General features: G+C 42.0%; 2 protein-coding genes across 5 annotated transcripts; both read right to left on the minus strand.

Annotated features, from left to right (window-relative positions):
• Positions 1–21,474: 21,474 nt before the first annotated feature.
• TBKBP1 (TBK1 binding protein 1) lies at positions 21,475–49,166 on the minus strand. Of its 4 annotated transcripts, none has more exons than XM_072646210.1 (10): positions 49,096–49,166; positions 45,560–45,822; positions 44,857–44,979; positions 44,193–44,297; positions 43,621–43,795; positions 42,906–43,093; positions 42,241–42,302; positions 26,443–26,576; positions 25,486–26,213; positions 21,475–23,561 (listed from the first exon to the last, which is right to left on the minus strand). In XM_072646210.1, exons 2-10 carry the CDS (start codon positions 45,782–45,784, stop codon positions 23,433–23,435), a joined length of 1,869 nt encoding a protein of 622 aa, XP_072502311.1. In that variant the 5' UTR covers positions 45,785–45,822; positions 49,096–49,166; the 3' UTR covers positions 21,475–23,432. The 4 variants fall into 4 exon arrangements, with proteins under 4 accessions (XP_072502311.1, XP_072502313.1, XP_072502310.1 ...); XM_072646212.1 differs by lacking the exon at positions 49,096–49,166 and adding an exon at positions 46,455–46,619 and having other exon boundaries at positions 25,482–26,213; XM_072646209.1 differs by lacking the exon at positions 49,096–49,166 and adding an exon at positions 46,455–46,616.
• Positions 49,167–58,682: 9,516 nt separating this feature from the next.
• KPNB1 (karyopherin subunit beta 1) lies at positions 58,683–85,665 on the minus strand. Its single transcript, XM_072646213.1, has 22 exons — positions 85,484–85,665; positions 85,257–85,315; positions 82,556–82,738; positions 79,067–79,267; positions 77,139–77,291; positions 76,073–76,132; positions 75,348–75,437; positions 74,034–74,144; positions 72,506–72,607; positions 70,754–70,978; positions 69,281–69,472; positions 68,396–68,526; positions 67,235–67,382; positions 66,911–66,982; positions 65,671–65,815; positions 64,319–64,401; positions 63,715–63,822; positions 62,494–62,637; positions 62,278–62,383; positions 61,391–61,505; positions 60,853–61,014; positions 58,683–59,880 (listed from the first exon to the last, which is right to left on the minus strand). Coding segments are annotated over exons 1-22 (2,631 nt in total). The 5' UTR covers positions 85,524–85,665; the 3' UTR covers positions 58,683–59,879.
• Positions 85,666–144,179: the final 58,514 nt, after the last annotated feature.

The following is a 144,179-nucleotide window of genomic DNA, read 5'->3' on the forward strand; positions in this document are numbered from 1 at the left end:
TCAAGCATGTGCCTAGATGGGCATTCCCCTGTTCCCCCCTCACTTCCAAGAACCCCAGGGGCCCTGCAGCAGAGGAGGAGGCCTCATCTTTGCTTGCAGCACAAAGGCTCTGAGCTATCTCCTTCACACCATCTGCCCGCTCCTTCCCCTGCCCCCCACCCTCATTCACACAACTTGCTCTTGCAACTTAAGGTGGGGGGGGAAGGTCAGCTTCATTAGCACCCACACAGATCGGGGGCCTCAGGAAGAGGAAGAGCAGTGCTCATGCAATCATATCCCAGGAAAAAAGTCTTCTCATCCATCCCTCTGCCTCCGAGAAGGAAGTTTCAACTCTACCAAGCTCACAAGGATAGATAGGCTTCAGTTTGTCAGTTCCCTGAGTTTCTCCAATAACTCATCAGTCTCTGGCAATATTTGACCCTCCCCACTGGGGAGTGCCCCCTTAGTCAAGATGGGCATTGTAAGGTAAGAACTGGACCAGAAGTCAGGAGACTTAGTTTCTAGTCTCAGCTCTGACACTGACTCTCTGTCTGATCTCGGGCAACTAACTTGGGGATGAAGGGAATGAGGAGGGTCTTGGATTAGACTAGGGCTTCTTCACCTTTTTAGTATCACAGACTCCTCTGGTAGTCTGGTGGAGCCTTGGGACCCCTTCTCAGGAGAATGTTTTTAAATAGTCAAAGGAAATACTGCATTTCAGCTAGATGTTAGTCAACATGAAGATGTCATTTTTTTCCCCATTCAAGTTTATGGACTCCAGGTTAACCCCTGGACCAGATGGTCTCTCAAGCCTCTTCCACTTCTGACATTCAATAATTTTATAATTTTTGTAGATCTAATGTCAATTGCTTATACTCCAATTTGGAACCAAAGACCTCTGAGTCTTTGCAATGCACCATGTACACAGGGTGGGGAGCAGGACGGGAGGGGTGGGCTGTCAGGTCTTCCTTCTTAGATTTCTTCTTCCTTTTCATCCCCCTCTATGTCCTTTCCCCCCTTACCCCTCAAGCTCTTTACTACACTGAAAGAAATTGAGGTAAGACTTCAGAAACCCAATGGGGTGTATTTGTTAAATTGGAAATTCAGTATGAGAGGAATGAGTCTTTAAAAGACAATGAAGTATTTAAATTTTTTTCTTGATTTCTTTTTTGTCTGTTTTCTTTTGCAACATGGCTAATATGGAAATATGTTTGCATGACTTCACATGTATAATCAATGTCAAATTACTAGCTTTCTCAAGTGTGGGGAGACATGAAGGAGAGAGAAACAGAGAGACAGAGAGGCAGAGAGACAAAGAGAGTGAAAGTGAGACTGAGAGAGAGAGAGAGAGAGAGAGAATTTATAACTCAGTTTTTAAAAATGATTGCTAAAACTTTTTACATATAATTGGAAAATAAATAATAATATAAACATATTAAATAAAGGGGATACATAGATAAATAAAAATATATTTTAAAAAATAAAGACAACAAGGACCCAGAAAACCAGGTCTCTCTCCTTCTCCCACCTAACAGAAGCCTCTGCTCCCAGGCAGAGCTTGGGTTTTGCTAGTCTTGCCTGAAAAAAAAGATAAAATAAAACAGCCTTATAGCACCCAGAATCCATGAGTTATGAAGCAAGGAAATTTCCTCTCAAGATGCCACTAATTCAGACTTTTTGTCATTCAGCTATTTTCAGTCTTGTCCAACTCTTCATGACCCCATTTGGGGTTTCCTTGGCAAAGATATTGGAGTAGTTTACCATTTCCTTCTCTAGCTCATTTTACAGATGAGGAAATTGAGGCCAACAGGGTTTTAAGAGACTTGTCCAGGGTCACACAGCTAGTAAACAGTCGTACACTCAGAAAGATGAGCCTTTCTGACTCAAAACCTGGCACTTTATCCATTGTGCCAATTGAATCCCATAAGGCTTCCTAGACTCTCTTTCAGTATGACTTTGATGTAAGGGTAGGGTTGATAGCACCACCCTATTTGGCTCCAGGTACCTTGGCTAAGTGAGGACCCTGATTTCATTGGCTAGCTATGTTCTCTACTAGTCAAAGGTATGACCCAAAGGAGATGTGGTTTTCAACTCTAATCTTACATTGGGCAAGTATCTTAACCTCTTTGGGCCTCAGTTTCCTCATTTGTAAGATGAGAGAGGACCTCTGAGGCTCTGTATCTATGAACTATTCTTTGCATCTGGACCATGCTAAGCTGCCATGCTTGCCACCCCAAGAGAACACAGCAGCCAACCTCTCTTCTTCAGGCAGAACCATCAAACCAGTTCCTCTTCCTTTGCCCTTTCCTTTGCCCATTAGAGTGTAAGTTCCTTTGTATTCCCACACTTAATACGGTGCCCAGAACATAATAGGCACTTAATAAAGGTTTTTTGATTGATTGATTGATTGAAAGTTGACCTCCCTTTTGGTCTATTTCAAGGGTCTGTGTTCTCAGGACACAAGCAGTCTAGAGCATCAGCAAGACTTTTGCCTACCCAATGGTGATTGAAGGATCATTTCTTCCTATGGGTGCTGAGTGTCACCTCCTAGAGTCTTCCTGTCAGAAGGACGATCATGGATCACTGTGCCCACTCCCCTGTCTCTATAACTGCCTGTTCCAGGCCAGGAAGTCCAGCTTGAGGGTAAAGAATTCACTTAGAAAACCCTCCAAAGGACCAAGTGATCTGCTTCCCTTCTGGAAAGTTGTTCCAGTGTCAGGAAGTTCTTCCTAGAATCTACCTTAAATCCCTCCCATGGTGGCCAGGCCACAGTAATCTTGTCTTATTCACCTACATGAGAAGACAGAGCCTTCCTTTTTCCCCACCACTCTCAACCTCTCCTTTCCAGGTGACAGCTACTCTCTCAGTGAGAGGACAAACATTCATGAGAATGAAAGTAAAACACTCCTCTAAACATTCTTCTCCCCTCCCCAGAGACCTACAAGCCACTGGAGCCTTCATCCCAAGATGAGTCAAGACTAATCAAAGAGGTTGTTCTGGGGGCACAGGAATTTCCCCTTAATGCCAAAGGTAGAGGAGTGGGGGCAGTACTTAGTGAACCAACCCTCAATCCACACCCCACCAACACCACCACCACCATTAGGCTTAGGAGGGGGCCATCTGTTTGCCCTTTTTTTGGTGGGAGAGAAAAAAAAGGAAGTAACAGTAGACCTGAGCTCCTGGACATCCTGTACAATGATCCAGCATGCAGGGGGTGGGGCCAGATGGTACCAAAAAGGATGTACCACCCTAGCCCCCTTCTTAGTACCCTCTCCTATCCTAAGAATGATTGTAGAGGGAGAAAGAAAGAATATTCAGTGGTGGTGACCCATAAGAGAGACAGGACACAGAAACTGCCCTAGAGCAAGGCAGCTTATTCAGCTATATCTTGGGATAATAGGACCACTGGCTTTAAAGCAGGAAGGAGTTTCAAAGACCATATGGTCCAGCCTCTTCATTTACAGATGAAGAAATCATAAGGATTCTTAGAATCCTGTCCTCATCCTCTCTCCCTGAACCCTTCCCATCCCACGCTGTATGCTAAGGCTAACCCATTCTAAGACCATGTGTTTGGGTTCATCCATCCTAAGGCAATGTGCTAAAGCTAACCCATTCTAAGAATGTGTTGCAGTGGAAAGAATGAAAGAGTGGAGCAAGAGTAAGGAGAATACCTGCCTCAGTGCTGTTGGAAGGATGATAGGGGTTTCACTCTGGAAGAGAGGGACCTGGAAAATAGCCAGTCCATGGAGGTTCAGAATAAGACATAACGTTTTCAGAAATGGCCATGGTGTGTGTTTGTTTTGTAATACTGCTTTGTTTACAAGGGAGTTTTGGTTTGGATTTGGGTTTTTTTTTAACCGGAGAGGTTTTGAGGAGGAAGGGTTTAATATCAAGATATCGCAGGAAAAAGAAAAGAAAGAAAAGAGGGCCATCAAAACTTTTTTATGTATTTAAGAGAAGGGCATTCAGAGGGAGTTAGACAAGTAGGACAACTTTGCATTAAATGTGTTGAATTTATGAAGTAGGTAAAAAATTCAAAGTTTCATACATACATATTCTTTTATGTTCTTTATATGAATGTTCACATGTGTTGGGGTTTGTCAAATCTAAAACACTGAAAGTTATTTTTAATTTAAAAATTAATTTTAAATTATTTTAAAAATAAATGGTAAAATATTTTAGTTTTTATAAATTTGGGTTTAAAAAGAGATTCAGAAATCCACTTCATCCTTCATTTTATAGATGAAGACACTGATACTTGGAGGGGGAAATGATTTACCAGGGTCCTGCAGGTGGCACTTGTAGAGACAATTCAAATCCAGGTCTTCTCATTCCCTTTCAGAGCTCTTCCCACTCTATCTACAAGATAATAGATGTAGAATGCTTTGAAAACTCTGTTATACTGTCGGTACAAATACAAGGGATCATTATTATCCCAGGTCTGGAACACCAGGGGATGGCCAATCAGGTAGAGAGAGGCTGAATGCAGGTTGCTGGGCCTGTTCCTGCCTCTCACACACAAATGCAGGCGGTAAGAAGAGCTTCTAACCTTGTTGGGGTGTTGGGGGGTGGCTGTGGGACAGGGGAACAAGTGGGGGAGGAGTGGCAGTAGAAAGGTCCTAGAATAAGCTGACTCAAATAGAAATTTGGAGATCATTAGGGGGAGTGACTTTGATCTAGAAACCCAGTGGGATAGCAATGCTACAGTGATGCAAGAGAATGGACAGGTTGGCATCTCAGAAAGCTAACATCTTCACCCATCCTGCCCCATCACTGCATATATTCACTCCCCCTGAAATAGCATCTGGGTGGGGGGATGAGGGTGGGGGGGAGTTCTCAGTTCATAACTCATTCCTTCCCACTGTGTGTTCACGGTTCTTTTTATGTTCTCTCCCTCTCCCTCTCCCTCTCCCTCTCCCTCTCCCTCTCCCTCTCCCTCTCCCTTTCCCTCTCTCTCTCTCTACCTGTTTTCCCTATCCACCTCCTCAGGTCTGTTCTCCCCCCTCTACCCAATCACCAAGACCTCAGCTAGTGCTGAAACTCTATTTGTTCTCTTTTCTGTCTGGGGATGAAGACAGGAGCCTGTCCTTAGGGCTTTTCAGTCTTGCCTCCTGAAAAAATAGGTACAATCCCTCTTTTCTCTGAACCTTCTCTGGAGCAGAAATTATTACAGCCTCTCCACCTTCTGGGCTTCTACACTCTCTCTGGTCCCAGGGCCCTACCCATCGATCTAATTGAAATGCTGTCATGTTAGAATTTGGATCTGGCAAGTCACAGAGTCAGCTGTGGGACGTTCCATTATAATGGGGGACATAGAGAGATTCTAGTCTGATGAGAGAGACAACACAGTTATCCAGAATGCAAAGGCATAGCTATGGCCTTTCTCTCTGGAGACAGAGGGACAAGAGCAGATTTTAATGCTGGGTAGAACTACAGACATCACTGTTAGGAGAATAGATCCAGGTCAAGGAGTAATAAAAAGCTTCCTGGAGGAAGGGAGCATGCTAGAAACAGAGTAAGTCAGAGGTTATTCTTGGCTAAGGAAATGGCCTATGGGAAGGAGTAGGTATGGGCAGAGGATGAAGGCAGATTGGCCCAACTTGAAGGAGAACCCTAGATGGAAGAGAGAGAAAGAGAACGACAAAGTTTTATTAAGCACAGGTAATTGGTTTTGTTTGTTTGTTTGTTGTGGGGGTAGAGTAAGAGAGATCCACTGAGAAGTCTAATGCAATATCACAGTAAATGCATCTAAGTGCATGTCTGCCAAGGTCTGGCCTCCTATCTCCAGCAAGCTGAGGGTTTGATGCTAGGGTAGAACCATCCCACCACCCCCTGAACTCTTGCCTCTGTTATTTCTGGTTCTCAGCCCATGGGTGTCTCAGAAATGCAAATAAAGAAGTGGTAGAGGTGATGGGCTACACCCATCCTGTACCCCCTCCCTATAGATGCGCATGCTTCAGCTGTTCCAAGAGGGTGGTGTGGTCATCGTGCCAGAGGGATTGGTTTAAAGTTGGAGGCCTGAATTGGAGTTAGAAGGCCTCTCCCCTCTACCACAAACTGTAAAATGAGCACAGAGGAGGGTATCCAGGCTAGGGCCATAACACCCTTCGTTACAAATCTACTCCCGTTAGCCCCATTAGACCAACCAAGGCACTAGCACATATGTGGCGTAGTAGAAAGAGTGTTGAACCTGGGGTTGGAAAAACTCTTCTTCCTGAGTTCACATCTGACTTCAAACACTAGCTGTGTGACGCTGGACAGGTCATTTAACCATTTGCCTCAGTTTTTTCATCTGTAAAATGAGCTGGAGAAAGAAATGGCAAACCCACTTATTGCCCCAAAAAAACCCTCAAATGGGTCACAAAGAGCAGGGCATGACCAAAATGACTGAACAACCACCACACCAAGCTATCGCTCTCAAACTGGCGATTCCTTCCCAGGGTAAAAATTAGATAAAGCCTTTCTTGAGTGTTTTCTATGTGCCAGACACTGTGCCAAGCTCTGTAAACACAAATACTAGCAAAAAGGAAGACAGTTCCTACCCTCAAAATGTTTGACTTCTAATACAGGAGGATAATACGTAAAACACAGATGGAGGGGTTGGTTCCCCACTCTCCCCCCGCCCTGGGTCAAGGTTCACAGGTTGTTTGTCCTTCATTCTCAAAGAGGACCATGACATCAGGAAGGTGATCCGTAATTTGGATTTAAGTGAGGGAGAGCTGTGCAAGGTCACCAGTCTCACTTTCTCTTCTGGAGCCATCCGGGTTCATTGGTAAGATATAGCTCAGGAGAGCTGGAAATGGTCCGTGGGGCAGGGTGAAGAAGTATTCTGGAGAGGTTGGAGCTAAGACAGTTAGAAATGAGTGTGGCTGTCCTAAGTACTTCTTCAAATGGAAGTTCAAGATTTCACCAATCAGAGCAGAAGACCTATGGAGTCAGAAGTGACCCCATTGTGAGAGGGCTGTAGGGACAGAGGTGGAAAAATGATTGGGAAGTCCACCTCCCTTAAGGCTATTAAGAAGGGAGAAGAAAAGAGGAGAATGGAGAGAACAAAGGAGGGAAGAAAGCTTGGTTGAGTAGGGGATGTGATAGCCATTTTCAAATATTTTCGGGTCTATAAAGTGGAAGAAGGACTAGATTGGTTCTGATAGGCCCCCAACTGATTAATTAATCAATTCATTAAATACCTATTAGGTGCCAGGCAGAAAGGCAGAACCAGGATTAATTAGTGAAAGTCATTACAGCCATCCCCAAGTGGAAGGTGGTGAATTCCCTCACTGGAGATTTTCATCCAGAAAAGTAAAGGAAATTGTGCAAGTTCACACAGCTAGTGTATAGCAGAATCAGAATTCAGACTCCAAATTTAACAATCTATTCACTAGACCTCTCTCCCTACCTCTTTTAATTGTTTATAGTACTTTTTATTCCCCCTCCAATTACATGTTAAAACAATTTTTAAACTTTACTTAAAGTTCTGGGTTCTAAATTCTATCTTTCCCTCCCCCTTCCCTGAGACAGTAAGTGATCAGATATAGGTTTATATATATATGTGCAATCATGTAAAATATTTCCATATTACTCATTTTGTACAAGAAGACTCGAATGAAAGAAAAAATGAAAGTAAAAAATAGCATGCTTCAGTCTATATTCAGTCAATGTCAATCCTTAATGTGGAGGCAGAGAGTATGCTCCATCATTAGTCCTTTGGGATTGTCTTGGATCATTGTATCACTGAGAATAGCTAAGTCATTACAGTTCTTCATTATATCTTGTTGCTGTTACAACAGTGTACAATATTCTCCCGGTTCTGTTCACTTCACTTTGCATCAATTCATGTAAGTCTTTCTAGGTTTTTCTGAAATCATCCTGCTTGCCATTTCTTGTAGCAGAGCAATATTCCATCACATAGCTTGTTCAGCCAGTCCCCAACTGATGGGCATCCTTTCGATTTTCAGTTCTTAACCACCACGGAAAGAACTGCTACAAATATTTCATACAAATAGATCCTTTCCCCTTTTTTGATGTCTTTAAGATACAGACATAGCAGTAGTACTGCTGGATCAAAAGGTATGCACAGTTTTATAGCCCTTTTGCACCCCCCTTTTTAAAAGATGATCAAACTGAGTCCCTGTAGGCATAAGGGACTTGCTCAATTGCATAGACAGTATGGAATAGAGCTGAGATTTTAACCCAAGTGTTTTCCACTGCTAAAATTCTGTGACCATATTCTTGGTATACCCTTTATTTTTAAGTAAAATTTTATTTTTTTAAATTAGGAAGAATTTATTTTGCTCTCCCTCCAACCCAGGAAAAAAAAAACTCGCAATAAATATGAACAGTGAAGAAAAGCAAATTCTCCCAAATTGGTCAGATCCAAAATCACATGTCTCATTCTGCATCTTCTGCAGGGGGTATTTTCCCATCTATACTTCCTGCACTGTTCTCTACCATTGCTAGTGCCTTTCCTCAGAAATTATCATCCATCTCCTCTGTTGTGGGCATAGTTATTTGTGTATTATCTCTTCATTAGATTATGAACTCCATTAGGGTAAGAACCATGATTTACGCCATTCATTGTATCTCCAATGGTTAGCACAGCACCTGACATATATAGTAACCACTTCATAAACACTAGTTGTTTGACATAACTTTCTGCTTCTAGAACAGTCCCAGACTAAGCAGGTATGTGGTTAATCCAGGGGCAGCTTGGATGCACCTGTTATGGGCACCACTTGGATGTAGCTTCAGGAAGTGAGTGACATCAGATAGATGCCAGTGAAGATGATATGAATGGAACTGAGTACTCAGAAAACATGCCTACAATTTGCTGGTCCCTGCTCACCGCTGGTGGGCAAATCATTTAACCTCTCTGTGGTTTTACAAACTCAGTTTTGTCAAAATGAGAGGGGTTGAACTCAATGGGCTCCAAGGGCCCTACCAGCTCAAAATCTATAAGCCTATGATCTCTATGGGTCTCAGTTTCCTTCTCTGTAAAAATGGGTATAATAACAGCACCTCCCTCACAAGGCTGTTGTGAGGACAATGTGAACTATTATGGTTCCAGAACTTTTCAACAACTGAAGAACTTTATGAATAATTGTAAGGCCAGACTATAAGCAGCTGCTGCTGCCCCCTGGACTTCCTAGTCCCTGTTACAGTGAGCCCCACGCCCCCTTTATCTCTTTTTCAGAAAATTCACCTTTGTGTGTCCCCTAGATGCCTACCTCTTTTTCTTCCAGGTCAGGATGGGAATGGGAAGCTGTAACCCTTCCCTACCTCCCCATACCCTTACTCTACACAACCATTGCTCCTTCAGCTTCTCTTCATTAGTTCTAATGAGCTGAATGAAATGCTTCTCATTAGCACAGCTGACTCACTTAGTGACACCTTCCCTTCGTTAGCAACCTTCACCTTGCCCCCCCTCTTTCAACTTCTAAAAGGAGGAGTTGCCCCCTCTCAGCTGATCTTCTCTCCCTCTCTTTGAGGGATCCATGAGTGAGGCAGGGATTCCCATAATTAGGGAGTTTAGGCTGGGGGAATGCTGGGGGAGAGGACTTGGATTGGAGGGAGGACAAGGGGGAAGAGGAGAGAACTAGGAGCTTTGAAAGAGAGGGGTGGGAGAAGGGTGTTTGCTTTTTTTATTCTAATTAGTTATATGCTGATAAGTTATAATCAGCCTTGCCTGTTTGGGAGCCTGCTGTGATTGGGAAAGAGTGGGGCACAAGGGAGTATGTGCACCCAAATTGTTCTTGGCCATCACACCCACCTTCTGCCTCCACTCAACCCAGCACTCCCTGAAAACTACCTTCTTCCCTCCTGCAGCCCTTTGAGGAAATGCCTTTCTTTGTGTCTTGAGTGACCTATTTCCTGAGCTTATCAGTTCTCTATTAGAAAATGCTTTTAGAAATATCTTTAATATGATTGTACATGTATAGCTTATATCAGACTGAATGCTGTCATGGGGAGGGGGCAGGGAAGGGAAGGAGGAAAATTTAGAACTCAAAATCTTATAAAAGTGAATGATGAAAACTAAAAATAAATCAATAAAATTTAATAATAATAATAAAAGAAAATGCTTCTCCATCCTAATCCTGAACTGGAATGACTTCTTTGGTGTCGGGTCAAAGTTCAGAGGGAGAAGGAGGGAAGGATTGAGTCTTTCTCTTCTTTCTTCCCAAGGTGTCCTGAAGGGGTATCTCAGAGGGAATTGGGCAATGGAGGTCTTGCTCAGGGATGAACTTCCAAGTGGCAAGAAGTTACAGTGAAGAAGCAGAAAGAGGGGCAACGGGTGGAGCTTTCAAAGAGGCAGCTAGAGTTTGACATAAGAGACAATTTAGAGCTCTCTCACACTTAGGGCTCTCTAAGAGTGTAATGGGCTGCCTGGGAGTTAAGTGAGTCCATTGGACATTGTCAAGGAAAGGGTATAGGGTCATTTGTTGGGCATATTGTAGAGGGGGGTATTTTTCAGATATGAATTGGACTTGATGGTTGCTGAGGTCCCTCCCTTTCAAATCTGAAATTCTGAGAAACTAGAAAATATCGTGAGGAAATATGACTTGGCAGAAATTAAATTTCAGTTGAATTCTTTCACCACATTTCCTAATAATCTCAAAATGGATATGCAATCTGAATGTTAAAGGTCATATCATATTTAAAAAAACCAATGCAATGACTGGAGGAGACTTTTCAATGACTTCATTAGATTGTAAACTCCTTGCCTCTCTTTGTATCCCCACTGCTTAGCACAGTGGCTGGCACATAGTCGATGCTTTATAAATGTTTGTTGACTGACTGATCAAAGGATAGAAACAATCACATTATAATAGCAATCAGTAGCATTCTATACTGCTTTTAAGTTTGCAACATGCTTTACAAATATCTCATCTTATCCTCACAGCAACCCTGGAAGCTAGGTGGTATTGTTATCTTTGTTTTTTTACAGAGAAAGAAACTGAGGCAATCAGAGGTGAAGTGACTTGCCCAAGATCACTCAGCTAGTAAATGGATGAGGCTGGGTTTGAACTCAGGACTTCCAGAGTCTAGGACCAGGACTCTCTACCCGCTTCATCACCTAGCTGCCTCTATAAAAGACATGATTTCAATTGTTTGTTGTTGTTCAATGACATCAGGACGGTGATGTCTTGACTTCCAAGTGAGTTGGATTTCCGTGAGGCAGGGCTGTGCAAAGTCATCAGTCTCACTCTCTCTTCCAGGGACATCTGAGTCTAGTGGCAAGACATAGATCAGGATGACTGGAGATGACCCCTCATTTCAAACACATGAGATGGAAATGTTTTTGCATAAGCAAAATCAGTGCAACATAGATAAAAAGGAAAGCTGTCAATTGGGGAAATATTTTTATATCAAATGTCACTGATAAGGGTTTAATACACAAAGTTTATAGGAAACTAATACAATTATACAAGATTCAGAGTCATTTCCTAAGGAATAAATGGTCAAAGGATATAAACAGTTGTCAAATAAGAAATGTAAATTTTTAACAACACATGAAAGATTGTCTCAAAGTTAATAAATAGGAGGTGTGTGTAAAAACAAAACAAAACACTCTGAGGTTTCATCTCATACCCAGAAAATTGGCCAAGATGATAAAAGGCAAAAGAAAAACAAAAACCAAAAAAAACCAAAAAGCAAAGAAACATGTTAGTGGCATTATAGAAAGACAGGCACACTAATGGAGGAGGCGAGAAGAAGGGAATAAGTATTTATTGAATGCCTGAAGTGTGCCAAAGACTGTGCTAAGAGCTTTACAAATGTTATCTCATTTGATTGGGATAATATACTATGGGATGGAGCTATAAATTGCTTAATCATAATGGAGAATAATTTTAAATGATTTCCTGAATATTAGAGGTCACACCGGTTTTCAAAATTCCAGTTAGGTACTTGTGACAGTAGAAAGTTCTCAATCAACCTGTTAGATTGTGAGCTCTTCAAATTCAGACAGTCTTTTGTGTGAGGCTGAGTCTTTGACTCAGAAATTCCACTACTGGGTATATACCCCCTAGAGATCAAAGATAAAAGAAAATACCCAAATATACAAAAATATTCATAGAAACACTTTTTGTGGTAGTGAAAAACTAGAAATAAAGTGGATGTCCATTGGTATAGGAATGGCTAGACAAGTTGTATTACATAAATTTAATGGAATATTACTGTAACATAGAAAACAACATATGTGAAAAATTCAGAAAAGAATGAGAAGACTTATGTGAACAGATACAGTATAAAATAACTAGAACCATGAAAGATAAACACAGTGACTACAACAATGTAAATGGAGAGTTTAAAAATATAAAACTGAATGTTGTCATTATAATGTGGTCTCTTTAATGACAATCACCAAACTTGACACTGAGGAAGAGATGAGAAAATGTACCTCCCTCTCTTCTTTGCAGAAGTGGAATATAACATAGGATGACCTTGATTGATGTGTTGCTTAGCAACTTTTTCCTCTTAATCCAGTGCCTTCATTTGAAAGATAAAGAAATGGAGGCTAAAAGAATTATGCTTATTTTAGAGTATAGTCTCATGGACAATACTGAAATTTTTTTTTTGCTTGACTGTATATGTGCGTAAGAGAAGTTTTGTTTTCGCTTGCTTTACGTTTGCTAAACTAGTTCTCTCTTTCTTTTTTCATCCTTATGGCAACAAATAGCTTGCAGGGGTAATGAAGAGGATACATTGAGAAATTAAGGTAATGTAAAAAAATATATGAATAAAATCTTTAATTTTAAGGAAAAACTCCACAGGTTTTCCCAGATACTGGAAAGGTGGCGGCAGAATAGAGATAAAGCTTGACCTCAGCTTGGTCATCTTTTCAGCTAGAAAGATCATCACATATTTAGACCTGATTTCTCCTTAGAGTCATCTGGTCCGAACCCTAGATTTTACAGATGAGGAAAATGAAGCCCGAAAAATGACTTGTTCAATGTCATAGTCAATAAGTGGCAACAAATAAATAGAATCAGGAAGCGAACCTGGATCCTTTGACTCAGAATCTAGTAATCTTTTTTTTGCCTCATGGTGCTTCTCCATAATCCTCCAAACCCTGACCAAACATTGATCTAAGAGGAAAGTAGTTTTTTGAGAAGTGGTTGTCCCCATTTTCAGCTTTCAAAACTTTTTCAAAATGGTATAATAATAACTGGCATTTATAGAGTGCGTTGAACCTAATCACAGCCCTGTGAGCAATAATAATTGCTATTAGCATTCCTACTCTACAGATAAGGAAACAGGTTACATGGACAAGTGCCTTGCCCAAAGTAACAATCTCTCACAGCTTTTGTCATCTGTAAAGTAGAAATAAACATGGCCTATAGTAGCTATCTCAAAGGGTCACAGTGATCAATCAGTAAGTTAGATAAGTACACACATTAAGTCCCTACTAGGTGCCAGGCACTATACTAATCACTCAGGATATAAAGAAAGGTGATGGATGGTCTCCGCCCTCAAAGACCTCAAGATCTAATGGGAGAAGGCAAAACATAAAAAAGAGAAGCTGAAAGGGAAGAGGGAAGAAGGAGAAAGGGAAGGTACCTGGCTTGGGGGCATGATGAAATGTCTGCCCCGGGCCCCCTCCTTAAATAAAGAATCTGGGAGGGTCTACCTGATGTCCAACTTTCATCCACTCTAATAAGAAGACAGGAAGGGTCCTAGAGACAGGGACTACTGAGGAGGTATGGATTTCAGAACTGATGTCATCTTGCAAGATAAATTTCTGGAGAAACTCTGCTGGAGATTTCTGATGTAATCCAGGTGAACAGCCATCTGATGCGAAATTCTAAATCATGTCTTCCTGAATTCAAGTCTAGCAGGCAATCTACTGTGCCCCATGGTTTCTTAATTTCTTTTTCTGTAAATGGGCATAATGACATTGGCACAAGCACCTTCCTCACAGGGTTTTTGTGAGACTCCCCTGAGAGTATGAATGTAAAGGGTTTTGCAAACCTTAAAGTGCCACATAAATGTTAGCTCTATAAAACTGGACCGCAGTTGGAAAGTGTTGGTGTAATTTTAGGTGAGTGGATTTAGGTTCTAGTATTGACTTTGAAAAGACCTAGCTACAGAACACTGATAAGCATGCACATGCATGCATACATATGTGTGTATGTGTATACATACATATACATGTTAATAAATACACAAGTATGCATTGCACATACGTATTTTTGTTTGTTTTATTTTCACATATATCCACCTTTTCTTTTTCCCATCCTCTCCCTCTCCCCTCACCCCAAAAAAGCAAGGGAAAACAAAACTCTGGCTCCACACATAGATAGTCAAGCAAAATAAATTTCCATGTTGGCCATGAGACTACATTATAGAATAGGTACAACTCTGTTAACCTCTGTTTCCTCATCTTTCAAATGAAGGGACTGGACTAGTCAAGTACTCTTCACCTGCAGTTAATGAATTTATTTGTAAAGAAAAAAAAATTGGGAAGGGGGCAGCTAGGTAGTACAGTGGATAGAGCACTGGCCTTAGAGTCAGGAGGACCTGAGTTCAAATCTGGCCTAAGATATTTACTAACTGTGTGACCCTGGGCAAGTCACTTAACCCCAATTGCCTCCCCTGAAAAAACCCACTCTGGCAACTGTATTTCAATATATACTTGGTTTCTTTTGTAATCTTCTGTATTTTATGCCTTTAAAAACATGATTCCGAGGAGTTCCTAGACTTCCTCATCCTGCCTAAGGGTCCATGACACACATAAAAAAAGGCTAAGAAACTCTAGACTAGATCATCTTTAAAGGCCCTTCCAACTACTGGATTCTATAATGAGAGTTTACATTTCCACAGGGTTTTATTCACAGCTTACAAAGGGCTTTCCTCACAACCCCTCTATAAGGTAAATCCTGCAACCATCATCCCCATTTGATAGAAGAAACAGCTGAGGCTCTGATAAAGGAAAGTAATTTTTGCCCATCTTTACACAGCTAATAAATACCAGATCTGAGATCTGACCCCAAGCCATCCAGCATAACTGCCTCATTTTGTGACTCCGTAATCATCCTCAGGACAATTTCCATAGTTCATGTTGGAAGCAGCTTAATCTAAAGGTAGGAGAACTATGGACCAAGAGCCAGATTATCTAGATATAAATCCTGGCTCTGACACTAACTAGCTATGTGACCATAGCCAAGTCATTTTCCTTTCCTATGCCTCAGTTTCCCCACTTATAAAATGGGGATAATACGTAACCCCCTCCTAAGGCTGTTATGAGGAAGATGTGTTGTGGTTACAGTAACATGAGCTAGCCTTTAAAAGTAACAGCATCAGCTCAAGCATAATATGGAAATGAGCTCACCCAAAGGCCCCATAAAGTGAACAGTACAGAGACTTTTCATAATCAGTGATTAGTTGTTGGGGAGAACCCAGGGCTTGGAGCCAGAAGCCCAGTTTTCTAGTTCTGGTACAGCTGACATTATGCTAAAATAAGCATAGCTCACGTTTATATAGGGCTTCAAGGCCTACAAGGTACTTAACATGTACTATTTTATTTATCATTATCTGAGCCTTGGTTCAGCTCAAGCGCCAATTTCTACATGAGGCCTTTTCTGATTCCCCCAAATTGCTAGTGCCCTCCCCTCTTCCACCCCACCCGCCCTCACAAAAAGTTACATTGCATTTCTATTGTCTCTCCTATGGTAATTTATAATCTCTAAGAACATGAGCTAATTAATTTTTTTTGTATCTCCAGAACAATGCTCAACAGTTTAGTAAGCATTTAATTAACGTTTATTTAATTGGTTGATCTTCACAACAACCTTAGGAAGTAGGTGCCTATTATCCCCATTTTACACATGGAAAATCTTGGGCTGAAATAGATCAAAGTCACACAGCTAGTTAGTTTCTGAGGCTGGATTTGAAGTCCAGCCCTCCATCAGCCAATCAATAAGCTGCCCAAGCATTGTTGGGATATAAAAATAAAACGAAACACTCCCTGGCCTCCAGGAGTGCTATAGGGAGACAATATTTGTAAACAAAAAAAAAGACAAGGTAATGAAAAAGGAAAGAGTACTAGCAACTATGGGGAGACATCAAGAAAGGCATCATATTAGAAGGTTGGGCTGAGCGTTGAAGACTAGAGATGCTTAGGAGTCAGAGGTGAGAAGGTAGTAGTAACCAGTGCTAGGGAACAAAAAGGCCATACGGACTCAAGGTTTGCAAAGTGATTTTCATATGTCATCTTATTGGTTCCCCACAACAACCCTGTGCAGTGAGTATTACAGATGTAATCATGCCCATTTTACAGATGAGATGTTACCTTGAATCCTCTGCAGGTCTATCAGAAGTATTAATAATGTTTGTCCTTTGTTTTTGAAAAGGACCAAATAATATCACAGGGAGTGATGTCAACTCCTATGTGAATTGGATTTAAGTGAGACAGAGTTGCACAAGGTCATCAGCCTCACTCTGTCTTCCAGAGTCATCGAAGTCCAGTAGCAGGACAAGAGTCAGAACTCCTGGTGATGGCCTGGGATGTAGGGGATGACCTCGGCATCTTTGATGCCTGACCGACTTCCAAGCACTTCAACCTTCTTCATGGCCATTAAAACAAGTTGTTCTCCTCTGCCAATTCCATTGGGGGAAGTCTTCACATGCTTGGGGTAGACATTCCCCCAACCTACCGACAGCTCTGAGGCCCGTTAGTTACCCTCGACCTGGTTTAGCCCATATGTGGAGATGGTTTTACTGGGATAATAAAAACAACAATAATAATGGCATTAATAGAGTGTTTTAAGGTTTGCGAAGCACTTTACATGTGCTATTCCATTTGATCTCACCACAACCCTGGGAGGTAGGTGCCATCATTATCCCCATTTTCCAGTTGAAAAAACTGAGACTGAGAGAGATTAAGTGACTTGCCCAAGGTGATACACCTAGTTAGACTCTGAAGCTGGATCTTTCTGACTCCAGTTCTAGCGTTCTCTCTACTTCATTACCATATATAATGATAATATGATGCCTAAAGATTTGTAAAAACACTTTACATATGTGGAATTGGAGCCTTCATCATTCACCCCTGGCTGCTCAATCTGGATTTCATCACTGTCTCCAGAAACTTATTTTCTTGCAAGATGACATCAGCTCTGAAACCATACCTCCTCAGTAGCCCCTGTCTCTAGGACCCTTCTTATTGGTGAGGATAAAAAGGGGATGTCAGGGAGACCCACCCAGATTCTCCCAGATTTAAGGAGGTGGTCCAGGGCAGACATTTCATCATGCCCCAAGCCAGGTAGCTTCTCTTTCTCCTTCCTACCCCTCTCCTTTCAGTTTCTTTTTTTTGTTCTGTCTTCTCCCATTAGATCATGAGCTCTTTGAGGGCAGAGCCTATCTATTGCCTTCCTTTATTTCCTGAGCAATAGGTAGTGCAGTGGATAGAGCACCAGTGCAGGAGTCAGGAGGACCTGAGTTCAAATTTCACCTCAGACACTTGACACTCACTAGCTGTGTGACCTTGGGTAAATCATTTAACCCCAATTGCCTCATCCTGGGTCATCTCCAGTCATCCTGATGAATATCTGGTCACTGGATTCAGATGACTCTGGAGGAGGAGTGAGGCTGGTGACCTGCACAGCCCTCCCTCACTCAAAACAAAGTCAAGTGCAAGTCATGTCATCATTTTTCTGATGGCATGGTCTTCTTGGGCAACGAAGGATGAACACACATGTACCATCCTGAGCAATTAGCACAATGCCTTGCACATAGTAGACAGTTAACGTTTACTTGACTAACTTACTGACTGACCACTGTAACCCTTTGAGATAACTACTATACTATAGGCCATGTTTATTTCTACTTTATAGATAATCAAAGTCTCTTACAGTTTGTTACTTTGTTCGTGATCACTTAGAGAGTATCTGTGCTAGGATCTGAAGCTAGATATCCAGCATTCTCTCCAAGGTACCTCTTGATTTTGTGAGTTTGGATGAAGTCATTGAGTTCCTGGGCTCCCATCCTTGCCCTTCCCTCTTTTTCCCTCAGAGCAATAGGGAAAACATAGGACAGAAAAACTGGAGCATTGAGAAGCTGGAACTAGTCCAGAGAAGGGTCACCAAGATAGTGGGATGACTATGGATCATGCAATATGAGAACTGGTTTGAAAGAATGAGAGATGTTTAATGTGGAGAAAAGATATGACAACCATATTTTAAAAGAGTTCTTCAGATACTCATAACAATAATCTTATGGAACAGATATTCAAGAGGCAACTTGGCATGGAAGATAGAAAACTGAATTGGAAGTGAGGACACATATGTTGGAATTCTGTCTTAGACATTTTCTAGTTGTGTGATCATGGGTAAATCACTTCTGAGAGATTCAATTTCCTCATCTGTACAATGGGAGCAATAATCTTTGCCTTTGCCAGCCTCTCAGGGTTGTAGCTGGGAAGCATTTCACAGATTCTGTCATCCTTTCTTTGCATCCCTCACTATATCTAGATAGTGCCTTCTAATAAGAAATAGACACCTAATAAATTTTTGTTTTTGTGGATAATGAACGTCCTTCTTGGGTCTTCCCAACAGTCCTTGCAGCATGGAAGGAGAAAACAGTATCTCACCAAACCTGAGCTATAGAGATATTATAATGGGCTGCCTCCTCCAAGGAACCTCCCCTGATAGACTGTTTGTTAGATGAATTCAGAACTGGACCCAACTAATAGTTTACCTAGACAAGAGTTCTTAATTTTTTTATATCTTTTATATCAGCCATAAATTGGTTTTGAATTGAAGGCTTAGAGACCAATAGAATGAAGATCACTTATTCAATCAATAAACATCTATTCTTGGAATAAACACTTATTCAAGAATACCTCTTAAAAGAACTCAACTAGATACAATAAGTTTGTTGTTCACACCTATTATTATAAGTGGATTAATTTTCAGAGACTTCACATTTTTGCTGGTGAAAGTTAAGGGAAGAGAGATAATATGACTCAAGTGAATTGTGAGGAATAATGGTGGGCTCTCTATGCCTCAAGCTTGTCTTATTACAGTGTCCCAAGCATGTTGGTGTCAAATCTGGCTGCTGAGAAACTCCTAACAATATCATGGGCTCATAGCATTTAGCATTGGAGAAGATTTTAAAGCTAATCTAGGCCAACGCCCTCATTTTACAGGGAAATGAAGGCCCAAATAGGGGAACTGACTTACTCAAGGTCCCGTAGCTAGTAAGTGTCAGAGCTTGGATTTGAGCCCAGGCTTTCCACACCATATACATTCTGAATTTCATCCTTCCCTACACCCCACACTGAGGCCAAATAGCTTCACTTCTCCAACAGATGTCAAGCCCCAGCCTGAAAAAAGCTTCCGAGAGCTGTGCCCTTTCTCACTCAGATCCCTAACTGGTTCATGCCTTCTCAAAATAGGGAGACTGTGATTAAACATCAAATAGATGTTAACAAGATGGAAGAAAAAGACCCTATTGCAGGAGAGGCCCAAAGGAAAGAAAGGTCCCCTTGTTGACATCAGATATCAAGAAGGAGAAATTCAGAGGGAAAAGTTTTCCTGGGCTGGAATGGAAAACACCCAGGGCAGGTTTAAAGAGCAGTTAAGGATCAGGGCCCTGGGCAAGAACAACCCATGGGAAGGAACTCCAGGAGAACCTGAACTATGAGGAAGGTAAACCTTTAAATGAACTTCACCCTAGAGAGGTAGATTCACTGCTACCACCAGATCTGTAGCACTGAGCTTGTGACTCCCAGGAGGCACTTGTTTGAGGATCCTGTGGTCTTGGGGGTCACAGAAAGCCATTTGTGGGTTTTCTTTGTTCTCCTTTCTGGGTTGTTCGTATAAAAATAAAAGCTCCCTCCAATGTACCATTCATAGGTTCATATAACAAGAACTGGGAAGAAGGTTATAGGCCACCTAGTCTCAATAACTTCATTTTTCAAATGAGAAATAGGAGACTTACGGAGGATGTGACTTACTCAAGGGCACACAGTAAACCCAACTCCTCTGATTTTTTTTTTTTCAAGAATTGGAGGGGGTGAGGCATTCTTAGCCAAAAAAACAAAGAAAAATCCCCCAAGGGTGACTTGGACACTTCATTCCATAGGAAACCCAGTTGAAGAGCTACTTTCCATAGGTCCTTCACTCCAAGAGCTGTATCACATCTAAACTTGGTCTCTCTCCCAAGACACAGAAGTTTGGAAATCCATATGGGGGGCCTGCTCTAATTAGGGTTCTTTTCTGAAATGACTTTTTCTAGATGGTTGCTGAGGTCACTCCCTACTTTTAAAATTCTGTGTTTCTGTGACAGTAGATAATGCTCTCTGACTTGAATCTCTAATTATTTAAATAAACTCTGTCATCTGTATTGGGATGACATCTGGTAAGCCCCACTGCCCGCCATATTAGATCCTGGAGCATAACCAGGTGGCTAAGCCCAAAGGTGGTTGGAATGGGGGCCAAAGGAAGTTAAGTGTAGCCTAGTGCCTACTGAGGGTGTAGGTAGACAACAAAGTCAACTCTTCAGTCTGGACCAGTAGAGGTGTGTTCTCCCAGAGATAAGTCTAAAAGACAAAATGATCCCCCAAAAAATCAATTTTCTTTTTTTGTTCAACAGATGCATTGTGATGAATCCTGGGGATTCAGGACACTTTAGACCAAGGGTATGATGCATCCAATCCCAACCTGCAAAAGACAGTTAACATTTTCATTGAGCATTTATACCTTGGAAATTCTGAATGGCTACAAATCAGAGCTTGATTGATTGCTTTGTTAGCTGTCAAGAATTAAGAAAGTGTTCAAGTAAATTAAACTTGAAAGTATTTGTGCATGCAGTTTTTTCCCCTAGAGCCACACCCCTGGTTCAGACCAAAAAGAGTAGCTGCCTTGGGGAGAGCTGCTTCAAAGGATCATGTGGTCAAAGTCCTCTACCACTTCATGTTGACTATAAACAGTCTGACCTCTCAGATAGATGTAGAGCTCTATCCCCTGAGCAAAGCTGCCTGCCCTCTTTCTCTTAACTCACTATTAGGTTTACCCCTTCCTTGGCGGCAGATGAGGAGAAAGCAATTTGAATGTCATAGGTCCCCCTTTCAATTCTTGCTCACCCTTGATTAATAACTGAGGAAGAGTTACAGATAGTGGGCATAATGCCAACAAAGGACTTGAAACAACTGAGTAAATGACTATGCCAACAAGCTGTCAAAATTGAGATTCCAAACCAACATTTGGACAATCTGAGAATTGGAAGCATTAAGAATTTCTGGGATTCTTGGTATTTTTATTACTGTTTTAGAAAGCCCATGCCCCCTCTCTTTCATGTGCCCCATTTAAGGTCAATCAGATAATTTTTTGAAACCATAAAACTGGGGGATTATCTCATTGTTATGCAGGGCACTTTCTCCATCCACAAGAATAGTTTGCCTGTCTCTTTCAGGTGCTGCTTTAAGTTGTATTGGAGGGGAGGGGAAAGAAGAAAAGAGCAATATTTCTTCCAAAGGGGAAGGAGCAAGGGCATGCATGTGGGACAAGTAACTTTTATTTGGACTTTTATTTCGTTCACAGAGCACAAGGCCCCCCCTCCTTCTCTCCTTGGGCCTCTTCCCCTCCTCCAGGGGAACTTTCAAGTCTAGATGATTCAGCCAGGTCTGTGTGTCTCTGGAGTTCTTGCAGCCCACCTTCCTCCTGTATCCACACCCAACACCCCCAGGATAGAGGTGGAGGGTTAAGAAACCAGGCTTTGGGGAGAGCTGTGATGGTCAAAGGGGTTCTGGAAGAGTTGGATCAGAACTGTACATGCATTGAAAGCAGCATTCTTCCTCCCCTGACCACCAGATGGTGGTTGTGGGGGGAGAGGGGAAGTTGGTTTAATCATTGGGGGTCCGGGCTCTCACTGTAGGGAGTTCCCCTTCTTGGCCCTGGGAGGGGTCCTTCCCTTCCCCCCAGCCCATCCCCTCATACCCATCCTTCTGGGATTTATCGACTCTGAGGTAGATTTTACACAGGGAGTGTGGGTGGGAGGTGGGGAGGGGTAGCAGTAAAGGGAGTTAGCTCTTTTTGAAGCAGAGCTCTGTGGCCTGCCCTTGGCCAATTCTCAGGGTTGAGCTGGGTCCAGGTGCCCACTCTTGCCCACTCCTACCTGGGCACTGGGGAACAGTTTGGGCTGCCTACCAACCCACCCACTTTACAGGAATCCGGTCTGACACCCAGGAAGCAATGCCAATGCCCATGCCTGACCTGGCACCAGCCCTTTCTGGGTTCCCAGGGCACTTGTGGTAATGGGGTCTGAGCAACAGAAGAGGAAAATCTGCCCCACCATGTGAGGTGAAAAGTTTCAGAAACTCAATCAGGTAGACAGATGAGCCGCTGGAGCCAGCAAACTGACAAAGATGGTACCTGTTTGAGGGTGGAGGAACCTGCCAACTTAGGCTGGAGCATCCAGGGAATCTTCCTAATGCAACCCCATCTCTCTCTCTCTCACACACACACACACACACACACACACACACACACACACACACACTCACATGGAAATTTGTACTGAGACTTTGGTAGTGGGAGTTAGGGGTGGATACTTGATTTGGGAAGGGAGAAGAGGCCAGGAGGATAGGACAGATCCATATTCTGCTCAGATTCAGGAACGCAGGCAAGTGTGGCAGGAAGGGCAGAAAACCCTCACTCCAGTCTCTAAAGATAATTTTCCAGTCCCTGCTGGGTGCAGTTGGACGTGGGGGAGCTTTCTAGGAATGATGTAGGGAGAGGTAGCCCTGGGATGGATGGATGGATGGATGGATGGATGGATGGATGGATGGATGGATGGATGAACAAATGTGTGCGGAAAGAGGGGATGAGAGGGTGGCTGTATCTATTTTCTCCCCTGGGAACCCCACTCCAGGAGATTCAGTGCATAGGGAAGAGTTGGCATCTGGCATCAATGCCTGGGCAGGGCTGAGGACCTGGAATGGGAGGGAGGCATGGAGGACGAAGATGGGGTAGGGGGTGGCAGAGCTACGACACATCACAGACACATCTTTAGGGTGGAGTGGGACCTCCTGGAGTCCACAAATCCCCTTCCCTTCCCCTCCCCCCACTAGCCCAACAATACTGGAGACTCTACTGCCTCCAACACAATTTGAGAACAGGAAGGAGGACAAAGACTCCGAAGGGGATGGACAGCCCTGACCCATCCCACCCTAGTCCCCTGCTTCCCTGGGAAAGAGCCAGAGAGGAAGTGTACAGGGCAGGGAGTGGATCTTGCCTCCTCTTCCTGGGGTGAGCCAGAGCTAAATGGTGACTGGCAGTACAGTAGGGAGACAGCACACATGGTGAGACTCATGGCTAACTAGTGGAGGTATCTGGGAATAGCAGAAGTAAGGGAGGACGGACCCTGCGAAAATCATGCAGCATTCAGAGTAGGAGGAAATGATGGTCTGGAAAGGGAGGAGAGAGTGAACGGTCAAGGAGGGGAGGGGGGGAGCCCTATATCTTGCTGTTCTCCAGGTGTGAATCAATGTGTTTGATGAGTGCATCGTCTGGATACCCAACAGGAAATCCCAGCTGACAGAGAGGGCAACTTCGGATGTCTGAACCCACAGTCTCCATTAGCAACTGGAGGAAGAGGGAGAAAGAAGGGAGTCAGTCTTTCCTGAGGCCTTTTCTTGCACCACCCCCAACCATCATACTTTTTCCACTTTCTCCCTATTCCTTACTCCTAGGTCACAGCCCAGCCCTTAACTTATACATCCATATACTAAAGCATAAACTTCATGATATAGAACTATGTAAATATGTGTATGTAATATAATTTACATATATGTAAAATAATGTAATAAAAATATGTGGATATATAAAATATATAAATATAACAAATATATTTATCTAAATATACAACATATATATTTATAGAAATATATAACATATATTTCTATAAATAATAAATAGAAATTTAATGTTAATAAATATTAGATATTAACAAACAAAAATAAATTTATATAAAATATAAACTTTCCTTTTTTGTGGTTTTGTACCCCCAGAGACAGACACAGTTGGTACTTTAATAAATAACTTTTGATCGACTGGAGTCCCAAAGAACGTGAAGATCAGCCCTCTTTTCCTCCCCAACCTCCAGCCAACTCTCCAATGCCCTCCTCTTAGTCTTTATCCCTCTTGTTTTAGCTGCCATTCTCCTCACTGCTGACTCCTTCCTTCTGGCTACTCTCTCCTCCCTTGGCTTCAACAATGTTCCTCTCCACTAGTTCTCTTGACTAAGAGACCATACGCCTCCATGAGGGCAGGGAGGATTTGTTTTTGTCTTTTCCTTTCTAGTCTTTTACTCTCAGCCTCCTGACGTCCTCCTCAGTCTCTTTCCACCTTCTCCTACACCTGCCCCATAAGTAGGGTGTCTCTGACAACTCTGTCCTCAGCTTTCCCTTCTCCACGCTCTCCATGATTTTATTTTCTTCCATGGTTTCAATCATCTATATGCAGATGACACAAATCTATTAATCCTACCCCGATTTCTCTCCTGATATTGATTTTGAATGCCCCTGGCTGGACATCTCCACCAGGACATCCTGTAAGACATCGTAAATTAGCAAGTCCGAAACTGAACTTCAGGTCCCAGCTAAAATCCCACCTTCCACAGGAAGCCTTTCCTGATCCCTCACTGTTGAGTATTTTCAATTTATTACGTATTATATAATTACACATTATATCACGGCTTCTTTGTACATAATTGTTCGCGTATTGTCTCCTTCCATCAGATTGTCATCTCTTTTAGTGCAAGAATTTTCTTTTGCCTCTCTCTGTATCCTCAGTGATGACACACACTGGCATATGTTAGGTGCCTCACAAATGTTTATCTACTAACTCATTAATCTCTCTTCACCTCGCTACTCCCCCCAAAACTGCTCTTTGTCCTAGCTCCCCTAGTTCTACTGAAGGCATCATCCTGCTTCCGATGCTTCCTAGCTGTGTGACCCTGGGCAAGTCACTTAACCTCTGTTTGCTTTCATTTTCTCAACTGTAAAACGAACTTTGTTCAAGGTCCAACTCAGGCTCCCCCTTCTCATAAAGCCTGCCCTGCTTCCTCTTCAGCTGAAAATGATCGCTCCCTGGGTAAATTCTCCCTAGAGCGTTGTAGTATGGATTCTTCCTTTGCTGCCTTTACTTGGATTCTACTTAGGTATGAATGAGCTATATGTTCTTCTCCAGCCCTGGTACACTGTCAGGTCCTTGAAGGCAGAGGCTGTGGCATTTTGCATCTTTGTTCTTTAAAGTACCTAGCACAGTGCCTTGCACACAGCTGGCATTCAAATATTTGTTGTCAAAAATACCTTGAATTGGGCATGTAGATGGATTATGAGAAGTCTGAGCTCCCCAGAAAGGAGGGGGAATCTCAGGCCTTCTCTGTTGAAGTCTTGGGGACTTCTGGGCAGCAGGCCCTCTGCCACCCCCATTGCCTTGTGACGACTCTCTCCCCAGTCACCCACTCCTGAGTCCAGCTGGAGGCCCCAGCCCCTCACTCACTCACATTAATGGATGGCCAGGACTGGGCATGCTCCGCGGGAGTGTAGGCAGCGGTGGGAGTCTCAGGGATGGGGAAGCCGGCACAGAAAGAGGCACATCGGATGGTGCCTGACTCTGGGCTGGGAGGGCTGGATACAGCCCACTCTTCTTCTTCTGAAGACTGTTTCTCGAACCGAAGCCGGATGCCTTCAAAGGTGCTTCGGGGGCTGAGAGGCCGGCTGGGGCTGTAGAGCTCCCCACCATAGGGTCTGGGCTTGGGCAGCGTTGAGGCCTCAGCCTGAAGCCAAGGGACAGCTCCTGCGTAGCCCGCCCCATCGGCAATCTCTGAGTAACTCCGGCGCCCCTGGAAGCCAGCCTTCACATGGTGACTGGGAGGCTTGGCATAGGCCATCTCCACCAGAGTCCTCTCCCCTGGTGGGGGCCGAGGCTGGGGAGCTGGGCAGGGAGGGTGCACAGGAGAGCGGCGCTGTGGGGCAGGAGATTGGCATGGTGGTGGGGGCGGCAGGGGCACAGGGGAGCGGCGTTGATGGGCAGGAGATGGACAAGATGGTGAGGCAGGGGAGCGGCGCTGTTGGGGCGAATGGCAGGGTGGAACAGGGGGCACAGGGGAGCGGCGCTGGGGAACTGGCGACTGACACTGGGGTCCGGGCGGAGGAGCCCGGGCTGGTGGGGATGGTGAAGGGCACTGTGGAGATGGGGAGTGGCGCTGGGAAAGAGGGGAGTGTCTTTGGCCTGGAAGGGAAAACAGGATGGAATGGGAGCATAAGGAGAAAGTCAGACCTCAAGAAAGTTCCGTTTTTATAATGAGACAGCCTTCCCACCCTTGGGGAGTGGAAGGACCCCAGCATGCAAGGAAAGATGTTAAGGTAGGCAGATGGTTCAGGACAGTTTCCATAATCCCTCAGAACCTAGCACAGACTCTGGTCCTGTCCCTTTCTTCCCTCCTGCACCTCATCCTCACCCAGGCCTCGCTCACCACTCCTCTGGGCTTGTTCCTGCAGCAATGTCCTCAGAATCCTTCCTTGAAGGGAACTTAGCTCCCGGAGCCGGCCCAGTTCCTCTGTCAGTTCTGTGTAGGCCAGAGCCAAGTTAACCCTATGAAACGTGCAGAAATGAAGGATATAGCCCTGCCAAAGTCTTGTATATACACCCTATGACCATAGGATGATTAGGGTTTAGAGTTGGGGGTACAGCTGTAATTAGGAAAGGGCAGAAAAAGCTCTGAACCAGGGCTCAGCATCCTCCCCACAGTGATCTAGAAACCTCTTTTCTTATTACTCGGAATTTTTGGTTGGACACACACATACCCTGCAACCTTAATAGGACTATCCTCTGTACCCTGCTCATGATTCCCCGTCAGACTACCCACTTCCCCTAGGGTCCCCATACCTGCCCCAGTTGAAAAAATTCCCAATCACACCTTGGTTAGAAGGGATCATACATAAAAGACCAGGTATTCCTGCTCCCTCTTTTTAGCAATGAGAAAACTGAAGCTCAGAGAAGGGAAATGACATTTAATATACCATACTTAATCATAGGAGCCAGGATAGGAACTTGGAAAAAATGACGGAGATCCCTAATAGATAAATGGTCAAAGGACAGTTTTCAAAAGAATCAATTTAAGCTATCTGTAATCACATGAAAAAAAATGCTCTAAATCACAGAGAAATGCATATTTAAGCAAATTTGAGGTTCTACCTCATACCTATCGCAGTGGCAAGGTTGACAAAAGAGGAAACTTATAAATGCTAGAGAGGCTATAGAAAAACAGACACCCCAGTGCACTGTTGATAGACCTGTGAATTGCCTCTGCCATACTGCAAAGCAATTTGGAACTCTGCCCAGAACGTTACCAAACTGTGTATATACCCTTTGAACCAGCTATACCTGCATTTGTTCTATACCTCAAAGAAGTCATAGAAAGAGGAAATGTATCTATATGCACAAAAACATTTATAGCTGTTCTTTTCATAGCAGTCAAAAATTGGCAACTAAAGGCGTGTCCTCCTATTGAGAAAAGACTAAAACAAAATCAACCTGGCGTATGAATGAATGGAATGTTGTTACAACATAAGAAAGAATGAAATGAATCGCTTCAGAGGAAATTGGAAAGATCTCTGTGAACTGATAGAGAACAAAGTGCACAAAACGAGGAGAACAATTTTATACCATGACAATAATATTATAGAGAAAAGCACATTTGAAAGACTTTAGAACTCTGATCAATACAATGATCAACTATGAGTCCAAAGAAATGAAGATGAAACATGACACCCCTCCTCCCAGTGAGGTGATGAACTTACACTGCAGAGACACATTTTCCAAGATAGCTAATGTGGGAGGTTTGGGGGTTTTTTTCCCCCCAGACTATACAGCTATGTATTGAGGACTTTCTTTTTAAATCTAACTTGCTTAATTGAGGTGGAGGAACAGATAATTTTTTAAAATACTTAACTCAAAATAAACATAATAAACTAAAAATATTATGGGGAGAGAGGCCAGTTGAGGGAGATGAAATCTCTTTGGAACCTTAGGGATCTGAACTTTGTGACTCAGTATACAAAAACAGTTTAGCCCTTATGGGAAGACTGCGAAAGCAGGATGGGGGACTGCTGGGAGGGAGAATTAGGAGAAAGGGACTTGTGAGGCTTTATAATAAATCCTGGCATAGACCTGAGGCATTTTCAGATAGGGTCAAAGAAAATCACTTAACAAATAACATCTCCTATTCATATGGTTCTTCTCAAGGTTTACATATCATTTTCCTTATAAGCAATGTAAATATTCTTTCTTATCTCCATTTTACAGATGGAGAAACTGAGACTCAGAGAGATTAAAATGACTTACTTAGGATCACATCAATATATCTAGAATCCGTGACACCCTCCCATCCCCACCATAACAGCAGGTGTCATTGATTAAGTGACATTCCTGATCACACAGTTTGTACTATCTGAGACAGAATCTGAATCCAAGTCTTCCTGATTCTAAGGCCAGTCCTCTATCCACTGTACCATACTGTCTTTACACCGGAATCATACAGCCAATAAAAATATCTGAGCCAAGACCTGAATGTAAATTTTCGATGGGTAGGGCACACGACCTGGGATCAAATCCTGTCGCAAACACTTATTGCACTGGGTGACCTTATTCATGTCCCTTAAACTCTGTGTTTCAGTTTCAACTACAAAATGCAGGGGTGAGACCCAATGGCCCCTAAGATCCCTTCCATCTCTCAAGTCTACGATCCTATGACAAGTGTGATTTCCACTTAGAACATTGCCTCTGAATGACTATAAATTCAGCCATGGGAATTGTTGCTACATAAGAAAAAAGAGCTAGTCTTTGCTGGACTGAACCACTGGATATTCATTTCTAATACCCTCACCCTGGTGTATTTTTTGTGAATTTGGTTTGCTTTGTGAATAAGCTCTATGGGAGAAAACAAACCAAAGACAGTATCTCAAATGTGCAGGGATAAGAGGCACCATGCAGGGGAGGGGGAGGGGAAAGCCCATAGTGAGTAAACACACCACTAGACTTGAGTCAAGAAGACTCGGGTTGGCACTCGTTCACTGCATGATCCCGGGCTTCCCTGAGTCTCGGTTTCCTCGTCTATAAAATGGGTCTGATGATAACTATAACATTTGCCTCAGCAGGCTGTTGTGAGGATAAAATCAGATCATATATGTAAAGTGATTTATAAACTCAAAGATTAGAGCCCCCTGAACTATTTTCAATAAACAGTTGGGGGGTGCGGGGACAGTAGAGGGGAAGTGCATGAGGTTAGGGCTTCAGAGGGCAGGAAAAGCTGGGCTACCGGAGACAAAGAATGACTGAGCTGCTCACTTGTTTGAAAACCAGGCTGGGTTGGTGAAGGAGCCTGGGGGTGGTTAGGGACAACACCCCCTCATACAGCAGCATTATTTTTAACTCATTCAATTCATTTTCTTGCAGTCGAAGGGGAAATGAGGGCACTGGGTCCCGAGAAGAAACCAGCCCTGTCCCCAAGGAATTCTGTTCCCTGAAAGTGTCCACCCAAGTGTGTCCTGGTCCAAGGCAACATAGAGAGTATTGTTGTAAAGAAGACCAGGCTTTCCTTCAGAAGGCCCTGTTTCAATCTTGTCTCTGCTATTATTTCTGTGACCATAATCATTCAATTTCTTACTTCTGTGACACCAAATCATTCAATTTCTCCTTTTCCCATTAAAAAATGAAGGAGATGTATATTTTGCATGACTTCACATGTGTAATTTATATCCTATTGCTCACTTTTCTCAATAGGTGGGAGATGGGCAAAGGGAGGGAGAGAATTCGGAACTCAATTTTTAAAAAATGATTGTTAAAAATAAATAAAAATTAAAGGGGAAAAAATGAAGACAACCAATTAGATGAACTCAAAGAAGCTTTCCAACTTTCATCCCATGATCCCTCCAGGTGTAGAAGGTGAGAGGGGTGGTAGATAGGAGGGAGAGAGTACTCCCTCTTTGCCTCTGTACCCTCAGGGCCCACTTCCTCTCCTGAGTCCTCTTAGGACATGCTCTGGACTCTTCTTTCAACATCTGTCTGCTATCCTGAGTACCTGCCTTGTCTCCCAAGTCAGACTAGAACCTCCACGAGGTAGAGACTGTTACTCTTCCTGGCCCCATAGTTTGGCATAGCTCTGCCCACAGGGGACACTCTGTCCAAGGTGTTGATTGATTCATCCACCAGCCCTAAAGGGGTGGCTGAGGTATTGTAATAACAACAACAACAAAGTCCTGGACTCCTGGAAGTCAGGGCCCTTAGACTCAATTCTAACTCTTTTTGTAAACTCAGACAGGTCACTTCTCCTCTGTCATTTAGTAAATTGAAACATTTATTAAGTGCTTACTATGTGCCAGGCACTGTGCTAAGCTACACTGAGATAAAAAGAAAGGTAAAAGACAGTTCCTGCTCTCAAGGAGTTCACAGTGATCCTCAGTTTCCTCTTCTGCAAAATAAAGAGACTGAACTAAATTATCTCTTATGTCCCTTCTATAGCCTAAACACTCTCTGCTCCTCTCCACCTCTATCTTGCCTGCCTAGATTTCAGGTGACAGATACAGGTCGGTGCCTTCACACCCACTACCAACCCCGGGGTCTTGGCAATCTCCTAATGTACCTCTGTTTCTTCACCTGACAGTCTGGATTCCCATGTTCCTGTCACCTCTCCCTTCCTCTCCATTCCGTCCTAACACTGCTTCCACCATCATCACCCTAGCTTCTGCCAGTCACAACACAACCTGAGAGTGGGGCTGAGTGCTGTCACCCCTTCTGGGTCAGACAGGGTGGGGGAAGGGAGAAAGGAAAAGATGAGGCCAGAATTCCTGGCTGAGGTGAAACATGAAGTGGAAAAAGAATTGAAAGAGAGAAGTTTTAAGAGGGGGAAGGTAGAAAAGAAATAGCCCTCCTCTAGAGTCTGCCAGGTATTTCTGAGGATGCCAGGTCAGTGGGAGCTGACCTGAGACCAAGGTCACTGCTGTTCTCTGTCCACAGTGTTGGTTCCCATAGGCCTTCCTGAAATAGGTCCTGTTGCCCTCTAAGGAAGCCTCCCATGAAGATCCCTATTCCTCCAAATATATACCTTTTCCATGCTCAAGACTACCTCCCCAAAAGTAGAGGCTAGCTGAATGCAGTTTCTGTATCTTCTTCCCCCTGCCCCCCAGGTCTGGCCCCCAGATGTCCAACAAAGCCAAGTAGAGAGGCTAGGTCACATTGTACGCAACTGGAAGAAGCCCAGAAGCAATGACTCATGTTGGAAACACTGCAAATTCAGTGGAAAAAAAATAAAAAACAAAACTAAAACTCACAAACACACAGAAAGATGTACACAAACACACACCATTTCCTGAGGTTCTGGCCTACACTTAAATGGTGTTTTTCTTTCCCCCTCATCAAAGTTATCTATCTCCTTAAATTTCTTTCTATGCTCTGTTTACACTTTTATCACATTTTCTCCAGAACCATAGTTACATGTGGATACACATGACTTCTTCTGAAATACAAGCTCTCTAAGGGCAGGAGTGGCCATTTTTAATCTGTACATCCCCAGTACCTTGTACATAGTATGTATTTAATAAGTGTTTATCCAATTATATTGGGAAAGGAAAGAGCAGAAATGCAAGATTCTAGGATCATGGATCTAGAGCTGGGAAGGACCTTACAAGACATCTACTTCAGCCCCCGATTTTATAGGTAATGAAACTGATGATGGCAAAGTGAATTGCCCGAAGTCACACAGCTAATCAGTGACAGGGTCAGGTTTAAACTCAAGGACTTCTGACTCCAAATTCACACCACCTCCACTAGCTTTTGTGTGACTTAATAATGAAAATGATAATGATAAATAATAATTGTTATTCTTGAGTCATTTCAGTGTGTTCAACTCTTTGTGACCCCATTTGGGGTCTTCTTGGCAAAGACTCTGGAGTGGTTTGCTATCTCCTTCTCCAGCTCGTTTTACAGATGGGGAAACTGAGGCGAATAGGGTTAAGTGACTTGTCCAGGATCACACATCTAGTAAGTGTCTGAGGCTGCATTTGAATTCAGGTCTTTCTGACTTCAGAGTCAGCACTTTATCTACTTCACCATCTAACTGCTATTAGTAATAATAATCCTAATAACATATAAAGTATGTCAAGAATCACAAAGCACTTGATATAAGATGATAGACACAATTATCATTCCCATTTTCCAAGTGAAAAATTATATGCAAATAGCTGATAAATGTCAAAGATATCATTCAAATACAGGTTCTCCTCACTTTAAGGCCAGGGCTCTCCTAAGAATGGGTTACATCCACACTGCCCACATATTGCCCTTCTATATTCAGGAGGAACCCTGGAAGCAAAGAGTACTGGGCTGGTTCAGGGGAGAACAAGGGAATAAAGGAGAACAAGTAGAAGCTGGAGGAAGAGGAGGAGGAGCAGATGGATAGATGGATGGATGGGTGGATGGATGGGTGGATGGATGGATGGATAGATGGGTGGATGGATGGATGGATGGATAGATGGGTGGATGGATGGATAGGTGGATGGGTGGATGGGTGAATAGATGGGTAGATGGATGGGTAGGTGGATGGGTGGATGGATGGATGGATAGATGGGTGGATGGATGGATGGATCGATGGATAGATGGGTGGATGGATGGATAGGTGGATGGATGGATAGATGGGTGGATGGATGGATAGGTGGATGAGTGGATGGGTGAATAGATGGGTGGATGGATGGGTAGGTGGATGGGTGGATGGATGGATGGATAGATGGGTGGATGGATGGGTAGGTGGATGGGTGGATGGATAGATGGGTGGATGGATGGATGGATGGATGGATGGATAGATGGGTGGATGGATGGGTAGGTGGATGGGTGGATGGATGGATGGATGGATAGATGGGTGGATGGATGGATGGATGGATGGATAGATGGGTGGATGGATGGGTAGGTGGGTGGATGGGTGGATGGATGGATGGATGGATAGATGGGTGGATGGATGGATGGATGGATGGATAGATGGGTGGATGGATGGGTAGGTGGATGGGTGGATGGATAGATGGGTGGATGGATGGATGGATCGATGGATAGATGGGTGGATGGATGGATAGGTGGATGGGTGGATGGATGGATGGATGGATGGATGGATGGATAGATGGGTGGATGGATGGATAGGTGGATGGGTGGATGGATGGATGGATAGATGGGTGGATGGATGGATGGATGGATGGATAGATGGGTGGATGGATGGGTAGGTGGATGGGTGGATGGATAGATGGGTGGATGGATGGATGGATGGATGGATAGATGGGTGGATGGATGGGTAGGTGGATGGGTGGATGGATGGATGGGTGGATGGATAGATGGGTGGATGGATGGATGGGTGGATAGATGGGTGGGTGGATGGATGGGAAGAACCCCAAGGAGGACTTTGCATCCATGTTTGCATACATATGAGAGGGGAAAAAGAAGATATCAAATAGATGGGAATGTGGAGGCCCACAGAAGTGGTGACTTTCTCAAAGACCACTTCAGTTAGTTTTGGTAGAAAAAGTTTTTAAAACATATGACTCCTGCAGAGTCCATTTGTTAAGCCAACATTTCCAAAAGGTAGGACTGCTAAGGGGCTCCAAATGCAGGTATCTGAACCACTGAATGAATAAATGAATCATTCATTCATTCATTGGTTCAATCAACATTTTATTAAATCATGAAATTGTAGATCCTAGCAACAGACAGTTCATCAAGAGGTGATATGCTCCAGTTCCCTGTTGGGACATAGGCAAAGGAGAACACACTGAAATGGGAATCAAGAGATTCGGCCAGTTGGGGTCTCTGCCACTGATAGCTACGTGGCTTTGGATAAACTACTTCCAGAAGACTGTGGGCTTTAGAACTGGAAGAGACCCCAGAGACTCCTTTAATATGAAACACTCTGCATTATTATCCTCACTATACAGAGGAGGAAACTAAGGCTCAAGGAAGGGGACATGTCTTGGGTTCTAGTGCCCTTCTACTATACCAGGCTGTATCTTTGAGTACTTAGCATCTACACAGGAGTGTGTGCTAGGTCTTTTTGCTGTTATTAGAGTTATAATTAGGATTACAGTTGGGTCAAATCAAACTCAACATAAAGGTTAGAATGAGAACCAGGCTTAGGAGTAAGGATAAGGTCAGGAGGACTAGTGTAAGGAGAAGCATCAGGATCAGTAATTTGTAAAAGTAGAGGGAGCTAAATAGCAGTGTCCTGGTGTCAGGAGGACCTGAGTTCAACTCTATCCTCAGATACTTACTAGCTGTGTGACCTTGGGCAAGTCACCTAATTTCAATGACCAAGGTCAAAATTAGGGTTGAGGCCAAGAAAAGAGTCAGGTTCAGAATTAGGATCTTGGTCAGGTTCAAGAGTAAGGTAAGAGTCAAGTTCAAACTTAGAGTTGGGGTCAAATTCAAGAATTGGAGTGAGTGACTCAGTACCCATCTCTACAACCAGACCCTCACCACAGCTGCCCTTGGGTCACCCCCACCCTGGGTATAGAGGAGCAACAGACCAAACTTTCCACTGCTGATGCAGCCACACCCATTCTTGCCCTTCCCACCCCTAGCCCCAGGGGAGGCGGCTGGGCCACCCAGGCTGTGGAGCGGACTTTGAGGTTATAGGGCCAGGAGGAGGAGGAGGAGAGGAGGAAGTCGAAGCACAGCAACTAAATGATCTACCACTTCCTCCACCTCCCCCCTACGCCTTCTACCTCCCACGTCCTTCCCCCTCCAACTCCAGCAGGTGGTTCCCAGAGTCTCAGGCTAAGGAGCGGTCTCTCCCTTCCTTCTAGCAGAACACAACTGTCTCCCTGTCCCTGTCCTCCAGAAAATCTTATCAGACATAACCAAACTAGGAGAATTCATAGAGAACCCCTCAGGATCTGAGAGACCCCCCAAGGATGGGCCTGCCCACTTCTAAGAGCCCAGTTGTTCATTTTTCCAGCCTGGGCCTTGGATACTGGGCACCTGGGTTGAGGGAGGGAGAATCAGAAGGGTCCCTAAGGGAGAAGGGGTAGAGCCATATTTTGCCCATTAAATCGACACAAATCAACTACTATTAAAATAGCAATTGCTCGGTCACTTGTTGTCAAGCATGAAGGGATCCCTCAGGGAGTTTCCCATCTGGGGAGACAGCACTGTGTGACATCTTCCCCTTCATTTAGTAGGAGGGAAAGGGTTATAAGGGCTAAGGTTCTAAAAGTCCCCAATTCCCTGCAACTCTGCAATTCACTGCAACATAAGGTACCAACTAGAACACCCCAGTCTCCCTTAACCCCAATATGGTGAAGGCACTGGAAGGAGGAATGAAGGAGAAAGGACTTTGGAACCCAAACAGAAGTTGTTAGGGATAGAAGGTAGGAAGGAACAGGAATGAAAGGTGTCTGAGCTCAGTCCTGACCTGGCGCTACACTGTCCCTTGGCCACTCACTATCTGTGACAGAGTTTTCATCTTCTCTTTTGGACTTCACACTTCTCTGATAAACAACCACAGACCATGCAGAGTCTTGTGGGTAGAGAGGGAGGGGGTGAAGCCATAATACAAGGAGTGGGCAAAAAAAGAGGTGGGGGGGGGGCCAGAGCTCCGACTGCAAGGACAGGACAAAAGCAGTCACTTCACATCAGCCTCCATCCCTAACCTTAAGGGCCCCTCCCACCCCGTCCCTTGAGATGTCTAAATCTGTTCTTCAGGGAGCAAAGGAGACATTAGAAGAAATCTTCACTCCCATTTAGAAAGTTCCCTGCCCTTGGTCAACAACTCTGGACTCTGTTCTATGGTTCTGTCTCTTGAAGTATCCAGTTTGAAGAAATTTAGGGTTTCTAATCTCAGATGTGCTGAGTGATACTGAAAGGTCCACTCATCCTCTCAGGGACTTGCTCTCAAAGACTAATGGTTTTTAAACTTGGGGGCAAAATCACTTGGGAGATAATCTGTACCTTAAATAACCTACCACCTCTATACTCCTATACTTGATACTATACTTTTTTGCTACGCAAAAAAAGATGAATTCATTCTTAGGCTTCATTAATAGAAGCAGAAGGTCCCAAGAAAGGGACATAATCTTTCTATTGGCCACTAATCAGGTGAGAGAGGGAAGGGAAGGAAACAGGAATCAATGAATCCAGTACAGTGTGTACCAGACATTGTGCCAAATGCTTTACAGATATCATCTCATTTGATTAGCACCTATCTAGAGTGCTTTATTTGGTTCTGGGCCTCCCAACTTAGAAGGGATATTAACAACAGATAGAGCTGGCCAGAATGGGAGAGTGGAAACACACATTTATTAAACACCTACTGTGTGCCAGGCTACTGTGCTAAGCACTAAACAGATATTATCTCATTTTATTCTTATAACAACCATCAAAGGCAGGTGCTTTTATTATCTCCATTTTACAACTGAAGAAACTGAAGCAAACAGCGGTTAAATGGTCACACAGCTAGAAAGTATCTGAGATTGGATCTGAACTCAGGTCTTTCCAACTTTGGGTTCAACAGAACTTGTGATATTTAACTTGAAGGTGAGGGATTCACAATAGCCAATTTCCCATGTTTGAAAGGCTGTTATGTGAAATAAACTTTTTGTGGTAGCAAAGAACTGGAAATAAAGTAGGTGCCCATTCACCGGGGAAATGGCAGAAACAAGGAATATGAAGAATTTCAGAAAAGTACAGGACAATATAGAAGAGAATGTGGAGAAGCAAGTAGAACCAGTAAAATAATATACACAGTGATTACAACAACGTAATAATCCAAAGTGAATTCGGTATAATCCTAATGATCAAGCTTGTCACAGAAGAGTTGATAAAATGCACCCTTCTCCCCTTTTTGTAGAGGTGGGGGACCATGGGTATGAAACAGCTTCCCTAGATGACCTGCCTTTTTTTTTCCTCTGCTTTTTCATCTTTTTTCTATGGGAGGCCTCCTTGGGTAGGGGAGGTACTCATTTGAAAATGAAGATGGTTTAAGAACAAAAGATGTCAGTACAAATTCAATTAGGCCTACTTGGGCTCCACAAAGAGTAAGTGTTTCTCACAATCAGTGCCCTCCAACAACGGAACAGAGAGTGAGGCTGGCAGAGAACGTAGAGGGGACTCCTGCATGGACTGGCAGGCTGAATTTGATGACACGGAGGTACCTTCCACCTCTAAGGTTGTGTTCTAGACTGGCAGATTAAATGTGCTTGAAGAAGGGAGCTGGGAGGTAAAAAATGGGGAGGGAGAGAAAGGGCTCAGGGTCAGACCTGGGTCACAAGTCCTTTAGTGATGAGAAGGAGGTAAGATCGGTAAGGAAAGATGAAGACACAGGGAAGGGGCACATTACCAAAAGGAGCTGAGTTTATAAGAAAAGAAAACTACCTGGGAGAGTAAAGAGTAAACAAGACTTCCTCTCAGGGTTAATTAACTCTTGTCATCCTTGAGGCTGCCTACACCTTTCAGGGCCCAGAGAGCTGTTGGGGCAAATAGGGCAGGCTTTGGTAGGGTTAGCTGGAGCACAATGCTCTCTCCACTGCCCAAAAAGAAGAAACGGATGGGGCAGAGAAGTGGAAAGTGGAAAACTGTCTTGTGGGGGAAGAAGAGAGGCGGCTAGAACTGAGGAGGGCGAAATGGGCCTGAATAATGAGTGGTCTTCATGACTCAGGGATCTCTCTGTCCCCACCGAGTCCAGCAAAGCAGAAGAGCAGTTAGATATAAAGAAGTCAGTGATGATCGAAGGACACCAGGACAGGAGAGTAGATGGTTCCTGTGTGGGTGGGAAGGAAGCTAGGAGATGGGTGAAGGAGAGATCCCTTCCTCTATTGCAATTGCCCTCCTCTTACATATGAGGGAACTGAGGTCCAAAGAGGAAAATGATTTGCCCAACGTCCCACTGGAAGTTAATCATAAAGTCATTTTTTTTTGAAGCAATTAGGGTTAAGTAAATTGTCCAGGGTCACACATATAGTGTCTGAGGCAGGATTTGAACTCAGGTCCTTCTGATTCCAGGGTCAGTATTCTATCCACTGCACCACCTCACCATCCCCCACAAAGGCACTCAACTTCTAACCTTGTGGTTTTTCTTACACCATCACAGTGCACAACGCTTTTCCTAAGGACCTTCCAGTCCAGGAGTTGGCGACCAGAACCTCAAGCCATTAAATCTATATGCTGGGCTCTTTTAACTATAATAAGCCACTCTAATAGTCCCACCCGTGCACTTGGCTCATTAACATGCAAATGCTGACAACAGTGATTGAGGAATAAGGTTCAGACCTGAAGCTTAAGTGGCCCAGGGCCCAACTACAGTGCCAGAACTAGAGCCCTGCTTGGGGCCCTCTCTCCTTCCTTAGTCTTTGCTATAGTCGGCAAAATCATAAGGAAAAGGAAATGGGCATAAGTCTGTAAAGCATCCGAGAGACTGCCCCACCCCAACCCAACCAGGTACTTTGCTTAACTCATATCATAGGCTTTTGAGACGGAAGGAAATTTAGAGATGATCTTACCCAACTTCTAAGGCCCAAGAGAAGGAATGGCCGACCCAAGATCACATTGCTAGTAAGTAAGTGGAAGAGCAGAGATTCAAACTCAGGTTTTCTAACTATGAATGGGTGTTTTTCCCTCTTCACCCACACTCAGCCTCCCCACAAAAAATAATCTAATCATCAATTGTCCTTCCCAGAAACCAGCTTTGGCAATGAAAGAACAGCCAAGTTGGATGGCAACCCTAATCAGCAGCATCCCGCCACTGGCATAGACATTCCAATAACCATATTTCCCTCCTTCTCCTCCTCCTTTCTTCCCTCTATTCCTCTTTCCTCCGTTCCCTCAGTTCCCACACAACCCCAAGCTCCTCCTCTCTTTCTGGGGGTACAATTAGCTAATCAGATAAACTTCTTTTCTTTTCCTATTACAGAAAATGACTGGGTAGGAGCTGAGCTCCTCGGGGCCCTCACTCTAATTCCTAGACACACCACACACATGCATTCTAAGTGCTTTCTAGAAACAAAACATAATTATTACTTTGACTTCCTATCATATTGTATTAACCAAGAGGATTATAAGATATCAAAATCGGGAGGGAGTTGGGACGACATAATATCACAGTTAAAGGGACCTTAGAAAATAGACCATAGCATGACATAGCATGTTGGAGCTGAAAAAAACCTTTAAAAACAAAACATCAGGACTGTAAGGGACCATAGAATATAGAGTCCAGAATGCCAAAGCAGAAAAGGGCTTCACAGGTCATCTAGTCTAACCCCCACATTCTACAGCTGAGGAAACTGAGGCCCTAAACCAGATAATTGGCCCAAGGTCACATAATAAGTTAGTGTGCTTAGTTAATTAAATTAGCTAAGTTAGTTAGACCAGGAAATCAGGTCTTCTAATTCTCAGTACCTCCCCACATATACATCTATACACATACACATACACATATATAGAATGAGAGAGAAAGGTCACATTAATCTTGCTACATACACTTCTAGAATTAAAAGTATACACACATATCTATATATGTATGGATATATATAAAACATATATAACAGCTCTTTCAAAAGTTCTACTCTGGAATTATATTTCTAAAAAGCATTTCTTCTTTAAAAGGTTTCCCTGATTTGACCTCTGCCAATCCAATTAAAGGGTGAATTTTCTCTCTCTCAGACACATTCATACATGGACATTTGACAGCCTCCCATCTAGGTGGGTTACTGTGAGTGCTTAGATCTCTAAGCACTTATTGATCTCTGACCTCACTCCTCAAGGTGGGCTTGGAGAAGGTGAATAAATAGGCCAGCATTCAATCTCAGTGACAGAGCCAAGATAGGCTCCCCAAACCCTCAGAATCCCCACTGGATTCCAGCCCTCAGTACTCCTATGGAGAACTCCTATGGAGTAGAAGGATAGGGAAGATGGAGGGGGCTCTTCAGATAGAGCCCCACATGCACACTCTCTCTAGAACTATCTTTCCCCTTTATCCTCAAGGCAACTGCATAGACTCCGATGACAGAGAAGACAAGAGTTCTTAGAACAAAACATAAGAGCTGGAAAAGACTTTTAGAAGTCATCTAGTCTAACTCCTTCATTCTACAGCTAAGGAAACTGAGGTTGAGAGAAGGGAACAACTCTCCCAAGGTCACACAGTAAGTTGGTGGCAGGAACCCAGGTCTTAGGATTCCCATACTAGCAACCTTTCTGGGAAAAGGTCACATTGCTTGGATAGAAACTGGAAGAGACAGCGCAAGAGAGAGAGAGAGAGAGAGAGAGAGAGAGAGAGAGAGAGAGAGAGAGAGAGAGAGTGTACAGAAGAGGGATCTTTTAAAGCTGCTTCTGAGTATTGATCCCTTTACCCCAATCCCTGAGAAGGGTTTCCTATCCTGCCCAATATGTATGTGTGTATATGAAGAATCTCAGACTAGTCTAGAACATATCCTGTGTAGGGAAAGAGGCACCCCTGGGTGTCCAGGAGGGAGTCTGCTAATAGGCAAAATTCTGATGCCCAAAGCCTTGGCACACTGTGTGATGAGGGCCAAGTTCCTGATTCTCTCTGGGCTCTGATTCTCTTGGCCCAAAGAAGGAGGCTGTTGCCATCCACTTCATGTGAGGGTACAGGAGTTGGAGTGAGTTTGAATATGAATAGCTCTGAGCTTTTCAGAAGGCAAGAATGGAGATGGCTCAGGTCTGTTGTTCACAGCCACAGAAGAGCCAGTCCTTGTCCCATAAACACATGTCTCCCTCAAGGGGCCCTGATGTCACTACACATCAAACCCTTCCTGCTGCTATCTTAGCACTGGCCTTGGTTTGATTCTTAGCATGTACCTCATGGACTGGAATCTACCCCTACAATTGCTGTGTGACTCAAAGAGAGCTCCTGCCTTTTTCTGTGCCTCCCATTTTTACATAGCCATCCCCACCCCACTCCCATCCAGAAAGGAGATCCTTCAAAGAAGACAAAGGAGAACTCTAAGAGTGACCCCACCTGCCTGGCCCCTTCCCCTCTCTGCTTGCCGGGGAAGGAAGATGGGGTTGAGCTGACTCACCCTGTGTGTATGAGAAATGGAGGGCGGCACACAACTCAGCAGCAGCAGCAGCAGCAGCAAAGCGACTGAATCCCACCAAGGAAACATGGCCCAATCCCACCCCCAGAGGAGCAGCGGGTTGGGCATGAAAAGAGAATTAGGGGAACTTCCCCAACCCCGAACTCCACCCCCGCTCTCACCTCCTTCCCACCCCACCATTGAGAAACCACAGAGGGAGAAAGAGCCACCCCAGGAAACCCAAACAGCTCCCTGGCAACTGGGCACTGAGAAAAAAGTGGGAGAGAGTTTAACCCAGTGGGCATTGAAGAAACGCATGGAATTTAAAGACTCAGGAGAGACCTGGGTTTCAATCCCACTTCTGACTCAGTGCTACCTGTGTGACACTGGGCAAGTCATTTCATTTTTCAGGCCTCGGCTTCCTCAACTGTAAAATATAGATAATACTACCTTTGTTACTTACACCAAAACCTACTTGTTAGAATTAAATGGGACTACGTGAACTCGTTTGAATAGATTAAAATGCTATGTAGTTGATGGTGGGGCAGCTAGGTGGCGCCATGGTACACAGAGTGCCAGCCCTGAAGTCAGGACCTGAATTCAAAAGTGACCTCAGTCACTCACTAGCTATGTGACCCTGGGCAAGTCACTTAACCTCTGTCTGCCTCAGTTTCCTCATCTGTAAAATAAGCTGGAGAAGAAAATAGAAAACCACTCCAGTATCTTTGCCAAGAAAATCCAAATGGGGTGTAAAGAGTCTAACATGACTGAGCAGCAACAAAAAATAGTCAATGGAGATGATGATGATGGTGGTGATGATGATGATGATGATGAAGAAGAAGAAGTTGCATGGATATAGAGAGTTGGCTTCAGAGTCAGGATGACCTGCCCCGACACATACTAGCTGTGTGACCCTGGACAATTCACTTTATCCCTCAGTGCTCCCCACCGCCACCCCCAAGCAATTCTCTAAGACATTGCAGAGCAAGCTTTACTCCCTCTATTCGTACTCACTGGATTACCACCCTTGGTAATAGAGACTCCTCATGGGAACTCTCTGCACCCACAAAATCATAGGGCCAGTCCCTACCCTGTCCCCATCATCATTATTATTATGGAAACAAAGATGGGGGTTCTGGCAGGTGTTCTGACAGGGAGTAAAAGGAAAGATGGGTCAGTTAGGGAACCATGAGACTTACTGGTCATCTCCAACTCTCTTCACCCATGCCATATCTCGCTCCGACTGGTTGGAAGCCAAATCCTAAGAGAGAGAAGAGGTTGAAAAGTAAGAGGCCCTTAAGCAGGGTGGGAGCGCAATTTACACGAAATTCACCACACTGCAAAAGCAAACAACTTTGACCAAACACAATTCCAAAGGACTCACGGTGAAACATGCTGCCCCCCTCATGACAGAGAGGCGGGGGACTTGGGGTACATATTGAGACGTATTTGGGGGGGACATGGCCAATGTGGAAGTTTGCTTTGCTTGAATATGTATAATTATTATAAGGGTTTTGTTTTTCTTTTTCAAGAGAGGATGGGATGGGGGAGGGGAGGTGGGAGAAAGAGAAGATGAACTTTTCATTAATTGAAATATAAAGTAAATGAAAAGTAAATTTAAAAAAGTGAGACCTCAGGACAGAACTCCATGTCAGATCCCCACTCTGACACCCCCCAGCCCTCACCCCACTGCCTACCAAACTTCCTCTGGACGTGGGTGAGACTGATGGAGGTGATGCACAGCTCTCTCTGGCTGCTTCCAGGTGGTTTCCCCTCCCCCCCGCCCCCCAGGACCCTTGTAGCTTCATCTTGGACCCACCTCCCCCAGACCTGGATCCCAAGGAGCTGAACCGCAGGATCTGACCTGAGCCCTGCTCTCCTGTAGCTGCTTCAGCTCTCCCTGTAGCCGCTCACACTCAGCCTGGAGCTGCCCTTCCCGGAGCTGGGCCCCCCTCGCCTCCCCTCTGGCTGCTTCCAAAGCCTCTTCCAGCTGCCTCCTCTCCAGTTCCTCAACACTGGGTGGGCTAGGCCAGTCCAGGGAAGGCTCCAGCACTTCAGGGAGTATGAAAGATCAGAGAATGGAAGGGGGACAGCAGGTTCAGAGTCAGTGCTGGCAGAGCCCTAGGGCTGCTCACCCCTACCCCTCTTCCCCTTCGCCAGCCTCTGTGATCTGACAAAGGCCAATAGGAGAGATGTCCCCCTGGCTGGATATACCTACAGCCCAAGGTAGCCAGGTCACACCATGAGAAGGGCGGCTCAGGAGGCTGGGACAGGTTAGGCTGCCTGTTTCCATAGTTTGCTAAATGACCTGGTCAAGGTCCTCTATACCAGAGTGTCCTGACTCCTCACCTTCTGCTCCCCAACCAAAGGGCTGACGTTACTGAGTCTAGGTGGGCAGTGCCCTCTCCTGGTCATCTTAGAAATAACATGCTTGGGGCCCCTTAGTTTGGCAATGGAAAGAGCTAGAGAGAATTCCTGGTGGGCAGGAGTGCCTGTCTATGTGGTGAAGAAAGGGGGACGGTACCCATGGAATCAGGAAATAGGAAAACGATGAGGTCGAGCCCTCAGGGAGATCTCACCATGGCCGAGGCCAGGCCCTCCTCGTAGTGCCAGGTAGTGGAGGTCAAGGTCGGGGTCAGCGGGAGCTATGGGAGGGCTCAGGCTGGGGAAGGTGCCGTCCCCTCCTCCCTGCTGCTGGCGAAGCTGCTGCTGCAGCCCACAGATCTGCCTCAGGTGCGTCTCCACTAAAGCCCGCTGCAGGGGAGGCAGGATGGAGGGGAGTGGGGGGAGTTCAGTTCTGAACCAGAATCCCCTCATTTCCCCCCACCCCCAGGGCTTCACTGAGCCCATGTCCCTGGCAGGGATCCCGGGAACATGGGGGCCACTTGCTTCCCATCCTCCCAGTTCTGAACAAGCTCTCTGAGCAGCCAACCAGCCAGACTTCATAGCACGTTCTCTCCTTCCTCCCCTGCCTGAGGCATCGGCGATACTCCATCCCCATCCCCAGCACACACCGAGGCACAAACACTCACACGGAGATGCACAGGTACTAGCATCACAGTCATAGAAACACCCCCCCAGCCACCTGCCCTTACACACACGGTGATACACAGACCCAGGGTCACACACCCCAGCCCCACCCCCGCCTCACCATCTCCCCAAGCTCATTTTCCAGGTCACTTTTCTCTACACACAGCTTCTCATATGCTTGGATCATCTCTCCCAGTTGCTCTTCCTGCTCCTTACTCTTCTGGAGCTGATCCAGAACCGTGACAGAGAGGGAGGGGAACAAGGAACAGTAGGGTCAAAGGCAGAGAGAAACACCATTCACATTGTTTTAGCTTCTTAAGATTTACAACGTGATTTCCTCACTAGGAAATACAGAAAGTATAGGAAGTAGTGCAACTATTATCTCCATTTGTCCAGATAAGGAAATGGAGTCTCAGCGACTGCACTAGCTTCACACACCTAGTGATAGGATCATTCAGGGAATGCTATACCTAGGGATAACTTCATCTTCAGTAAAGAAATTGGAAAAAAAGAAATTGGGGGCATCCACAGGGTTTGGGATGGGGGAGGCCTGTTTGTTCAGCCCTAATTCCAAGGCCACAGCATTGGCTGATAGTTTCTCAGGGTCCTGCCCATCCTCCCCAGCTAGAAGCACCTTGCAAAGGGGTAGAGGCAAATGCCACTGACTGTAGGCACTGGGAGGGAGGGAGGATGATCACTTCTGATACCCACACAAGGACACAGCATAGAATGGGGGACTGAGCAAGAACCCCACAAACGGTGGTACCCTGGGCAGAAGGGCTCACCTCATGCTGGAACTGATTGAGTCGCTCCTGTAGACTGGACTTCTCCACCTCCAGCAGGGAGCCCTCCTTAATTTCATACAAGGAGAAGTTGTGTTCATCTCCAAAGTCACCAATCACTGGGTACTGCAGAAGGCAGAAGGGAGGGTTCTCAAAATAGATGTTTCCTCAGCACCCTACCCATGCCCTATACTGTCTTCCAGACCTTTGACCCATTGGTACCACCCCTGAGGGTCACCTCCTCCTCCTTCCGCCAGAATGCCACAGCAGATCCCTTCTCTAGATTCCTAACTAAGCTACTCCCAAATCCCTCTCCTGCCTCCAGCATGCACCCTTCACTGGACACCATTCTCAGATGTCTGTCAGATGGTCCTGGCTTGATCCTTCTACCAGATTTCCCACCTCCGTCACTATTAGAACCCACCAAGAGGTATTCCCAGTGAAGATCTATGAACCAGATCTTTGCCTAAACCTATCACTGGAGGTCCTAAGAGACAGATCATTCCTTAATAATAACCCTTCTAGAGGATCAGGTGATCTGCTGATCTCTCCACACACTATCCCATGAATAAAACACAATATTAGAGCCCTCCTGGGAGACCCCTGAAAACCAATGGGACTATTAATCTTATTCTTCCACCAGGGCCCTTAACAAGATCCCTCCCTGAGACAGTGGGGATGGAGGGAGGCCTCGATGGCCCCTGACCTTGATCTCATACACCTTGAGTCGGCGCCGTAGGGTGGCATTCTCCCGCTCCAGCCCCCCCAGCCGCTCCTTGATGTCCCCGTAGGCTGTGATGAGTGCGAAGTGGGAGGCAGAGCACATGTCACTGCCCAGCACAGGGCCCCCCGGCCCATCCAGCCACACCTCGCCGGACCCCAGCGCCTCTTGGGTCAAGATGCTGATGTCGTCCTCAAACATGGATTCCATGGCACTCAGGTGAGGGGCAGGGGCCCTGATGGAGCCACCTGGGGGGGTTGGGGGGAAGGGGGAGCCAAGGTCTGCCAAGGGCGCCCAATACCAAAACCTCCCCCCAGCCCAAGTGGGAATGTGGGTGGGTGTGTCTCTACCACATGGCTCATCCACATTCCTTGTGTCTCTGAGGTTTAAATCCTTTTGGGACATAAGGACAGGGGACTTCCCAGATTCACTATGAAGAAGAAGGACCTCAGGCCTGAGGGGGAGCAGTCTAGATAAGGTCCAGCTAGACTATGGGTGGTCTCAGATCTAAGACCTCCAATGCTAAAGACCACCTTCCTCCTTTTTTGGTAGCTCCTGGTGGGTTAGAGTGGGGGGGGGGTAGGGAATAATTCTGTCCAACCCCATAACTCCAGGGAAATTAAAGCCAAACCTACCCATTATGTACTCTACTCCCATCCCCACTCCCAGGGTTAGTAAAACCATCTCCCTTAAAGTCATCAGGGATCTCGGACTTGTCTCCCTTCCCAATGAGGGATAAGGAAATCGATGGCCAAAGCAGGAAGAGGTTCAGGAATCCCAGCCCTCAGATCCTACCAGTGATGCCAACACCCGGGGTCCTGGTGCCCCACCTCACCTGACCCAATTCCCTTCTCACAGTTCCCCAACAAGTCTCAAATACCTTGCAGTCATACTCCTGATCCCAAGTTCGTCCTGCCCCCAGGCCTCTTCCCCAAAGGATCAACAAGGACCTCCCAGAGTATCAGCTCTCCTAAACTCTCAGCATCATATCCTCTCCAGCCTTCCCTCCACCCTATTTCCTCCCAGAGGATTCCAGAGTTCAGGAAAAGGAAATGCCCTCCCTTCCCCACCCCCCCCACTCTCTCCAAGCCCTCAGTGGAAGCTTGGATGTAGTCATTATTCATGTTCTGCCTGTGTCGAGGACCCAGGGAGAGGACAGGCCCAAAGCTCCTGAGTCAGAGCTGAGGCTCAGAGATGGAGATTCATTGTGAGGGATGGTGAAGGCTCAGTGTCAGTGATGGAGGATTTGGTGGTGAGGATAGAGGGCTCAGTCTGGGATGGGAGACTGTGTTAATGATGAGGGGGTTCAGTATCAGGGACAAAGAAGGCTCACTTGTCAGGGACGAAGGGGCTCAGTTTCAGTGATGGGGATTCAGGGTTGGGTGTCAGGGATGAGAAGGCTAGATTTCAAGGATGAGGGATGGGGGAAGGGAGGAGTGTTTCGGTACTGGGTGAAGGAAATCCATTGTAAGGATCAGGAGCTGGGAGGGATTCACTGTCAGCAGGGATGGGAAAGTTCAGTGTCAAGGGTGTGGGCATACACCAGGGATGGAGGTTTCAGTGCTAGATATAGGAAGTCCAATGTCAGGAGCCGGGGGTGAGGGATTCAGTATCAGGCAGGGAAGGGGTTGGCACTCATTGTCAAGGATAGGAGATTCAGTGTTGGTGATTGTGACCCAGTGTCAGGAAGGGGATCATGTCAGAGATGAGGGCCTGAATGATAGGGACTGAAGACTTGTGTCAAGGAAAGACTGGGAGGTTTGGTCTCAGGGATAGAGAATCAGTGTTAGAAATAAGGGATTTCAGTGTCAGATACAGAAACTCAGCATTAGGGAGGGTAGTTCAGCATGAAGGGTAAGAGGCTGATTCTCAGGTTTTAGGGGAAGGTCTCAGGGCCAGAAATGGAGGCTAGTGTTAGTGATAAAGGCCTGGTTTGGATGTGATGGAGCTTGGTTGCTGACTACTTCTCCACAAGGAAAACATGGGACATGAAGAGTGGGTTGTGATTTAGGGTTTCTTAAAGGGGTGTGTGTGTGCGTGTGTGTGTGTGTGTGTGTGAGAGAGAGAGAAAGACAGAGAGACAGAGAGACAGAGACAGAGAGAGACAGAGAGAGAAAGAGACAGAGTGACAAGGAGAGAGAGACAGGAAGAGACAGAGAGAATTCTCTCAGGACCTGTTTATGAATGTGGGTATCTGTGTGTGATTTTGAGTGTGTGTAGGGGGGAAGTATTGTGTGTCTGAATGAATGTGGGTGTCACAGAGCTGGTACCTCAATGAGAGGGTTTGGCTTGGGTGCTGGTGGAAAGGGACTGAGATGAGAGTGGTTGAAGCTGTGTGAACGTTGTTCTGTGTTGTCAGTGTGGATGTGAGAGCTGGGTGGGTTTGTGGCACGTAAGGCACGTAAGGGAATGTCAGAGGTGTGTGTGTGTGTGGTGTGTATGTGTGTGTCCCTGAGCCAAAGCTCTCTGTGTGTTAGCGGAGTATGAGGATTGTGGGAGGGAAGGAAGGTAGGAAGGAAGGAAGGAAGGAAGGAAGGAAGGAAGGAAGGAAGGAAGGAAGGAAGGAAGGAAGGAAGGAAGGAAGGAAAGAAGGAAGGAAGAAGGAAGGAAGGAAGGAAGGAAGGTGGTGTTTGCTTCCATAACTAGGCAGCAGAGGTTAGGACCCAGGACCCCGAATCCCCACAAGCAGCCCTGGCTTAAGTGTCAGGGAAACGTGCGTGCCAGTTGTGTGTAGGGCTTAAGGGGTGGGTGTGTTTGTGTGTCTGGCCCCACCTTTAACCCTTTCCTCCCCCCAATTCTGCTCCTCACACTCCCGGCCCACCTCACGCCACCCTGGTCCCCCGGGGAGAGGACGAGGCCAAGGCCCCTGGGAGCAGCCCCAGCCCTTCTAAGCCGGCTCCCTCGGCCTGCCCCACGACGGGGGGTCCCGGCAGCCTGCCAGACCCGGAGGCCTAGCCGCCGGACGGCTGGCGGACCAAAGGTCCGCTGCCTCCGCATCCTTCCTTCGGGCCTAGCCGGAGGAGGGGCGGGGCGGGCTGAGAGAGGAGGGAGGAAGAGGTAGTGGGAGCAGGGCAAGGGGAAGGGGGCTGTTGCCCAGCTGGCCCGAGCCCCTCCCGCGGCCCCTTTAAGAGCCGCCCTTTAAACCCCTTTAGCTCGGCGGAAAGGAATTGTCGCCCCTCCCCTCTCGGGGGCTGAGACCACGCACCCCCTTTCCCCGCCTGGTCTATCCCCTGCCCCAACACCTTTCATGCCCCTGGAGCTCCTGGGCTTCGGGGAGGGGGCGCCGGAGGTTGCAGGGCCTGAGGAGCAGGGGGGATGGGAACAGAGGGCCGATGCAGCGGCCCGGGCACTGGGACCCTTCCCCTCCCGCCACCCCTAGTGAAGCGCAAGCCAACGGCCCCGGCCCATCCCCCACGACCCCCTGCCGGGGCTCCCAGCATAGGACCCCAGGCGTCGCTCCCATCAGCACCGCCCCCTTCCCCATCCCACCGCACCAACCCCGGCCCCAGCCTGGGACTCACATCAGCTGCCGGCTCCGGTTTGCATCGCAGCTCCCCCCTCCGCCAGCTCCCTCCCCAGACTGGCACCGTTGCCCCCACCCCCGGCACCGCGCTCCGCTCCTCGCCCTGTCGCTGCCGCCGGGTCTCTCCCCACCCCCCACCCCTCCCCCTGCCCCCTCCCTCCCTCTCGCCCCGCTCCTCCTCTTCCTCCTCCTCCACCATCACCACTACCACTACCACCACCACCGCCGCCGCCGCCGCCGCCGCCGCCGCCGCCGCCACCAGCTCGGATGCCGCCTCCTCCCCGGCTGCTCCCAGTTCTTTCAGCTGGAAAGACTCCCCGGACCCCGCCGCTGCCACCACGTGGCATGGGGCCGCCAGCCCCCGCAGTTGCCCAGACTTGGCACAGTGCCCTATGGTCACCCCTCTCCTCCTCCTCTACCAGTTACCTGGATCACACGCTTTGCTTCCCACCCAAGAGGGGGAAGTCAACCCAAGGATGCTTTTATACCCTCAATATGTTCCAGATGCAATTAAAGGCAAGAGGAGGTGAAGTGGGGTACAGGGGCTGGGAAGTCAGGAAACAAGTTTTAGGTGGGTTTTTTGGCTTGTGTTTGAGAAGAGAAGTAGGGTAGGACTAGGGAGATATAGGATCCAAATTTCATTGCTCCTGCAACAGGGGCCCCTTTTTGCTCATGCCCTGAACCGTAGACTGCAGTAGGAGGGGTCAGACACAGCTAGAACTTCCTTAAAAGTTAAGTAGTAGGAATGAAGGTCTCAGGAAGTTGAGTGTTTGTCCTTCGTTCTCGAAGACCACGACATCAAGATGATGACATGATTTGCACTTGACTTTGATGTGAGGGAGGGCTGTGCAAGGTCACCAACCTCACTTTCTTCTCCTGAGCCATCTGACCACATTCTCACTTTGAGTGAGATACATCCATTCAATGAATAGTTTTCTTTAAGTAGTTACTGAAGGTACGGCCCCTTTAATCCAAAAAAAAAAAAAATCAAACTGGGAGGGAAAGACCCTCAGGGTTCCTGGGTAAAGAGAAACAGTTACTATTTAGTAGATAGTCCTAACTGGAGGTAAAAGGAAGGACAGTTAAGCTCTAGTGTAGCTAGGAATCTATAAAGAAAGCACTTGAGGCATATGGAAAATACCAGAGAACAGAAGACACATAGATGTGGAATAGGAATGTGCTCTTGGCATTGGGGGTTGGGGGAGGGAATTAAGGAGAGCGAGAATAATTACTAATAGGTAGGTGGCAGGAACCCTACCTCTCAATTCAGGGCTCCCTCCTGAGAAGTGGGGATTGATTTTGAAGCTGACACGTACACACATAAGGTATGAGTACATACAGTTTCCTCCTCTAAAATAAGGAGATGAATTAGAGGACCTTCTGGCTCTGACATCCCATGATGCTGTGAACTGAGGCCCTGGAGAGGACTTCATTGGGAGGGGGGGTGAAAGAAGCTTCAGCTCTTATTCTTGGCTTTTACTGGGGATTCCTTCAACTTTTAGGAAGTAAAGCTGAGGGTCAGAAGAGCTACTGCCCTTAATTTGTCCTCTGAGAAAATAGGACCCAGGATTGAATTTCTTCTCTCAGGAAAACCAGCAGGTGGCTTCCACTGCCTGCTCCTTTCGGCTTCTCTTCCTAAAATGAAGGTGATCTCCATTCCAGTAGGTTGAGTCCATTCTTGCTGACAGGAGCAGCTCTTTCCTCCCCCACTATTATAGATACAAGAAAAAAAAAATGGAAGCCTTGGCACCAATGGCCTTGATCTCCCCTATATAAGCACACCTACTTATCCTTTGGAATCTTATTAGGGGGAAGAGGAAGAGTTCTCCCAACCTTTCATATTGTCAACACCTCAGTTTAGGTTGTGAATTGAGGATATTGCCACAAGTTGGAACAACTTCCACCAAGCCAGATGGGAAAGCCACCACACACTACTTACTGAACCTAGCCACACCACTCCAGGCCCCTCTCCTTCCGAATGTCAAAGTCATGGGTCACCTCCAGGGCACATGACAACCCTGTGGTCATCACTAGCACTTGTGCTCCTGAGGGTTCTCGTAGTGACTGGCCTAAGTAAAGCAGCCTTGCTCTGAGCAGCCTGCAAAGGAAGGGTTAGAGAGCAAGAGAATGAAAGTGATAGAGACCAAAAGAGACGAAAGGTGAGTATATGAGGGAGGGAAAAAAAAGAAAAATGACCAGCAAGAGATGGGAAAAGGAGGAAAAACTGAAGAAAAAGCAGACATCTGGGGAAGGAGAACAAACTGTAACGAAGAGAATCTAAACAGTTCGCAAAAGTTCCTTCCTCAAAAACTGTCCAGAATTTGGTTTTCTTGACTCTATATTCATTTCAAGGTTTTGTTTGGGGGATTTTGTTTGTTTAAAGGAGATAAAATAGATTTTCGTTAAGTGAGAAAAATCAAAATGAATTTTTCAAAAAGCTGTCCGGGGAGAGATTCTTCTCCTACTGACTCTTGCTCTGGAGACAGGCTTATCCTTTCCTGCCCTGCTCCTGCCTGAAAGCAGTAGGAGTAGGTGACATCAGCAGCTGGTAGAGAGATTGAATCAAAATAAAATCCAGATGACTTAAATAGAAACAGCCAAGCAGGAAAACTCATTAGATACATGTGGCAGTGTGGGGAGCAGGGTGCTACCTTAACACTGCCTTCTGAGACCTTGAAGAAGGAGGTTTTGCAGCTGAACCATTTTGAGAATCCATGTGGAGCTGCAGGTCAGCCTTCTGTGAAATCTAAGGCAGAAATGTTATGTTTCTTTCAACTAAATTCCTCAAGGAGCTAACTCTTTCTCCTAAGCAGGGCATTGTAGTTTCCAGGAGAGCTTTTGCTCTGGAGGTGATTTCTTCCACTATTAACTGGAAATCGATTGATGGAAAATTTGAAATCAACCAGTCTTGGGTCTCTCCTCCTGAACCCCTTTCTTTACAAAACCCTTCTGCAGCCCTGCTCTCTCTGCCCAGAAGGGTAGGTAGATGGATGATGAGAAAATGTCTGGGAGGACAGTGCTTAGCCAATAGCAAAAGCATTACTCATTGCTATGGAGAAGTTGGTCATGGAGACCTAATTCTCCTTCCCTTCCCCCTACACCATGGGACAATGAGGATCTAAGATCAAGAGGAAGGAACACAGGCCCTGAAGGCAGAATCTGACTGAACACACAGTTGGTAAGATAGAAACCAATTCAATTCAGGAAACATTTGTTACAATAAAATGAATTGAGGTCTACAATAACCTACATCTTGAAGTGAAGACAGAGCAACCTGGAACTCACAGCAAATGGAAACTTTGTTAACATAACAGGCTTCTGGGGCACTCAGCAAACGGCACTGCTGATGAAGGCACTCTGCGTAGGGGTTAATTTAGAAGTGATCACTGCAGCTCTGTTTTCTCTCGGGGTGTGAGCCACATGGTCCTAAGGCTCCAATTAGCTTGGAGTTTAGCAGGACTTCTGTGTCCCTGCCAGAAAGAAGAGGCTCAGAAAGGGTGTCCAAAATAAACATGTCCAAAAATGACAGTTATTGTCAAACATATCAGAAATTACATGCACTCTCTCCCTGGGTTTGGGGTGTTGGTTCCATGCATGGAAGACACATAACTTGGGGTACTTTCCAAATACAAATATTCACATGGCAGGAAGCAGATCCAATTCTACTATCAAACAGTCCAATCTCGGGCCCCTTCAGAGGTTATACTTTCTCCTTCAAATCTCTCTGTGTAGCAATGCAGTTAACTCTGGCCGCCCTTGCTGCTTCTGAAATGAGGGTTTCTGTTCTGTTTCTGGGCATCAACTGAAAGGAATAACACTAAATACTAAGTGGAATGAATGGTGGGTGGGGGTTGTCTGGTTTCCAAGAGGATTCGGAGCTGTTTTCATGGATTTTCATCGCTCTCCAACCTGCTAAGTTAATCTTGAAATCTAGATCTTGGATATAGCATCTTATAATAGCATTAAGGATGTGTGTGTGTGTGTGTGTGTGTGTGTGTGTGTGTGTGTGTGTGTGTAGTGAGGGAGCGTATGTGTGTGAAAAATTTCATCCAGCACACTCCCATGTATTAGATTCCAAGTCCCTTAAAGGCATTTTATCTTATAATAGCACTAGATGTGCGTGTGTGAAATATATTTCACCCAGCATGCTCCTATGTATTGGGCTATAAATTCCTTAAAGGTGAGAGCATACCTATTCTTCAACATTCTTACTGTTCTCCCTGCAGTTAGGCCTAACTGGCTGTAAACTCATTTTTCTGTTTTACAGATGTCATTTCTAAGGCACTGGGAGGTTATTTTAATAGACTAGTTCTTTCACTAGTCAGTAGTACAGACCACAGAGACAAGTCTTGGAATTTGTCTCCTAAATCCCAATTCCACAGTCTCTTTAACACTTTGCCATTTGTAAGCTGCTTAGTACTACAAGAGAAGCTTGAAGATGGACCTGGTCAAACCAAATCCTGGCCCACACAAATGGGGGATGACCCCTAGAGAAACAGCACAGACATCAGTTAGCTAAAGGATCAAGGATGAAATTTCAGAACGACCACCTACTACCTATGTGACCTTGTGAATCCGGGTATATCACATAACCCACCTGGATCACAGTGTCCTCAACTGTAAAATGAATGGACCTAGCAAGGTGACCCTTATGGTCCCTTCTAGAAAACTATGATCCAACAAAGCATCAAAGTGGTACATTTAGGAGAAATAAAAGGAAGTGCTACTTCTATATAGGGCAGCAAATTCATGCAATTTCTTACCACAAAAAGTAACATAGCCTGAGGATAGGAAAGGCTTCCAATGTTTCAAATAAATGTATGGATAATAAGAGGGTGTAAGGTAGCAAAGTAAGAGACTGAGAATCAGAAGCCCTGAGTCTAAGTTCAAGGTCTGCCATTGACTATGGAACTCTGGACAACTTATTTCCCATTCAAGTAGCTTCTATCAGTATGCTGAGGGGCAGCTAGGTGGCATAGTGGATAGAGCACCAGTGCAGGAGTCAGGAGGATCTAAGTTCAAATCTCACCTCAGACACTTGACACTCACTAGCTATGTGACCTTGGGCAAATCACTTAACCCCAACTGCCTCATCCTGGGTCATCTCCAGTCATCCTGATGAATATCTGGTCACTGGATTCAGAGGACTCTGGAGGAGGTGAGGCTGGTGACCTGCACAGCCCTCCCTCACCCAAAAAACAAAGTCAAGTGCAAGTCATGTCATCATTTCTCTGATGGCATGGTCTTCTTTGGCAATGAAGGAAGAACACATTAATTAATTAATCATTATGTTGTGACAATGAATATGGTAACTATGGAGAAACTTGGGAAGATACTTGGTGAAAAGTGAAGTAAAGCCAGGAAGGCATTAGACATGTTAGGTGCCAGAGATGAAAGGACAAAAAAACGCTCCAATCTAAGAGTTCCCAACAAATTGCATCTGAGATTATCTCCAATTTAACCTGCTTAGACATAGTAGTCTATTACCTCTGTCATTAAACAGAAAGGACTGGTTATTTTGTTTTTTTTTGGGGGGGGGTTGCCTTTTTTTTTTTTTTTTTGAATCTCAAGAACTCAACACAGTACCTGGCACGTAGTAGGTGGATAGGAAAATATTTATTGACCTGACAAGTAAATACAAAGTATACACAAAGTAGTTCCAAGAGGGAGAATGCTAAAACCCGGGGTGGGGAAATCAGTATAGTCAGTGATGTAAGAACAGTGCAGTAGCAAAGGCTGGAAGGTAATTCTACAAAGTTAGGTTGGAGTGCAATTCAAATACGAAGGATCATTTGTGCAAGAGACCATATGCTGAAGGTGAAACTGACAGTCCTTAGCTGGGCAGAGAATTCTTTAAAGGAAACAGGAATTAAGACTGGAGAGGTAGAAGGAAGCCAGGCTGTGTAAGGCTTTGAAGTGGCAAAGTTGAGTTAATGTATTTTAAACTAGAAGCAATAGAGAAGTACTGAGAGTTTTTGAGTAAGGGATTCCAAGATAACCAAATTGGCAGTTGTATTCTAATGGCATTAGGAAGGTCAGTCAGTGCCCATAAACAGAGCCAACTCTCTGGGCCCTGCCTGCCTCTGCCTTATCTGGGACTTGTCCTGTCAATGCTACCTTTACTGCCGCTCCTCTCAGCAGGGGGTCAGTTTTTGCAATGTGTAATTCCATCTGCATCTATTAACAGGAAAATTCTAAATGTTAGCAAACAGGGCGCAGTCTAAAATGAGAGTGGAGGAGGGTAGGAAGTCATCTGTGGCAGACATAAAGAACAGAAGCAAAAGCTGAGGGATTCTCATCTTTTCCCAACATAAGTTTCAAATTTGGTTTTAAAAGTCATCAGGATATAGGGCTAGATAGAGTATTTATAGCGTTTACTATGAACTAGACACCATGCTAAGCCCTTTACAATTGTCTCATTTGATTCTCACATCAATGAGGGAAGAAAGGTGCTATTATTACCACCATTTTACAGATAAGGAAACTGAGGCCAAGAGGATAAATGACTTGCCCAGAGTCACATAGCTAGGAATTGTCTAAGGCCAGGGAAAAAAACACCATCAGAAGAATAAAGCATCAGTCAGTCTGCTCTCTGTTCCTTATATAAGAACATTACAGAATTCAGGTCACCATTCTATCCCCCAAATAAGGAAAGGTAATGGCTTTATAGGAAGTCAGAACAGGAAGGAGAAACTAAAGCCCAGAGGGGACTTGCTCAAGATCCCAACAGGATCAGAGTTGGGATCGGAAACCAGGCCTCTAGAAACCCCGTCTAGGCCTCTCCATCACAGTAGACGGCTCACTAAACCTAAGTATTGTTGGAATAGACTGAGCTAGTCAAAAGCCACCAGCACTGACCACGTTACCTGTTGGCTTCTTCTGAAACAAAATCCTAGCATTGGGTAGAGAATCATTTCTGCATCCATGCAGTAAAGTATCAGCAACAACTCCCCAAAAATAGAATGGAGTCTTACTAAGGTCAGGAGGCAAGGAGAGGCTGGCTATTAGCATCTCCAGACTGGCTGCCAACATTACCAGTAAAAGGCATGGGTGGGGTCCCTGCCAGGGTTTGCTATAAAACGCAAAAGCCACATACTGCCCATTTTAATACCGGTAATAGGCAATCATCTCTGGCCAGTTAGTTTGATCATCAAGGCAAATCACTAGCTCATTCCTGCTTATATTATTCAGAATCTATTACTTAAAAGACACATAATTCCTACTTCTCAGACTTTTCAGCTTTTCCTTCTCAGACTTTCCCAGACTTTCGGGGATTTTAACCTTTTTTGTAATATAGACCTATTTGTATACCTGAGGCCTATGGACTTCTCCTCTGATTTTTAAATGCACAAAATATATTACAAAGAAAACCAATCACAACGAAAGTTTTTAAAATATTCAAGAACCAACCCCAAGGTGAAGCATGCCTTTCCTAGCCCATATCATCCCCAAGGAAACAATGCCAGTGTCTGGAATAACGAGACAAAAATGAAGCAGCAAAGTATTGAAAATAAAAATAAAGCGGACTTTATTTCGAAGATAATGATGGTACCAGTTTTGGTTAGTAAAGTAGGGCTCAATTATAACACGTCACTAATGCCATCACAGGGAATGGCACACCAGGGGGAGGCACCCCCAGTGAGATTACAGAAGCTGGATCCAAAGCCAAGATGCAATCGGAAGCTCAGAATGCCTGGGCTTTGGGTTCCTCTTTATGCTGGACTAACACTCATTTGACAGAGTGACAAAAGTTAAGACAGTTGCTTGGTTCAAAGTTAAAATGCTAAGAGCTGCATAAAATGGACACTTCCAAAGAGTACACTGACACAGGTCCCCTCCCCCCAACCCCCCTACCCCACACACACAAAAAAAATTTGGTTCCTAGGGCAACATGATTGCCTTAACAGCCATCACAATGGTCAATTACTTGGGATAATAGATGAAGAGCCAAGTGACAGAAATAACTGATACAGGGTATGATGCAGCTTGCCCCACATAGGTAACCAAAGACCAGTCCCATAACTGCTTTCTTAGGTCTTACGCAATACTGTCTTTCCAAATAGGCAGTAACTACACTCTCATGCCAAGATTTGGCCATGGGGAGGCCCAGGCAGCAAATGGACCGGATGCTCTGATAAAAATGTATTTTGCATCCCATTCCCAGATAGCATAATTAAAACGATTCCAAAGGGTAATGTGGAAAACTCACCAACCAAGAGTAGATAGCAGGATTCAATATATAAACCTATAGGAGCCAAGACTAAAACCAAAACCCAATGAATTTGTGATTTCCCAACCAAGACTCCCATCCACCCCTCCCTCTTCTCTCCATAACTGAATGAGTCTGGGAGAGCTCTAACAGCAGCTTTCAGAACTGCTTCCCTGGAACAAAACATGACAAACACACGGAAGGTTTTGTTTTCACTATGGTTCTCAGTGTACTTTATTCTCCTGCTGTCTACAGCTGAGCAGCCCACACAGGGGACAGAAATGGGTAGCACTGAGGAATGATCAGATTTCTCTTCCCATTCCCCCTGCTCCCCCACATCTTAAGACCTATATCCCACCCTCCCCTAATTTTCAGGAATGGTTTGTAAGTTAACATCACCCCCTCTAATTAAAGAAAAAAAAAGGCATTAAGAGCCAGGCCTCTTTCTAATCAGGGTTCAGGAGACTGTAAGCTCTTTTTACCTATGGAGCTTCTCTCCTACAAACACCTGGATTTGTTTTGTTTTGCACACTGGTTCATAGATCGGCACTTTTGACTCTGAACCTGGCACCAAAAAGGCACAATATCTGATACCCTGTACAAGAGCTATTAGAAATGCTGCAGTGCAGATGGGCAAAATTTAGCCAATCCCTCTCATGGATGAAAATAAATTAGGCTGGTGGAATAAGGGATGTTGAGGAAAAAGAATAGAAATTAAGACCCCTTTCTTGAAAGCTGTAGGGATGAAGGTATAGAAGGGAAGGGGAATCCTGTTTTCACCTCTCAAACCCAAAGACCATCTTTCATTATTTCAAAGCAGCACATTAAAGATGCTGGTAAAAAACCACAACTGCTTAACAAATAAAGGGAAGCAAGCTCCCTATATGCCTTCTTATTGCTAATGCCAAAATGGAAAATCAGGGTTGCTCCTTTCCCAACTAAAAAATAGTCTTGATTTATGAAGATGGTATGATGCATCACACCTTTAAAGAAAAGTCCAAGTAGCTAATTAGAGAAGCAGCAACATCCCTGATTGGTCAGATTAACTGTCCATTGGGCTTCTGAATCTTTGTTGTTGTTGTTGATCTACATTTTTAAATTAAAAAGATCAGTGAGTGGGATCTCTTTCAATTGGAAAAGACCAAATATACAAAAAGTAAATTTTAGGGAATGTTTGACACTTTTATTAATCTTCAACTGCAGTGGAAAAATATAACCTTTTACAAGTGCCATTTTCATCACGAGAGCTTGTCAGTATGTCTATATATAATATATATATTTATATAAATTCTTTTTTTCTTTTTTGTTTTGTTGGTTGGTTTCTGAAGTGCAGCAAGAGACATTGGAGTCAACCAAATAAAGAACAGAAGGCCAAGCAGTTTCCAAATGGTTATTTTATCAGATTTTGTTTGAACATTAAATTTATCCTCATTTTGCAATCCAAAATAGTTACCTGAAGTTTCTTATGGGTTTTTTCTCCTTGTGTTTATATTTTTATTGGTTTTTTTTATTTTTTTACTCTTTGGCACAATTTCTGGGGCGTTCAGACTGTCACAGTACAAGTCAGGAGAGAGCTTTCCCTTTGTGCTGCCAATTCTGAGCATTTAAATTTTGGTTTGGGTTGTGGGTTGTCTTTAAAGTCTGTTTGACAATCTCATTTTTTCTATATCCTCTAAATCAGAGTTGTCTTTCCCCCTCCCCTCCCCCCACTCCCCCCCTTCTACATTCACAGTTGAACCATATTAGGAAAGGCGCCTTGATGAAAAGAGATCATGAAAAGCGTCACTTGGGATGGGAACTGAACATGTCAGTGTTTTCCCTAAAAATTAAAAATAAAAAAAGACCCTCAAGAGCGGCTTTCCTCTTTTTTTTTTTTTTTTTCCTTTTTACATCTCTTGTGCTGCATCAGTAGACAGAACTTCGGTTAGTTTTATGAAATGTAACGTCTAACCCCTTTTTTTTTTTTCTGGGAAAAAGATAAACTGCAATGACTTGAAGTTGAGAATGTGGATACCGCCTCATTCACACACACTCACTCTTAGACTGAAAAAATCCCTCACCCTCCTTTTAGCCCGCACGCGTACAGTACCGTGTGGCAAAGGTACACCGAAGGTGGGCTCGAGACCCAGGCTCCATCTCTCTCATCAGTAGCAAAGGCCAGGCCTTTAACAACAAAGCACCACAGCTGAACCCAGTCCCTTTTCTCCCACACTAGTCATTCCGCTCAGCACTGGCCGAAAGACAGAAAAGCTAGTTCTAGCCTCTCTTGGGAAGAGATAGCTCTCTCTCTCGCTCTCTTTTTTAAAGCACATAAATCCCGTCACTTTTCTCTTTTCCAAGACGGCCGATGTTATGGTTTTCTACGGAAGTCAGTGCTTAGCTCACTAACAGCGCTGCTGTTGGCTGCTGCTGCTGCCGTGGCAGGATTTTCAATGTGGTGTGTTTTCAAGCCTCACTCACTCATCCTCTCATTCCCAAACATTCAGCATCCGTGCACACTCCTCACTTCCGGGTTTTTCAAAAGATTGGAGATTTCCAGTGGGGGTCTCGGGTGTCATCCCAATGGTAACAGATCTGAAAAAAGAGGAAAAGAATCAACACACACAGCCTTCTCCTGTAACTAAATGTTAGCACACTCATGATGTAAAATTAAAAGAAATTTGGTCCTCTCCAACTTCACAACATTCTTCCAACTTGATATTGCTACAAGGTAGACTAACAACTAGCCAGCAGCTAGTTCTCTCTCTCACTTCCACCTATTCTACACTTTTGTCCAATTCGTTAAAAACTGTACCAAAGGACAGGTGGGGAAAATGAAAGATAAAACTCACATCCAACTAGCTAATTTTGTTGAGGGTGAAAAGCACTGATGATTAACTCTTGAGTGGTTGGGAAGAGATTTAAATTATTATTCAAAGTAGGTGGGGGTAGCCAACTTCTCCAGCTCCAAGTCCCAATATCAAGGCTAAAATTAAGGCCCAGGGGTGTCAAAAAAGGTACAATCAGAAAAGGAGCAGGGTCTGTAACAGAACAATCAGTTACTATATCAGAAAATTTTCTTTTAAGCTTTTTGTTGTTGTTTTGAAGAGGCTAGTACTACTTTGGAGGGGGTGAGGAAGAGAAGAGGGAAGCCCCTGGGAAGTAGTTGTGGTGTAAAAGATAAAACTCTTCAAAGAAAAAAAAGGCACCTTTTTCAAGTGGAGTGACATTCAGGGAGACTGGACTATTTTAGAATGGCAGAAGACCACAAACACTGACTTCAAAGAGCCCCAAGTGGGCAGCATCAGGACAGTCTATGTCTGACCCTGAATGAAGTTTGAAATCTAGATAATTTTCCATCTGTCTAAGCTGGAGCCTGTCCATTATCACTAACAATCATCAAAGTCATCTTTTAGCTAGTTTTACAGTAGCTCAAGACTAAGAAAAACAGATAGGAAAATGTCCAAACACCAAAAAGAAAGCGATTATTTTAAAACAGAGTTCTTCTCATAAAAGTCAAGACACACCTACTAAAGGGAGATGATGCAGAGTAAAAGGAGATCTTACCAAGCTTGGTTCTTCAATTTCCTCAGTTCTTTTGTTGCCCAGGTAGCAAGGGTTTTTGTTTTGTTCGTCTTGGATCTTCGTCCTTCAGTTAACAGTTCATGGATCAGGGGTCTGGCCTCTACTAATTTCAGTACATCCTTCCCAAAAGCTGTACATAAGTCACTAAGCAGAATAAACACAAAAGAGAAATTAAAAACTGGGTTGCATTATTTCCTTGAAGAAACCAAACATCAAGCTCAATTCATGTTGGCTGTGTCTTCATAGAAGGGAAGAACTAAGATTTATTACCAGAAGGAAGCAGGTCTTCCCTTGAAGATTTTACTTAATGAGATTCAGTAGTAAATGGAGAAATAAGGTCTAAACATTTCTGTACACTCATAAAACTACTACCCTTATAAACAGAAATAACTTATAACCTGATACCATCCATGGTTCTACAATGTAAACCCTCTGCAAATACTTACCTTCTGGTCCACAGTCAGCTTCTATAAGCTCTAGAGAAATGACTTAATTATTAAAGCCAAAAGGTAAAACTTACCCTATCAGTCCAGCAGCACAAGCTACTACTACGTCTGTGTGATCCTCATCTCCAGCAATGTGATCGATGAAGGAAAGAATAAATTCTACTCGGGGCTGCACCAGCATCACATCGGCTGTATTAAAAAAAAGTTTTGCTGGATTTTTTTCTCAATTAGGACAAACCCAATGTTCCTTTCCACACTTCAAAGTGTGTTATAACCCTCCAAGCAGGGAAGTGAAAGGGGGCTAGTTGCCAACCAGGGCCTGACAGGATGAACTAACATACTGAGATATACTACAATATGCATTATTCCCTAGACAATTTTTTTATCTCAGATACTCCTCTAACAGGAGAATGCCTAAAAAAGCAATAAGAATCTTATAGCTCAAAGCCAGGGCTGCTTTTCAGGTGATATTTAATAAAAAAAAGCAGCTCAGCACAAACCCCTCTTGTTAGGTCAGAGGGGGGTGTCCCAGATTCAAGAAACAAGAGTATATTCTGGCAAGTGAGGTTCTCTCTCTTCATAGCCAATTATGTTGGAGCTAAACTGCTTCCCTTCCCTTCCTAACTAAAGCAAAGGTCGACTCCTATCAGGATACCAGCATTTCCTGTATCAAATTTTTTTCTACAGTTGTCTTGGGGCAATTCTTTCACAAATGTCATCCAGGATGACAGCTCCTTCTGAGACAAAGGATGAGAGGCAGACATAGGAAGGAGAGGAATGAAGAAAATACAAAGTCCCCTTCCCTTACTTCCCCTTCCCCCAAAGCTTTCCAGAAAAGGAAAAAATGAAATATTGACACCCCACAAGGAAAGTGCCAAAAATGAAAATTCTAAGTAGATCCTTTCCGTCCCAACTGTAGACATTGGCCAGCAGACCAAGTAAATTATAATGTATACTCAACGGTGCACATTCTCCTGGTCTCCCTTTAATCCCTGGATGATTCCGGTGTAGGCTTCCAAGCACCCTTCCCTTAGCTCATTCAGATAATCCACCATGTCGTAGTCCGACTATAGGAGAAAAACAACAAACATCCCCAGGCAGGTCACCTCTTCTGACACATCCAAAGCACCCTCTCCCACCTCTGGCTTGGAGACACAACTACCCTATGACTGCTTACCTTGTCCACCTGGGCTTGGGAAGCCTGCTGGAGAGTATTCAATACCACTTCAAGGTACTTCTTAAACTCTCCCCCAATCGCAAGGGCAATATCACCAAACACTGACAGAATCTGTGGCTTGACAGATCTGTGGACATTTTCATTCTGATGAGTAAGAAAGAAAAACAGAAGTTAGAATTTGTAGATATAGCTGAGAAACTGAGAAAAGGTTTCAATTTATTTAAGTTTTTATTTGCTTTTTCAAGAACTCCTTTCCTTAACAACTGCAGCTTACAACTTATGCCAATTTTCAATACCTAGACCAAAGTTCACGGGGCCAGTTGTGAAATTTTATACTCACTGCTTCTTTACATGTCCCCAACCGCAGCCAATGATTTTTGGAGACCTGTTGCTTCTGAAATAAGATTTTTGCCATAATCTGGTTTAACTGCATCCCTGCATTTCTGAATGCTGGTAGGCTAATTGTGCCTTAGCCTCTCCCTCCCTTAAGCTCTATTACCAATTGCCTACTGGACATTTCAAATTGAATACTCCAGAGAGACCTCAATTTCACTATGTTCAACAACAGTTCATGTTTTTCTCTCCCTACCAATTTACCCTTCTTCCAAACTTTCCCATCTTTGTCAAAGACACCACCATCCTTCTAGTCACTCAGTTCAAAACCTTAGTCATCCTCAATTCCTCACTTTCCCTCCTTCCAACTATCAAATCAGTGTTAAATTTTGTCATTCTACCCCATGACATCATTCTCCTCTCTCCAATCCATTCTCCAAAGTGACTGTTTCATTCCCTTCCAAGGATTCCATAATATCTCTGGAATCAAATACAAATCCCTTTGTTTACCATTTAAAGCCTTTCACAGCCTACCTCCCAATTTACTGATCCAGCCACAATGGCCACCTTGTTGTACCCATATCATATCTCCTGGCTCTATACTTTTTCATCAGCTGTATGTACCATCTCCAATCAATCCATCCCCTTCCCCAACACACACACACTCCCAATCCTGGAATGGAGTTCCCACCTCATTGCTGTCTCTCAGAATTCTTCGTTCCCTTAAAAGGTCAACTCAAGCACCGTGTTCTAAATAAGGATTTTTAAAAAGGACACTGCCCTTTCCCCAAATAAGCTCCTTGAAGCAGGGAACTACTTCATTTATATCAGTGCATAACACATAGCAGATGATCTATGAGGATTTATTGATAGATTGTTAATACTTACTCCCAAGTTCTCCAATAGTAGCTGCATCACCTCATCACAGAAAGGTAAAATGTTGGACTGTAGGGCTCGGCACAAGTCTCCCACCAGGCCCACAGCAGCCAAACAAACCTACAGAGGAAGATATGAAAATAATTGGACCTGCAGAGGAGACTGCTTATAGAACTGAAACACCCTTCTGCTTTACTATCAAAAGCTCAGAGAATTCAAAGTCAAGAAATTATTCTCCTTAGAAAGATAAATATCTTGAAATTAAAGTGGTAGGAAGGAACACAAATAGGGACTATAGGAGATGGAGGATGGAAGATGTCAGCAAGAAAGGAAATCTCCGAAGTAAACAAAAGTAGTTCTGAGAAGATGGCCAGTCCAACAACTCTAGGGATGCCATTGTACCAGGACATGGAAGTACTAATTCTGGATTAATGGAAGAACAATAACAATTACAGATATAGGGAATGGCCTGAAAATATAATCAAGTTCAATTATTTTGCTATTGTGGTTTGGGGATAGGGAGAAGGAAGTGATCATTTGTACCTAGTGCATTCCAACTTCCATCGGGCACACAAAAGTTCAATGTATTATGTTGATATCAAGAGGTATGTCCCACCTGGTACTCAGCATAATTCTTCAAACCAATGCCCAAGAAGGGTTTAAAGGCATCCATGTATTTCAGGAATTCACCACCCAACACTGCACAGAGACAAAATCTGTTAGCTTTTACCAGTACTGAGAAGAAAGCTCTAGGCATAAAGAGGTTAAGTATTCGGATTCTTCTCAGGTCAAGTTTTTTTTTCTTAAATGTATTACAAAATATACAGATTGCTGCAAATTAAAACGAATTAGTTAATAGAAATTAAAACACAAAGACTTTCACAAGCTGTCTTAAGAGCACAGGCCAAATTCCTACAACTGCCAGAGGGAAATTTTGGGATTCTGTTCAAATGCCCTGAAGATGCTAACTCTCCGTAGTACAGCATCTTACTGTGGACTGGACAAGAAAGTGGCGTGGCCCTCAGGAAATGTCATGGTTCATTTTTGGACTGGTTGAGCCAGCAATTCTGCTTCTTGTCCACCTCCTCATCTATGGCCCCCTGGAGACCAGCTTCTGAATAGGGTCCTCAAGGCAATCCCCCAAGGTTTTGAAACAAACTATATCCAGGAGAGTAACATTAGCCTTCACCTTCCAATAAGCTACTCTTAGGATCCAAAATGAAACTCTCTCTTTCAGGGCTATCACATGTTCCCAAGATATTCCAGCATATTATTTTCTTATGCCAGAAATAGATCTGGTCCTCCAGAGGATGGTCCCTCAGGGTGATAATGGTCTTAGAAATAATCTAAGATCTAATCTTAAGATCTCCAGAGTAAAGCTCACTAAAAAGTGTCCCAAGAACTATTCCTTGTTTCTTAAATATTCTTTAATGGAGTTCTTAATAATCTTTCGGTGTGATATAATCGGTGTGAATAATTTTCAGATGTGATATAATCAGAAAAGTAATTCATTTCTAGAGTTAACTCCAAGGTTCCGCTCCACACCAACCACTATGTGCCACCTCAGTTCTACTGCACAACCTTGACAACAGTAAAAGCTGGAGAAGAATATTTCCTTCTTTCACCCTAGATCCTTTTGCCCAGTTTGCCCATTGGGCAGGCACATTTCAGGATGATGGGAGCTAAACCCTTATAAAGACTTCAGGGGAAAAAAAGTACTATGCTGACCTGATGCAGGCTACCAATGCCATCTTATACCTTAATATCAAATTAGTTCCCTGATGACTCCCAGAAGAAGTACAGTTGTAAATCTGTAAAGTTACACTTAAGCAAAGCTGGACTTTGCCCTTGACTTTAGATATCTACAGATTAAAGGAATAAGTCAAAATCCTAAAAAAAAGAGAAAACCCAAACCTTCAAATCTATCCCAAGGCATGCATATTCACTCATCACGGTCCGCTCACTGACCTTCTACCAATGTGCTCACGGCCATCAGGGCATCTTCTTGAACCCCCCCAGACCCAGCTGTACTCTGGAACATCCTGAGCAAGGATGCCATGACCACATCAGAAATCTGCAAAGCGTCCTGGTGCTGCACTTTCCGAAGAACATTCTACAAAATGGATGAGAGTTTTTAGTGCTTACTAGCCCCAATGCTTGACAACACAAAAACCCACAGGTTATTTTTTGACTAATTAGACTCATCTCTTCAAACCAAACTCTTGGGTTTTTTTTTTTAAACCCAACCTGCAATGTTGTGTTTTAAGTGTTTGGTCCATGCAGACCATCTTCACTAAAACACTCTTCATTTTAATCTTCATCTTATTTCTGTGTTGCAGAACAAACAGGGTTTATCTGTCCTGGTAAGGAAAATGGTTCTCTCTGTATTTCATTTATGCCTGAAATTAAAGTTAGCCATAGTAAATCCTTACTGCTGAACTCTCATGTGACAATGATTGTTGTTTTTCAACTTTGTAGATCAAGTGGTACCACAGTTCAGTTCCTACCCAAGACAATAAAATTCTCACTACTCCAATCTCCATTATCGCCATTAGTCTATTACTAATAGAAGCAGAACTTGACTTCTTTATCCACTTTCTCCAGCCTTGATCTTCTCTATGTTCCCCAAAAGACAGATGTCAGTGGATTTCTGAATCTTCCTGATTTGTCTGATGTCAGATAGCACCTCAACAGTCAGCCCTTAAACGCTATTTTGCTTTCTCATGGTTTCTTGATTTCTAGCAGGTGATCTGAACTTTGGAGAATGGCCCAGAAAAAGCAGTCTCATACTAACACTGGTGTTTCAGTCACTGATTATCAAGTTTTAAAGCAGAATAACAAAGCCAGGGTTATTTCAAAAAATAATTGCTGAAACACTAGCTTGAATTTTTAGCAAAAAGAAAAGATGACTGGGAAACATCTATGAATGGGTTTAGCCTGCCCACAAATGCACAATGCACCAAAAAAAGCAAATGTCTTTCAGGCTACGATTTAGTTGTGGTGAATTCTAGCCTCCTCATCAGTCACAGGGCAGAAAGGAAACTGCTTGACTCCAACGAATGTCTTCATATCAGCTTCATCAACACAGTTTTGCTCTGTGTGGTGCATGAACTTGTCATCCCAAGACAGCAGCTCTCCTTTTTCTTTCCCTTCCTGCCTCCCTCACCCCCAGGCCACAAGTTTGCAGTGAGAAAGGCCAAGTCCATACCTGAAGAGTAGCACAGAGCAAAGACTGAAGGTCGTTGAACTGGATTCTGTCTGATGTGCTCTGGATATGAGACTAGATGGAGAGAAAAAGGAAAGTCACTATGGGACAACTCGGGACTCTTCCTTATAGAACAGTTTGGTACCATCTACCAACTTCCCAGGAACCCCCAGAGCTCTAGTCCTCAAAGTGTGGCTTGGCCATGGAGACACCCTTGGGGAATTAATAAATATGGATGAAGCAAAAAAGGTACTAGAATAATGGTGTCTTGCCTTTTTCCTGCTGCCTTGTCTCCACTATACCCACTAATGGTTCCCTAAACCTCACCTCCATCTGCAGCACTTGCTGCAGTCGCTCCATGATGACTAAAGTCGTTTTCTGGACTGCAGGATAACAGTCCTTGGCACTGTTTTTCACTATTTCCATCAGGGCTTCATATGCAGCACTCCTCAGGTTGTTCTGGTGTCCATCAGGTCTGGTCAAGAACAAAATGGATTATAGTCTTCTGGTTCTTAATAAAGTTTAAAGGCTCTCCCTCCACTCCTTTGAACAAGGAATGATAAGGTTTGAGAGGGGAGATAGTAATTTTTGTGACCTGATATTCTAAAATTCTACAACCTGTCTCCCTGAAGAGTACAGAAGAAACACCCATCCCTAATAATGGCATCAGAAGCAAAAAAAGACTAAAGGAAGAGGGTAGATCATTTATCTGACCACTGAGATCCTTGCCATTTTAAGTAAGTATCTCATACTCACCCACCATTGGCTTTGGTACTGAACAAACCTTAATTAACTAAGTTCAAATATCCCTAACGGTTCATTTCTAATTGGGCCCTAGACAAAGTATCACAGAAAAATCCAAGTTTCATAAAATCAAGGAAAAATTAAAAAGGAATCTCCACCCCATATACAGATTGTACTGTGAAACTTAATTCTAACATGGTTATCAATGGCTTTTGTAACATCATTTATAACATTGTTTCTACTAAGAAAATACATTTTCACAATTCTAACTGGTCAGAAATCTATTACCCTTCTGAGAAGTGGAAGTGGGGTAAAGTAACAGGTTCAAGATGACTATTTGGATCTGTATTAGAAGGCACCATGTAAGTAATATTTCCCAGATAGTTTAAAAAAACAATCAACAGAGCTCAAAACTCAGAGAAGCAGTAAGCAATTGGTTCTTAATGATCATCAGCTAAATAGGCAGCTTCATGTATACCTCATACTGATTCCTTAGGTTTTACCTAAGTGGAGTAAAAATATTCAACACTGGTTCTAATGCATTACAAAAGATAATTCATTTATACTAAGAAATGTATTTATTGAATGAATAAAGTGAGATTCATGAAATTAATAAACATGACCACCCTGTTGCAGTACAAAGAAATATATCTATGGCTTTCTCCTTCGAGCTCAACATGTTCACTATCACAGAAAGCACTAACTTTCTGTGCAAACATACCACCTATAAAGAATACCAATTACCTGTCCGTGGTCTCTAGAAGCTTCTGGACTATGAGTTCAAATGAAGTAGATAAACAGTAGGTAGCTGGTTCTTCCTGATCATCAGCTACATCTGCAGCTTCATAAGCAGCTTCAGCCAAACTAGAGAAAGCCTGAAAGCCAAAGATATCTCAAGCCTTAGTGTTAGAACAGTCATTAGGCTCAACTAGTTCAGTCATAACCATGTTTTCAAGATAACTCAACTTTTCAAGTGACTTTACTCTTTCAGTGTCTACCCCAAACGCCACTGACAACTTGCCACTTTTCCAAATTTCAAAAAGAAAACACAAGGAAGCATTCCTGTGGTTGTTCTGCTATGGCTGATGGTCTGGTACCAGACTTCAACAACTCTCCAGACCAACGCCATGCCTATCACTTTCCTTTCCATTTAAAAAACTCTCTAAGCCTTATCTCCAAAGTGCTAGGTAGGCCTCCTTAACACAAATTACATTCCAGAATTACCCCCAGGAAACAAAAGGCTAACTAACTACATTCCATGTTCATACCTACCTTCCTTCTTGCTCCCTCTATCCTTAGAAGCTTTGTAACTAGCAACTCATCATACCCCTCAGTCATTATTTTGAGTTCCCAAGAAACTCAAAATAGATGCCTGGCTTCAAATAGTTCTCATGCTGGGATAGCATGACTGTTCTTAATGGTTCACCATGAGTCAACATCTCCCATCAGCTGAGGCATTTCTCCCACATGTTAATTGAAGAAATGAGAATGTAGGTGTTCACAAAAAGGCATTCTTGTAAAAATTCATCTTTCTTCCTCTACTTCTGCTCTTTTGCCAATGAACCAGACAATCAAGTGTACCCCTACCTTCTGCCCCTCCTCCTCCTCCCTGTAAAGCCAACCTCTCACCCAGCACACGTTGGAAGCCACTCTGGGCTCAGCGCTCAGCCCCTCAATCAGACACTGCAGTAAAGGAGCAAGGTAGACATCATTGATGGCAGCCTCAGGGAGTAGCTCACAGATTCTGCCCACAGTCCAGGCAGTTGTGTCTCGAACCACCACACTGGGATCTTTCATTAATTCTATGAGAGTGGGCATTGCCTGAAAGACAACAACGCATTGTCAGGCAAGGAAAGAGCTATAAAACATGTTCACCCATTCCAGAAAAGGACTTACTTCTAAAAATGGCATTTTAAACCAAAACATGGTTCAGGCAAATTCATGATAATTAAATTGGCAAATGCCATTATAGAAGACATAAAATTAATATGCCTGAGGACAGAACTAATTTCTGAGAAAACCATCCCTCTACTAGGTACATGCCCCATGAGGTTTAAAAAAAAAAAAAAACCAAACCTATAAGTGAACAATATTCATAGTAGCATTTTTGCAGTACTGAAACACTGAAAACCAAATGGTTACCCAATGGTTGAGGGAGTGACTAAATAAAACTAATACACAACGACTGCCACAAAATTAAAAAGTATCCCAATGTCAATAATTCATCTTGGCCCTAAAGAATAGATGCCAAAATACACTTTCCTCTCAGATTAGGTGGTGGGACTAGATACAGACAGCTGCCAAGTATTCCCAAGCATGGATGCTATGTTGGGTAACTGTTAACATTTTCTATAGCTTTAATGGAGGCCCTCCTGGTTCTGCGGGATTTAACTGGTGGAAGTAATCAGAAAATAATCAACATAAAAACAAAGAACATCAATAAAAATCTTTTTAAAAGAGCAAGACTCCACTTAAGCAGAAATCAATAGAAATTATTACACCTGTATCTAAGTACTATATTCTCTCTCAGACCATTCGTAGATTATTAAAGTCCAATCCTGGGCTTTCTCATTTTAGGAGGGACATCAAGAAATTGGTACACACTTAAGAAGTGTGGAAGGAAAAAAATAAAAATAAAAGTAAAATAAAATAAAAAAGCAGTGTGGAAGGATGGTTAAAGGAGTAGTTATTGTTTAGCATGGAGAAGAGTTGGAGGTAAGCAGATGGTAAAGAAACAATAGGTATTTCCATGACCCTACCTGAAGGGTCATGTGAAGTTTGAAAGAGGAATTAAGACCTTTGATTGGTGCCATTGTATTCTAGAAACAGGACTAAAAGGCAGAAATTAAGCTATATCAAACTAGGTAGGGTTTATACAACCTCAAGGTTCTCACAGCTCTCTTAATTCTATCACCTTTCCATACACCCAGTGTTCACCAATGCACCAAAACGAACTTTCTGTGGAAATAGCCTATACTTTATCATTTTGTGGATAGTTCTTAGTAGCCAAATAATTTGCATGAATTAGTTCTTGTTTCAAAATAGTTCTTTCCTAAGTCTCCAGCAACAGGTTAAAAGAGGAATCATTTATCTTGGTCTTACCTGAATAACTAGTGGTTTGAGCTGATTGGGTTCAGGTCCTTCCAAGATGCAGCCAAAAGCCATGACAGCTGCATCCCGATATCGCCAATCAGGGTTCTTAATGTGTTCTTTTATGAAGGGTAAGACATGAGGGACAATGTCATCTTCACAGCAAGTAGCCAAGAGCATGAGGCAAACCCCTGCTGCTTTACAGGGATTCCAGTCATCATCATCATCGTTTTCATCCTACAAAATATTGTACTAGTCAAAATACTGTACCTTAAAAGGTTATTTTCAATCATCTTGACCCAACCTCAGAAAGGCTATTTATTAGGTTTGCCTTAGGGACAAGTGAACTTTAAAGAAATTCATTTATGACTTCATTCTATAATCCTAGGCTTGGGCCAGTTAAATCTGGTACACAAAAACTGTTCCTCTAACTTTCCACTGCCATCAGTTAGAATTCAGTCTACATATCCTCTAACTAGCAAGACCATGCAATTTGTATATTGTGATAGGAAACTGATTCCCTACTATGCAAATGGGTATACCCAAGGAGCTTAACGTCATTCAATAGAAAAAAGGCCAACAAAATCAGACATAAAAGAAATCAAGAACAAAAGGAAAAGTAACTAGCAAAATGAATAACATATCTATATTAGAGTAAGTTTTTCACAAAGCAGATGGTACTGCTATTCCTCTTCAGAGAATTTTAACATTAAAAGAGCAATTTTGGTACAACAAAAAAAGTTCTGGTTCTGAAATCATAGTTCTTAAGGTTCAGATCTACCTCTGTGACCTGGAACATGCCATTTAATCTCCTTGGGCCTCACTTTCCTCATCTACAAAGAGGCTGAACTAATGGCCTCCAGGTCCCTGTAGTGCCACTTGCCTGCATGCTCTCTCTCAGATTCTATGTAAATTTTTTTACAGACAGGGAGGAATTCTACAGTGGCACCAGAATCTCTAGCATCACTCCTATCAGGGTTCAGTTTTCTTTGGTGATACTAGTGTTTTGGGTGAAATAAAGACATATGAAGCTAAAGAATTTTTCTATATCACAAGGCCCCAAAAACGCGTAGATATAGATCAGCCCAAAGAAGACAAAAAGGTTAATCAACAGAAATTTCTTACAGAAAAAACACTTAGAAAATTAGGTCTATATCATCATAGGAAGTCTCACTGTCTTAAGGTTTTAGAAAAAAATGATGTGAAATTCTTTTGTTCATTTCAAACTCAAAGGTGTAGCAAAACAATTAGTGATATAAGCAGATTTACAGTGAGTTCAAGATGTTATAGTCCCTGACTTTACCAACATTTTAAAACATAAGGCATGTTCTATCAAAATGATAATGCAGCAAAATCCCTTGAATATTAAAATAGGCTTCTCTGTTATTACTATGTTCCTCCAGTAAGACAAATAACCAAAGTGAATCTCTGTCCTTGTACTTGCTCCCTAAGCTTCTAGAACTCAATGATAAGGCACCTAGGAAATCTCAATAATTAATGCCTATCATCTCATGTCTGGTGGCCAAGCCCCATCCCCACTAAAAGTGTTGAGACCCAATTGCCTTCAAAAACAACTCAGAAAGCCTAAGGGATCTCCCAGAGCCAGCTCAGCTGTTCCTGAGTCATCTGTAAGAACATCAAGCTTTTGAAGAGATGCCAACTTCTTGCATTAAAACCCTATCATCCTTCAGAGTGGGACTTGCAGCAAGCCAAGCACTGTTTATGTGGCTTCATGTCACGGTCTGAATTTTAAGGCAAACTCACCTGTTTTGTTAGTGTCTGGGTGAGGATTGGGACCAGATACTGCAGTGCTCCCTTGGCATAAAACTTGCTGGTATGCTCTGGGGGTCGCCCTTGTTCTGCTGCCTGTGGGGAAGAAGCATCAAAAAAAAAATCCTAGTTAGGGAAACAGAAACTGGTTTGTGACACAAGACATATACACAGAGAACTATAGCTCCTCTCTGGAATAGGGGAAAACAGGGATGGCAAGCATTTCACATATTTTTTTTACCATATTACTATTAAATAGGCCCTTTAGCAGCCTGTCTCTTATTGGTAGGTAGTTAAATCATCCTTGGGAGCACTGGGAGATCCCAAAGCCTGTAAGCTCCAAGGCACCCCAAAAGCACTATAACAGGCAACTCCTCAAAGAACACATTATCAAGAACTGAATCTATGTAACAAATGCTGCCTAATAACAGCAAGTATGATACATAATGGAAGGATATTGAGTGTGAAAAAACTCTAGACAAGAGAATAGGAAAATTTGGATCCAAAGTCAACTTTAATATAAAGAATTCTTCATCTACAAAACAGAGACTACTACTTATTCACACTTATAAAGAAAAGGTGCCATATAAATATAATATTAGTATTACTATTTAAATGTGAATTAATTACATGATGTGTGTGAAACAAACTATTGGTAAGGGAAGTCTGGAATATTTCTTCCCTTAACAGCAAGAATGATTAATCTGGGATCTATGAACTTAAAAAAAATGATAATTTTTTCTTTTATAAGTCTATTTTTAATGTATTTATTTGAACACATTATTCTGAAGAGAGATCTATAGACTTCACCAGATTACCAAAGGAGTCCATGAGACAAAAAAGGCTAAAAATCTGTTTTAGAGGTTCTCATTTTGAATCTTTTCAATGAAACTATAAGAAAATTTCTTTTCTCATCAGCTCAGCTCACATTAGTTATCTTTGCTGCTATTCAGTCATATCCGACTCTTCATTACCCCAACTGGGGTTTGGTTTGGCATTTCCTTCTCCAGCTCATTTTACAGATGAGGAAACTGAGGTCAACAGTTAAGTGACTTGCAAGGGGTCACACAGCTAGAAAGTCTCTGAGGCTGAATTTGAACTCAGGTTCTCCTGACTCCTGACCTGAAACTCTACCCACTGCGCCACCTAGCTGTCCTCTTAGTTATTATGTAGGCTGTCTTTTAAGCAAAGATGATAGGTTGCATGCTTATATATGGAATGCCTGAAAACACCTGGAGAAGCTGAGGTTTTAGAAAGAAACTTATGATCGGATGGGCTGAAGCAGAACAAGTCCCTTTCTCTTTTATCAACTTCTCTACTGGCAAAAAAAAAAAGAGTATCTCCAGATTTGCAAAGGTGCTGGCCTACTGCCCCCTGGTGTTCAATTCAAGGCTTTTATACTTTACTGGAGAAGTCTAAAAGAGAACTTGTTCTATGCTAGCCTAAACAACCCTCCCAGTCGAATCGACTTGGTCACCTACCCCAGTCAAAACCCCATTTCTCTCACTCACACCCTGCTCACCTCTGATGCTTCAATGGCCAAATCCATTTCCTCATCACACACGTTGGACCAGAATTCTATCCCCTGCAGGGCTACTTCATCAATGTCACTTTTCATTGCTTCAATTGTGATCTTCAAAAAAGAAATGCCCCCCAGCCCAATTAATTCATTCAGTAGTTCTCTTCCTACCCTCCATGAAAACATCAACTAAGCAACTAAGTGATTCATAAAAGCATTACTTAAAACTTTCACCATTATGATTATAGCTAAGCTTAAGGAAAGCTCGGGCTCAAGGAATTTCCTTGACTTCAAGGGTACCTCTGTGTGTAGAATAAACATTGAAATTTAAATAAAATAAAATTGGAAGGGAAGGTGATGTGACACACAACTAACTGTCACAATAGGACCATATTTTTAGAGTTATAAAGGCCATCCAGTTCAACCCTCTCATGTTATGGCTAAGGAAATAGGCACAGAAATAAAATTACTTGCCAAGGGCCACACAGCTATTAAACATGGTAGAACATCTAAGTCCTCCTGACTTCAAATCCAGAACTCTATTCATTACTCCATGGTACTTCAAATACCAATTTTTTAAAAGTCATATATATATTCTGACTCAGGGGATCAAGGAAAACTTCACGGAAAAAGGTGGCTTTGCTGGATTTTAAGAGACAAGATCTGAGAGACAAGAAGGTCCAAAAATGACCACAAAAACATAAAGCAAAAACCAGAAATATCCAATTTTCATAAACAAAAAGACCAATATTGAAATGTGCTTGTTTCCTATTGGCAGAAAGGTGAGAGACTACAGATATAGAACGAGACATATGTTGTCAAAGACAGTGTGTTGATATGTTTTGTTTCACTGTACTTCCTTATAGGAGAGGGTTCTAAAAATGTGGAAGTCTCTAGAAAGTGACAAGTTTAAAAAAAATGGCTAATTTATTTACAACTTCATTGTTTAAGGGAATAAAACTGTATACAGCACTATGTGCCAGGCATCATTCTATGCACTTTTACAATTATTATCTCATACAACCTCTTAACAACTCTGGGAAGTAGGTGCTATCATTATCCCAGTTTTACAGTTGAGTACTTAGGCAGGCAGGTGACTTGGGGTCAACAGCAAATTAAAGTGTCTAAGGCTTGATTTGAACTTGGTCTTCCTGACTCCAGATATCATCTAGCTGCCTTGAATTAGAAGCAAGAGTTTAAGCCAACCAATAACACAACCAGATCTGGGCACAAGCCTTTTACAAGTTGTACCTCACGGACCGTAACAGGTATTGTGATCTGACATAAGCTCAAAATTATCTAACAAAGAATACTTACAGCAAAGAGAGCAGGACCCATGTATGTTTCCATGTACTGATAATAGAGGGACATTATCTTCACCAAATTTTGTAATGCAGCTACTCGAACCTAGGAAGGAAGAGAACAGAAAGCTATAAATATCTCAGAGCCCAGTGAGAAAAGGTAGGTAACTTCACATTCTGAGGCACTGATGCAACTGAGGTACAGGACAATAATTATACTATCACTGTTCACCTATAGGTCTTCCTTTTTTCCCTCTCTTCCTCTTCCATGACCTTTCTCCTCAGGCCCATCAATGAAAGCCAAGCTATTATTCAAACTCAATAGTAAAACATAGGTCTGAATAGCCTGCTTACCCCTACCACTGGGGCAGGATTTTAAATTAGTAGTACCTCAAGTTTTTCCCTGTTTACAAAGGGGACTGAGGGGTGTATAGCAAGGAAACTATTTTTCATAAAGAAAAAACTTAAAGTAGCAACAAACCCATCTATCTTGCAGGGGCTAAAATTTAATGCAATCATAGCAGAGCAATTACCCAGACAGAAGGTAATTCTCGAACCTTTTTTAGAGGACAAGTACTAGATTTTAGTAATTTTACCGATCTCAGAGAAGAAATTCCTATCAACATTTAAAACATCAGCCCTATCACCTTATATTCACTCTGGTCAACACCAGAATCTTAAATAGAGAAAGCAGATCTAGAAATGCTACAGTTTGAGATGTTCATTTGATCTCACACTTACCCTTGTATCTGGACACTGGGTTGCTTCGCAGACTACTTGCATAATAAAGTGCCTTTCAGACTGCAAGGAAGAAAACATGTAAAGAAAATTGAGGAAAGCATGAAACAAACATGGACCTCTCTAAAATGAGCACCTCACTTCCTATGGGTATATGACCCAACATAAAAGCCAAATCACTAGACTTTGAATAGGTATCCTATAAAGGAATTTAAGCTTGGTACCTGCTACCTGACATAAGTTGCTAATCTAATCCTGAGGACAGACCATCACTAACAAGATCTAAGAAGGCCAGGCTCTGATGGAAGATGGATCATCTGGTTTGGCAAAAAACTTGGGTTCTAAAGGAGGGAAAAACTCTACATAACTTTAGCACAACTATGAATTTCCCTACAATGGTATTAGAAAATGTACTTATCCAAATTGACATACACTATCAAAATCTGCTGTGCTTCAGAGGTACAAATTTGCACCCTGCTGACAGAGAACAACTGGCAGGAGGCAGGAACAAGACCAACAATGGCAGACAAATTAGATGTAGTGGCATGAGTAGAGTATAGCATATTTTAGTAGTTCCTCTAAGATCCAAAAGAAGTCTCCTTGCCTTTCTAAAGGAAATTAAATTTTAAAATTTAATTTGTTTAGATTTTCCAGGTTTCTTCAAAGACCAGGGAAAGACAAAATAACTTACTTTCAATCAAGAAATGATTGTGGATTTGACTGCCATATTTTCTGAAGTAGCTTTAGTAACCGTGTTTCCTGAGGTGATTCAACTCTAATTCTACTGAACAAAAAGGGTTCGAGAAATTATAGGCGGGTGTTAGGAGAAAAACTCAAGACTGAACCCTTCTATACTACGCCAAGGTATCTCCAGCTGTGAGCAGCCTCATCTGGATGGAACTGATGCAGAGCCCAGAGATGTGGCAAATACTACACCCACCTATTTCATGATCTTTAGATTTAACATTAAGACAAATTCAAATCTCCTCCTCCTCCTCCAATACATTTTCTTTGACTATGGATCATTGTGGGATCACACAGCCTTTTATTTTCTTGTCCCCAATCTTACCTCTTTGTCAAAATTTGCTTTGGTGAACTCCAATGAGTTCAGGAGTGCATTGGTAGCTGCCAGCTTCACATTATTACTAGGCTCTTCTTTCCTCATCCCCTGGATGATGGCTGTTAGGATCTCATTGGATTTATCCTGCAGCTGTTCTGGATCCTGAAATGAGAAGGAAAGTCCAAGTTATGCTAGTAACAAATCCAATAGTAATGTAGTTATGGAATCCAATTCATTGTAAGGTGCATTAGAAAATGGTTTTCCTTGGTCTTTGACTACCTCCCTAAGGCTCCCTTTCCTTCTATTGTCTTAATAATCTCTCATTTTGAGAAGGGCACAAAAACCCATCTTTTAAAGACAAATATTGTACCAGAGATATAAATCTTGAAATACCACAATTAATTTCCTTCATTCCCCTTCCCCAGTCTCAAATGAATGTTGTAGGTATACTAAAAAGAGGTTACATGGAGGGTCCAAAGAAACTTTGGCGTGTGCATGTGTGTGTGTAAACAATGATGATTAAGGTGTAAGATAAGGATATCACTGAAAAAACGTGATCAGAAATAGGAGTGCTGACAACTTGACAAAAGAAATGTTTAACTACAGTGATGAAAAAAAATTTCTAGAGGAAGATCCACAGAAATATTGAGTGAAAATTGTTCTTTGTGAGAATAACACTAGATTACAACCTGCACTAATGGAGAGAACTCTTATCAATTAAATGTATACATCCATTTAAATACTGGGGACAGTATTGTAGACCAATGCATACTATTCCAAGATCACTATGGTTTTCACTGAAAACCATGGAAATAAAATTTCATCATCTTAAGCCCCTACTGTTACAGTCACATGAGTTTCCTAGTGTGAATGGGGTCGGCAGTTCAGTGCTGTTTCCATGCCATTTGTAACAAATGAAGTACCAAAGGGCTGAAAATCACCACCTGGCTTTATCATCCAGAGTTTAAGGGACAGTTGACTCCTACAGACTTCATTTTATCAGGTCAGGTATTAAAGGTGCTATCAGATCAGCATCAACATCCTGCACCTCAGTTTGCCTATCTATAAAATGAGGGAGTTGGGCTAGAAAGCCTCTGATGTTCAAATCCCTTCCAGCTCTAAATGTTCCTTAACAGGATCACTTAAGAAATGACTGTGAATCTAGTAATTAAGTCAGACATAGGATAGCTAGAAAAGACTTCATTCATAGTAATCCTGTAAAAGTGCAGAAAAATAAAGTCATTATGAAGATTGCTGGGATTCTGTAATAAAGGAAACATCAAAACCAGTAGTTTCAAGAATCAATCGCTGTCAAAAATCATGTAGAAACAGTATAACTTAGTAGTAGGAATTCTTAACCTTTTTTTTTCGTATCAGGGACCTCTTTGGCAGTCTGGTGACATATGGACTTCTCAGAATTTTTTTAATGAATATTTCTGAATTTAAAATTTTTAAAAAATAAATAACATACATAGAATTAATTTTTTTGAAACAAACAAGTTCTAAAAATCCCTGTTCTGAGAAAAAAACAAACATTAAACTTCGTATGTGAATGCTCCAAGCACCTAGGAGAGGAGCAAGGTAGAAAATATTAAAAAAGATGAGCAAAGACCAAAGTCTATCAAGAGATGGAATTCCAAATTTCTCATCCTTAAATGCCTTCTAGTTCAGTGCTTGGGTGATGTAATGCTAATACAACTAAAATGTTTAGAATGTATCATTAAGACACCTCTCTTGCCATAAAGGATAGATAACTCTTTTCCTTAAAGCAGCTTTAAAGAAATAAGTGTAAAGCTGAGAGCAACTTCTATGACCACTATATCCCCACTATTACAGGGTTTTTTGCATTACTTTTACAAACATCATTTAAAATCATCTAGCCTCTGAAACAAAAAGGGAAAGAGGTATGAGACGTACCTACTTAAGTAGATACTTACAATGTCTTGGCAGATATAACCAATTGCTTCCAAGGTTGACTCTTTCATGTGCTCTGTGCTGTTAGGGTTTGTGACGTTAGCTACCAGCTGAGGAATGAGTTCAGGCCATTGGTTTACTGGGATCTCTGCACAGGCAATACCAGCTACGCACTGTGAAGCAGAGCTTGGTCGATAGGTTTCCGTACCCAAAGTCTGCAAAACCTTCACAGAAAGATGGTAAGAAAAAATTTTAAATTGCTTTAAAGACATTTAAAAGAGACAATTATTAAGACTATTTTATGACCATTCTCAGAGGACAGTGATGCCTTTGACTATTCAACAAGCCAGACAAGTGTCTAGAGGAAGGAAAGGTTCATCGTGCAGTCTTGTCTGAATGGAAAGAGCATCAAGGATCTGCTTCAGTTCGTCCCACCATATCAATGACCCTTTGCCTCAGCTGAAAATGCTAACAGTAATATTCCAAGGGCCCAGGTAAGACAAGGATAGAATGGTATTAGAAAGTTTCAAAGAAAATATGTGAAAATAGCAGTGGGAGCAGGTCCCATTGCCAGGTTCCAGGACTGTGGTGTGAGTCTGTCTGCCCAATGCCCAGAATTCCAAAATCTGGTCAAAGTAAAATAGCAGGATGCAAGCAAGAAAACTGCCTGCCAGGTGTCTAGACAGGGAAGGAGTCAAACCACTAGTGAAGAGAAATACTTGACATTGGGGGGAATCACTATTTTCTCTTTGGCTTGTTCACGTATAAGCCAGTACCCTAGGAAGCAGTGTGATAAAGAGCACTGGGTTTAGCTACGCTGAGTTTATCTCTTGGCTATCATTTACTGTCTATGTGTGACGCTGAGAAACTGCTCTCCAAACCTCAGTTTCCTCATCTATAAAACGATCAGAAGATCTCGAAGATGTCTCCCAGATTTAAATCTGTGACCCTGTTAAATAAATTGCTAAAAGAGCACAAACCTTAAAATTTAAGTATTAATCCCTTCATTTGTTTGCAAGGAAAGAATTATTCCTGCATGCCCAAAAAGGTTAAGATTACACTCATCCACTGCAGGTGCACAGAGTTATTCCCACTGTCAAATAGGACTTCTTTAAATGGTTATTTTACAACAATTTATTAAAAGGAGAAAGCACAGAAGTATATGAAGACACAAAGTGAGAAGGCAGGAACTAATAACACCAGTGGGCCTGGGGGTTAATCATTACCGTTAGAGCTAATTCTGTCAATGAAATCACCAGGCCACCCAAAAGACAAACAGTTAACTGTTCTTAGTGCTGGTCAGAGGACAAGTGGAAAGTTGCCAGATTTTTCAGGACAGCTCTGCTCACTAGATCACCTGGTTACCTTGCTTTGTATTCTCAATACATTTTCAATCTTTTCTTTCTCTCTCATCACCCTCAATTTCATCTATATTTTTTTTCTAATTAAACACACCACCAATGACCTACTAATAACAAACAAGTTGCTGTTTGTCCTTCATTCTCAAAGAGTATCATGACAACAGGGAGGCGGTGCCATGACATGCAAGTGAATTGAATTTAAGTGAGGGAGGGCTGTGCAAAGACACCAGCCTCACTTTCTCCTCCAGGACCATCTGGGTCCAGTGGCAAGAAATAGATCAGGACATCTGGAGATGGTCCTGGATGCAGTGGGAGACCTTAGCCTTTTTAAGCTAAGCCCTTAATAGGTCTCAGTTTGACTAAGGTAACTAGCTTCTAATTCACAGAAAATATCCCTTTAATAATAGGATTTTTTAGATGAAAGGTATCTTAGCAATCACCCAGTCCAAACCATTTTACAAATGAGGAAACTGAAGCAGAGAGATGAAATGACTTGCACCCAAATCAGTTCTAGAACTCAGGTCTTTTGACTCTCAATTCACTATCCCCTCTATATACTATGTCACACTATTTGCTACCCATGATATATGTGAGTTTAAACAAGCAATCCACTAAGAGAATGTACTAATTAATGCTACCTAATGTAGTTTCAGGGGCTATCGATGTACAAACACATTAATACCCTACATCATTCACCAAAGCCCTCTGATGGTCAACTACAAACAGGTCTGGATTCTAACAAAATGCCCATAGACACAACAAGGTTATTAAGCATAAGCCAAAGACTTGGATTTGAGAAAATATATACATAAATATAATGGAACTCTATCACTAATACTACTTTACAGTACAATAATTATCAGGCCAAAGGCAGTCAATTTTATTTTGATCTACAAAAAGAGGACCAAACTATGTCTGTACCAGGTCATCCTCATCTGAATTCTGAATACTAAAAGTGTTGTGTCCCAAATCTTACCTCACATTTAAAAATCTAATTCTTATCTATTATTTACTTGGTAATTGTCTGGGGATGAGAAGGTGAGAGGAAACATATGGATTTCCAGCAATAAAAGACAATACTTGTTAAATTGTTAAGGTGTTAAAAAGAAATCATGGCCCAAGATGAGAATCTTGGTTTTGTATTTCAAAGGCTGATGATAGCAAACTTAGAGAACCTTGGATCTCCCCCCTCTCATCTTCCATCCTTATGTATGATAAATTTTATCAAAGTAGAGGAATGTAGCAGAGTGGTGCTAAGGCTGGGATTCAATGCAGAGAAATAACAGGTGAGAACTTTAAGGAAATGATTTGAATAATATACTCCTTGGGTCCCCCCCCTCAAATGTGCATCACCTGGAATGTTCCATGGCTGCAACTTAACAGGGAACACTGAGCACAAAGGAAAATAACCCTTATTCCAATATCAAATCCAGCCTTCCCCAAACTTATTGTTACCACTAGTTATTCCAGTGAAAATAAAAGCAGCAGTGTGTCTGATTAGTTGCTTATCCAGAGAGAGAGAAAAATAAAAAAGTAATCTGATGTCTATGGAATCTGGATCTTCATACTTCAGTTATGGGGCTGCATGTATCAAGAGAAATTCCAAACAAGCTCTAGCATGTGAAATTCTATTTTCCTAAAGTATTAAGATACCCTCCAAAAGTCCTTTTGGGAAGATGAAAAAAACCATTTCTAAAAAGTCATTCAGGTCATCTTGAGTCAATACATCCACTGAGAAAGTCTGACATTCCCAGTTTACAAAATTGGATTTGAAAGGCCCTTTTATGGTCAACCACAGCCCCCTCCTCTAAAGAAGCTCATCAAAATCATCTAGGAATTATTGTTACTGACTTAGCCTGAAGGTCACAGGACAAAGCTTGTCTCCCAACTTCAGTCGCTAAATGTGAGACATAACAACCTATACCAGTTAGTCTGCAAAACTACTGTGGCTTTAAAGGAAAGTAATTCTAACAAAGGGTGGGACTCTGAACTGAAAACAAAGACCAAAACTATGACTTTAAAGTAATCTCTTATCTTTTTGAGCTCTACTACTTGGCAAATAACAAAAGGCTAAACGAGAATTTGTGAAAAATGCTTACTACTCCCTTTGCCACATGGGCCAAAGAAACACTTTATATGTCAGTTACTTACATAGTTCTTGACCTCTCTTCGAGCGTTGGCATCGATAGCAAGCCATCTCTGTTGATACTGTGCCTTGATGTCTGGATCTTTAGATGTCAGAGAGTTCTTGATCTGTAGCCCAGCTGCAACTCTGGCAACCTGGCTATTTCCTGGATTTGCCAGCACTCTGGACAGTTCCACAAGGAAAGTGGGCTGGTTAGGAGAAGAAAAATATTTGTAAATGGTAACAGCCTCAGGGAATTTCCCAGATTAAGGTTAGCTTGGTTAGCAACTCATGGGGGAAAAAGCAAAAGGTCTTTATAAAAATTTTAAAATATCAACTTCAAAACTCCACTTAATTGTTTTGCTCATACACCAATAACATGCTTTAAACTGCACTAAGACTTTTGGGATACTCTATATTCACCATCCTTCTCCCCAACTCCTATACTCAGATAAATAAAAGTAGGATAGTTTTTCATTCTGACTGATGTCATTTATACGTTGTCTTTATGTCCACAGCTAACCTGTTCAAACTCAAAGCTAGTTTGTTGATCTACCTGTCAGTCAATAGGTTTCTTCTATGGACAGATGCAGGAAAGGAATAAGTTGACAATTACCTTCTAGGAATGTTCATCCAAAATGGACTAGATTCTTGACTCAGTAAATCTTAGAACTCCGCAGGTCTTGGAAATTCTTTATCATGCCCATTATATACAAGAGATCAGATAAGCAAAGTGATTTGCCCATGGTCACAAGGCTATTTTAGAAGAGTCAGGATTCTCTCCTAAGCCTTCCCTCCAAAGTCAGCTTTATTTTTGCAGGAAGGAAAAGACAAGAGGTAGGAGCAACTAGTAGAAGAAAAAAATTTAGGCTCGATATAAGTTTCTTAACAATGTAAAATTCTACAAATGAAGAATGGGCTGCCTTGGGAAGTTCCCACTCATTAAAGGTCTTCAAGCAAAGGCTAGATGACCATTTGTCAAGTACATTAATAAAAGAGACTAACTAGCCACTGAGGTTCCTCCTAATTCTGAAATTCTGTAATTACTTATATGTAAACTCAAAGTAAAATAATGCTTCAGGAACCTTCTTTGTACCCTATTCAAAGACACTATAAAGGGAAAATAAGCCAGAAGCATTAAATGGCAATAAAATGAAAATTGGGAAGAATAAGTGCAAGGTAAAAGATATGAAGGTTGGCAACAAGGACCAAACTTTTAGAACTAAGGATTCAATTTCAAAAATAGAAGTGAGAAACTGTAAGGCAAGACTTCAACAAACTACTGTCATTTACTAATTTATATTTATCAGTTGCTCCTGACTTTCTAACCATACTGAAGCTGAGCACTCTACTGAAGCTAGAAATCTGCAAGAAGCTCCATCAAGCCCCAACTACTTATAAATGCAGATATATTTAACAAACAGAATATAGCCTCCCCCAAAGTCTCTCAACCCTACTCCCAAAGTTCATAAGCTAAGCCACAAATGGGCAGAGCCAGTCTATGAAATTTGAGACATGCAAGAATTAATCTTCTCAACAGGCAACACATTATTAAGTAACAAGTCAAACAGATTTCTTACAATTCTTCACAAAAATAAAACAAATGATTCATTTATATCAGTAAAAGGTCTTGCCTGCAAAACGTGAAGGGCACACACAGGCCAGTTAAGAAATAAAATAACCTAATTATAGCTAAAATTGTAGTGTCAACCAATACTGACCTTTAAAAGCACAAGACTAAATCACTTAAAAACAGTCTAAAAAAACCATCCATAATTTTTTTCTTTTGGCATGAGGTTCACCTTACGTCTAGTTTAAGTGACAGAAAAAAACATTTTTAGAATATTTTATGGTTCTTCAACCATTTAAAAGAGGACATTATGCCGCAGACATCTCAATCTCAGTTTTATAAGAAAAACACCAAAAGGGGAACATGACTGGCATATGGGCTGTTTCATTCAATCCACCCTAAATTTTTATCCAGAGAAACAGCTCCCCATCAAATAGGGAACTGCATAATTTTTTCATATTCTTAAAATCTGGAAAGTAAGAATAGCAAAATACTTCCTCTGAAACTGCAACAGGAAATAGGCCTCATCTCCTCATTTCTGGGCCACACTGCCTAGTCTAAGACCAACTCCCTGACCGATTAAAACTCTATCCCCATCCAGTTCCATGATGGCAGCAGAAGACCCACACTCAAGGAGGGGGTAAAATATGGGCATTAAGTGAAAGGAGATTTGGGGGCTACCAGGCCAGACTATGGAGGCAGAGTCTGGAAAAGACCAGCTCAATGAAGTGGACTGAGAATGAGAAAGGCCACGGAAAAGGAGAAGCAGGCCCTTAGGCGGGGCGATTGGCCGGGCTCCTAGGGCTTCCACATGGTCCCTAGGCCCCGGCGCCCCAACCCCCACCCTTACTGAACACGCAGCGCCGCGCAACCTAACTTCCCCTCCCTCCCGCTGCACCGCCGCCCTCAGGCCGGGCGGTGATTGGGCAGCCCTCGCCCGGCGCGCCTCGCTATTGGCCGGCTGCCGGGGCCTGGGGCGGGACACACCCACCGGCTTCCCGATGGCGGGGTTAGGTTGGTCCGAGAAGGGGGGGAAGGGAGGGAGAAGGGGGAGGGGGGGCGAGATGGGGCGGGGTGGGTTCCCTAGGCCTGGGCCCCGGGGAGGGCGGGAAGGCCCCAGCCTGGGGGGATGGGAGGGGGCCAGGCGCAAAACGCACCAGGTTCTCTACAGCTGCCCGCTCCAGGAACTTCTGCGCCGCTTCCAGTTCAATCCGATCTGTGGAGAAGGAAAAGGAAGGGGGTCAGGGGAACCGCGAAGAGGGGGAAGAGGGGGCTTCCCCTCCCCCGGTCAGATCACCTCGGTCCCATCCCCCCGCCCCATCTCTCGGCCTCGGCCCTGGCCCTGGCCCCGGCCCCAGCCCCAGCCCCAACCCCGGTCTCGTACCGGGCGAGACGGTCTTTTCGAGGATGGTGATCAGCTCCATGGCGGCGACGGGGGCTCGGGCTCCTCCTCGGGCGGCTCCGGCTTCTCAGACTCCCGCGGTTGCGGCGATGGCTGTGATGGGGGACGGGGGGTTGGGGGGCCGGGTGGGAAGGGAGGGTTGGGGTGGGGGGGCGGGGGTCACCACAAGCCCATTCACCGGCTCCCTCCTACTGGTCGCTCCGGCTTCCCTGCCCGCGTTCCTGCCTGGCTGCCTCTTCTCCACCTCCCCTTCCTTTTCCTCCTGTGCTGCTGTATCGAGGGCTTTGGCTCCTCCGGCTGTGGCAGTGGCGGCGGCGGCGGGGGAGGGACCCCGGGGGCAAGTCGGAGCGCGGCTGGTGCTGGGGCGGCGGAGGGAGAAAGAAGGAAAAGAGGGTGGGAGGGAGTCAGTGAGTGAACGGCGGCTCGCAGGCGGGGAGAGAGAGCGAGAGAAGAGGCGGAGGGATATCCGGGCCGGAACTCGTCGCGGCGGCACCGCGCTCCAGTCCGATTGGCCCCCACCGAGGCCACGCGGACTTCCCGATTGGCCCGCCAGCTGGGGCCGGAGGGCCGCCGCGTGCCTATTCGCCCGCTGCCTGCGAAGCTCCGGTTGGATGGGCTGGCGGCCGGGAAGGACGCGCGGATTGGCGTGGGGGGGCGGGAGAGAGGTTGCCCGGAGCCGCCCGCCGATTGGCCCCGCCTCATGAGGGTGCTGTGCTTGCATTGGCTGGGGGTGGGGAAGGGAGGGGGTAATAGAAGGGAAAGCCCCGGAGGGTTCTGATTGGACGCGGTGCTGGGAATCGATTGGATGAACTGAGGCCGGGCACTCAAGAGAACTGAGTAGAGGAGTTCGGGGTCGCTTCGGTCTGAAAGGCGGGATGCTCTGAGCGGCCGAAGGCCGCGGGGCACCATGGGATACCTCAGGAAAGAGGCGGGCCGGCATCTTAGCGCCCAAGTCGGCGTTCAGGACGCCCCCGCCCAGACCCTGAGCTGGGCTTGATGAGGTCGGTCTAGGCCCCGGGCGCGGGCGCGGTGCTGGGCTTCTTTCCTAACTGATTTCGGCGCGGGCTTTATGCCCGACTGTGCTGAGGCCCAGTGGGTGGCCCGGGGTTGGGGCCGGGGCCGTACCTGGAGTGTCAGGGCACGTGTGGTGCCCTGACGAGGTAAGTTCGCTGCAGACGTCCGCTGAAGTGGAAATTCATGTAGGTGTTTACTTGAACGCCCCTGGCTATCAGCCTCGTTATAAACGTGCTAATTCTGGCAGATCTGGGTTCAAATCCTAATTCTTAAATTTGCGAGCTGTGTAATCCAGAGCTGCTCTCTTAGCTCTGCATGTTTGAGGCACAGCCCTGGGACTTATCAGTACGTGAAGGGAGTGGCCTTACTGCAGAAGAAATCACAGATTCTTCCAGTATTGGGGTGTGTTTAAAATCAAAGCATTTAAAATACCTAAAATTACTTGCTCCTGGAGCAAGAATTGACCGTATTAAATATTCATTAAGCATTTAATAAGTGCTGACACTGTTTTAGGACCTGAGAGTTGAAAAACAAGGATGGTTCGGCCCCAATCTCCAGGGGAGGAAGGGAAAAAATATACACAAAATAATGAGCATATATAAAGTATTTAGGGAGTGGACCACAGACATGTAGAGGAATAAGAAAAGGTAGCTTAAATTAAGCTGAACTACACATTGCAAAAGGTTGTGAGGTGGTAGAACACTTGAGGCTTTAACATAAGGGAAGGAGAAGAATATGTACACAAAATATAATGTGTATACATAAAGTATTTGGGGAATGGGCCATAAATAAGGGAATAAGGAAAGTTAGCTTAAATTAAGCTGAAGCAGGAAGTGATTCCAAGAGGTCATGAGAAAATAGAACATGTGAGGCTTCAATTTCCATCCTGTACGTAAGTCCCCAGAGGAAGCTAGAAACGTGTCAGACAGTGCTTCTGAATCTTCGGACTTCCTCTGGCATGTTAGATCTACTTGTTAGAACACACTTGATTTGGAAACTGTAAAACCCAGATAGACCAATTCGAATCCTGGCTCTGTTCTGGCCCTCCGTTTAATCAAACCACAGTCAAGAGTTGGGAGGGTCTAGAGGTCAAACCACAACTAGTCCATAGAGCCCTCAGAGCTGTCCACTGTACAAGTCACAGTTCTTTCATTTTGTTTTTGCTTTATTTAAATTGGAGACACTAATATTTGCTTACTAAAGTTGAACTAATCTCCTTGAAGCCCACAAGTGATGAGGAGTTCATCCTATCTTTTAACTATTCTAATTGTTAAGATCCTCTCTGAAACAAAGGAGTCGGAGTAGGTAGTCTCTTAAAATATCTTCTGGGTCTAAATCCTACGGCCTTCCTCATTCAATAGTTAGGGGGAAAGTAGTTACATAAGTGAGTTAACATCATTTGTGTTATTTGAGCTTCACAACCACTGGACCCCATTCAATCAGACTTTATAAAAAGTCTTTGCCATGTGCTAGGTATGGGGAGAGATACAAAGTTCAGGTGAGACAATGTTGCTAAGCATATATGGGAGTGGTAGGGAGGGCAAGACACACAAAAATGACTGGTAGACATAATGTATAAGTGGACAAGACATTTTCGTTTGTGACCAGGGAGGGATCTCTCAGGGGAGAGGGACACTGTTGGGCAGTTCCACAGTGTAAAAAAAGAAAAAACATCTATGAATATCTTTACAAAACTTTAAAGTGGGTACATGAGAATACCAGCCAAGAACTAAGCAAGTTTCAAGGGCAAAATGTTTAATACCAAGTAGAGGAATCAAGAAAGACTTAAGAGGTGGAATATGAACTAGGCTTTAAAGGAGGTCTAGGAGTTTAGCCCCCTAGGGTTCTGCGAGGTAGGTAGAGAACACATCTAGTCACAAGAAGCAGAAAGGATTTGGAGGTGGCAAAGTATAGGATGTGTGGGGTCATCAAGGAGTCTAATTTGAGGGGAGGGCAGAATATGTGGAAGGAAAGAGTCTGAGATAAGGCTGGCACTAGATTGTGGAGGGTCTTAAAAGACAAAGGAATTTGATCTTTATCCAGTAGGCAATTGGAGTCATGAAATGATTTGGTTCGATGCAACAGATATTTTATTAAGCACTTAACAATGTATCTAGCATCACTAGAAGAATGTTGTGAAAAGATGAATTAGGAAGGCAATATTGCACATTGGATAGAGAGCTGGCCTTGAGAGGCCAGAAGGCCTAGGTTCAAGCCCTACTTCTGACAACTGGCTGTCTCATTCTGGGAAGCACCCTTGGTCTTTCAGTGCTGCAGGCAGATCTCCAAGACTAAGTTACTGAGCAGACCTGTTCTGGTTGAGGGAGACCTGTGATTTTGCAGGTTTGAAAAAAATAAGTGTGCCAAATCAAAGCAACAAGATGGATTATATGAGGAGGCAGTAAAACTCTGATTAATTATAACTAATCTTAGCCCTGGACAACAGATATAGGGGATTAAAGGCAATGATTGTGATATAAAAAAATAAAAATAAACCTATAAAGACAAAAAAATGATAAGTGGTCATTTCAGGAAACACTTCTAGATTTTGAAAACATGGGATAATATTCCAAATGCAATCCAGTCTATTCATTTCTTCCTATTCAGTTGCCAGTTCATTGTCCATCCAGAGACATGTGCCTCTGCAAGAGATGCATACTGATGGACTAATTTAATGGGCTGCCCATCCAACTGAATGCCCATCTAGTGTGCCTAAACAATACACGTTTTTTCATCCATTTGGTTTTCCCCCATGTGGATTGTTCAATTTTTGAGGATCTCATTGAGGATACTTAGTAGTATTCTGGTATTTAAAGAAAATCAGCACTATGTCATCCTTGAACAGTAAGATCTTAAGTTCATCTATGGAGGAAATCACTCTTCCATGCGGATTGTGTGTGGGTAGCTTCCAGGGCAATTGTGAACATGTTTGGTGAGCCCCTGTACAAACACTGAAGCTAATGGGGGTCACACAAACTTAGACTTAGAAAGGACCCCCAAAGTCACTCTGTCTGCTCCCCTTATTTATAAATGAGGAAACTGAATCTCAGAAGAGTGACTTGCCCAAGATTACACAGCTAGTAATTGCTTCAGAATGGGGGAGGTCTGCCATAGTTTCATTTGTGTTTCATATCATGAGATTTATTGTGTGTGGAGTGATGGAAGAGTAGTAATGATGGAAACAGGATAGCTTAGAGTTTGAGGGTGAAAGGAGCAGAGGGAACATTGTAGCAGACCTCATCAGTGCCCCTGGATGTATGAACACTAGGTTTATGGCTGTCATGCTGAGCTATATGAGTATAGCCTAGAATATTTTACCTGTACCCTGATTTTAGTACTCAAGGTTGTAGGTTCAGACTAAAGTTTAATGGAATCTGATAGGTATTGAATAAAGAGGCCCTGCAATCTACCTCTTCTTATTTTAGGCCACCCTAATATTGATAATCAGAAGATTGTTTTTTTAAAAAAATTATTTCTATGGCTGAATGTATCATGCAATTTTGGATTGATGTGCATCACAGACACATTGGATAGTCTTCTCTTAAAGCTGTCTGCTGTTGAAGTTGATTGTTTTTTTTTAATAAACAATAAGCATAGTGGGACCTTGTATTTTCTACACATTTCAGTCACTTGTGTGTTGGGTCCTCCTTAATGCCAATGTCTTCCTCCTTATTTCCAGTTGGATGTGTATTGGCTCCCTCATTAGGTTGTAAGCTCCTGGAGAACCAGCACTCTTTGTCTCTATTTCTATCCCCAGCGCTTAGCACAGTGTCTGGTACACGGTAATCAGCTAAGAAACATTTGTTCCCTTCACTTGAACTGTAACAATATGGTCAACTACAGAAAATCATTTGCCCAGACTTACCTGTTCTCTTGTTGTATTTTCATTAAGGGTACCCCCAATGTGTGTGTGTGTGTATCATGAGATAAGAAAGAAGGCACAGACTTCTAGTTATTAGTATCTTAGTCACTTTTTGGATAATAATGCCACCTCTGAAGTTTTTCCCAATACATAGGTATCTTTCTGTCTTTCAAGATGTTTAGAAAATGGATTCTTGTAAACTTCCAACATCATTTTGCTTCCAGCACAAATTTCTCCTGTGTGTATGTGGTCTGGTCTGGCTGAAAAACATTCAGTCTTTTGTGGGTCCCTGAAGGGCCCTGGAGAGATAGATGATGTGTGTACGTTGATGGAAGCATGTTACCAAGAATGCCTTTACATACATGAAGTAGCTTAAAAGACGGATTAGGACTGGGATTTTTTTTTCAGTGTAGGTAACTCCCAGTGAGGAGTGTTCTCTACCACTGCTATTTGTCTGCAACTTAGTCTTAGAAATTTACCTGGTTTAAAACATGATATCCATGTATAATAAGAAAGGGATATAAGCTAGTCATTTGGAGAGCAAGGGACAATACGTGGATAGCCCTAGGGTAGCACTACTACTTTGTATGTGTTCATCCTTCGTTGCCGAAGAAGACTATGCCATCAGAGAAATAATGACATGACTTGCACTTGAGTGAGGGAGGGCTGTACAGGTCACCAGCCTCACTTCTCCTCCAGAGTCATCTGAATCCAATGACCAGATATTCATCGGATGACTGGATTCATCAGGATGATCTCCAGGATGACTGGAGATGACTCAGGATGAGGCAGTTGGGGTTAAGTGACTTACCCAAAGTCACACAGCTAGTGAGTGTCAAATGTCTGAAGTGAAATTTGAACTCAGCTCCTCCTGACTCCTGCTATATCCACTGCATCACCTAGCTGCCCCAGCACTACTACTGTGGTAATGTTGAGGACCTAGGGATGGGAGTGAGGGATAAAGGATTTCAGCACACTGAATAGATTCTCTATGTAGAGCACTTCTTAGTCTAGAGTTCATAAACTTGGTTTAAAAAAAATTGTAGAAAACTGGGGAAAAAATTTTACATCAAATTTCTCTGATAAAGGACTCATTTCTCAAATATATAGAGAACTAAGTCAAATTTATAAGAATACAAGTCATTCCCCAATTGATAAATGGTCAAAAGATATGAACAGGCAGTTTTCAGATGAAGTCAAAGCTATCTATAGTCATATGAAAAAATGCTCTAAATCACTATTGATTAGAGAAATGCAAATTAAAACAATTCTGAGGTACCATCTCACACTTATCAGATTGGTTAATATGACAGAAAAGGAAAATGATAAATGTTGGAGAAGATGTGGGACAAATTGGAACAGTAATGCATTGTTGGTGGAATTGTGAACCTATCCAACCATCCTAGAGAACAATTTGGAACTATACCGAAAGGGCAATCAAACTGTGCATACACTTTTGATTCACCAATACTACTACTAGTTCTGTATCCAAAAGAAATAATTAAAAAGGGAAATGGACCTATTTGTACAAAAATATTTATAGCAGCTTTTTTTGTGGTGGCAAAGAATTGGAAGTTGAAGGGATGCCCATCAACTGGGGAATGGCTGAATAAGTTGTGATATAAGATTGTGATAGAGTATGATTGTGTTATAAGAAATGATGGGCAAGATGCTTTCAGAAAAATCTGGAAAGACATACATGAACTGATGCAGAATGAAGTGAACATAACTAGGAGAACATTGTACGTAGTAACAGTAATACTGTACAATGATCAACTGTGAATGACTTAGCTATTCTCAGCAATACAAATATCCACAACAATTCTGAAGGACTTATTAGGAAGGATGCTGTCTCCCTCCAGAGAAAGAATGGAGTCTGACTGCAGATCAAAGCCTATTATTTTTTACTTTTTTTTTTTCATTTTTTTGGTCTGTTTTCTTTTATAACATGACTAATATGGAGATATATATTGCATGACTTCATGTTTATAATCTACATCAAATTGCTTGCCTTTTCAGTGAAGGGGAAGGGGAAGAAAGGAAGGACAGAATTTGATATTAAAAACTTTTTTCAAGTGTTAAAAATTGTTTTACATGTAATTAGAAAAATAGTTTTATTACTCTATCCCAACATAATTTCCTTTGTAATCCTATGTATTTTATTTTGTGCATTTAAAAATATTATTCTGATAAGGGGTTCATAGGCTTCACTACATTGATAAATGATTCCTTGACAAAAAAGGTCTAGACCAGGGGTGAGAAACCTGCAGCCTCAAGGCCACATGGGACCCTCTAGGTCCTCAAGTGCAGCACTTTGACTGAATCCAAACTTCACAGAATAAATCCCCTTAATGAAAGAATTTGTTTTGTAAAACTTGGACTCAATCAAAAGGCTGCACCTGAGGATCTAGAAGGCCACATGTGGTCTCAAGGCCGCAGGTTCCCTACCCCTGGTCAAGACCCTTGATCTAGAAGATTTATGGGAGTATGACAAGAGAAGGCCCTGAAGTTTAAATGGATTGCCGTCTACACTGTTGAAAGAAATAATTGTATCTATGAGACCAAGGTTCCATTTAAATGTAAAAGTACTACACTGTTGGACAGAATGCCTAGCCTCATGTATCTCACAGTCCAGTAGAATCTTAAGCAGAGGAGTAAGGTGAGCATTAGAGTACCATACTCCTCTAATGCCTCATTCTGGTACTCTGTGAGTACAGAACTTCCTATTGGGCAATATGACTTCTTTCTTTCTTTCTCTTTTTTCCTTTCTTTCTTGGTTTTTTTCTCTTAAAGACCAGCCTTAACCCCAAATCACTCTGGTCCCAGACCAAGACCTACTTGGTCACTGTTTGGGCCCTGATTGGCTCAGAATGAATATAAATAACAATTGTTTTTGTTTTGTTCAGAAACCCTGAGGGTCTTCCCCTCTCAGATCTGTTGTTTTAAAGAGACCATTCTTTGCCTCAATCACAGAAAGGGTGATGCCTCAGTCAAACTGAGACCTGTTAAGCCCTTAGTTTGAAGAGGCCAAGGTCCCCCACTGAATCCTGGACCATCTCCAGTTATCCTGATCCATATCTGGCCACTGGACCCACATGACCATAACTGGTCACTGGACCCAGATGACCCTGGAGGAGAAAGTGAGGCTAGTGACTTTGCACAGCCCTCCCTCACTTAATTAAAATCACTCACATTTCATGGCGTCACCTCCCTGATTTCATGGTCCTCTGTGAGAACAAAGGACAAACAGCATTCTGGGGTTGAAGTTATAAGATGGTGGAATACAAAGTCTGGCAGGTCCATCTAAACTGGAAAGCATGTTCCTGAGGGACAGTGCCCTAAATCCAGATAGACTCATCACCAGGAGGTTAGCTACCAGATGATGACAATGAGGGGTACAGCAACTCATGAGACTATTTAATAAAATGAGGAAGGCTTATAGTTTGCTGCAGTGGAGGGATTTCATTTCATCAATGAAATCAGAAACATTTTCAAGTATTTCATTTATCTGACCAGAGTATAAAGAACAGATTAAAGTAGTAGGGAGTGTAGTGGAAGACCAGTCTTCAACCCAGGTCTCTCAATATGCTGCTTCTCTTTTTTTTTTTTTTTTTAAGCATAATTAACTTTCACCACCACTACCTCCATTTTTCTACCAGGAACCTGGATTCCATTCCTGGAATCCTTGGCTCTAATAGGTAAGCCTTCTCTTGTTGGGACCCAGAGCCCCATGCTTCTTTCCAGCCCGCTATACTGTATCTATGCTACCTCACCCAAACAGTCCTTTCTTTCCAACTCCCCTTTATGTGTATCTTCCCCCATTAAAATATAAGCTCCTTAAGGGCAGGGACTGACTTGCTTGCTTCTATTTATATCCCCCATACTTAGCACATAGTAAGTACTTAATAAATGCTTTATTGTAACCAGTTACACTCTGGCCCCACTCTCTGAGAGCCAGACTCTATTTGCTCCCCAGGACTTTAGGGTATCCTAAGGAATTGAGGTTCCCTATTGCCATCAGCTTGAGTCCCTACTTATTATGTTCTCTCCATGAGTTAAAGATGAGTTGGCTGTTAGAACAGTTTATTTAACCACTCAACACTAGTTATTTACTTCAAAGAATATATAACACAAAGAATATTTACTTGAAAGCTGTATCAAGAGCATATATTCAAATGTTTCACCCAGTCCTCTGAGATACTATACCACCTCAATCTCTAGGAAAGTAGGCACAACACTTGGATCAATTCCTACATAAGTATGGTCCCACCAAGTTTATGTCCAAGGATGGCATCGCTGCTGTGTGAGTACTTCCACTGTGCTGGGGTCCCAAAGGTCATTCCCCAAAATCACTCTTTGCTCTTCAGGACTTTGATACTGTTCAGGTTGCAAAATCCAGCCTAGATTTCAACTCTCGGATTCCTGTGGCCTATTTTTCCAACCTTTGAAACTCTCTTCACCTAGAATTGAAAAGACCAAGGAGGCCCCATTTCTCAACCTCCTATGGCCTCAGAAGGCAAAATCCCAAAATTTTCCCTTAACCATATGGTCTCTCAGTAGACACTGTGACATTACTACTGAGTTATCCCAGATGCAAATGGAGCAAAGAACTGGCCAAAACTGACTCAGACCTTCTTAAAGATGCAAACAGTTCCAGATATTCAGCCAGTAGATAAAAAAAAACTCTTCCTTGGCTAGCCAACTGGAACCAATGTCTAAGAGCACTCCCCAGTCTCTCTAAGACATTTTCACTTTACACATCATTACAACTCCCCTGGAAACAACCTTCCCAGGCTTTCCATGTGGGGAAATTGTATCACCTGAGTAAACCAATAGGGTCTACACATGTGCCAGATCCCCATGACTCTATCTGCTTCTTAGCATATCAGATGGCACGGAACATTTCGTTATTATACCCACCTTACAGTTGTAGGGATCAATCTTGACTTCACAGGTTTGGAAATGAAACATCTCTCTTCTAAGCAAAGAGCTGGAAGACTATAGGTCCAAAATGAGGCATTTTCTGCCAGACATGGTCAACGTATCTGTTTAGCTTAACTATTTTGTTACAAGAGAGGATTTCTGGGGCAGATGAATAGAAATAATTAGGAAGTAACCGTACTATAAAAAAATCAATAAAATAAATATTTTTTAAGGCTTCATTTTTAGTCTTCTAAAGTCAGGGAATAAATAAGTAGGGAATAAGTATAAGTAGAGAATTTGAAGGAACAGGTATGTGTCTCATCCCTCTTGGCAACCTTCTTTGAACACAACAACAGATCACATTAACATCACATTAAGTGAATAAATGAAACCATGGAGACATGGATGGGTATGTATTATCTGGCCTTTTATATATTTCTAAATGAGCTACAGGGCAGCTGGGTGACACAGTAGATAGAGCGCTGGGTCTGGAGTCAGGATGACCTGCGTTCAAATCTGGCTTCAATCACTTGCTAGCTGTGTGATCCTGTGCAAGTCACTTAGCCCTGTTTGCCTCAGTCTCATCATCTATAAAATGAGCTGGAGAAAGAAATGGCAAACCACTCCAGTATCTTTACTTACTTTACTTAATCACAAATGGAATCACAAAGAGTCAGGCATGATTGAACAAGTATTATAAGGGTGGTCTAGAGCACTCCCCAGAGAATTGATCATGTAGTCTGGGCCATTGCTAATGGATGTGCATGATCCAGCAACTAACCCTACATTGGCCTCATGGTCTTCGTGTCTAGTCAGTAAAGGTAATTCATAACCAAGCCAGAAAGAGCAGCCCAAAGAGTAAACTATAAAAGAAACTGAGGAGAAACAGCACATCTTCTTTTTTGAGTACTTCAACTTGGACTTCCAATGAAAAGGGAGGGAATTTCTCTCTCTTACCCAGGCTTCTACTCCCTTCCTCCCCTCAACCAGGCGACAATGGTGACTTGCATGTCAACCACATAGGGACAAGAATGTGTGCTTGCACAGGTGAGCCTGAGTTCCTGGTTGCCTTCTCCCTCTCCTTTGTGACCAAATCAAGTTAAGGAACATTTATTAAAACACCTACTCTTTGCCAAGCACTGTTCTAAGCTCTAGGGATTCAAAAAAAGGGAGTAAAAAGAAAATGGTTCAGGCTCTCAAGCAAGACAATATGCAAACAACAATATGCAAATAAGATGAACAGGATAAATTGAAGACAATTTGAGGAAGAAGAAACTCTTGGTTTTCTAATCTGGGCCATCAGGAAGTTCTTGGAGAAGTAGGGATTTGAGGTGAAACTTGAAGGAAGGCAGGGAAGCCTGGAGGCAGAAGTGATGAGGGAGAGTAGTTGAGGCCTGGGGCTTGATCAGTAAAAAGGCATAAATTAAGAAGATGGAACAGCAAAAAGGCTAATGATGATGGATCCTGACGGTTGATGGACAGAGGGGAATAAAGTGTAAGAACACTGGAGAGGCAGGGAAACATCAAATCATGAAAAAGTTCAAAATTCAGAGATTCTATATTTGATCGTAGAAGTAATAGAGAGCCGTTGTTGATTATTGAGTAGAGAGGTAACATGGTCAGACCTTCACTTTGGAAAGGTCATTTGGGCAATTAGTTGGAGGATGGACCATAATGCAAATCTGAAGCAAGAATTCAAACCAGAAGCCTGTTTCATTCATCTAGGCATGAGGTGATCAGGGCCTGTACCAGGTTGGTGACAGTGTCAAAGGAGAGAAGGGGGCATGTTACAAAAAGAAATAACATGAAGATAGAATCTAGTCTTGGCAATAGGTTGGTGGGTTCAAGAGGATGACACTGATGTTGCAAGCCTAGATGGCTGAGAAGATGGTAGTACTCTTGAGAGTAGAAAGGAAATTTGGAAGAGGGGAAGTACAAATTTTTGATATATGAATGTAATAGAATATTACACTAAAAGAAATGACAACAATTAGGAATTTAGCATCTCTATTTGAGGAGACAAAGTCCAGAAGGTCCATAATGCCTTTGAAAATCTCTCACGCAAGCCATTTCCACTCATAATTTATAGCAGGGATGGTGAACCTGCTGAGGCCTCGAAGTCACATGTGGCCCTCTAGGTCCTCAAGTGCAGCCCTTTATGAATGCATTTGGATAGGATTGAGGACCTAGAGGGCCACATGTGGCCTCGAGGCCTCAGGTTTCCCACCCCTGATTTTAGTATTCCCAAACAAAAGAAATTTTCAAAATAAACTAAAAATTACAAAGGGCCTAGAGTCAGTTCAAGTCTAGCCTCAGACACTTACCAACTGTGTGACCCTGGGCAAGTCACTTAACCCTGTTTACCTCAGTTTCCTCATCTGTAAGATGAATGGAGAAGGAAAGGGCAAACCACTCCAGTATCTTTACCAAGAAAACCAATGGGGTCATAAAGAGTTAGACAAGATTGAACAGGAAAAAGTGAGCTACTCTTATTGTATATAGTTGCCCAGAGAACAAAGTTCATGTGAAAATTTAGTTAACAGTTTTGATTCACCAAACAGAATAATACACACTTAACTTTGGCACACCGTGAAGAATAGTTTTCCTAAATCATTCAATCAGTCTTTAGCAACTCCAGCCCGGGACTCTTCTTTCTTCCTAGTCAAAGGGGAACTCCAAAGATTTCTAAGAATTGAATGGAAGACTTCTTGCTTCCCTGAGTCTGATCATTAACTTAATCCAGCTACAGCTGGGGAAAGGTTTAGGGCTTAACTGTATTAATCAAGGCCATTGGTCCTCATTCAATCACCATTGGAATTCTATCTTATTGAAAAACAGTACTTTGTTGAACTTTGACTTTAGAAATGAGATTAGACCTTTGAAAAGGATTTCAGACAAGGATACTGATTAAGTATATGCTGATTATTCATTCATCTACTCATCTAACTATCTATCTATCTGTCTATATTCAGTAAGGGCCAAGAACTTCAGACTAAAATATTATCCTAATATTATTTTGTATTATGTAGGGGAAGGAGAGAAGAAGGTGAGAGGTTCAGTATCCTTTTACACAGGGGAAAGGTTGTATGAACCAAAGTCAGCAGAACCAGGCAAATAATGTATACATACTTACTACAAAAAGAACATTAAAATGAAACTCAACTGTGAGTATTTATAGTGACCAATTTTGGCTTTGGAGAAGAAATACGAAAGCACCTTTCTCCTTATCACTGGGTACTAAGCATGTGAAATGATGCATATGTAGTGGCCCCCCCCGTGAGCTAACCCCAGACTGACAAACCCCTTATTCCCATGCAGGTCACCTACCCTAGTTAAAGGTAATCTATGGATTTATGCTTTTGAAAACATAGCTCATAAACCTCTAGTCATCTGGTCCTTAATAGTCAACCAGAAGAACTATAAAATTTTTTTAAAAAGTCAACAAGAGCACACAATTGGCTCATAGCAAAGATATTTATTGAAATGGCATGTAAAAAATAAATGGCACAATAAGCAAAATAATTATAAAACATCTCCATAAAACTCATTGTCAAATTCCATTCCTCCCACAAATGCATACAGCATCCTTGGAAAATGTCAACAAACATAGGTCACGTGACCCAAGAGACATACATATAGAGAACACATGTGGCCAAGTCACCTGACAGTTCCTGAGCTACAGGAACCTTCATCTGCTCCACATGTCATTGCACTGCTCCTCCCTGGAGGCAGACATTTCTGCTGACCCAGGAGTTCTCTGGGCTTACTCCTTACCAGGAAGAATGTCTCTGATGACTGGCTATTGCTACTCTGGTATTCTGCCAAGCCTTGCTAGATGCTACCTGGCCTTACTTTCCACCACTTCAGGTTTGGGCTAAATAGAACTCCTTTGCTAGGATGCTCTTTCAGGAAAAACCTTTACCCTTGGACCAGGAAGAGTCTCAGTTTAGGGGCCTGCTCTGGGACTTGAGCAGGATCCCAGCTCTAGGCACTGGATTCCCAACTCTTACCGCTAACTTCACTAGACTCTGCAACTGAACTATGAGGTTTTGATCAAACACCTATCTCTTACTTTGTTTTTGCTGACTTCACTCAGCAAGATGCCATTGCTTAATGGTGGGGGAAGAAGAGAAAAACAATCTCCACTACCATTCCCCCCAATCTCTGCTGAACTGTGGAAGAGATATGAGGAAAAAGTGAAGTCTCAAGACATGAGTTCTTCCTTCATAGCTGACTGGCTTTTTTCTTCAGGGCTGACTTGCTTTCAGGCATAGCCGCTCTTGGGTCAGCCAGTTATCAGTTGACCTCATCAAATAGTCAATGTCCTGTAATTTCAGGTTGATGGAGAAACCTCTTCGCACTTTATTATTAAATTGTTTAGAAAATTCCCCATCTCCATTACATATAACTTATTAGACAAGGCCATTGTGTTAATTGGTTTTGTTTTACTGTTTCTTTATTACAAGGGAAATCTCATTTAGAGTTAGAGAGTAACTATAGAAGATTGATCATCTGATAGGCCTAATATTTACCAGTTCCCAGATTTTCTCTGATGCAGCTTCCCCCTTCCCACCACAACATGGGGAAGCCTAGCCCCCTTCTCCTACTCTAATCCTTAGGAATGAGCTTTCCCTAAACAGAGATATAGCTTTCCCTGGAACTTGATTCTGACATAGCTTCCATAGCCTAAAGGCATAAAAAGTCCTAGCCATGAGCAGTCAGGCTTATCAGACGTGGTGAATTTCTAAAGAACATACTAGTCACCATGTCTTTGATCATATCCTGCACTGGTGACCAGACACATTTCATAAGGGACTCTGTTTCCTAGAATGCTTGTGATAGAGTATCCTCCAACAGATCTTGATGCAAAAACAAAAGGCATCAATTAAAGAAATCTGCTAAACAAGACAATGTTTTCAAAGTAACTCTGTTATCACTAAGAAAAAAATCACCATACCAAAATGTATGAAATGTATGAAAACAGTGTTGAATCAGAAGACCTGTATTTGGATCCCATCTCTACATGATACATGATGGGTGAAATTAGGGGGTAAATTGTGCTTCAGTTTCTTCATCTAAAAAACAAGGAGGTGGAGCTGGATTATCTCTAAGGTCCATTCTGACTCTCAATGTGTGATCATGTATTTTGGAGGAACCTGACCATCAACAGAACACATGTTTCAAGTGATTTCTATGATAATAGGCTAGACTCCTACAATCTCTCACTGAGTTCTTCATGTGACTGAAGGAAGCACATGTTGCTGAGGTGGTAGTGAGGACCAAAAGAGCACTTGATCTACAGCCTCCAACAATTATTCACTGAGCAAAGGCATCTGGTCACAAAAGGAGAAAAAAACAGCCTTAGTTTTCTTTAAGGAATTATAAAGGTAATGTTTAGAAAATTGGATAGGTAAAGAGGCCCTTTCTTTTTTTACCCCCAGTGATGAGTAAGATTTAGAGTCTTCCTATGGTCATTTTTCTGAGTCCTAGTACCATATACTTCTCTTTTTCCTTCCTTGTTCCTTTCTTCTTTTTTTTCTCCCTCCCTTCCTTCCCTGGGGAAAGAGGATTCCATAGAAAGGAAATAAGCTCTTGTAGAGCCTAAGTATATTTTCATATTGAATTTTACAAATCAGATTATATCAGAAACATTAACAAAATGCACACTTTTTCCCAACCTTCTCCCAATGTCATCATCCCAAATTCAGTAGTCTTGGATGATTCAGTTGACCTGTAATCTCAAAACAGGTGGGTCATTCAGATGTGGAATGACCCTCCAGCAGAGGAAAAGTGAAGCTGGTGACCTTGTACAGCCTTCCCTCACTCAAAATAAAGTCAAGTGCAAGTCATGTCATCATTTCTCTGATGGCATGGTTTTCTTTGGCAACAAAGGACGAACACAACAACCCTCTAGTGGTGCAGATTGCAATCTACCCATCTCTTGTGAATGGTAGTGCAGCTGAAAGAGCACTGGCTCTGAAGTCAGGGAGCCTTGTTTCTAATCCTTGTCTGACTTTACTTGTGTAACCTTGGGCAAGTCCCTTTACATTTATGGGTCTCAGTTTCTTTATAATAATAATAATAGCTAACATTTATACAGCATCTACCACATGCCAAGAACTGTGCTAAAATCTTGACATATATCATCTCCTTTATCCTTACAACAGCCTTGGGAGGTAGGTACTATAAGTATCCCCATTTTACACATGAGGAAAGTGAGGCAAACAGAAGTTAAGTCACACAGTTGATAAGTATCTGAGGCTAGATTTGAACTCAGATCTTCCTGACTCCAGGCCCACTCTATCCACTATGCCACAGGTCTGACAGTTTATCTGTAAAATAAGGGGGCTGGACTAAATGGCTTCTGTGGTCATCTCCCAAACCTGTTGGTCTCCTGTTCTTCACTATTTCTGGGAACTCATCATCCTACAATAGGACATTAATTCTGAAACTTACAGATCCTCAGCACTCCCTGCCTCTAAAATCCTCCATTTGAGGAGGGTGCCCAGGGCATTCCTCATTATTTCCCACCCCTGTTGCAGGACTTCATACCCTGAACAGGTTACCTCCATTCTGTCTCTTTTCAGCTTTTTTTTTTAATGTTGTCTCCCCCCATTAAATTATGAACTCCTAGAGGGCAGGGATTTTCTAATATTTTGTCTTTGTATCCTTTGTGCTTAGCAAAATGCCTGGCACATAGTAGGCACTTAAATGTTTTTTGACTCTGACTTTCTGGCTCTAGGTCTATGATTCTAATCTTGTACAGTTGTTGTCCGTGTCTTCCCATGTATCAGTTTTCCGGGCTCACTCTCTGAGAGTTAAGCTGACTACATCTCCCTTTCAGAGTTCTAAGGATATTTCTGAAGGGCAATGGAGTAGCTTTTACTAATGATACTGAGGTCTCAAGCCTTCATTCCAGTGTTCTCCTCATGATTATAAGTTGATTGCCATTTAGTCAGCCAGCCAATTGACTAAATAATGTCAATTATTTTTTAGAGTGGTAGTTACTAAGATAGTACTTTAAGAACTGTTGTTATGAAACATCTCTTGCCCCAAAGTCTGTGACACACTCTTCTACAACAGTATACAGAGTCCAAGGAAAGTGGATTCAAGCTTAAAGAGCACAAAGAGATAACTAAAAGTTCCTGTTTCCTAGGAGTCTTTTACTATCCATCGTAGGGCATCATATAGCTTCTTTGCTGGATGTCTTATGGTATTATAAATCTACATCCAATCTGTCCTCAGTTCCCAATGCAGACACTGACATCAACTGGTCTAGGGGGTCACTAGGATAATGATGGGAAGGAGGGAAATCCAAAATCCCCTGATCCCTTCAAAGGTCAGAATGTCTTTCTCTGGCTAGAGAGAAGTGGGAAGAAGATCTCAGCCAATACCTCCCCTTACCCTCACCCCCTTTCTGCCCCAATGAGCTCTTCCTTCTCAAGAGTTTGATCACAATGCCATATTGGCTCCAATCTCTGAAATGACTCCGGTTCTCAACAGGCTTGAAAATTACTGAAGATGGCTCTTTGGACATGGCCATGCTTTCTTAGCTCATCTGAATACTCTTCTTGTGCAATGTGCCATGTGCAATGTCACTCCAGTTCTAAGGACTTTTCACACTTTATCTAAAGCCTATGATTGATTTCAATTCATTCTTGCCTCATTAGGTACTAGGGCATCTTATTGATTATTTTAAATGGGGAGGGGTGGCTTGGTTAAGTCAATCAATTTCACCCTTAAACTCATAAATCTGCCACAGGGGCTCCACCCAAAAAACCATTTTCCTGCTATATGTAAAGTAGTATACTAAAGTACTGAGGATATAAAAATGAAAGATGACAGCCTTTACTCTCAAGGACATTACAGTCTAGTAAAGTCCTCACATATAAATTACTATACTCTATTTCCCTGCTTTCAGTCTCTTCCTGCTCAATACAAGACTAATCTTTCTAAATTGTTGCCTCGATCTTGTACCCTCCCCTAACTCATTACATGCTTCCTTTTAGAACACCTCAGCCTGTCTCTTAAGCCTCTCCATAATTTGAATCCACTCTACCAATTCAGTGTTCTTACTACTCCCCAACATGCATCCAATTGGATGATTCACTTCCCTGAAATGCTCATCTCTGCCTCTGTGCTTTTGCTCATGCCATGGCCCCTCATGGAATTCCTTACTTCTTTCTCTCCCTCCTCTATTTATTCAAATTCTCCCATTTTTCAATGCTTAGCAAAAGTCTCATCTTTTTCATTAAGCCTTCCATGATCAATCAATCAACAAGCATTGAAGTGCTTACTATGAGCCAGGTACTATGCTAAGCACTGGGAATGTAAAGATATAATTATATTCTAACACTTAATGAAACAACAAATATTTATTGAAAATAAAGCTCTATTCTAGGAATTGTAGAGGATTTTAAAAAATATATCATGTAGCCCTAGTCCTCCAAGACTTGACAATCCTAGCTTGGGATGACTCTGAGATACTGTTGACCTGAAAATTTGGTTAAAGGAGAACAGGCTAGGTGATACATAAATTCATATTGTTTATTCCCTTAAAGCTAGTGGATACGTGCAGCAAGGAACCAAAACATAGGTTCTGACTGTCTGATACAAGAATGACCAGCCTTAAATATGTTATAGAATTATCCCAACTCAGGGTCTCTACATCACTGAAATTTGTGATCTCTGTATGTAGTATGAGAAAGGAATTTTCTTAATTGAATAGGTGGTAAATACAACAAGATAAGAGAGTTGACAAAGTCTCAATTGAAATTACAACCCAGGATATCTTTTCTTTCTTTCTTTCTTGAGGGAGGAAAGGCAAGGTAATTGGGGTTAAGTGACTTGCCCAAGGTCCCACAGCTAGTAGGTGTTAAGTGTCTGAGGCTCAGGTCCTCTTGATTCCAGGGCTGGTGCTCTATTCACCACACCACCTAGCTATCCCTATCTGTGTTTCCTTTACCATTAACATGCCATAACACAGTATGTGTCCATAAAATATTAAGATAAGAAAAAGTCCCATCCTTTATCTCAAAGACATCACAGAAATGGGAAAGGGTCCCACATGTACAAAAATATTTATAGCAGTGGTAGCCAAAAATCAAGGGGATGCCCATCAATTGGGAAATGGCTGAACAAGTTGTGGTATATGAATGTAATTGTGCTATGAGAAACGATGAACAGGAAGACTTCAGAGAAGCCTGGAAAGACTTATATGAACTGATGCTGAGTGAAAGGAGCAGAACCAGGAGAACTTGATACATGGCAACAACCACAGTGTGCAAGGATTTTTTCTGGTAGACCTAGTACCTCATTGAAATGCATGGCCTTTAAAAAATTTCCAAAGGACTCTTGAGGCAAAATGCCTTCCACATCCAGAGAAAGAACTATGGAATTGGATCACAGATAGAAACAGAACATTTTCTTTTGTATTATGTTTTGTTTTGTTTTATGGTTTCTCCCATTCATTTTAATTCTTCTATGTAACATGTTTTTAATAGGAAAGTACATGTAGAACCTATATAAGATTGTATACCATCTCAGAGAGGGAGTGCAGAGGGAGGGGGGAATGAGAGGGAGGGAGGAGAAAAAAATCTAAGATATATGAAAGTGATTGTCAAACACTGAAAACAAATAAAATAATTTAATTTAAAAAAAAAAGAAAAAGTCCCATTATTCAAGATAGTATCTCAGGTTAAGGGTCTCATCTTTAAACAGAGGAAAAATGCTCTTAAGTGAGCCCCATCTGACCTCAAGTATTTTCTGAATTTACTCAGAGAACAAAGAAGCTATTAGGTCCAACCTCTTCTTTTGGTTAATTAGTTCAGGGTCTGGCCCTTATTAAAGTCCAAAAATGATATTAAATGATTATCAATACATACAGATGAAAAGTTAGGAGAAGAAATTATTTATATGGAAAGATACAAGAAAATAAAAGACAAGTGCTCAAATGACTGGGATTATGGTCTATTCATCTTCTTGTAAGAAAGGGTGCCCCAAAAAGACTTCAGAAAAAGCTGAGGGTCTGCCAAGTCTAAAAGAAAGAGACCTAGAATGTAAAGAGGAAAGCTTTCTGCAAAATAGATATTCTTTACCTTGAAAAGTAGGTGAATACCTTAAGAGCATATGAAAAGGTCAACCTGACTATAAACTGCGCTCCAGAGTGTAGACTGCATTCACACCTTTGTCTTCTACTTAAGATTCCAAAAGGTGAATTGAAGGTGGTAAATGACTGAACTGAAACTAATCACCCTAAAGTACTGGTTCTCAACTTTTTTGATCTCAGGAACCCTTTCCAGACTTAAAAATTAATGAGGCCACCAAAGAGTTATATTAGACATTAAAAGGGATGTGTATTCATCCTTCATTGCCGAAGAAGACCATTCCATCAGAGAAACGATGACATGACTTGCACGTGACTTTGTTTTGAGTGAGGGAGGGCTGTGCAGGTCATCAGTCTCACTTTTCCTCCACAGCCATCTGAATCCAGTGACCAGATAGTCATCAGGATGACTGGAGGTGACCCAGGATGAGGCAATATGTATTAAAATATAATATATAATATTATATATAATTATATTATTAAGTATATTATATTTTATATATGTTATATAAAATATAATACATAAAATATGTATTAATTCACTTAAAATAACAATCATAAACTGAGGTGAAAACCAACTCCTTTCTTTTCTCCCCTACTCTCATCCAAATCGACCTCAGCCCTCCTTTTCCATAGTCTAAGAGACATAGACTAAGAGACTGCTTTTCCATCCCCCCATGCCTTCTATTATTAACTGAATCCTTTAATCCTAGATCTTTCCACCTCACACTCTTATCATTTTCTGATAGTAACAGAAATCTCATTTCCTTTGAAGGACACTTCAGCCTTCACTACTCTCCATCATTGGGTGCTCCTCTTATGCCCTAAAAACACATTGTTTAAGAAGGAGGAATAAGCACACTTCTTGCTTTCCATTGCCATTTCCAGTGTCCCTTTTCCACCAAGATGCAACCACCTCTTCTCCTTTGAATTTTACTCCATCTGTATATATCACATAGCACAGATCTCTGCAACAATTCCTTATCAGCTTCCAGATCGTTATTCCTTTTTCATTAAGAAGCCCAGTTTTTGGTTTACAATCTCTTTTTTCCACCCCAAATACTGTTTTACATACACAAGAACTTCAATATCAGTATCCTTTAGAATACCTTTACTGCATCAGTTCCTTCAATTTCCATGACCTAGTTCTGGCTCTGGGGTCAGAAAAATCTGAGTTCCAGTCCTGGCTCAGCACCTTACTACCTGTGGGACATTGAGCAAATTACTTATACTGGCTGAGGCTTATTTTTCCTATTTGTAAAGTGAAGGTATTGTGGTCTAGGGGTCTCGGGCATCCCAAAATTCAAAGGCAAAAGGGTGATGGACTGCCTTAAAAGATTTTGACCACTCAAGCCTCCTTTCAATCCAAGTAGTGAGGTTATTAATACGCCAATTGGGGTGGGCAAGATTCTTAAAGCAGATCAGATTTTGAGAATCTTGAGCATTTAATGAGGGTAAGATTGATATTTTATACAGAAAGACTGTGGGAAGATCTGGATGGAATTAAGGAGTGGCAAGTAGCCTAGGGTAAACCAGGTGCAGAGAACTGAGGGAGTTAGAGACCCACAGGAGCAGTTAAAAGGATTATTGACTGAGATGGGCCAGTACCTCAGGTGAACACCAGAGATCTGGATTCAGGGACTTTGGGGTCCAGGTACCAAAGATGTGATCTTCTTCTTTTAGGGGTCCAGTGCAAATCCCACCCTCCATCAAAGGGATTGTGTCAGAAGGCCTCTAAGATCTTTTCTACTTCTGAATAGTATATTATCTTCACTCTAGACTAGATTGTACTAGCTTCCTAATTAGAACTCTAACATCCTACTCTCCGATCATAACTTCCTCTTTGTCTATCTTTCCCTTTGCCTTACTCCTCCTAAAACTCCTCCTGATCACAGGGTCATAAATTTAGAACTGAATCTAGTGCCCCTAATCCACTCTGTTCTCCTAGTCCATCACCCCTGCTTTGACTCCACTTCATAGTCATTACCTATGGTTGATCTCTTCAAGCTATGCAGTCCTCTAGTCTTGAATCCCTTTCCCTAAATCCAATCTGCATTCATGCTTTACCAAATTCCAAGCCCAGGCAATGACCATCACTTGCCTTTTCTACTCCTACTCATTTTAAAAAGCAGGGCTACATTATGAATGAATGAAAAGGCATTTAAGACACTATGTGTCAAGTGGGGTAGAAATATAAAAAGCCAAGAGTTTCCACCTTCAAGGAACTGATATTGTAATTTTTTGTTGTTCAAACATTTCAGTCACATCCAACTCTTTATGAGGTTTTCTTGGTTTGCCATTTCCTTCTCCAGCTCATTTTACAGATGAGAAAACTGAGGCAAACAGGGTCAAGTAACTTGCCCAGGTAGTAAGTGTCTGAGGTTGGGTTTGAACATGGGTCTTTCTGACTCCAGGTGCAGTGCTCCATCTACTGTACCTGGTAGCTGCCCTTATATTGTAATAGGGAGAGACAATACACACAGAGGAGTAATTAATTGAAAGGGGAGTATTTCGGAAAGCTCAGGAGATGGTGAGTGGAGCTGGAAGGGAATAAGATTGACACCCTCTTTCCTGAACAATAGCATTCATTTGATCCTTCATTCCAAGATGGGGAGAAAGAGAAAAGGAGAGAAAGAGATAGGTACTGTACAGCAGACAGGGGGCAAAATTGTCCAGAAGATGATTGGAGAGTTAGGAGTGAAGGGAAGCATGGCTTCCCTGAAGGCCTCCCTGAAACAGTGCACCTGAGAAAGTAGTCACTAATCAGGAAACTGAAGCCTGAGGGCAGAATTTCCTTAGATGAAATGTTGAAAAACTCAGAGCTGAAAGACAGCAGGCAAAGCTATTTAGAAGGTGGTCGAGGAAGTAGGGAGTGGTCCTGAACACTGTTGGATGAAATGAGGCAACTGGGCTAACAGGGTCTGCTGCAAACTTATGTTGAGTTTGACTCACTGACCCTGGCAATCTTTGTGCTCTTCTCTGATTCTCTGACTATTCCACCAAACCTTCTCCTCCCCTCTCCTCCCATCTACTCTCCTCTTCTCCCCTCCCCTCCTCTCCCCTCCCCTCCCCTCTCCTTTGTTCTCCTCTCCTCTCCTCTCCTCTGTTCTCCTCTCCTCTCCTCTCCTCTTCTCCTCTACAAAACCCTTTCTCCTTTTCCTTGAGTAGTATGCTTTCAAAGGCTCCATATTGTTCGAGATGGATCCTGGAAGAAAGTACACACATAGAAACACTTCTCCCACAACACTTCAGTAACTGTGAAAGGTTGGGTTCCTGGTTGGGTATATCTGGATACCCCACACACTTCTCAAACTCAAGATGGTCAAAACAGAAAATATTATCTTTCCCGTAAGTGCTCCCTTCTTCCTAACTTTGCTATTTCTGCTGAGGACAATAGCATCTTCTTAATCACCCAGGTTAACAGGAGAAGGACTCAGAATCATTCTCCATTCTTCCCTCTCCCTCACTTCTCTTAACAAGGTAGGAAGGTCATTGATTTTATCTATACAAAATCTTTTCTATGTTCTCCCTTCTCTATACTCACATAACTATTATCCTAATTCAGACCTTCATTTCTTCTCATTTGAACTATTGAAATTACCTCCTAATTGTTCTCCCTGTCACTGGTATCTCTGTTCTCTAATCCATCTTCCACATCACTGCAGATTCATCTTCCTGAAGTGTAGTCCTGATCATGTCACTCTCCTGATCAGGAACCTTCAATGGCTGGCTACCTCTTGGAGCTAGTATGAAATGCAAATGCCTTTGTTTGGCATTTAAAATCCTTCACAATATAGCACCAGTCAATCTTTCTAAGTCATCCCTTCAGGTTATCCTATGTCTTTTTCCATTCACAGATAAACTCCTAGATGCAGCAGAGTTCCCTATACTTGTTGCTCCAATTTCCTTACCTTCTTATATTTATTTGCTTGTTTGTTTGTTTGTTTTTGGGAAGTGGAACTCGAGGCAATCCAGGTTGGGTGACTTGCCCAAGGTCCCACAGCTAGCAAGTGTCTGGGGTCTGATTTGAACTCAGGTCCTCCTGACTCCAGGGTTGGTGCTCTAGTCACTGTGCCACCTAGCTGCCCCCACCTTTACCTTCTGTAGTTGAAACTGCTAATTTTTGTGTGAGTGATGACCAAGGCACTGGGAAGTTGCTGCCATGCCTATGAGATATCTCCACTCCAAATGTTCATATGGACTATTTGTGCCCAGCCTTTGGTAGAGCCTTCTAAGCTTGTATTGGTCTGATCAGCCACAGCTGGAAACACTGTATTTTGACCCCAACATAGTGATGCCATTTTGATCCTTTTCAAGAGCTAAGGACAATATCCAACCAACCCTGGCTATTCATTACTAAGAGCAGAGCTATATGTTTACTCTTTACAGGAGAGGGGGAAGGAGACCATTTGGCTTTTTCCTTCTTGCTACTAGAAGTTAAAGAGGCTCAACCTCGAGGGAAATTGGGCCAAAAGCCTTATCTGCACTCTAACTGTCCTCCCGGGAATGCCTTCCTGATTTAGTTGCTTCTGCAGTGCTGATTCTGGAAGAAAAGGGAATAGTATTTTTATCTTAATTCTACTAAATTGTTCTTATTGTATTTTAAACTTTGAATCTGAGTTGTTGGAGTGGCCACAGTTTAGAACTGGCCAGCAACAAAAAGAAACACTTATTAAGCATCCACAAAAGATAATCCCTTCTCTCAAAGAGCTCAACAGTCTAGTGAGGGAGACAACATGAAAATAGCTATGAACAAATAAGGTATGTGCCAGAGATAATCATCAGAAGGAAGACATTAGCATTAAGGGGGATAGGGAAAGCCTTCTTGTAAAGGGTGGGATTTTAACTGAGAAATAAAGGAAGCCTGGAAGCAGAGGTGAGAAGGAAGAGAATTTCAGGGATAGGAGACACTCACTGAAAATGCTCAGAGGACTCTGAATACCGAAAAGAAGATTTTATATTTGATCCAGAAGGTTTGACCTGAGCTTTAGGAAGATTAATTTGACAGTTAAGTGTAGGATAGACTGGAGTAGGGAAGGACTTGAGGCAGAGAGACCAACTGTCAGGCTACTGGAATAGTCCAATTATAAGGTGATGAAGAGCTATACCAGAGAGGTGTTGATGGGATACGGTTCCTGGGAAACCTCACCCCTTGAACTTTCCCATTTGGCCAAGTCTCTGGCATTCATTTGCCTGAGGCATCAGCGAACAATCCTTTTAACTGTCCTTTCATGGTGACCCTCATTGTCTGCACCTGGTCCTTCTGAAGACAGCTACTCCATAATTCCATCTAGATCCCTTCTCTGTTACTACAGTCTTCTGTATAAAAGATCCATCTTGACTCCATTAAAGTGGTCAGATTTAGTGAGACCTGCTTGCCAATAGAAGTGTCACAATAGGGCAAATTCTTAAAATCTCACCCATCCCTACAAGTGTTCTAATAAAACTTGTCTTTAGCTGAAAGAAGACTCTGGTCGAATTCATTAGAGGCCCTTGAATTTTAGGACCCCATAGACCTCAACAGTATCAGTATCAGTGTCAGAGGACAGAAGGGGGCATATTCAGGAGATGTTATGAGGATAAACTGACAGAGCTTAACCACAAATTTGATATAAGGGCTAAGAGAGTACAGGATAGAGGATGACACCTAGGTTGCTAACCTAGGGGCCTAGAAGGATAGTTATATTCTCAGTAGTAATAGCAAGACCCTGAAGGGAGAAAGGTTTGGGGGAGGAGGGAGATAACGAAGTCAGTTTCGAGTATGTTGAATTTAAGATGTCTACTGGACATCCATTTTGAGATGTCTAATAGGCAGTTGGAGATATGTCTGGAGAGAGAGGTTAGGGATAGATAAGTAAATCTGAGAATCATTATCACAGAGATCATAATGGAATCCATGAGAGTTAGTGATCATCAAATAACAGTATAGGAGGAGAAAAAGGACCAGGGCAGATCTCTGTGGGACACCCACCACCAATGGGCATGACATGCTAATGATCCAGTAAAGAAGACTGAAAAGGAGTGGTCAGATAGGTAGGTGGAAAACCAGGAGGGATTAGTGTCACAGAAATCTATAGATAGAGAAGAGAATATTCAAGAGACGAGGCTCATTGACAGTGTCAGAGGTTACAGAGAATACAAGAAAGATGGGGAACTAAGAAAAGGCCATTAGACTTGGCAATTAAGAGATCTTGGCAACTGTTGAGAACAGATTTAGTTGAATGATAAAGTCAGAAGCGAGATCATAGAGAGTTAAGAGAGTGAGAAGAAAAGAAGTGGAGCATAGATTAAGCATAGCCTTCTCAGGGGTTAGCCATGAAAAGGAGGAGTGATATGGATGACACTGAATACTGGTTAACAATAATCACTAATGTTTATATAACACTTACTACATACCATGCACTGGGCTAAAGGGCATTATAGTTATTATTTCCTTTGCTCCTCACAATAATCATGGGAGGTAGATGCTACTATTGTCCCGATTTTATGGGGATTTTATGAGGAAACTGTAGCAAACAGAAGTGAAATTACTTGGTCAGGGTCACACAACTAATAAGTGTATGAAGGTTATATTTGAACTTGGGTCTTCTTGACACCAGGCCTAGAATTCTATCCACTGTGCCACCTAGCTGTCCCTGGCAGGGATGGACTGATGAAATGGAGGTTTTTGAGGATATAAACATCTTTGTAGGCAGTAGGGAAGCATCTAGTAGAAAGGGAGAACCTGAACACAAGTGTAAATGAGGAAGAAAGAAGGAGCTGAAGAAGATGGGATGGAATGGGGTCATTTGTAATTGTAGAAGTTAGCCTTGATGGGGAGAAAGGTAACCTTTTCATGTGAGATGGGATGTAGGAGAAGATAGTGACAGAAGGTACCTGAGTGACATGAAATGAGGAAGAAGAGAAAAGAGGGAGCTCTTGGCAAAGGTCTCAATTTTTTTTTCAGTAAAATATAAGGTAAATCATTCCCCAATTGATTAATGATCAAAGGATATGAACAGGCAGTTTTCAGATAAAGAAATTCATATGAAAAAGTACTCTAAATCACTATTGACTAGAGAAATGCAAATCAAAATAACTCTTAGGTACCATATTACACCTATCAGAGTGGCTAACATGACAAAACAGGAAAATTATAAATGCTGGAGAAGATGAGGGAAAATTGGAACACTAATGTTGGTGAAGTTGTGAACTGACCCTACCATTTTGGAGAACAATTTGGAACTATGCCCAAAGGGCTATAAAAAGGTGCATACCCTTTTACCCAGCAATACCACTTCTAGGGCTATATCCCAAAGAGATTATAAAAATGGGAAAAAGGACGCACATGGGAAATGTATTTATAGTATTTATACAAAAGTATTTATAGCAACTTTTTGTCATGGCCAAGAATTGGAAATTGAGGGGATCCCCAGCAATTGGGAATGGCTGAACAAGTTGTAATGTATGAATGTAGTGGAATACTATTGTGATATGAGAAATGATGAGCAGGCTGACTGGAAAAATCTGGAAAGATTTATATGAACTGATGTTGAGTGAGATGAGCAGAACCAGGAAAACATTGTACGCAGTTACATCCACATTATGCAATGACTAGCTTTGACAGACTCAGCTGTTCTCAGCAATGTAAGGTTCTAAGACAACTCCAAAAGGCTCATGATAGAAAATGCTATCCATGTCCTGGGAAAGAACTAAGGAATGTGAATGCAGATCAAAGCAGACTATTCCTCTCTCTCTCTCTCTCTCTCTCTCTCTCTCTCTCTCTCTCTCTCTCTCTCTCTCTCTCTCTCTCTCTCTCTCTCTTGTTTTGTTTTGTTTCTTCTTCCTCATAGTTTATCCCATTGATTCTAATTCTTCTTTACAACATAACTAATATGAAAATATGTTTAAAATGAATGTGTATGTACAGTCTATATCAGACTGCTCACCATCTTAGGGGGAGAGGGGAGGGAAGCAGAGAAAACTTCAAACTCAAAAGCTTGTGGAACTGAATGTTGAAAACTAAAAATAAATAAATAAAATTTAAAAATAAGGCAACTGAGAACTGAGGGGCAGCTAGAACTAAGATTGTATTAAGTATTGCCTTTCAGCAGTGAGTATGTAGTTGAGATTATGCAACATAAAATTTTCCTGAACCCAGTAAATAGAGCTTCATGATTTTCTCCACTTTCATTCAGCAGCATATGATTATGACTGATTGCAACAGATGGTGGGAATAATCAAGTGCTGAGATTCGGCAGGGCAAGAGGTTTGATAGGATACAAGGATAAAGGACTTGAGAGAAGAGCTGAACTGGTTCATCAAGGGCTCAAGATGGGGATGGGAAGAGAGTATAGCCAATATAGGAGTAATGGTCTGGGAAAGAGCTGAGGGGGTGGAGGCACTGGACATCATCGTGAGGATGAAGAACAGGGTTAAGGACTGTAAGGCAGAAGGAGAAGTAGAATAACAACAAATTGTGATCAGATAAGAGAATTTCAGTGTTTATGAACATGGAAATGTTGCATTTGTGTTGGTAAGATCTCTGACCATCTCTGTGTGTAATTGAGGTAGGGTGGAGGAGAACATCATGGGAAATGCTTAAGTTGAAAAAGTGGTTGATTAGGCTGTTTGAAATTGAAGGAAGGCCCCCTAGTATGAGGGCAGGAGTTGGGGAAGAAAGAAAGATGGTGAGCTAGACACCAAACACAAAAAAGAAAGAAAGGGACTGTCCTGGAGGTCAGTTGATAATAGATACCACAACTTTTATTATTTAGTAGATATGGAGTAGATGAACTTGAAAGGACGAATAATTCCTAAGTAATGGTGGTAGGGGGAGAACCTAGAAGTGACTATTGGGATCAAGGAGTATTCCAATTCACCTGCCTTGATCAGTGTGTCGGGAGAAATGAGTGAAAGTGCAACCAGTACTGGAAAAGGTGGCCACGGAGACTGTCATTAGGAGCAACCCAGGTGTCAATGAGATCTACAAGACAGAAGGAATGAGAAAGGAAACATTTTAAGATGAAAGCAAATTTGTTACCTATGGAGCAGGCATTCTGTAGAGCCCACAGTGGAAGGAATTAGCTTTAGAGTGGGCTATGGCGGAAAGGGTATTTGGGTGGTGGAAGATGGGAATAAAGGAGCAGGCAGTGGGGGACAAAAAATGAGGTTTGAATAATGACATCCAGGGTTTCAGAATCATTGGGATGGAGAGGGCATGAAGTTCATTAATCACTGAGAAAGAGTTCAAAGTATCAATATCCTTTGTGACTGGAGGGTGGAGTCCTCTTAAGCTATTATTTCTCATTCTAGTCAGTCAGTAAATAAGTATTTATTAAGCACATAGATACTATTGCTAAGCTTTTGTGATACAAAGAAAGGCAAAACACAGCCCTGAGAGGACCTCAGAATCGAAAGCGGTAGACAACATGCAAACAACTGTATATAAACAAGCTATACCTATATCTATATCTATGTCTACATGCATATCTATATCCATATATATAAAACTACATCTATATATCTGTATCCATATCATATCTTTAAACATATCTATATCAATATCCATATCCTTAGCTATACCTATAAATATATTTTTATCTATATCTAGTCAACAGGGGGCGGAGCCAAGATGGCGGAGTAGAAAGACGCACATACACATAGCTCTGAACCCACAACCCATAGAATGGCTACAGGGAAGTAACTCATGGCGAATTCCGCACCCAGAGGCCACGGAACATTGGAGCGAGGGAGATTTCTGTTCCAGAGGGACCTGCAAACCTCTCGCGGGGGGGTCCTTCACGCTGCGGACTGGGCGCCGGGACTGGGAGCTGAGTGCAGCCCTGCCGCGGCCGCGGCACCGAGAGGAAAAGATCCGAGCAGGCTTCACAGACAGGATCTCCAGCTGCCACGCTGGTCCCTCCACCCACAGAGGGATCTGCAAACCTCTCGCAAAAGGTCCGTCGCGCTGCAGACGCAAAGCCCAGCCCAGACCTGCTGCAGCCACGGCTGCGGCACCGAGAGAAACAGATCCGAGCAGGCTTCAGGGACGGGATCTCCAGCGGCCGCACAAGTCCCTCCACCCACAGGTGACAGGGGTGGGTGAGAGAGTCTCTTTGGCGGGTCGAGAGGGGAGTGGGGTGCCCCCATAATTCAGGCCCCCCCGGGAGGTAGAAGCTGAGAGGCGGCTGCAGACAGGGGCTCCCCAAGCGGGCGGGAGCCAGAATCCATTGTGGAAGGTCTGTGCATAAACCCCCTGAGGGAACTGAGCCTGAGAGGTGGCCCTGCCCCGACCTCAGCACGAGAACATAATCTCATACTGAATAGCAGCCCTGCCCCCGCCAAAAGCCCTGAGGCTGGAAGCAGCATTTGAATCTCAGACCACAAACACGGGCTGGGAGGATCAGGAGGTGAGGTGGGTGTGAGGAAAATATTCAGAGGTCAAGTCACTGGCTGGGAAAATGCCCAGAAAAGGGAAAAGAAATAAGACTATAGAAGGTTACTTTCTTGGCGAACAGGCATTTCCTCCCTTCCTTTCTGATGAGGAAGAACAATGCTTACCATCAGGCAAAGACACAGAAATCAAGGCTTCTGTGTCCCAGCCCACCTAATGGGCTCAGGCCATGGAAGAGCTCAAAAAGAATTTTGAAAATCAAGTTAGAGAGGTGGAGGAAAAGCTGGGAAGAGAAATGAGAGACATGAAGTCAAAGCATGAACAGCAGATCAGCTCCCTGCTAAGGGAGACCCAAAAAAATGTTGAAGAAATTAACACCTTGAAAACTAGCCTAACTCAATTGGCAAAAGAGGTTCAAAAAGCCAATGAGGAGAAGAATGCTTTCAAAAGCAGAATCAGCCAAATGGAAAAGGAGATTCAAAAGCTCACTGAAGAAAATAGTTCTTTCAAAATTAGAATGGCACAGATGGAGGCTAATGACTTTATGCAAAACCAAGAAATCACAGAACAAAGAGAGAAGAATGGAAAAATGGAAGATAATGTGAAATATCTCATTGGAAAAACAACAGACCTGGAAAATAGATCCAGCAGAGACAATTTAAAAATTATGGGACTACCTGAAAGCCATGATCAAAAGAAGAGCCTAGACATCATCTTTCATGAAATTATCAAGGAAAACTGCCCTGAGATTCTAGAACCAGAGGGCAAAATAAATATTCAAGGAATCCACAGAACACCGCCTGAAAGAGATCCAAAAAGAGAAACTCCTAGGAACATTGTGGCCAAATTCCAGAGTTCCCAGGTCAAGGAGAAAATACTGCAGGCAGCTAGAAAGAAACAATTCAAGTATTGTGGAAATACAATCAGGATAACACAAGATCTAGCAGCCTCTACATTAAGGGATCGAAGGGCATGGAATAATATATTCCAGAAGTCAAAGGAACTAGGACTAAAACCAAGAATCACCTACCCAGCAAAACTGACTATAATACTTCAGGGGAAAAAATGGTCTTTCAATGAAATAGAGGATTTTCAAGTATTCTTGATGAAAAGACCAGAGCTGAAAAGAAAATTTGACTTTCAAACACAAGAATGAAGAGAACCATGAAAAGGTGAACAGCAAAGTGAAGTCATAAGGGACTTACTAAAGCTGAACTGTTTACATTCCTACATGGAAAGACAATATTTGTAACTCTTGAAACATTTCAGTATCTGGGTACTGGGTGGGATTACACATGCACACACGCTCACATACATAGAGACAGAGTGCACAGAGTGAATTGAAGAGGATGGGATCATATCTTTAAAAAAAAAAATGAAATCAAGCAGTGAGAGAGAAATATATTGGGAAGAGAAAGGGAGAAATTGAATGGGGCAAATTATCTCTCATAAAAGAGGCAATCAAAAGACTCATTAGTGGAGGGATAAAGAGGGGAGGTGAGAGAAAAACATGAAGTCTACTCTCATCACATTCCACTAAAGAAAAGAATAAAGTGCACACTCATTTTGGTAGGAAAACCTATCTCACAATACAGGAAAGTGGGGGATAAGGGGACAAGGAGGGTGGGGGGGATGATAGAAGGGAGGGCATGAGGAGGAGAGTGCAATTCGAGGTCGACACTCATGGGGAGGGATAGGATCAAAAGAGAATAGAAGTAATGGGGGGCAGGATAGGATGGAGGGAAATATAGTTAGTCCTATACAACACAACTATTATGGAAGTCATTTGCAAAACTACACAGATATGGCCTATATTGAATTGCTTGCCTTCCAAAGGGAAGGGGTGGGGAGGGAGGGAGGAAGAGAAGTTGGAACTCAAAGTGTTAGGATCAACTGTCGAGTAATGTTCTTGCCACTAGGAAATAAGAAAAACAGGTAAAGGGGTATAGAAAGCTATCTGCCCCTACAGGACAAAAGAGAAGATGGAGACAAGGGCAGAGAGGGATGATAGAAGAGAGAGCAGATCGGTCATAGGGGCAATTAGAATGCTTGGTGTTTGGGGGGGGAGGGGATAAAAGGGGAGAAAATTTGTAACCCAAAATTTTGTGAAAATGAATGTTGAAAGTTAAATAAATAAATTTAATATATCTAGTCAACAGAGGGAAGGCTCTAGAATTAAGACAGGTTGGGAAAAGGCTTCTTGTAGGAGTTTGGATTTTAGTTGAGACCCAAAGGAAGCCAGGGAAGCTAGGATGAGGAATGAGGAGGAACAGCACTCTAGGCAAGGGGCAGCTAGTGGAATGCTGAGAGATGGAATGTATTGTTTGAGGAAAAGCAAGGAGGTATCACTGAATCGCAGGGTATGTATTTGATCCTGGAGGTGATGGGTAGCCACTGGCATTTATTGAGTTTATTAACATGGTCAGACTTGCACTTTAGGAAAATCACTTTGGTGGTTGAATGAAGAGGATGGATTGAAATTGGGGGAAGATTTGGGGCAGGCAGGACAATCAGCATGCTATTAAGATAGTCCAAGCATGCAGATGGGGATAGGAGAGGGGTGGGGTGTGATGGAGGGGAGGGTACATTGAGGGAAGGAGTAATCAGAATGCAAGGTATTAAGAAGCAGGGGGAAGGGAGTGATGGGGAGAAAAATTGGACATGTTACAAAGTGAGGTAAAAGCAATTAGTATTAAAACAATAGACTGAATTAATTACTGAGAATAAAGCCATGACATCTTTAGTTTGGAGAAAAGAGTTTCAGTCTAAATTTCCTAGAGGAAGGTTTGTAACCTTGGGTAAAATTTGGCATTGATGGAAAAGTCAAGGTTTTAATGGTAAATTTGATTTTATTATTGCTATTTAATCAGGAAGTAGAACATGTATAGATAGGCGTGTAAGCCACTTAAGACTTGCCTCAAAAGATATTCCTTAGCCAAAATGAAACTATAATCATATTTGAAACCTGGTTATTGGAACTTGCCATTTTTAGATGCTATGGGACTATTAAGTGACTGTTCTTCTGAGTCTAACTCCAGGTATGGGTAGCAAGAAAAGCCATCTGAGCCTCCAATCCATGGTGCCAGTAAGCTGATGAGATGCTGGTATGAACTGCATAGGTGATCTCAAGGGAAGTGGGAGAGCGGCTGTTTAGCATGGGCTGAGGTAGGATTCTCCTGACTCAATTTCCCCACTAACACCTGGCAGACTTTAAGCCTGACTGAATGCAAGTAGATAATCTAATCCTGCCTGGAATTGACATGAAGTTGGGGAGATGTTGTATCCCTGCAACGTCCTTACTATTGGTGGCAATTTCCTATAGTCAAAAGGTTTGTAAGCTTAATACCAGATCTATTCAATTATAGATTATTGGTAGGGGAACAGCCGAGGTTGTCTAAAATTAAGCTATTAGGCATAGGACTTTAGACCAACAACATTAAGTTAGGGTCATTTAATTCTTAGTAATACTGTGGAGACAATTAGGTCAAGAGCTTATGAAGTTAGCAACATAAATATTATTTGTGTCTCAGTTGGTTAATGTTTAAAAAAAAAAATCTTTTGTGGTCCATATTGTAAATGCTTTAAAAAGAAGTGTCACCTGACCAAAAGTTTGAATTGCTTTATCTGTTATAAACTGTGTTAAAAATAAATTAAAAAAAAAAAGATAGTCCAAGCATGAGTAGATGGAGCCCTGAATCAGGATGGTAGCAAAAAGGCTGCACATTGGAGAGGTGTTGCAAAGGTGAAATCTACAGTACTTGGGCAACAAATTGGATATGGGGGTGAGAGAGAGGGAGGAGCGAAGGATGACACCACTTTGACAGCTTGGAGTATTGGGTGAATGGTGGTGCCCTACACCAGGGCTTCTTAAACTTTTTCTACTTGTAACACCTTCAGTGCTTCTTAAACTGTGGGTCAAGACCCCATATCAGGTCGTAACCCAGAGGAGAAGTTTTGGGGAAAAGATAACGAGTTCAGTTTTGGACATGTTGAGTTTAAGGTGTTTACAGGTCATCCAGTTCAAGATGTTTAATAGGCTGTTGAGATGCAAGATTGGAGGTCAAGAAAGAGGTTAGGGCTGGATAAGTAGATCTGAGACTCATCAGCATAGAGATGATAATTCTATCCATAGGAGCTGATGAGATCACCAAGTGCAGTAGTATAGAGGGAGAAGAGAAGAGGGCCCAGGACAGAACCCTGGGGGACATCAATGGTTAGAGAGAGGGACCCAGATGAAGATTCATGTACTTAATTTTTTATCTGAATTCTGACCTCACCATCTGACTAAAATTGCTCTTTTCAAATCTCTTAACTGCTATATCCAGAAGCCTTTCTCAGTTCTCAATTCTCATTCTACTTGACTTCTCTGAACCTTCTGACACTGTCAACCAAGCTTTCCTCCTGGACACTGGATACTCTTTTGTCTTCAGTGACAATATGTTTTCTCGGTTTCTACAGCTATTTAACTATATCTTCTCAGTTTCTTTTGATAGATCAACATTTACCTCCCACCCACTAAGCCTTGGTATCCCCTAAGGTTCTAACCTGATTCTCCTAATTTCTCTTTATATTTTTTCCTTTGGTGATCTCATCTCAATTCAATTACCTTCTCTAGGAAGATGAAAGAATGAAAACATATTTATTAGACACTGATTATGTACAAAGTACAGTGCATACAGAGAGAAAAGCAAGATGGCTCCTCCTAAGGAGATACTAATTTTTTTTATTTTTTTTAAATGTTTATTTATTTATTTTTAGTTGTCAACATTCATTTCCACAAAATTTTGAGTTCCAAATTTTCTCCCCATCTCTCACCTCTCCCTACCCTGTAACACCTTGCATTCTGATTACCCCTTCCCTCCCTTGTATCACACCCCTCTCTTCCCTTTTCCCCATCTTCCCTCTTTTCTTGTAGGGCAAGATAGATTTCTATACCCCATTACCTGTATTTCTTATTTCCCAGTTATATGCAAAAACAATTCTCAACATTCGTTCCTAAAACTTTGAGTTCCAACTTCTCTCCCTTCTTCCCTCCCCACCCATCCCCACCGAGAAGGCAAGCAATTCAGTATAGGCTATATACGTGTAGTTTTGCAAAAGACTTCCATAATAGTTATGTTGTGTAAGACTAACTATATTTCCCTTCATTCTATCCTACCCATTTATTCTATTCTCTCTTTTAACCTTGTCCCTCCCCAAAAGTGTTTTCTTCTAATTACTCCCTCTTCCCATTTGCCCTCCCTTCTGTCATCCCCTCCACCCCACTTGTCCCCTTCTCCTCTACTTTCCTGTAGTGTAAGATAGATTTTCATATCAAATTGAGTGAGCATGTTATTCCCTCCTTCAGCCAGATGTGAAGAGAGTAAGCTTCACTTTTTCCCTCTCACCTCCTCCCTTTTCTACTCCATTGAAAAAGTTTTTTCTTGCCTCTTTTATGAAAGATAATTTGACCCATTCCATTTTTCCCTTTCTCCTCCCATTATATTTCTCTTTCATCCCTTAATTTTATTTTTTTAGATATCATCCCTTCTTATTCAATCCACCCTGTGCTCTCTGTCTATATGTGTGTGTGTGTGTGTGTATGTGTGCGTGTGTGTGTATGTATAATCCCTCCAACTACCCAAATACTGAGAAGAGTCTCAAGAGTTACAAATATTTTCTTTCCATCTAGGAATGTAAACAGTTCAACTTTGGTAAGTCCCTTATGATTTCTCTTTCCTGTTTACCTTTTCATGCTTCTCTTGATTCTTGTATTTGAAAGTCAAATTTTCTATTCAGTTCTGGTCTTTTCATCAAGAATGCTTTAAAGTCCTCTATTTCATTGAATGACAATTTTTTTCCCTGAAGTATTCTACTCAGTTTTGCTGGGTAGGTGATTCTTGGTTTTAATCCTAGCTCCTTTGACATCTGGAATGCCATATTCCAAGCCCTGTGATCCCTTAATGTAGAAGCTGCTAGATCTTGTGTTATCCTGATTGTATTTCCACAATACTCAAATTGTTTCTTTCTAGCTGTTTGCAATATTTTCTTCTTGATCTAGGAGCTCTGGAATTTGGCTACAATATTCCTAGGAAGTTTCTCTTTTCAGATCTCTTTCAGAAGATGATCAGTGAATTCTATCAATATTTATTTTGCCCTCTGGTTCAAGAATATCAGGGCAATTTTTCTTGATAATTTCATGAAAGATGATGCCTAGGCCCTTTTTTTTGATCATGGCTTTCAAATAGTCCCATAATTTTTAAATTGTCTCTCCTGGATATATTTTCCAGGTCAGTTGTTTTTCCAATGAGATATTTCACTTAATCTTCTATTTTTTCATCTTTTGGTTTTGTTTTGTAATTTCTTGGTTTCTCATAAAGTCATTAGCTTCCATCTGTTCCATTCTAATTTTTAAAGAACTATTTTCTTCAATGAGCTTTTGAACCTCCTTTTTCATTTGGCTAATTCTGCTTTTTAAAACATTCTTCTCCTCCTTGGCTTTTTGGAGCTTTTTTGCCAATTGAGTTAGCCTATTTTTAAGGTGTTATTTTCTTCAGCATTTTTTTGGGTCTCCTTTAATAAACTGTTGACTCACTTTTCATGATTTTCTTCCATTGCTCTCATTTCTCTTCCCAATTTTTCCTCCACCTCTCTTACTTGATTTTCAAAATCCTTTTTGAGCTCTTCCATGGCCTGAGATCATTGCATATTTATTTTGGAGATTTTGGATGCCGAAGCCTTGACTTCCTCTGATGTTATACTTTGTTCTTCCTCATCTGAAAAGATGGAAGAAAATACCTGTTCACCAAAAAGTAACTTTCTATAGTCTTATGGCATTTTCCTAGCTAGTTACTTGATTTTTGAGTCCTTTGTCAAGAGGAGGGTATACTCTAGGGACCTGTAAGTTCTCAGTTCCTCCAAGGTAGCACAATCAAGGGAGAGGAGTTACTCCTTTCCTGGCCTGCACAATGGTCTGGGAGCAATCAAAATCTTTTCTGCCCAGAATCTGTGAGTAGAATTCCCTTTTCACTACTGTGGCACTCCACAGCCAGTGCCCCTCCTCAACCCAGGGCCAGGCTCAGGGCTGAGATTCAGATCAGCTGCTCAATTGCCCCAGCGGCTTTAGGCAGAGGGCTCCAAAAATGGACACTGCCACTGCAGTGGCTGCTGCTGGCAGGGTCAGATCATATACCCTTCTCACCTAAATGAAAAGGCTTTCTCATTGACCTTTGAAGCTGTCTTTGGTGTTTGTGGGTTGAGCAACGTGGGAACTGCTGCTGCCAGTGGTTCCCTGAAGCCTGTTCCGAGTCCTGTCCCTGCTGCATCACAGCCCATGGGCTGCACTCTGCTCCATGCTGGTGAGATAGACCTTTTCTCTTGGCTCTCCAGGCTGTCTGGGGCTGGAAATCTCTTTCACTCTGTTGTTTTGTGGCTTCTGCTGCTCTAGAATTTGTTTAGAGTCATTTTTTACAGGTATTTTATGGGCTATGTGGGGGAGCTTCTACAGGTCTGACTTTCTACTCTGCCACCTTGGCTCTGTCCCCAGGAGATACCATTTTGATAGAGTGAGACCACACACACAGGGCAACTGGAAGGGCTCAGGGGTCTTAAGGTTGGAGAAACAGAGCAGATAGTGAAGCAGATACCTTCAAAATAGATATATCAGCTCTATTTTCCTTCTAGAATTCCACTTCTTTGTCCTGGACATTTCCACCTGCATCTTAGTCACCTCAAACTCAGAATGTCCAAAACAGGATTCTTTTCCCCAAACCTGTCCTTCCTTCAAGCTTCCCTATTTCAAACTGCCTTTTAGTGGGTGAACCTGAGCTTGCAAACTTGTAGTCATCCTTGACTGTTCCCTCTTCCTCAACCCTACTAGTTGATCTCTTGTCGAGCTTTAGCAATACTTATATCCATAACATCTCTGGCAGAAAATAAGTTAGTTGAGGACAGGAACAGTTTTTTTCTATCCCAAAAACTTACCACAGTGCCCACCATAAACTAGGCACTAAATAAGTGCTTTTTGTTGATTGATCTATCCTCTCCACTCACTACTACTCTTCTGTCTTTTCATTCGGACTATTGCAATAGCCTAATGAATCTTTTTATTTCTGGTCTCTTCCCTTTCATGTCAGTCTTAAAAACAGTTGGCAAATTAATATTCCATTCTAAAAAGTAGCGTGACATAATGGGTTGAGAGCTGACCTTGGAATCAGGAAGACTTGTGTTCGAGTTCTATATCTGACACATACTAACTGTATGAACAAGGACAAGTCGCTTAACTCCTCAGTGCTCTAAGCAACTGTCTTAAGACATTATGTTGCAGAAAAGGTCCTCACCTGCACTGGTAGAGGGAATTTTCTATATCAGTGAAATCACAGATCCAGTTCCTATCTCTAAAATATACATAGTATGGCCATGCCACTCTCCTGCTCAAAAAATCTTCAGTATCCTTCCACTCCTTGGTCATGATCTTTCATATCACTTTCCTGTAGACCCCTAGCCAGACTGGCCTAACAGTTAGCCCACTGGCCTGGTGAGTCCAACTCCTGTCTTTTCACAAGCTATCTTCCATACTCAGAAGTGACTCCCTCTTCATCTCTATTACTAGAATTGTTTGCATATTTTGTGACTTCTCTTGGATACTACTTCCTATGGAGGCCTTTCCTGACCCATCCCCCTCCTTGTTCTGTTACTCATTTTTAGGATAGGGAATACTATCATTCCACTTCTCCTTCATTTCGTCTTATTCATCCCATACCCTGAGAGTTTAATCTTTCTGAAGCAAAGCTTTCATCACATTGCTTTGCTGTCCAAAACTTTTCAATGGTTCCTCACTGCTTTTAATTCCTTACCTTGGCACTAATCTTCATTTACCTTTCTATCCTTACCTCACACTCTCTCCATGCACAAGTCCTTTACTTCAGTTAGGGTGGTAGAGTCACTCTCCTTAAAATCCACCTTAAATTACTTTGTATCTATTTCAGATTTTCTTCTTTGCATACATGTTGTACATGTCAGGAGAAAGTAAGCTTCTTGAAGGCAGGACTGACTTGAATTCATTCCTTGATACCTTTGTTCATATCATTTCCTTCACTTGAAACACTGTCTTTTCTACAATTACTGTCCTATTCTTCTCTTTTCAGTTAAGCAAACAAGGCACTATTCTTTACAACATATATAAAGATAAGTAATTATAAGGCATTTGAAGAGGGAGGGAGTAACAAAACAAGAAAGGGAGGTGGATCAGGAAAGGCCTCCATAGGAGGTAGTATCCAAGATAAGTCACAAAATATGCAAATGATCCTAATAATAGAGATGAAGAGAGAGTTTATTTTGGGCAAGGGAAATAGTTTGTGCAAAGACAGGAGTTGGGATATTGGACTCATCAGGCCAGTGGACTAGTTATTAGGCTAGTTTGACTGGAACACAGAGGACCTGTGGGGAAGTAATATGAAAGATCATGACCAAACAGTGGAAGGATACTGAAAATTTTTGAGCAAGAGAGTGGCATATTCATACCTCTGTATGTTTTAGGATAGGGACTGGACCTGTGATTTCACTGATGTGGGAAATTCCTTCTACAATGCAACGTAAAGTCTTAAGAGAATTGCTTAGGGGACTGAGGAGTTAAATGACTCATCCTTTTTTTAAGATGGGGAGTGTTATTGATGAGGGCTGGAAGGGGGTGGTGGTGAGACCTCCACAAAGACCAGGGTACCAGGGAGAAGAATTCATGGACTCAGCATTGTTGAGGTCAGGGTAAAGATTTATTACTCTTTTCAGCGGGCAAGAGTTCTTAGGGACCCTGCATCCTTAGAGGGGTACAGGGAAAGTTTATATAGGATATATTCTACAGTGAAATGTGTCAAATCTGCTAACTAGGTGTATTGGGGTGGGATTAGGGAGTGGTTAAGGAGTGGTCAGTTCTTAAAGGAACAGGCACTTTTGGTATCTACCGGGCAGGTATTTTAACCCAAGTTCATGGGGGAAATAGCCCAAGGGGAGGCTACCTGGAGATGTGGTTTTAGGCCTGAAATATTACTAAGTCAACTAGCACTCAGGGCTGGCTCAGAAATACCAGGTTGCTGTCATAATGGCTTGTTAGACAAGATGAATGTAAGTATGTATGTCTAAGTCTAGGATACACATGATTGGTCAGTGATTAGTAAATGTTGTTATGACCCAGTGCACAGCCTGTTCAGTTAGTACACAGCTGGTTCAGGCTCATAAGTTCTACAGGGGCAGCTGGCTACTATAGCAGGAAGGGAGATAATGACTGTTGCTAGGGCAGGCTGTGTCCTTGGGCTGGGGAGAAATTGCCTGGGATGGTGTTTTGCGGCTAGGGAGAAATATGATTTTTAAAGGAAAATGTGATTTTAGAATTGGGGCCCAAGCACATGCACCCAAGCACCTCATCACTATCATTCCTTTGACAATGGTACTCTCCCAAGCTATTGTACTATGCCTCTCTTTGTCTATAGTGCCAAACTTCCAGAAAGATTAGGCTACATTGCCACCTCTACTTTCTAAATACTCACCTTTTCTCATTCCCCTGCAATCTGGCTTTTGTCTCCACCATATCACTGAAAGAGCTCTCTATCTAAAGGCCAGTTCTGGTTATGCAGCCAGTGGAAAAAAGACTCCTTCCAACTCTGTGGAAGGCCAACCAGAACCAGTTATTGGATGTTCACCTGTGTATTTGCCTCACATGTTATCACAATTCTCTAGGAAGTACCTCCTTAGAATCTTCCACTTAGAGTCTCACCTTAGCAAGTTGATGGAGTCTGCACATGTGGAAGCAAATACCACTACATGTAAAATGAGGGTGTTGGAGGAGATTGTTGGTAAGATCCCTTCCAGTACTATATCAATGATCTTAATTAGTATGTAAATCCTTAGAGTTCAGGGATAGTTTTTATTTTTTTTCCTAGTAAAGCGCCTTCAGCAAAGTTGTCTTAATAAGTTTCTTGAATTGACTTGAATTACTTATTCTCTCCTTCCCACCTCTAATCAAAATATTCTTCTCCTTGATTTCACTTCCCCATACTTCTTTTGGATATTATTAAGCACATATTTTGGGGTTTTTTGCTTGTTAGTTTATGATGTCCTTTGTTTTAAGTCAAAATGGGGATTGAACAGAATCAAAGCCTTTATTTGACTTGATAATTCCCTGAAAATAATCCAATGCAGTAACCATGTCAAGACATTTATCATTTGGGTGCCTCACCTGAACTCCCAACCTCTTAAAGACAATGGCATCTCTCTCATGTCATGGCTCCCCCATGGCTCTATAGTAGTGGCTCCCCTTCCATATTCTGGCTCCTAGAGCAAAGACAGTTGAGGAGGGGAGACCTCAGGGAGAGACTTTGGAAATGGGTGGGAGAGATACCTTAGGTCATGAGGCACAGGCCCTGAAGGGGAGATATGTCGGGATACCTGCTCCCACTGCAGACAAACCAGGAGACACTCCCTACTCATTCACTATATCTAGCTACCAGAACAGCTGGGAGCAAAGCAGGGCTGACTACAACCAGGGAAAGAAGTCAACATCTGGTAGCTTTGTATTTTACCTAGTTGTTTTTGCCAACTAAGTGCTAAGGCCAGTTGTTTCTACCTGCTGAAAGAGTACAGGTATTGTCACTGCTATCTAAATTTTAATGCCTTCCTATTTATACTTCTTCCCTTTTCTAGTCTGTACCCCCACACCTTGAGACCATGATAGAGTATAACAATCCTCTAGATTTTTATTCATCCTGAATAACATTCATAGTAAATCTCTTATCCAGGCCCAAAATTTAGACAACAAGCAGGAGAAATTTATATATCCTAACCCAAGGAGGCAAATTTAATATCTTATGTCTTGCTGAGATTTGGTAGGAAGAAACCCATGACTAGAATATGGCTCTGGATGGGTACTTCTTGTCAAAACTAAACAGAATCAATAAATGGCGCATGGGGAAACATTGTATGTTAAGAAGGAATACTCATGTGAGGAAATCCAGAAATGTGGAGTTCAGAGAAGTATGACAAAAAGTATTTGGGTGATAGTCAAAGGAGGGAGAAATAGAAGTGATTTTTGCTAGTGGAGTATATTATAGACCACTTAGAAAGAAGAATTTGATGAGGAGTTTGGAAAACAGATAAAAAACTTGGCACAAAGGCATGCAATAGTAGTGATGGAGAAATTCAATTATCCTAAGACACATCACAGATTTTCATTCAAAAGAAAGAAAAAATATTTGGCCATCTCCCTTTTCTATTTAGACTTGAGTCCTTTCTGTTTTTATTAACCAAAGGTACAGCTGTAGATTTGCAACATCTCCAAGCATTTTAAGGGTAGAAGGAGTAGTACCACCCTCCACTCTTGCTGTGGAAGCAGACTGATTACTCATTCTCTCCCACCAGTTCGATCCCTAGCAGTTTCTACCACCTGCATTTGGCAAAATGGCCATACAGAGTCATGAGACTCAACTTGTGGTCTAACTAAGGAAGAGAGTCCAGAATCTTGTGCTTCTAATGTGTTCTAGTCAATTGCATCCTACAGAGGTACAGGGCATTTCTTTCTCCATATCATGAGAGACTCTACTTGTTCTAAGGTACCTCCTAGCTTAAACATTCTATGTTCATAACAATATTAAAAAGCAGTCAAATTCTGATGATTTATAATGAACTTAGTCTCAGATAACTGATGAGCAAACATATCTTCCTCCTTTCATTACAGAGGAGTACCATCAAAAGCAATATTTTCACCCAGGACCAGTGATCAACAGGGAGTAGAGCTTAACTGAAGTGCAGCTGATCAGGCAGAGGAAACACACTCTGAAGACACCACAAAGCTTCCACATATCACTGTTGCTTCTGCCCTCTGGACCACAATAGAACAAGTCTGACAGCACAGGCTAAGAGGCAAAGAAGAACATAGCTAGGCAGAGGAAGGAGACCCCCACAAAGATGTTGTTGACATCTTCTTAAGCTCCCACCCTAGAACAAAGCTCTGATTGTCCCATCCTAGATATTGTTCTAGCAGGGTCACTATTGTGGAATTCAGTAGACACTGTCAGAAGAGGTGGCTATGTTGATTGGCAGTCCTTAATGTTTTTGTTTCAGTGAAGGGTTCTTGAGGGTGATGCAGGGAAATAACTTATAAAAACAAAAGGCAACTATAAAACTTGAAAATTCAATTTAATTTTAAAAATTTTACCTTATGTTAGACTATAAATGGGTGAGCTGTGCATGGATAATTGAGAGTTGACTGTATAAAAACATTCCATAAAAGGTATATAGGAAGTAAGTTACTAGAAACTGCCAAATTTCAAGTTGGCAGGAGAAGAAAGAAGAGGGATCAATCAGTTTCCACAGGGAGAATGGAACGAGGTTCCATTTCTTTTTTCTTTTAAAAGCATTGGGGGGTAAATGAACATTTACAACCGCAACTCTGGCTAATAAACTCAGAGAGGAAACAAGTATAGACAGAAAGGAAAACACACCAAACATTTGTTCTTGGACTGAAAAAGAAAAATGGCAGTCCTAGCCAAAGAATTTGGAAGTACTTCCACTATGGAACAGCTAGAAGAAGAGGCAGTCAGAGTGGCTGAGTAACTAACTAGGAATGTAGAAGCTTTGAGAAGTAACCACAGGTTGCAGTAAAGTAAAAGGTGGAATTGTACATTTATGAAAATACCAGTGGTGTGGGTGCCTGCTGATAATAATGGCATTCACACTTATAGAACATTTTACAGGCAACAAAGGGCAATCCAGGACATAATCTCATTGGGTCCTCATAGCCTCCTTGAGTAGAGATTAGAGTGGCAAAGTATCCCTGTGGTTCAAATAGGTTACTTAATTTCCCTGGATCTGTTTCCTTCTCTGAAGCTGAGGGGGCTAATGACCTCTAAGGTCCTTTATAGCTTTAAATCCTATGACCCTATAAGCCTATGACATATTTAAGGTCATGTAGGCAGTAAGTAGAGTACCTGAGATGCAAACCCTGGTCTTTTGACTCTAAGATTTAGAGTTCTTTCCACAGCATTATTGTTCTCATAGGAAAATGGACCTTGCCTCATGGATGTGTGAGCTTAGGGATGCTAAAGAACAAGAGAGGACAGAACATTTCAGGCCTCATCACTACCTGCATCAGTTTATACAAATCTTTTCTGCATATTTCTCTGAATCTGTTATATCTGTCATTTCTTCTGGTACAACAAAGCTAAATTGTATTCATTTGCCATAATTTGTTTAGTCATTCCCCAATTGATGGTCACTTAGTTCTTTGCCACAAAAAAGTGCTACTTTCTTGTAAACATTCCTGTGCTTATAGGCCCTCTATCGAAGACCTCCTTGAAGTACTTACTTAATAGTGTTATTGCTGGGTCAGAGGGTATATACAGTTACTAAATTCTTGGACATAGCTCCAAATTGTTTTCCAGAATAGCTAAGCCATTTCACAGCTCAACCAACAGGCTTATCTTCCGACAATTGCTATTTTTCTCTTTTTCATCTTTGCCAATTTGATATGTGTGAAGAACAGTAAATAAGTGAATTGTTTCCATTCATCTCCACACTAGTGATAATTATGCATGTATTTACTATTACAATGTCTTTTTATGATTTTTATAGTCTTTTCTCCTACATAATACATAAAGGCACCATAGATAATGAAATTATCATCATTAATACACACCAAATAAACGTACATCAAATTGTATAGTATCTAACTACGTAAAGGGAAAAGTTAACTGAATTACAGGGTGAAATAAACAGCAAAACTAAATAATTGAGGACCTTAATTCACCTCTATCAGAACTAGATAAATCTAACAGAGATAATCAAGGAAGAAATTAAGAACTTGAGTAGAATTTTAGAAAGGTTAGATATGATAGAGTTCTGATGATTACTGAATGGAAATAGAAAGAAATATACATTCTTAGTTGTGCATGGCACAACTTAGCTTGCCCCTTTGCCAAAACTGAAAATGTGTTACTGCATAAAAACCTCATAAACAAATTCGGAAAAGCAGAAATAAAAAACACATTCTTTACTGACCACACTGAAATAAAAATGGTAATCAATGGTAGACATTTAAAGAAAGAATTTAAACTTGGAGACTAAATAATTTAATCCTAAAGAATTTCTAGGTAAAAAAATCATAGACATAATATAATTTCATCAAATAAAATGATAATAAACAACATATTAAATTTTTTAAAATAAAGTCTGTAAGGAAAAAGGTACATCTCTAAATATTTTCATTAATAAAAAAAGAGAAAAACTGATCAATGAATTGGGCATGCAATATTTTTTTTAAAAGTAACACATCAAAACCCCTAAGTAAACACAAATATAAAAAATCGGAAATGAAAGAAGAGATAAACAAAAAATTGAATTGAGAAAACTTAGAGTTGTTTAAAAAAACTAACATATTAGATAAATCATTAGCTCACATGACTGAAAAGGAGAGAAGAAAACCAAATTGCCAATATAAAAAGTGAAAAATAATTCTAAATAAATCATAAAACAAAAGAAATTACTAGAAATTATTTTTTTCAGTTATATGCTAAACAAAAAGATAACTTTAAGTGAAATGGAGGACTATTTTTAAAAATTTAAAATACCCAGATTAATAGTACAAGAGATAGAAGTTTAAAGAACCTAGTTGTTCCCCTTCCCTCACACACAAATAAACTGAACAAACTATAAAGGAATTCTCAAGGAAAAAAAGGACAGATGGATTCACAAATGAAATATCAAACATTCAAAGAACAATGAGTCTCAATGTTATCTAAATTGTTTGAAAAAAACAGGGAAAGAAGAGATCCTCTAACGCTCTTTCCCTGAGACAATTATAATCCTGATACTTAAACCTGAGAGACCCTAAAGAAAGAGTGAGATGACTATAGACCACAATCTCTAATTGTTAATGTAAAACTAATAAAAAAATTTAGGAAGAGGCTAAAACAAGCCATTCTCAAATTGATAGGCATCCCCTCAATTACCAGTTCTTTGTCACCACAAAAAGAGCTGTATAGATATTTTAGAATATATGAGACCTTTTCCTCTTTCTTTGATTTCCTTGGGGTATGGACCAAGAGGTACTAATAATGCTAGGTCAAAGAGTATCCACAGTTTAATAGCTTAAGTGAAACAGTTTTAAATTTAGCTTTTCAGAATGGCTGGACTACTTCATGGATCTACCAACAAAGCACTGATGTACCTGTTTTTTCACAACTCATCTGTCATTTGTCATTTTCACTTTCTGTCAGTTTTGCCAATCTGATGGGTATGAGATGGAAGCTCAGAGATGTTTTAATTTGCACATCTCTAATTTTTAGTGACTTAGAGCATTTTACATGGCTATTAATAGCTTTGATTTCTTTCTCTGAAAACTGCCTATACTGACCCTATGACAATTTATCAATTGGTGCAGGACTCATTCTTATAAAGATAAATCAATTCCCACATATCTTAGAAATGCAACCTTTATCAGAGAAACTTGCTGCAAATATTTTTTTCTAATTTACCTTCTTTTCTAATTTTAGTTGCATTGGTTTTATTTGTATAAAACCTTTTTAATTTTATATAATCAAAATTGTCCATTTCACCTGCTATGATCTTCTCTATCTCTTATTTGGTCATGTACTCTTCCCCTATCCATTGATCTTTGTCACTCTTTATGTCAGAATCATGTGCCTGTTTGGAGGTTGTCTTGATATATGTTAGGAGATATTGGCCTACACCTAGTTTCAGCTAGACAACTTTCCAGTTTTCCCAAGAGTTTTTGTCAGTGAGTTCTTGTTCCAGTAGCTATGATCTTTAGGTTCATCAAACACTAGGTTACTATGCTTGTTCACTTCAGTATATTGGGTACCTAATCTGTTTTACTGATCAACCTCTCTCTATTTCTTATCCAGTACCAAATTGTGTTGATGACTACTATTTTATAATATAATTTGAGATCTGGTACTGCTAGGCCTCTTTAGTACCTACTTTTTTTTTTCATTAATTCCCTAGGTATTCTTAATCTTTTGTGACTGCAGATAAATTTTCTTATTATTTTTCTAGATCCATAAAAAGTAGCTCTTTGGTAGTCTGATTGGCATGACTTTGAATAAGTTGTTGTTTGTCCTTTGTTTTCAGAGGAACAATGACATCACAGGTGATATCTTGACTTGCTAGTGAATTGGATTTAAGTGAGACAGAACTGAACAAAGTCATCAGCCTCACTCTCCTTTCCAGAGTCATCCAAGCCCAATGGCAAGACAAAAGTCAAGCCTACTGGTGATGACCCTAGATGTGGTGGATGACTTTGGAATCTTCAATGTCTGACCCAGCTCTAAGTGCTTCACATTACCTGCTTCAGTTGACTTCATAGCCATTGGAATAAATTGTTCTCATCCACCCATTCTGTACAGGAAATCTTGACATGCTTCAGGTAGACATTCCCCTAACTCACCAATGTGTTTGAGGCCCGTGGGTTGCACTCAACCTGGTTTAGCCTGTCTGCTGAGACAGTTCTACTGGGATGTAGATGTTATAGCTGCACATGTTATGGCTTCTTGGAGTCACAGGTGAGAGTTGGGTGGCAGTTGGATACCAAAGGTGGATGTGTCTTGAAAGGGGCTTGACAAACCCCTAGAAGTGTTAGTCCTCCTGGAACATCCACACACTCCTGTTTTGAATAAGTAAACATACCTAAATGTCATTTTTATTATATTATCTCAGCTTGCTACGAAAAAATAATATTCTCTAGATATTTAGATCTGTTTTTATTTGTGTGAAGAGTATTCTGTAAATATGTTTATATATTTTCTCTTTGTATCTTGGCAGAGAGACTTCCAAGTATTTTACACTTTATGAAGTAATTTAAAATAGAATTTCTCTATTTTTTCCTGTTAAATTTTGTTGATTATGTACAGAAATGACTATTATTTATATGTGTTCCTTTTATATCCTGAAACTTTACTGAAGTTGTAAATAGTTCCAGTTAGTTTTTTTAGTTGACTCTCTAAAGTTCTCTGAGCAAACTATATCATCTACAAAAAATTATAATTTTGTTTTGTCTTTGCTATGTTTATTTACTCATTTTTTATTGTTTTAGTTAGAATTTCTAGCATTATAATTAATAGTGATGGTGATAATTGGGGCTCATACTACTAATGAGAACTAATTGTTAAATTTTCAGTGTGAATATTTATACCTCAGAAATAGACAAACACTAGAAACCAGGGTTTGATATATATTTTTTAATTGTCTAGACTTAAGAAAATTATTGGAAAAATGTTAATAATGCAGATTAAATTTAAAGTGTGCCATGCATACTTTTTTTTTACCTTCAGAGAGTCACTTGTTAAACATTTACTAGCACACCCCTGGCATTTATAATAGCATTTGTTTTAACTTTGATAATATTGTAAATGCCTTTAGTTTATCACCATTAGAGATAAAGCTGGATCTTGGTTTTAGATAGATACTACTTATCATATTAAGAAGAGATGCAATTTATTTTTTTCCCGCGTTTCAATTTATCTCTTTATTTTAGTTTTCAATATTCACTTCCACAAGATTTTGAGTTCCAAATTTTTTCCCCATCTCTCCCCTCCTGCCCCATGACAGCATGTATTCTGATTATCCCTTCCCCCAATCTGCCCTCCCTTCTATCACCCCCACCCCTTCTCTTATCCCCTTCCCCTTTTATTTTTCTGTAGGGCAAACTAGATTTCTATACCCCATTGCCTGTATATCTTATTTCCCAGTTGCATGTAAAAACAATTTTTAAAATTTGTTTTTTAAAACTTTGAGTTCCAAATCATCTCCCTTCCTCCCTCCCCATCCCACCCCCCATTGAGAGGGCAAGCAGTTCAATATAAGTTGTACATGTGTAGTAATGCAAAACATTTCCATAATCGTCATGTTGTAAAAGACTAACTATATTTCCCTCCATCCTATCCTGCCCTCCATTTATTCTATTCTCTCCTTTGACTCTGTCCCTTCTTAAAGGTGCTGGCTTCTGATTATTCCCTCTTCCAATCTGCCCTCCCTTCTATAACCCCTCCCCACTTCTCTCCTTCTCCCCTACTTTCCTGTAAGGTAAGATAGATTTCCATACCCAATTAAGTGTGCATGTTATTCCCTCCTTAAGCCAAATATAATGAGAGTAAGGTTCATTCATTCCCTCTCACCTTCCCCCCTTCACCTCCACTGTAAAAGCAAGTTACCCTATTCTACCTCTCCCTTTTTCTTTCTCCCAGGACATTCTTCTCTCTCACCCCTTAATTTTATTTTTTAGATATCATTCCTTCATATTCAATTCACCCTGTGTCCTTTGTCTATATATTCCCTCAACTATCCTAATAATGAGAAAGGTCTCATGAGTTACAAATATCATCTTTTCATGTAGGAATGTAAATAGTTCAGCTTTAATAAGTCCCTTATGATCTGTCTTTCCTGTTTACCTTTTCATGCTTCTCTTGAGTCTTTGAAAGTCAATTTTTCTAAATTCCTCTATGTTACTGAATGTCAATCTTTACACCTCATTGATTGCACTCAGTTTTGCTGGGTGTGTGATTCTTGGTTTTAATCCTAGCTCCTTTGACCTCTGGAATATCACATTCTAAGCCCTTCGATCCTTTAATGTAGAAGCTAGTAAATCTTGTGTTATTTGGATTATGTTTCAACAATGCTTGAATTGTTTCTTTCTGACTGCTTGCAATATTTTCTTCTTGACCTACGAACTCTGAAATTTGGCTATAATATTCCTGAGAATTTTCCTTTTGAGATCTCTTTGAGGAGGTGATCAGTGGATTCTTTTAATTCCCATTTTACCTTCTGGTACTAGAATATCAGAATATATTGATAATTTCTTGAAAAGACAATGTCTAAGTTCTTTTTTGATCATGGCTTTCAGGTAGTCCAATAATCTTTAAATTATCTCTCCTGGATCTATTTTCCAGGTCAGTTGCTCTTCTAATGAGATATTTCACATTGTCTTCTATTTTTTCATTCTTTTGGTTTTGTTTTTATAATTTCTTGACTTGTCATAGAGTCATTAACTTCCATTTGTCCCATTCTAATTTTTAAGGAATTATTTTCTTTAGTGAGCTTTTGGACCTCCTTTTGCATTTGATTAATTCTGCTTTTTAAGGCATTCTTCTCATTGGCTTTTTGGATTTCTTTTGCCACTTGATTTAGTCAAATTTGTAAGGTGTTATTTTCTTCAGTATTTGGGGGGGATTTCTTTCAGCAATCTGTTGACTCATTTTTCATGATTTTTTTTTTTTTGCATCACTCTCATTTCTCTTCCCAATTTTTCCTCTACTTCTCTTACTTGAATTTCAAAATCCTTTTTGAGCTCTTCCATGGCCTGAGACCAATTCATATTTTTCTTGGAGACTTTGGATATAGGAGCTTTGACTTTGTTGTCTTCCTCTGAGTGTATGTTTTGATTTTCCTCATCACCAGATTCTATAATCTGAGGCTTTTTCCACTGATTGCTCATTTTCCTAGCCAATCACTTGACTTTTTTACTTCTTGTTAAGGTAGGTCTCTGCTTCCAGTATGGAGGGTGAATTGTCCCAAGCTTCAGGGTTTTTGTGCAGCTGTTTTCAGAGATACTTCTAGGGACCTCTAAGTTTTCATTTCTTCTAAGGAGAAGTATTTACTCTTCTCCTGGCTTGTGCTCTGGTCAGTGAGTGACCACAAGCACTCTTTTCTGCCCTGGAACTATGAGGAGGGTTCCTTTTCCACTGCTGCCACAAATTCTGCTATGCCAGTGCTCCTCATCACCCTGGGCTGTCACCCAGGACTGTGACCCAGATCCAAGTATAGCAAAGCAACAGAATCCTGTCTCAGTACCAGCAAAGAGATCCCTGTAATCTCCTTCTAATCAGCTGTTTGATCTCCCTACCATCTGTGCCAAGAGCTCTAGAAGCAGCTGTTGCACTGCTGCTGCCACCACCAGTGTCACTGGCCACTGCCCCAGGGCTGTGCTGGGGCCAGGGTTGGTCTGCTTTTCTCTCTCATCCAGGTCCAATAGACCTTTCCCACTGAACTTCTAAGTTGCCTGTGGTCCAGAAACCACCTCAGCTGCCATTGATTCAGTCCCCTGAGGTTTGCTCCAGGTTTGCTGGGGCTGGGTCAGTGCAGCCTACTCTGGACTGTGCTCCTCTCCCAGTTCAGCACAACACTTTTCCCATCAACCATCTAGGTTGTCTTGGGCTAGAAATTTGTTTCAGTCTGTCTTTTTGTGGGTTCTGTTGCTCTAGAATTTGTTTCAAGTCATTTTTTACAAGTATTTGGAGGGGTTTGGGGGGAGAGCTCAAGTGAGTCCCTGCTTTTATTCTGCCGCCTTGGGTCTGCTGAGAGATCAATTTATTCCTATGCTTTCCAGAATTTTAACATCAATGGATGTTGTATCATGTCAAAATGTTGTTCTTCACCTATTTATATAATCATATGATTTTTGCTGTTCTTGCATCTAATATGATCAATTATTTATGTAGTTTTCTTAACATTGAACCAGTCTTACTGGTTACTACTTTAAATTACTACTATAAATACATCCTGGTTATAGTGTTTCATTTTGCATATATGTTTTTATGTTCCTCTTGTAAATATTGTAGTTAAAATTTCTGCATCAATGTGTATTAGAGATATTAGACTATAGTTTCATTTCTGTTTTTACTTTCCCTGGTTTAGGCATCAAGATCATATTTATATCATAGAAGGAATTTGGTAAGCTTCTTCTTTTCCTTTTTTTAAAAATACAATTTATGTAGTATTGCATTCAATTGCTTTTTAGATATTTAGTAAAATTCACATATCATTTCATCTAATTTGAGGGGTTTTTCCTTTGGAAGTTCATTTATGGTGTGTTCAGTTTTTTTCCACCTTGGATTGGGTTGAGTCCTCTCTTTCCTGATTTGTTAATCTAGGCATTTTATGTTTTTGTAAATATTCATTTACTCCATTTAGTTTGTCCATTTTATTTATATATAATCAGGCAAAATAGTTCTCAATTTCTTTTATTTTGTCTTCATTGGTTTTTAATTCACCTTTTTTCATTTTTGATAGTGGTGATTTGATTTTCTTCTTTCTTTAAAAAAATCACATTAGGAGGGGAGGAGCCAAGATGGAGGAGTAGAAAGATACACATATGCTAGCTCCGAACCCACAGCCCATAAAATAGCTGTAAAGAAGAACTCCCAACAAATTCTGGAGCAGCAGAAGCCACAGAACAACAGAGCGGAGGAGATTTCTGTTCCAGAGAGCCCTGAAAAACCAACACAAAAGGTCCCTTGCACCCCAGACCCAGAGCAGAGCCCAGCTGTGCCTTGGCCGCACAGCACGGTGTGGGGAGAGGGGAGCAGATACGAGCAGGCTTCAGGGACAGAATCTCCAGTGGCAGCACAGGTCCCTCCACCCACAGGCACCAAAGGTCAGTGAGTCTCTTTGGCTGGCTGAGAGGGGAGCGGAGTGTCCCCATAACTCAGGCCCCCTCGGGAGGCAACAGCGGAGGCTGCAGCAGATGGAGGCTCCCAAAGCAGGCAGGAGCCCAGATCCATTGTTGAAGGTCTCCACATAAACCCCTTGAAGGAATTGAGCCCCGTGTGGTGGCCCTGCCCCTACCTGAGCACCTGAACTTAATCTCACACTGAATAGCAGCCCCACCCCCACTGAAAGCCCTGAGGCTGGGAAGCAGCATTTGAATCTCAGACCCCAAGTGCTGACTGGGCGGATCTGGAGGTGTGGTGGGTGTGAAGAGGAAACTCAGAAGTCAAGTCACTGTCTGGGAAAATGCCCAGAAAAGGGAAAAAAAATAAGACCATAGAAGGTTACTTTCTTGGTGAACAGTTGTCACCTCCCATCCTTTTTGATGAGGAAGAACAATGCTTACCATCAGGGAAAGACATAGAAATCAAGGCTGCTGTATCCCAAACATCCAAAATAAATATTCAATGGTCTCAGACCACGGAAGAGCTCAAAAAGGATTTTGAAAATCAAGTTAGAGAGGTGGAGGAAAAATTGGGAAGAGAAATGAGAGAGATGCAAGAAAAGCATGAAAAGCAGGTCAACACCTTGCTAAAGGAGACCCCAAAAAATGCTGAAGAAAATAACACCTTGAAAAATAGGCTAACTCAATTGGCAAAAGAGGTTCAAAAAGCCAAGGAGGAGAAGAATGCTTTAAAAAGTAGAATTAGTCAAATGGAAAAGGAGGTTCAAAAGCTCACTGAACAAAATAGTTCTTTCAAAATTAGAATGGAATAGATGGAGGCTAAGGACTTTATGAGAAACCAAGAAATCACAAAACAAAACCAAAAGAATGAAAAATGGAAGATAATGTGAAATATCTCATTGGAAAAACAACTGACCTGGAAAACAGATCCAGGAAAGACAATTTAAAAATTATGGGACTACCTGAAAGCCATCATCAGAAAAAGAGCTTAGACATTATCTTTCATGAAATTATCAAGGAAAACTGCCCTGATATTCTTGAACCAGAGGGCAAAATAAGTATTCAAGGAATCCACCAATCACCCCCTGAAAGAGATTCAAAAAGAGAAACTCCTAGGAACATTGTGGCCAAATTCCAGAGTTCCCTGGTCAAGGAGAAAATATTGCAAGCAGCTAGAAAGAAATAATTCAAGTATTGTGGAAATACAATCAGGATAACACAAGATCTAGCAGCTTCTACATTAAGGGATAGAAGGGCATGGAATAGGATATTCCAGAAGTCAAAGGAACTAGGACTAAAACCAAGAATCACCTACCCAGCAAAACTGGGTATAATACTTCAGGGGGAAAAATGGTCTTTCAATGAAATTGGGGACTTTCAAGCATTCATGATGAAAAGACCAGAGCTGAAAAGAAAATTTGACTTTCAAACACAAGAATGAAGAGAAGCATGAAAAGGTAAACAGCAAAGAGAAGTCATAAGGGACTTTACTAAAGTTGAACTGTTTACATTCCTACATAGAAAGACAATATTTGTAACTATTGAAACTTTTCAGTATCGGGGTAGTTGGTGGGATTACATGCACACACACACACACACACACACACACAGAGAGCACAGAGTGAATGGAATAGGATAGGATCATATCTTTAAAAAATGAAATGAAGTGGTGAGAGAGAAATATATTGGGAGGAGAAAGGGAGAAATGGAATGGGACAAATTATCTCTCATAAAAGAGGCAGGCAAAAGACTTTTTAGTGGAGGGGGAAAATAGGGGAGGTGAGAGAAAAACATGAAGTTTACTCTCATCACATTCCACTAAAGGAAGGAATAAAATGCACATTCATTTTGATATGAAAACCTATCTTACAATACAGGAAAGTGGGGAAGAAGGGGATAAGCAGGGTGGGGGGGATGATGAAAGGGAGGGCAATGGGAGGAGGGAGCAATTTGAAGTCAACACTCTTGGGAGGGACAGGATCAAAAGAGCAATGGGGGGCAGGATAGGATGGAGGGAAATATAGTTAGTCTTACACAACATGACTATTATGGAAGTCATTTGCAAAACTACACAGATATGGCCTATATTGAATTGCTTGCTTTCCCAAAGGGAATGGGTGGGGAAGGAGAGATGAAGAGAAGGTGGAACTTAAAGTTTTAGGAACAACAAGTACTGTTCTTGCTGCTAGGAAATAAGAAATACAGGTATTGGGGTATAGAAAGTTATGTGGCCCTACAGGATAAAAGAGAAGATGGGGACAAAGGAAGGGAGGGATGATAAAAGAGAGGGCAAATTGGTGATAGGAGCAATCAGAATGCTCGGTGTTTAGGGGTGGGGAGAGGGGACAAATGGGGGGAAAATTTGGAACCCAAAATTTTGTGAAAATGAATGTTAAAAGTTAAATAAATAAATATTTTAAAAAAGTTGGTCATAGAAAAAAATCACATTAGCCAATAATTTATCTATTTTTTTAAAATTTCTTTGTTTCATTTATGGGTTTTTTCTTTAAATTTCATTGGTTTCTTCTTTAGCTTTCAGGATTTTTACTTCAGTGTTTGATTGGGGTTTTAAAATTTTATTTGTTTTCTAGCCTTTTTAGTCCATTTCATTGATCTGCTTTTTTTTCCTTTCTGTTTTGGGATGTTTAGAGATGTAAATATTTAGAGATGTAAAGTTTTCCCTAAGTATTGGTTTGGCCTGTTGTCTCATTGTTTACATTATTTTTAAAGCAATTATTGATTGTTTCTATGATTTGTTCTTAGACCTACCCATTCTTTATGTTTTGAGTTAGCTTCCCAATAATTCTTCATCTTTGCTTCAGAAGCCCTGTATTGAACATTCATGCTTCCTGACAGTAGATGGTGAAAGCATGGTATCTATTCTTATTGAATTGTGGTCTATAAAAGGTGTATTTAATATTTATGCTTTTCTGCATTTGCCTGTAAGGTTTTTATGTCCTAATATACGGTCAATTTTTGTGAATGTGATACACACAGCTGAGATATAGATATATTTATTTCTGTTCCCATTCATTCATTTCTAGAGGTCTATGTCATCTAACTTTTGTAAATAATCTATTCAGATGCTTCATTTCTTTCTGTTATTTTTTAGTTAGATTTATCTAGTTCTGAGATGGGTACATTAAGGTACCCCATCATTATAGTTTTACAGTCTAGTTTCCAGGAATTCATTTAACTTTTTCTTTAGAAATTTAGATGCTATGCCATTTGGTACACAGTTGTTTCATATTTATAGTAATTCACTCTCTATGTATGATACCTTTCACCAAAATATATTTTCCCTATTTTTAACTTTTAACCAAGTCTGCTTTTTGCTATCGTTTTATCTGAGATAACTATTGCTACCCCTGCCTTTATTTTTTTTTTTACTTTGGCTGAAGAACAATAGAGTCATCTCCCATCACTTATTTCAACTCTTTGTATAAACTTTCTTATTAAGGAGTGTTTCTTGTTAAAAACACCTGTTGAATTCTGTCATCTAATTCATTCCGATATCCTCTTCCATTTTGTGGGAAAATTCATCACATTCACATTCACTGTTATGATTATTAATTGTGTATTTCCATTCATCCTATTCTCACATTTTTTCTTCTCTTAGCTTCTCACTCTCTCTTTATATACCCTATCCTTTATTCCCCCCTTTTCCTTTTACCTTGTCTGACTTATTTCCCTGTGGAGAGAAATGTATTTCTATGCCCAACTGCATGTGTGAATTCTTTCCTTCTTTGACCAGTTTATATGAGAGTCCAGTCACTCAGGTTTAAAACTTCAGAGTCAACTGATTCTTCCCTTTCCTTCTTACAGAGAACTATTTCCTTCAAAGCTCAGGTAATGTCTATTACTAGTCACTACAGTTACTAGTGCCTTTTCCCCAACAAATTACTTTTCATATACCTTATATTAATTTTTCTGTACATAAGACTTTACAGGTAGGGATGGTTGAAGTGCTCCACTGGTACCCTTATAAGGTTAGGAGAGAGGTTAAGTTCTCCAGCATACTGAGTGGACTTTTTGTAATAAATTTTAAAACGTATTGGACAAGAATCACATATGATAGGTAGGCATGGATGGGCTAAGTTTTGCATTGTGGGAGGTAACTCTTGAAAAAATGAGATCACAGCTACATTTGAATATCCGAATATCCCTACTATAATGGACTAGCTAGGTGGTATAGTGGATAGAGTGTGGGAACACCTGAGTCAAAATCTGATCTCAGACATTTACTAGCTGTGTGATTTTTTTTTAACTTGAATTTAGAACTTCGCTCTTATTCCTATAGAAGATTATCTTCTTATTCGAAACAAAGTTGATGCCAATTGTTTGGAAATGGATAAATAAATTGTGACACACGAATGTAATGGAATATAACTGTGCTATAAGAAGTGATGAATATGATAAAAACAGAGAAGCTTGGGAAGAATTCCCTTAATTAATGCATAACAAAGTAAGCAGACAGGAAAAAGATAGATATAAGAACTGAAACAATAGAAATGAAAAGAACAATGATTACAAAAATTAAAATGTATTCTGTGAAATTATAATGACTAAGGTTTGCTCCAAGAAGAGATATGAGAAATTATTGTCTATATATGTACGTCTTTGCAGAGGTGAAGGACCACAGGTGTGAAATATTGCACATAACACAAGTCTTTTGGGTCATTTGTGGGGTCACAACCCACAGTTTAAGAAGTGCTGAAGGGGTCACAAATGGAAAAAACTTAAGAAGCCCTGAGTCAGAAAGACCAATCAGAAAGCTATCGTAATAGTGTAGGCATGAGGTGATAAAGTGCTGCACAAGGATGATGGTAGTGTCAGAGGAGAGAAGGGGATACAAAAGAGACATGCTGGGAAGGTAGACTTGACAGGATTTAGCAAAAGTTTGGATGTCAGGTGAAAAAGAGAGGAAAGTAAGAATTATACCAAGATTGTCAGCCTGAATGACTGGAATGATGGTGGTGCCCTCAGCAGTAATTGAGAAATTTAGAAAGGTTAAGGGTCTGAGAAAGGAGATGAAATGAGTTCAGTTGAGTTTAAGATGTCTATGGGACATCCAGGTTGAAATGCCTAATGAGCAGTTAGAGATGTGAGACTGAAGGTCAGCAGAGAGGATGGGGCTGGATACATAGATTATGAAAATCATTAGCATAAAGATGATAACTGAATCCATGAAAACTAATGAGATCACCATGTAGAATAACATAGAGGGAGAAAAGAAGAGAGACTAGGGTAGAGCCCTTGGGACACCCATGGTGAAAGGGTACAGAGTAGATTGAAGATTTAGTAAAGAAAACTGAGAAGGTGCAGTCAGATAGGTAGAAGGCAAATCAGGAGGGAGTGCTGTCACAGAAACCTAGGAAGAAAGGAGAAAGGATATCTAGGAGAAAGGGTTATTGATGGTGTCAGAAATGGCAGAGAGGTCAAGAAGAATGAGGACTGAGAAAAAGCCATTAGATTTTATAATTAAGAAATTTTTTAGTAACTTTGAAGAAAGCAGTTTTGGTTGAATGATGAAATCAGAAGCCAGTCTGTAGGGAGTTAAAAAGAGAGTTATAAGAAATGGAGACACTTATTGTAGATGGCCTTCTCAAGGAGTTTAGCTATAAAAGACAGGTGAGACTTGGGATAATAGTTATCAAGTGAGGAGTTTTTGAAGATGGAGAGATTAAAGACAAGCAAGAGAGTGAGAATGATAGAGTGGTTAATTGTTTGGAGAAGATAAGATGGAACATTAATGACTGCTCTGCAACTGGTCATTCAGCCAATTCCAAATCTGTCTAAACTGTATTATCATCTATTAGTCCAAGTCAATAGCAAAACAGAAATCAGAGAATGTCTACATAGGAGAATATATATCAGACAATATAGAATGAAGGAGCTTTCCCTTTGGGATTAAGGTAATTCAACTCATGGGGCAGGTAGGTGGCATGGTGGTTAGCACACTGGCCCCGG

This window comes from Notamacropus eugenii, chromosome 2 (genome assembly GCF_028372415.1).
Source record: "Notamacropus eugenii isolate mMacEug1 chromosome 2, mMacEug1.pri_v2, whole genome shotgun sequence".
In the NCBI taxonomy this organism is placed as follows: domain Eukaryota; kingdom Metazoa; phylum Chordata; class Mammalia; order Diprotodontia; family Macropodidae; genus Notamacropus; species Notamacropus eugenii.

Coding starts and splice junctions, on each gene's coding strand:
- TBKBP1 (XM_072646210.1), bottom strand. CDS start 45,784: ATGGAATCCATGTTTGAGGACGACATCAGCATCTTGACCCAAGAGGCG. Junction 42,303..42,905: donor TACAGGAGAGCAGGGCTCAG/GTCAGATCCTGC, acceptor TCTCTCTCTTAG/GATTTGGCTTCCAACCAGTC. Junction 26,214..26,442: donor GAGTGGTGAGCGAGGCCTGG/GTGAGGATGAGG, acceptor TTTCCCTTCCAG/GCCAAAGACACTCCCCTCTT.
- KPNB1 (XM_072646213.1), bottom strand. CDS start 85,523: ATGGAGCTGATCACCATCCTCGAAAAGACCGTCTCGCCCG. Junction 76,133..77,138: donor AAGCAAATTTTGACAAAGAG/GTAAGATTGGGG, acceptor TCTTCCTTGCAG/TCTGAAAGGCACTTTATTAT. Junction 68,527..69,280: donor TGGCTTCCAACGTGTGCTGG/GTGAGAGGTTGG, acceptor TTTGGCTTTCAG/GCTTTCTCTAGTTTGGCTGA.